The sequence below is a fragment of the Sturnira hondurensis genome, unplaced genomic scaffold, assembly GCF_014824575.4.
Source record: "Sturnira hondurensis isolate 20B ecotype Veracruz unplaced genomic scaffold, ASM1482457v3 Scaffold0015056, whole genome shotgun sequence".
NCBI classification, from domain to species: domain Eukaryota; kingdom Metazoa; phylum Chordata; class Mammalia; order Chiroptera; family Phyllostomidae; genus Sturnira; species Sturnira hondurensis.
The window spans coordinates 3,055,335-3,199,513 of record NW_028087687.1 but is presented as its reverse complement, the minus strand read 5'-3'; the positions used below and the strand labels follow the sequence as shown (position 1 = coordinate 3,199,513).

The 144,179-nt window shown below is 44.4% G+C and overlaps 1 protein-coding gene across 3 annotated transcripts; it reads left to right on the top strand.

The window, feature by feature from the left end:
- Nucleotides 1–70,802: 70,802 nt before the first annotated feature.
- KLF3 (KLF transcription factor 3) lies at nt 70,803–104,638 on the top strand. 3 transcript variants are annotated; one of them, XM_037064346.1, is made up of 6 exons: nt 70,803–70,885; nt 85,208–85,303; nt 92,696–93,182; nt 93,857–94,007; nt 98,121–98,281; nt 101,008–104,638. In XM_037064346.1, exons 2-6 carry the CDS (start codon nt 85,247–85,249, stop codon nt 101,187–101,189), a joined length of 1,038 nt encoding a protein of 345 aa, XP_036920241.1. In that variant the 5' UTR covers nt 70,803–70,885; nt 85,208–85,246; the 3' UTR covers nt 101,190–104,638. The 3 variants fall into 3 exon arrangements, with proteins under 3 accessions (XP_036920241.1, XP_036920243.1, XP_036920242.1); XM_037064348.1 differs by lacking the exon at nt 70,803–70,885 and adding an exon at nt 72,110–72,267; XM_037064347.1 differs by lacking the exon at nt 70,803–70,885 and adding an exon at nt 80,135–80,218.
- Nucleotides 104,639–144,179: the final 39,541 nt, after the last annotated feature.

The following is a 144,179-nucleotide window of genomic DNA, read 5'->3' as shown; positions in this document are numbered from 1 at the left end:
GTCCAGGCTTAGTTACACTGCTTCACTTGCCTTCTGACAGACAGTGGCAGATACATACGGGTCTCCGTTGCTCGTTTGGTCAAAAAGCTGAAAAACTTGTGTCCAGTAAGTTATAAAAGTCCTCAGTAATGATATTCTATTAAATTGAGTTAGAATATTTGTGTTTTCTAAAAAACTAAAAAAAAAAATATGTCTCTAACAAACTTTCTTTGAGCTACTTTATTCCTTACAAGCTCTTTGCCCTACACAGCCCTTGTCCTCCACCTTCGCCCTTCCTGGTCCCCATCAGTTTTCCCTCCCTGCCTCGCCTCCCCCCCAACCCCCCCACAGTGTGTGGCCAACCCCGCCTGCCTGCTGGCCCCTGGAGCACCCAAGCAAGGACCCACTGGCAACGTGGGGGATTTCCTCCTCGGTTGTGCTCCCCATCGGGCCTTGTTGTTCAGACCCACTCAAGGTGATTCAGGCATCAGTGTTTTGATTAAAAGTGGTGATAACTCTGTTGTGGACAAAAGATATGGAAATAGATCTCTCAGAAGATTAATCATACTTTCGGATTGTGCAAATGCTTCATTTTCAGTGACTGCGGCATTTGTCATGTGCCAGCCTACACGGAGACCCAGCCGCACCGAGCGGCTGCATGCGGCATCACCATGGCTCCAGCGCCGATTGACCTCATTCGGTGGAACCTAAAAACTAATGAGAAAGCACGTGGTGACTCTAAGGGCAGAAAATACTCCTACACGATGCTGGGATGTCTGCAATATTACATCAGGGAATGCCAACTACATATTATTTCATGCAATACCTACCTCTTGGTTGTTCTAGTCAGTCAATAAATACGTATTTGGAGAAGGCCTATTCAATAAATAGTTGTGCTTAATTCACTCCCTGAGCGTTAAGGAGAAGACTAAAAGTGTCACGTTTCCTGCAATTTGGGCAGGTCTGGTGGAAAACCAGAACGCCTGAATTTGAATCCCACCTCTGCAACTTGCTGTGTATTTGGTTCCGGGCAAGGTGCACTGTCATTCTGAACTCTGTTCCCACAGGGACATTGAAAACTCCTGCTCTGTCTTCCTCACAAAATGTCGGTGAGGAGCATCTGATGGTGTGTGAGAAAAGGAAGACTGCGTTACACTTATCTGATGCACTTCACATATATTTACTCCTTTAATTCTCACAATCGCCCCATTTTACAGAAAACTACAGCCCTGAGAGGTTAAGGGACTTGTTAATAAAGGGTGGGAGTGGCGTCAAACCAAGGGAGAAGCCGTGCGTTTCCCCTCGCCGATATCCATCACACAAAAGCAGCCGCTAAGGATGCTCAATGCCTAAGGGGGTAGGGGGTCAATTAAGCATGGGGAGGTGGGGGAGATAAATGTCTGCAATCCTTTTAGTGTACGTTAATATGATGAAGACGACTTTGCCAAGTTAACAGCATTAAAAATCACATTTTGCGGTTTTCTTATAAAGTTACATGGTTTTTTTTTTGACGTACTAGGCTTACAAATATCTTGTACTTACCCAACACTCCCACATTTCCCTCTTGAATTTGCATTCCCACTAATTAAAATCATTCTTTAACATCCTGACACCACAAATTGGGGGACTCAAGGGAATCCAGCATCGCTTGCTCTCTGCCTGCTTCTATGACGCAGGCAAAACTTGAAAACCAAAGACACCAGCAACCTTCCAGCAAACAAAGGCAGGCATTATGTTGTCTGCACTTCAGAGCTTTTGCTCTGCCAGGCAGATACAGAGAACACTCATCTCCTTCCAATTCCCAAATCTCTCGACTTCCTCTTTCTCCTTCTCTGTTTGGGGCCTTTTGAGGGAAATGGCCAATAAGCCCCTTGTCTCCAATCTCTGCAGGAACAAGTGGATGCTACTCTCAGTGGCCACTAAACTCTAAGGCCTTTGAGGATACAGGAAGACACCCTTCGATCTCAAGATCGGAATGCAACAGGAGAAGTCTGCGGGCAGAGAAGGGGCTGCCCACCGGCGCTTTCTCTCTCCCACACAAAACTGGCAGAACCTCTGGGGATGATATGGAAGCAAGCGTTTTATTCTTGCCTGGCATCTATATTGATGCTTATAAAAGTTTCAAGAATAATGCTCTTTACTTAGATTTACTTTTTGAAATGTTTCCATTGCACAATAAGCTACACTATTAGGAATGGGGGACTCTGACACATAGTCTCTATCTGAACCATATAGGGATCCTTCTGTCCACATTAGCAGTAGCCAGTGGTAGGATCTGAACCCAGGCCCAGCAGACCCCTGTGCTCCTGACCTTCCTCCACAGCAGACTGCTCCTGAAAGGGTTCCAGGGATCAGAGAGCCACTTGTGATCATGCTTTCTTAATTATATTATTCGACATTCTAACGATGTATAAGTCTACATTTTCAGGAAAACAACACAAAGAAACCTAGAAGAAACAGGAGAAAAGTGAGGTGTTTTTTTTAAATTTTCAGGTTTTAATCTTAAAAAGTAACACATCCACTGTAAGTGCCACGTTCCCTCTTTGATTTTTTTGCTGTGGTTGATTCCTGTGATGTCTCCCTGGCCCCTAGTGCTAGGAAGGGGCAACTGAGTGAACCCGGGGAGCGTTAACAACAGAACGCCAAATCAGCACTAAAGGGCAATTTGAAAATAAAGTGGTTCAAGATTAAACTGACCCCTGGGAAACCAGAGCAGCCACCTTCTCTTTCACATGTCAGCACACGTCCCAAATAGTGTTCTCCAGCCTCTAATTTGCCTGCATTGTCCAACAAAGGAGCAATGCCCAGAATTCAGCCACCTCTCTGGCTGATTCCCATGCCTGCCCCTCCCCCCACTGACAGTCCCAACAGAATTTAGTCCCAGAGGTAGGGCTCCAGTCTTGATACCTGTGGACTAGCCTTGGGCCATCCCACCTACTCTGGCATTTTCTTCAGAACTCCTCTCCACATGGCTCTGTTAAAAAAAAGAAAAAAGAAAAGAAAAAACCACACTCCTAATCATTCCATCGAAACTGGGTCATCACAACTAACTGCCCACAAGTCGGAAGGATGAACTCTGTGAGACAAGCATTCTCTTCCAAGTGTGAGGAAGGCCTGGCGGTGACGTAGTGTGAAGCGTCCACAGTCTGTCCTTCCCCCACAGGGAAGCCGTGGGGCGGGGTGCACGGTCCCCGAGAAACTCCATCAGGAAAAGAGGAAGGCCAATTTAAAGAGCCTCAGAAGCACTCAATGCCGTCCAACAAGTCCAGCTTCAACCAGGAGAAGCCAATACTTGTAGGCGTAATATCTGTCATTAGTTATTCAGGAAAGCCACGTGGAAAGTCACTACCAGGTCAGGCGGCCCAAAGCACGCAAGTCAATTAAGCAGACTGATGAAGGTGACACGAAGCATGAGTGATGCCCCAAGAAGGTGACACACCCAGAATGGCTGGATCTAAAGCAAGCCACCTATCGCTGAACATGTTTTGAAATACTGTAACAGCCAGAAGAAACAACCAAAGAAAAATATGCTGGACCACTAGGCCAAAATACAAATTGATGAGAAATGGTAACATCCACAGTGCTGAATGGCCTTGGAGGCTCTTTGATCTCTGCGTTTTGATATTTGGCTCAAGGCCCCATTAAAACCGAGGAGTTCATTATGTTTGGGCCAATAAATAGAGCTAATAAAAGTTACCCTTGGCCTGGGCCTCTTTGAGTGGGCGGAACGTGGGCCATTTGCGGTGTTTGACGACTGTGCGTGCACTGCGGCTGAGGACGCGCAGCTCCCTTTGCACCCTAGATGAGGAAGGCCTGTGGCCGCTGCGAGAGTAAAACCACAGCGAAGCCTACCCCAAGCTCTGGCCTTGAAATTTCCTTTGAAACACAATCATGGAGGGGTCACTAGGTGCCAGAGTTCAAGCAGGAAGTGCACACATATGAGTAAGACAGGCCCCGTCTGCGAGACTCCAGACTAGGAAGAAAGCCCTCAGGTCGCCACGTACCCCCAGCAGTGACGCAGGTCAGACTGCGATGAGGGCTGAGCAGAGGGAAGGGCAACGAATTCTTCGTGGGGAGATCCTGGAAGGCCTTACAGAGGGAGTGTTGTTTAACTGAACCATAAAGAACTAGTGAAAAAAAGCAACAGCTAGAAAAGTGTGGTGTTCTGGGCAGCAGGTACAAGCTAAGCAACACTCAGAAAAGGTGAGGGGCAGAGCAGCTGAGGAGAGTGGGACGTTCCAGTGCAGGTTGGGGGGGGGGGCAATAAAAGACCTGGGGCTGGGAAGGCAGCTCAGGACAGACTGTGAATGCTCTGATGACTTGTTATGCCTGCACTTGACCTTATTCTGTAGATGGGGTGGGGGGTACAGAATTTTATATTTTATATTTATTGTTTAAGTTTTATATGCCAACAGAACTTTTTTCAAGTAATTCTTACAGGGAGCCTTCATGTGCATAAGAAAGAGAAGTGATGCTTTTTACTAGTAAAAACTGACTTTATAATCTTACCTCTATTATTACACTTGCTTATTCTTAAATCAACCAATGAGAAAAATTAGAATCATCCAAACATTAGTCAAGATGGGGGGAGGGAGGTACCAGTGACAGAAAACCCAATTCAAACTAATTCAGAAAAGAGAAAAAGGAGGGGGGGAAGGTCTATTAACTCATGTAAATCTAGAAGTGGTCCTGAGATCAGTGGATTGAGGATGGAAAGAGTACCATCCAAGCCCTCCCAGCTCCATGTGTCTCTGTACCTGTACGGGCGGCTCTGTTCTCCAGATGGCCTTACGCCCTGTGGTGGTCTGCAGCAGCTCTGGGCCTAAGGCCATCTCTACCAGCTGCAATCTCCTTCCCAGCAGAGCCCAACTCAGTCCCGAATGAAGCCTCAGTGGCCAGACCTGACCTGGCTCCCGTGCTGATGGACCTGACACCAATCTGGACAGTGGTGTAGACCGAATGGTCACAGGGGGTCCTGAGAGCACCCCATCTCCATGGATTGACAGGGGAGGCAGCTGGTGTCTCAGAGGAATACCGAGGTGCTATTACCAAAAGAAGAAGGAAAGATGCCGGGCAGGTGAAAACAATAGTCCACTCTATTTTGCAAATAAAATGCAATGTTTTTAAATTTGGGATAAAGAATGACAATTGCAGGCTTATATTGCTCTCAACATCCAGTTTACTTCTGTATTTTACTTTATTTGCACACTGCTAAGAAAATCCTAGGTCACATAGGTGAGCAGTTACAAATGATAACTTTTTTTTTCCTTTTTTTGTTGCTGACACTAGTTTAGATTCCCCTGTTTTCTCCCCCTTTACCCACCTCCACCCATCCCCAACCCCCTTCTCTTTGGCCATCACCACAGTGTTGTCTGTGTCTATGAGTTGCGCATAAATATTCTTAACTAATCCTTTCACCTTCTCTCATTCAGTCCCCCCTTCATGTTCGCCTCTGATAGCTGTCAGTCTGTTCCGCATATCCATGCCTGTTTCTGTTTTGTTCATCAGATTCCACAGATAAGTGAGATCATATGGCATTTGTCTTTCTCTAACTGGCTTATTTCACTTAGTATAATAATCTCCAGGTCCATCCATGCTGTCACAAAAGGTAAGATTTTCTTCTCTTTTATGGTTGCGAAGTATTGCATTGTGTAAATGTACTACAGATTTTTTATCCATTTATCTACTGATGGGCACTTGCGCTGTTTGCAGATCTTGGCTATTTTAAATAATGCAAAAGCCCTGTATTTGGAAAACTATAGGGCACTTAAGAAAGAAACTGGGGAAGATACAAATAAGTGGAAGCATATACCATGTTCATGGATTGGAAGAATTAACATCATTAAAATGTCCATATTACCCAAAGCAATCTACAGACTAAATGCAATTCCTATTAAAATAACAAAGGCATATTTCACTGATCTAGAACAAATATTCTGAAACTTTATATGAAACCAAAAAGACCCCAAATAGCCTCAGCAATCTTGAGAAACAAAAACAAAGTAGGAGGGATCACAATATCTGATATCAAACTATATTACAAAGCCAGCGTAATCAAAACAGTATGGTACTGTCATAAGAACAGGCATATAGATCAATGGAAGAGAATGGAGAACCCAGACATCAATCCACACCTCTGTGGTCAATAATAAGTGCTTTTTAACAGCAGACCTAGAACATTCAGGATAATCTTCAATTAAATTTGTGCCAACGTTTGACAGTGGGCCAAAAGTTTGAGTGAGAGGAAATTGTACTTCAAAGTATAGGTACATAAACCATGAAGAGGCTCCTTTGCTAAAATAAGTATTCACTGGGAAAATGTTTTTCAAATACATCTGTAGTATATGATAGGAAGTTCAAAAAAGTAGAATTCAACCACTTTTTAAAAAGTTCAGATATCTCAATAACCATGGCTTGAAAGCTTGAATACCACAAAGTAAATGTTTCGTGGTTTGACTCACAGTTTTGTTTCAACTTAACTGCTGGCATATTCTCAGCAAGTGTAAGCATGTGACCCTGCAACCCCACATTGCCAAGTTCAGCTCATCCAGCTTATTCTAAAACATCAGCCAGCTGATGTAATTCTTGTTATGTCAAAGTTCTGTTTTGCTCAATATCCTTTTGGAAAAAATAATTAGTGATTTCTTGCCTCAACTGAAACAGTGATAACAATAACTTGCATTCAGAAGTGGATGAATGTTACCAGGAAAAAAAGTAAATTCTGGAGCTCAAAACCTATTACATTTCAAATGACTTGGAAAAGTCTGAAGTTTGAAGATCATGCCCTGTGAAACTAACAATGTGGGGAGCATCATTAACCACTGTTTTAAAAGGTGTTGCTATCTCCTTAATACCTGGAGCTTTTCTATGCAACTTGCCCGTATCTTTTCTGAAATCACATTTCAGCCACCCAGTTCCACAGCTCTTCGCAACCCTGTAGCCATTCCGCATCATTTTGTTTGTTTGGTACGCATGACGTGCTCCCTTTCCTGCTCTGAAAGCCCCATAAGGCATGGGACCCTGCCTTGTCCTGGGCTTTCTCCCCATACAGCCTAGAATAATGTACACCAAGAGCTTAGTATAAAATGTTTGATAGGAGGCAGGACTCAGTCAATGCTCGGTCAATTGATATCTTTTTTAATTTGTTTTATTTACAACAAAATTAAAGAAAAATGGTTTCAAATAAAAGTCAGGAGATTAAAAGGTTTTATGCCCTTTATTCACAGCAAATGAAACAAAAGACCGAAAAGTTGGTTCCTTTAGAGAAAAATTTTCTGACTGAGCTCTCTGTATTTCGATAGCTGGGCCACCAGCACACTTGTGCTGGTCACCAGTTATTCATTCATCAAACAATTATTGAGTGCCTACTATGTGTTAATGCACTGTCTCAGTTGTTGGGGGTATTTTTTAAAAGGCATTGGACAGAATCCTTGACCTGAAGGAGCCTAGTCGGGGAGAATCATGAAAACAAATCATCATAACGCCACCTGACGCAAGCCAGAATAGAGATATGAATATTACATGCTGTTGATTAGGCTCCTTCGGGTTGCCAGGAAAAGAGAGGCGCCTGGTTCCTCGGGTTCCTGTGGTTCACTGTAAGGAGACCCGAGGAAGTAGGGAAAGGCAGGAAGCAGTTCTAGCAGCTGCCTGGCGGAGCTGGGAGTGTCATTCAGGACAAAGGATACCTCCAGCCACCTGTTTTTCTTGACTTGGCTTCAGCAGGAGGCGTCTGTTGCTCCCTCTCCAGTGCTCTGCCAGCACAGTGACTCAGCGGCCCTCTGCCTCTGCTCCCCATGCTCGCCCTGCCAACTCCTCTGTGCATTTTTGTCTTGGCTTCATTGTGCCTGCATTTTGTGGCCATGTGGACAGGGCTATCTGACTTCTCTTGGGGTATCTACCCATTTCTGCTCAACCTTTTCACTGAGACCCCCTGATCAGTCTCAACTTATGTGAAAGAGGCTTTGTTTGATTGGTCAGTCATCATGCAGGACACAGTGACCAGGTTGGGTGAAGCTCTTGCATCAGCCCATCTCATTGGCTACTGGACATCCCATTTATGGCTGCCTTTGGGTCGGGCATCAATTTTCAGTTCAATCTGCTGCAGCCGGGGAAGCAGGGCTCTGGTTTCCACCACGTGAACTTAAGCCTAGAGCACTGTCTGCAGCAGCTTCCGTCACAAGGGGTACATGGTTTGTGCCGCCAGTCCTGCTGACTGACTTTCTTCCAGGACAGCATCCCACTGTGTTGCTGCCATACTGGGTGTTGTGGGGACCACTGTTTGGCATTGCTGCAAATAATGTCAGCATTTCGATAGATGTTTTAAAAATATATTTTAACTTAGTTTAATAAATAAAATTAAAAGCAACTTGAATGCCCTTATAAGAAGAAAATAGGTGAACACAGTATATTTATGAGAAGTAATATTATAGAGGCTTCTGAAGGGATCGTGATTTAGAGAATATATCATGACAAAGGAAAATGCTCACTAACATAATGTTAAGTAAAAACCAGACACAAGTTATATAGTCTTATTAGTGAGAGAATTATACACTCATCTATCGGATTAAGAGAGAGAACAGAAACTGGAAAAATAACTTGGCAGGGACTCTGGATAGTGGGGCAATGTGTGAGTTTTATGTTTATTATGCCTTTTTTTTGTCTTTCCCAACCTTTCAAAGAATAAAAATGACCAATTATGAGATAGATAAAGCAGTATAGAAGACCATCCTTTCTTAGTAGGCAAAGCCCATAAATTGATTTGACAAAAATACAAGATACTTTGGATCTCACTTCCAGTAAAAAAAAAAACAAAGAAAAGAAAAGTGACAAGTGATAATGAAATCAAAAGCATGACAGAGTAATGGCTGACGCTCTGTCCTGTGCTGTGTAATCTTGCACAGAAGGTGTCTCGGTGGTCAAAGTCCAGCTCCTGCTTGTCCCAGTCACAGATTCATGTACCAAATGGGAAGGGGTTCAGAGAGTACAAAATGGGAGACAGCCTGCGAACAACTGTAATCCGCCCCCCAAAGTACTAGCAGGATAATGAAGAACTGTGGAAGCCGAGAAGAGAAGGCTAATTCTGCCTGCGAGGGTCAGGGAAGAATTTAGACAGTTGCTGACATTTGAGCTGAGCCTTAAGTAATATTAATTGAATTTTCCAGGGAGCTTGGAAAAGGGCACCTTTCTCCCATTCCTGAATTCTAAACTAATTGAGAAATGAGATAGAAGAAGAGGGCAGAGGAGAGAACAAGTCAGCATCAATACTGAAGAATAAGGCTTTATGGCTGCAGGTAAGTGGATTCCCAATTCTGAGCCCAGAATTACACCGATGTACATATGCAACCACAGAGATCTGTGGCTGTGGCTGGGGTTCTGAAGGAGGGCAAGACTCCTGTGAAACCTCCAACAGAAGAATCAGAGCAGAATTCGTACTCTCCACAGGCAGGCTGCCCCAAGAAGAAAAAGAAAAGAAGAGGCTAGAATACACACACGTGGTGCAGTGAGTTGAATGGTAGCCCCCCAAAGACATGCCCACCCAGCATCTGACTGTGACATGACTTGGGGGTGGGGTGGCGAAGCTTCTTTGCAGTTGTAGTTAACTCAAGGATATTGAGGCAGCCCTAAATCAGACGGTAAATGTTCTTAGAAGGAATGGGCAGAAGACAGAGAAGAAAAAGCCACGTGAGTCTGTAGGAAGAGGAAGAGAGATTGGAGTAATGCATCTACAAACCAAGGACCACCAAAGATCACAGGCAACCACCAGAAGCCAGGAGAGAGGTGTGGGACAGATTCTTCCTCAGAGACGCCAGAAGGAACCAACCCTGTCCAGACCTTGATTTTAGACTTCTAGCCTCTGGAACTGTGACAGAGTCAGTTTCTACGGTTTCAGTCGTCCAGTGTGTGCTGACATGTTACAGCAGCCCTGAGAGACTAATACACTCTATTTCTTCTTCTAAACTCAGCCATCTGCGAATAGAGAGAGGAGGGAAAGGCCAGATCACTCCCCTTGTGGAGCTTCCTCCACATAAAAGGAAACATAACAAATGGGGAAGACACATCTTCCCCTAAAATAACAATAAAAGCTGCTAACATTTTTAAGTGCTTGTCATACCAGCAACTGTTTTGAGCGGCTTCCTGAAGAATACAGTAGGGGACTAGTCTGGGAAGGGAATTCCAGGCCCGGGAGAAAGCTCTGGGGGTTTTGCCGACACACACACTTCCTCCTCCCCGCCGTGCAACTTTCACCCATTCCGCCGACCTTGGCCCAGGGCTGCTGTGGCTTACAACTTTGGGTGTCCAGGTCTCCCGCATCCGCTACTTACAAAAATAAGATATGTTTTTAATTACACAATTCCTGGAAATACCATATAATGTTTGTGACAAATATGGGTGCATATTTCCGGAGAATTAGAACCAAAGATTACTAATTTAAATGTTATTTGGATCCAAAAAATATATCTTTATAGCAATAGCTAGATGGACAATTGACCAAACAATTGGTATCATAGTCTAATCAGTTGACACATAAAATTAACCCTCACAAGGGGTTTTTAAAAAAAATTCATGGCTTTTAAAATTGTGGTGAAATATACATGACATAAATTTTACCATTTTAACCATTTTTAATTGAATAGTTCAGCAACATTAAGTGCATTTATATTGTTGTGCAGAGCTTTTTTCATCTTGCAAAACTGAAACTTTGTACCCACTAAAGAATAACTGCCAATTTTCCCCTCCTTCTAGCCCCTGGCAACCACCATAAATGTTCTACTTTCTATCTACTTTGTGTTTCTGTGAGTTTGACTAAGTAACTCACATAAGTGAAGTTATACATGATTTGTCCTTTGATGACTTGCTTATTTCACTTCAAGGTGTCTTCAGGGTACATCCATGTTTTAGCAGGTATCAGACTTCAAGGCTGAATAATATTCCATGTATGTTATTACATGGAACATTGCACATAACACATCTTGTTTCTCCATTCATCTGTCCGTAAACATTTCCCTTGCTTCTGCCTTTTGGCTTTTGTGAAAAATGCTGCTATTAACGTGAGTGTGCAAACATTTGTACAAGTCCCTGCTTTCAGTTCTTTGGGGTACATACCTAGGAGGGGAATTCCTGATTCTTCTGGTAATTCTGTCTAATTTTTTGAGGACACCATACTGTTTTCCACATTGGCATCATAGGTATACTTTGATCTAGTCAGCATTTTAAAACTGGCATGAGAAGGTAAGACTAACAGTGGCCCAAGAAAACACAATGTGTATATCAATATTCAGACTGCAGCCATTCACCCAAAAGTGAATGAAAGCTCTCGGCAAGCAACCAAAATGGATTATGGACCCTGTACACTGACCACTCGGCCTCCTTTCCACCTTTCTTCTTTCCTAGGAGAAACCCAGTTTGATTCAGGTACCCTCCTCGCCTGGACAGTGTCACACACCTCAGCGAAACTGACCCCAGCTCTGGGGATGAGTCTGAGTGGTCTGAGGAAAACTTTGTGCTTGTCACAACTAGGCGATGCTTAGGAATGTGACCCGATTTTGGCCAATAAAATGAGAGTTAAGTCTGTAATAAGGCTCCTGGTAAATTCTTCCTCATTCTTAAGAAAGGCTCATAGGAAGAGACCCTTTCTCTGTTTCCTCTAGACGTTGTCATTTCTACGTGTAACTCTGGGAATGGCTCAGCCCAGCTGCCACTAACCTGAGTGTAAAGATCAACCACGGAACAGTGGAAAGAAAGTACCTCTGGTCTTGGTGTCAATGTCACTGAATCACTGAATGAACTCAGTCTGGAGCCCGCCCTGAGGACTTTGGTCTGCTTGGTGACAGATGACAGTTGAAAAAAATATCTGGCCTTTCACAAAAGCATAACCTGCTTATAAATACATGAAAAGTAAAAACACAGGAAAGGATAAAGGAGAACAAATATAAATTGCTCAGAATGCCATTTGTCAGGGTTCCTGGCTGTAAGGAGCAGTAACCAACTCTGCTGAGAAGGCATGTGTTGGCAGGTTTATCAAGGAAAGGAGCTGACAAAGCCAAGGGCAGGGGAACAAGGAGGCTTTCCATCAGAACCAGAGGCAAGCTCGTGCCACCATCGAAATCAGCAGCACCACAGCCACCCCCGCCAACATCACTGCCCCTGCTGTCATTAGCGCCACCCCTCCCATCCCTCCACCTGCATCACCTCCACCCTCACTGTGATGACCTGCTGACTGACTGTTCAGATGCCATACTTTAGCTGGGAGTTGGGGAAGCAAGTCAGGAGCTTAAGGCACAAAATTTAAGGAGGCACTTACTCTCAGGATCATACAAATGCACATGATCACTAGCATCTGAGGACTCTAAGAATGAGCGCCTCCTTAAAGTTTACACCTGAACACTCTAGATGCCTCACCTTAGTCCAGGTGCTGTGTCACACACCCAAGTTTGGGGTTGTAGGTGGAAGCGTCAGTGTCTAAGCCTACTTCATGTGACCACACCCCAGTTATTAGGGTGAGCAAGGAAGGGGATCCCCTTTCAGCTCACAAGGACTAGGACAAGGCCCTCTGCCAACACAAAACACATGGGGAAATTCCCCCAAGAAGGAGTCCCTCAGAGATAACCAGTGAGCGCAGTTTGGGGTTGGTTCCTTCGTGCCTTCTTCCATGCCTATGCACTGAGAGTAGGTGCAAAAAAAAACGATTTTATGTTTCTTACTACAATTTTTTTGTTCTTAGAAAATAAAGGTGAAATTTGCCCTAAATTTCTTGTAACCAGCATATACCTTGATGTCGGAACTGCAACACCTCTGCAACAGGTGACTCAAGAAGAGTATATTCTGTCCACTGTGTTTTAAAGGTATATACTCATTACCACCATCTGAGCACTGACCAATTTCTGTATTGCTAATTCTTTTCTAAAATCGTGCAGTTTGCCTTTGAACATCCTGTCATAGATATGCAAGTCATTCTAGGCAAGAGGATTCGCAGCCCCCAAACCCCAGGAGCATGCTGATGACAAAATCTACCGAAGGTTCAAGAATTTATTAAAGAAATCCAGAATGTGGCATTCTCTACATACTTATGGTGATACTTATAGAAAGAGGAAAAGGGTTTGAAGCGTAAGCAGTTTAACAAGGAGGGAAAACAGACACTTAAACAAACTGTAAGTGGAAGGAAACTCGAACCATGCAATGCTCCAGCTTGCCTTCCAGGGCGACTTCTCCTTTTTTAATTTAAACTGTGTATACTTTAAGTTTGCATAGTTTGATCTCAAGTCATAGTGAAAAGTCACTTTTTAAACAATTTCTCTTTCTTGAATGGAAAGCAAATTACTCAGGCCCTATCAGCAGCTTTACTTGCAGTTTTACTCTGTCTTTATAAAGCTGACTCAGTTGCTAAGGTGATGGCCTTTTTATAAGACATTTTATTTATGGAGAACAGTTGAAGCAGAGACACATTTTACTTGAGACTTTCTAGAAAAACAGTACTTGCATTTGCCATATATGTCACTCCGGGTCACGTTTTAAAGAGAGGAGAACTAATAGAGCTCAGGAGACAATTAAATTAAGGAGAAATGTCCTCTGAAAACAAAAGCTTAAAGTTTCCTAGCTGGTGGCTGTTTTTTCATCCCTTTAACTCTTTATTTAATTGTTTAAGACTGTTAAACTTGGACCGCCTTAGTGGCCTTTAAGATTTAAAGAAATATGCTTTCTATTCCATGGCTCAAGAAGCAAATGTAAGTAGTTAAAATAAGAATCACATAACAGGAGATTTTTAAAAAATTATTTGTTCTAACTTACTTGAAATTCCATGACCCAAAGACATCACCATCTTACCCATGGATTAGTTTTATGTTTGCATAGATATTTACCATTCATTGTTGTTGTTACTGCTTTTGTTACTATTAAAGAAATGACTGCAGATGGTAGAAATATCCAGAAGGACATAGCCAATGCTATTCTCTGGGTAGAAACTACTCACCCTACATTCAACATTCCTAAGCTATGTTTCTTGAGGGAAATGTATATGTAACTCACCACCTCCAATTCCCACCTTCTGACCTCAAAAGCTAGTAGCAGGAAGTTGGGGAGCATTTCAGACTGTTTAGCCTCAGGCACACACATGTGATCTAACAAGACCCAATGGGAAGGCTGCAAGGGCTTCTGGGTAGATTCTCCTCATTTCTAAAAGGAGATAGAAGACAGAGACATTCCAGTTTTCTCCTCTGGACTTTGTCACCTATAAATAAAGCCTGAAACTTTATGGACATCGTGTTAAAATGTGAATGAGAAGGAACACGCCAGGAATGACAGAGTGGAAATTTGAAGATGAGAAAACCGAGGACCATGATGGCATTGCTAAGCAGTTGAAATAACCCAGTAATCACCTTTCCTCCATAGTTCTGATTTTCTGAGATAATGTGTCTTTGTTGTTTAAGCAACTTAAAGTTGAATTTTCTGTTACTTAAGCTAAAAAGCACTCTAATTATGCCAGATTGCAAAAATGACCACAACTTGTCACCCCTCCCTGTATCTACAGCCTATGCAGTGCAGCTTTGCTTCACCTTCCATCACGAGGCAATTGCTCCACCCCTTGGATAGGAGCTGACCTTCTAACCTGCTTTGGGCAATAGAATGTGGCAGATGCAATTTTGAACATTTCAGAGCCTGGGCCTCAAGAAGTTTTGCTTAATTTCTTTCTTATTTGTGGAATCCTGCTACCACCATATAAAGAAACCCAGGCTAACCTAAGGAGGAGGAGAGACCCTGGGGAGAGTGACTTAGTTTTCCCAGTCACCTCTACTGAGCCACCAAACCACTCAGCCCTAACCAACCCACCAGCTGATCACAGATACATAAGTGAACTCAGGCAAGATCAGCCAAGCCAGCCCAGCGCAGACCTCTCCAGCTACTCCACCCCAAATTGCCAAACTACAAAATTAAGAATTAAATTAGTGGTTGTTATTTTAAACTACTATCTTGTGGGATTATGTGTCATGTAGCAAAACCTGGTACATGGATAAAAGTAAAGATATAGATTATTGCTAGAACAATAACTTCCCTTAATTGCATGTTTCATTAAGCAAACTTTGAATGTATGTCTGTCTTGGCATTGGAAATAGATACATATGTGTGCTGCCAAAATTAGGTCATAAACTACATAATGCACGTGAGACTCTTGCACAGTTGTGCAAAATGAATAATTGAAGGCAATACTGCATCTTGGCTTCTGCCATCATTTCCTGCCATTGACCTGTTATAAGGTCATCTTCACTAAATGGAGAGGGGAGGGGGTAAAAAGAAAGAATGGGTAGTAGTGTAAGACTACACACAATCTGAAACCATTTATAGTTGGCATCAGAAAACCATCTTTGTGTGTATCTACAAACCCAATGTTTCCTTCCTAATTGAAGTGTTCCTTGGGCCGGCATGGAAGGTAGATCACAGTCTCCCTGCATTCTCTAATCAAATGTGGAACGTGGCCCTTGTGGTGGAGTGGTGGAGACAACTAACCCGCCATCAAACAAACCGTGAAATCTTAGGACAGAAACTGGCCTTAGAGAACACCTAGTTCAATTCCTCCACTCGACAATGCTTCTCTGAAATACTGAACACCATTCACCAATCATTTCCTCAGCACCTCCTGCTGCTGGGCGACTGTGCAGCAGAGAATTTAAAAAGAGCAATGGGCATCCCTGCCTTCAAGGAGATTACCATCCGGTAGGAAGGACAAGGCAGTAACATAAATGAAGTCCAACGTAAACTGTTGAAGAGACTTAAACAGGAGCCTCGGTGGAGTCAAAGGGAAAAGAGATCTCGCCCAGAGTAGAAGCAGAGAAGAGGCGACACTGGAGATGGGCTGTGAAGGACAGATGTGAATCGAACCCTGCACAGTAGAGTGGGAAAAGGAAGTCCCAGATGGAAGAGATCAGCATAGACAGAGAGGCAGGAAATAACAACGGGCCAGTGTGTCCATGGGCCAGCAGCAGATACTGATAATAATCCTTAAGCATTTACTAGGTGAACATTCCGGATTGTTACCTTCCAAACCTGCCTTCTGTCTTTTTCATGTAAGTAAATGGCATGTTCATTCATCCAGCCGCTCCAGCCCAAACCTTGGAGACATCCTCGGTTCGTTTCCTTCCCTGAAACCCCACATGCAAACCATCGCAAAGCCGGCGCAGCTCCAACCACCCAGATGTGTCTAGAATCTAGCTCCTCACTTCCTCTGTCACCACCGGCTAAGGCTAGTCCATGTTTCTTCATTCTCCCCTCCTGCATTTGGCTTGTCACTTCCACTCTTTGACCCTTTCTGGTTTACTCCCGACACAGCAGTGTGCATAAGCTTTATAAGTGGTAAATCAGTTCAAATCACCTCTCTTCGGTAGTTCTTTCCAGTGGTTTCCTAGTATGGAGGGAATAAACTCCAAACTTCTTATCGTAACGTCTGGACTCCAAGGGTTCGTAGGGTCTGACTTCTGTCTGCGTGGTCTCATCCACTACCTTCCCACGGGCCTGCTACCATGCCTTGGCCACACAGACCGTCCTGCAGCTCTGCAGGGCTTTTCCCCCCTCCAGGCCTCTGCGGCCTCTCTTCCCCCCGCCTGGAATGCAGACCCACGGCTGTCCTTTTGTTTCATTCAAGCCTCTTCTCAAATGTCATCTCCCCCCAAATGGCCTCACTGACCAGCTAAAAGAGCCCCCACCTCCATCGTCTCTATCCCTGTATCCTGTTCATGGTCTTCCTAGTACTTATTACCTAAAAGTATGTTATAGATTCATTTGTTGACTTATTTCCTGTCTGCGTCAGTATTAGCTCGCTATTGCTGTTATGACAAATTATTATGAACTGGGTGGCTTAAACCACACGGACTTATCATCTTACAGCTCTAGAGACTTGCACATCTGAAATGGGCCTCACCGGACAGACAAAGGCAGGCAGGGCTGTGTTCCTCCTGGAGGCTCCAGGGGGAAAGTCATGTCCTCGTCCTTTCTATTCTGTAGAGGCCACCCGCAGTCCTCGGCGCACGTCCCCTTCCATCTTCCAAGTCAACAGCGTCAAGCTCTTCTCAAGCGCTACGGCTGCGGCATGCCCTCTCATGCCCCCTCCTCCCGACTCTAAGGACCCTCGTGATTACATTGGGCCCACCTGGATAATTCAGGACACTCTCCCTATTTTAAAAGTCAGTGGATTCGCCACTGTAATTCCGTCTGCAACCTAAATCCCCCCTTGCCATGTGACATAACATATTCGCCATTTCCAGGAATTAGAAAATGGATCTCAGCGTGGGGCATGATTCTGCCTCCCACCCCAAATATACTGGAATGTAGGTTTCATGGGGGCCAGAACCAGGTCTTCTCACCATTCTCCTGTGCTTGGCTCATAGCAATATATTCATCATATATTGTTCCATATAAGTTTTTAAAGTGAAATATCAAATGCAACATACTGTTCTAAGAGCTTTACATATAGGAGGTCAAGATGACTCTCACAACTACTCTATGAAATAAGAACTATTACTATCTCCATTTCACATTTGAGAAAATGCAGGCGCAGAGACATTAAGTAACTTGTTTAATGTCCCACAGTAGGTGCCAGAGGCCAGGGCATAAGCTGAAGCAAACACTGAGGCCTGTGCTCTCCACCAGTGTGCTTGGAACCCCTCACACAGGAGACACAGAAAAGGAAAGGGAGGCCCTACATGAGTAACTCTGGCCTAACTGGTAAGCTCGGGGCGGAGGCCATTCTCCTTGACATGTGGCTATTCCATGTCTGTCTAGAAGCTCGCAAATGTGAGGGGAGATTTATGTCCATCTTTCAACCAGGTCTTCCAACTAAACACAGCTCCCCACAGGTTCTGGAAGATACTTTCAAGCTCAATGCAAAGCCTTTCATTTTTCTTGAATCCACCTCCTGCATAGAATCTCTCTGTGCTTCCCTACTCTGGTGAACTGGGCTGGGCCTTGAAGAAGCTCAGGGACCACCACCACCTCAGCTTCAAGGCCAGATCAGAGTCAGCCTCCGCAGCTGACCTCTGTAGCCGCTCCGCCCGGATCTCACCCTGATCTCATCCAATAATCCAAAACCTTCCCACACAAACAGCACCCCTCCCCCCAAACTCAGCACCCAGAAAGCATCAGAGGAAGGACAGTAAGTGAGAGCCTTTTATAACCATTTCCCTCTATTCCCCCAAATTTCTACCCCCCAGGCTAAGAGAGGGGGTGGGTAAGGCATTGTTCTAAGAAGACTGCATTGTATGATGAATACCAGGGCCCCCGCCTCAGGAGACTGGGAAGGAGAATGGAGAGTGGGTGGCCAACAGACAGTACTTTTCTTTTTCTGGCAAATAATCCAGAAAATGGATAATTCCCAGAAATGTAATCAAGTTAGCAATCCATGTGTAATTTGGCAATGTGCTTGCTAGTCCAATAATGACTTAAATTGCTTGTGGGATTTTTAAAGAAAAATTTACTTCATCATATTAATAAGGACATTCCCTGGAGACAAATTTTGCAATGAATTTGAGGCAAATAAGAGTGAGGTCAAAGTATCATCTAGGTCTGTGTCATACCAGCTGGACAGAGGTCAGAGTACATTATTTACCCTTTAATGATTCAGCTACCATACCCACGCATTCATTCTCTTTCTCTCTCTCTCTCTTTCTCTCTCTCTGCCCTCTCCCTCTCACTCCCCCTTCTCTCTTTCTCTCTCTCCCTCCCATCTCAACGATACACACACATCCATTTATCTAGACACTTTCATACTCCCTCCTAGAATTTCCCAATTTCCTAGGAATTCTCCCAGCCCTTCTCCTGCGTGCTGTCCCACTCTCCACTTAGACATATTATTCCTCTTCCCTAATGGCAGCACTGGAAGCACTGAATGCCACTATGTAGACTGTCCATATCAGTCCTTATGCACAACCTGGTACCCCAGCCACAGCACTTGCTACCTGTGTGACTTAGGGCAAATTATTTCACTTCTCTGAGCTGTTGCTTCTGCATATGAAACTAACATAATCATAGTACATGCACAATATTTACCATCAACTATGCCCCTGGCATTATTCTAGGCACCGAGGGTACAGCAATAAAAAAAGACAAAATCCCTGCTCTCAGGAAACATACCTTCTCAGAGAACACCACGGCGAGGTGGTGACAGAGGAAGTCTCTTGTCAATAGCCAGCGCCAACCTCGTCCATAGCCAACGCGTTGACCTGCCGAGTTGCAAGCGATGACTATGGCCCCAATGCATTCTTAAAGGACCCCCAGCTATAACCAGTCAGCCAAGATGCTCTAGAATTCCTGACCCACAGAAACTATGAGACTGTCGGTTGTTATTGTTGTTTTAAGATAGTCGATTTGAAGTAATTTGTCACACTGGGATAGACGACTGGTATGGGGGGCTGTAGATAGGATGCTCAGGAGAGGTTTCAGGGGGCTTCACTAGGTGTGAGCACTGTGAAGATGAAATCAATGAAGTGCCCAAAGTGGTTAGCCCAGGGTCAGGCTTTTAGTGCATGCTCAGTAAACGTTAGTTATGGTTATTGCCATTATCTGTGATGATATTAGTCTTCACCCAGAACCTCATATTACAGAGGCAGACCTTGGAATCTACAGGATTTCAGACACTTGCCCATATCACACAAAGCAAGTGTTGCCCAACCAAGCCTGAGAGCCTGATCTCCTAGCTCCTACTAGCACTTAAACCAAACCCTTCTTCTTATACACTCTGTCTCGTCCATCCTTGCACAAAATCTACTGGAGTGAGGATGTGGCAAGTCTGCCCACAGATTAAGACTACTGAATCTGCTCTGCTGCTCTTGGTACACAGAGCAGGGAACAGAGAGAGAGTGGGTGTGCTGTGTTAGAGAGAAGCTATTCCATGGTTTTCCCATTTTCCCATGAGGAAACCCTTCAGAAAGCAAGGGTCACGGCCAGTGAGCATTTCCAAAGTTATGTGAAATGCTCTCTTCTTTGCTAACCCAACAGCTGTTTTTAATATTTTGATACTAATCACCTGAAAGGCAATGGAGAGAAGAAAAAAGAAAAGGGGCAGATTGTGTGCAAAGCCCATGAGTCTATCTGTGCCTCAGCCTAATAGATATTCTTAGAACAGGCTGGCTTCCCAAATTCTGCTCTTCTCCTTCTGTGGGGTCCAGGGATGCAACCCGTGTTCCTCTCTCAATGGCTGCCACACCCATCCTCTCCCTAGGCATTCTGTCTTCTCCACCCCCACCACCAGCTGTGGAGTAGCACATGACCCCCACACTTCCCTCTTTCCTTGTATCCTTCAAAAATGACTTCACAGGCCCCGCCTATGATAAGGAATTCACTATTAGCCCTGACCAGTATAGCTCAGTTGGTTGGACTGTTCGCCCATACACCAAAAAGTTGGGGGTTCAGTTCATGGCCAGGGCACATACCTAGGTTGCTAGTTTGATCCTCAGGCACGGTAGGTATAGAAGACAGCCAATCAATGTTTCTCTCTCACATAGTTATTTCTCTCTCTCTCTCTCTTTTTCTCTTCCCCTCTCCCTAAAATGAATAAACATATTTTTTAAATTTTTCTTGAAAAATGAACATACAAGGTCTGTCCAGAAAAAGTCCAACCATTGTTAATATAACAAGAATAGTTTGCATGACATTGATGTAACCTGGCAGCCAAGGAGNCAGTATAGCTCAGTTGGTTGGAGTGTTCGCCCATACACCAAAAAGTTGGGGGTTCAGTTCATGGCCAGGGCACATACCTAGGTTGCTAGTTTGATCCTCAGGCATGGTAGGTATAGAAGACAGCCAATCAATGTTTCTCTCTCACATAGTTATTTCTCTCTCTCTCTCTCTTTTTCTCTTCCCCTCTCCCTAAAATGAATAAACATATTTTTTAAATTTTTCTTGAAAAATGAACATACAAGGTCTGTCCAGAAAAAGTCCAACCATTGTTAATATAACAAGAATAGTTTGCATGACATTGATGTAACCTGGCAGCCAAGGAGAGTGGACTGGAATGTTCATGCATGAACAATAACAACTTCACTGTACTACTCAGTGGGAGTGGTAGGTACGTTCAAGTGAGCATGTGTACTGTGTGGCCGTCACATTCAAAATGACTGAGCAAGTAGAGCAACGAATCTGCATCAAATTTAATGTTAAGCTCAAACATTCCTCCACAGAAACTATTTGGATGATTCACAAGGCCACAGCTATGGGCAACTGGTGATTGGCAGCTTCATCATGACAATGTGCCTACTCATGCATCACATCTTCTGCAGTTTTTTTTGTGAAACATCAAATCACCTAAATGACTCAGTCCCCCTACAGCCCAGATTTGGTGCCCTGCAACTTCTGGCTTTTCCCAAAACTAAAATCACCTTTGAAAAGGAAGAGATTTCAGACCATCAGTGAGATTCAGACAAATAAAATGGGGCAGCTGATGGCAACTGGGAGAACTGTGTGAGGTCCTAAGGTGTCTACTTTGAAGGGGACTGAGAGGTCATTGTCCTATGTACAATGTTTCTTGTATCTTGTATCTTCTTCAATAAATGTCTGTACTTTTTCAAGATCAGATGAGACCGGGCACGTTCAGGGTGGTATGGCCATAGACAAATATGTTTCTCCTTCTCATACCACATGGCTGGACCTCTTCTGGACAGACCTCATATGTGTGTGTTTTGATTATCCCTAACAGCCATTTTATTTGTTAACAATTCTATGGGTCAAGAATTTAGGCAAGAATTGACGTGGCAGTCCTTCTGCTCAGTTGGGCATCGGCTGAGGTTACTCCCTCAGCTCATTCAGCTTAGCTACTCTGCCAAGGAGAAGGCCCATGAAGGTTTTGTCCAGAGCACTGCTTCAGTGCCTCTCTCACGCTCTCACTGCGTGTTGCTAGCTTGGGCTTCCTTCACTGCGTGGTGGCCTTAGGATGGTCAGGCTCCTTACATGGTGGCTGACTTCCTATAAGAGATCATCTAAAAGTGGCAAAAAGCCAAAACTGTAGATTTCCCAGGGCCCAGTCTTGCAAGTTACACAATTTTGCTTCCACCACAACCTGCTAGTCAAAGCTAGTGGAAGGACAAGCCAAAATTCAAGGGAAGAAGTGAAAATAATGTATAGCCATATTGAAGACACCACCACAGGTCCTTCTCCCAATAATATTCTGACTTCCTTGAAGGCAAGAAGAGAATTTTATTAGCCTTGCTATCCCTAGGACCTAATTGGGAAGAGTAGGTGCCTGGCGTAGAGTAGGTGCTTTGCGAGCTGTTGTGAACTGAACTCCCACACAAACACAGGAAAGCTCTAGGAGAGGATGAGCCAGCCTAACGAAACCCTCGAGACGGCTCCTCTGGGAGCTGCCAACGCCTCCCACCCACAACCTCTGCCTTTTGTCAAATTCATCTTCAGTTCATTCCTGGCACACCAGGTGTGCGAGCAATGCCAAAGTCACTAATCAAGAACCAGTGTCTTTAACTGGCTTTCACATGAAGAAAGGGCAGAGGTGAAGGAAATTAGGCTGGTTGAAATCTTCTACATGCCTACCTTTAAAAAACAGACACAATATGAAGTGCATCTGCACAAACGTCTGTAGTCCTGTAGAGATGCGTCAACATCTGTAGAGATCCAGAGCATCCCCATCTAAGAGAGCTCTCAAGTCTCCTTATTTGGGAAAGAATCTACCCCAAACTCTGGCAAACAGCAGTAAAAGCCAGTGGCTAGACCATGAATCTCTTTCCTGAACTCCCTAGAAAAATTCTTACTGTTGTTGGCCGCAGCTCATGGCATCAGCCTGAGATTGCTGCAAGAATGCCAACCTCCCAAGACCAGATGCCAGCGGCAGAGCCATGTGGAGGTGTGGATAGGGGGTGAGTCAGCTCAGACCACCAGCAATTGTCTGTAGAGAGAATGTCCAGGTCTGGTCTACACCCAGCATTGGCACAAGCACTCAACGTTTAATAAGCAAACCATTAGGAGTAAAACAAATACAACTTTAAAATACCTGAGTAAACAGGTTTGTTTCTCTCTTCGCCCTAGTGGCCCATGTCCTCGCCAAGCCGATGGATGATGTCCAATCCTAACCTGAGAGCCCACACAGCTGGAGGTCCCTGGGGGAAACAACTACAGACAGAGCCCACTTGGCAAACAGCAGAGGTAGAAAGCAGCTCTTCTTCTCTCACTGTTGCTGAGAACAGCTTGGCAAACGCTGGCCACCCTGAAGAGAATCACTTGTACAATTTAGGAGTGTTCTGGGTGCGTGAAAAATTGACCCATGCAGCAACTCTCTGGAATCCCTGAGAGTGAAAAGTGTTGCCTCAGTCACCATCGTGCCTTGTGATGAGGCAACCAAGGGTATGGAAGACACTGCAGAGGCAGGGACGAGGCAAACCCCTGTCCTTCCCATTGTGAGCTGGGCAGAATTCTGGCAGCTGTGACACGTGGGAAGGCAGGTAGGGGAGGGCCTTATACCATGGTTCTCTTTCAGTGTTCATTTCCCTTCAGAAACTAGGTTATAAAGTAAGATACCCATGCCAAATATCAATGTCTCCAACCAACAGGGAGAACCTAGATTGGAATTTTCCAACAAGCAAATTCAAAGGCAACTCCGGGTCATGGTAAGTCATACGAAAAGAATAAACTAGAAGAGTGGGGACTGTCATAGAAAATAGCTTCTTTAGGTGGAGAACATCTCTCAGGAAAGGTGACATTTGGAGTTGGGCCTTCAGTGATGACAGAGAGAGCCACAATCTGGGAGGAGAACCCTAGGCAGAGGGACCAGCAAGTGCAGCCTCGAAACTGAAATGGGTTTCATGTCTGAGGAACAGACTATAGGCCAATGTAAAAATAAGAAGCACGGTGTGAGACAAAGCAGATGAGCTAGACAGGGGTGCCAGCATGCCAGGCCTTGCATATCCCAGCCAGGCAGTGGATTGTATTTTACTCTGTATTTTGCTTAAATATTACGACTCTTGATTCTTTAGCATTATAATTCTTTATTTATCAGAGACACAAGTATTCCAAAGCACAAGTCCTCCAAATTTGGTCCCCAGTCCAACTACAACACCTGGGAACTTGTTAAAAATGCAAAGTCATGGGTCCTACCACAAACCTGCTGAATCAAAAACTGGGAATGGGGTCCGAAGGTATAGAAGACACCGCAGAGAGCAGGGAAGAGTGCAAACCCCTTTCCTTCATACTGCAAATACCTGAACACACACATAGAGCAAGGAGACAAGACTATAGGAATAAAAATCAAGGAAGCACAGACATAGAGTATGGGCCCTTGGATAGTAGACTTTTTAGGTACTGACTTTAAAAAACTATATTAAGTTTTGTTGAAAGAAATAAAAATCAACCTTCAAAATTTTGACAGAGAACTGGAAATTCTTTTTTAAAAAAAGAGGCAATGAAAATGCTAGAAGAAAAAATAATAATAACAATCATAATAAATATATGCTAAACATACATACATACAAGTGGACACAACTAAAGAGAGACTTGTCACATGGAAGAAAATATCCAGCACAAAGCATGGAGATAAAAACAAAAGGAAAAATTAGAAGAGAATACGAGAAGCATAGAAAAGCACTTCCTTAATAAATTTTTAAAATTTAAATGTCACAAACTGATGCTTTTGTAAAATAAAATTTAAATAAACTGAACCAATGAAATAAAAAAGGACATATTGAATATAAGACCAAAATTTTATTAGAGTCATAACATATAAAATCACTCTGTCAATTGCTGTAAGACTTTAAAATGCCTACTCACAATTTTTGTCTTTACCTTCTTTCAGACCATGGCACTGACATAAAAGAGCCGTAAAAAGATTCAATGTGCGTTGAAGTCTCGGAAGGTGAGGGCAGAGACAATGGAACAGAACTACAAATTGATAGCGTTAATAGCTGAGAATTTTCCAAAAATAATTAAATATGTAAATCAACAGATTCAAGAAACCCAGCACTGGTTAGATAAAAGGAAACTTAGGCACTTTATATTAAATCTGTTAAAGACCATAAACAAAGAAAATATCTTAAAGGCAGCCAAAGGAAAATATGCAGATTAGCATCAAAGGAGCAATCAATCGACTGACAGCCAATTTCTCAACAGCAATATTGGAAGCCAAAAAATGATGGAATTATAGCTTCAAAATGCTGAAGGAAAATAACTGCCAACTCTGAATACATATATATGAAATTTTCAGACAAACTGAAATAGGGGGCATTCATCTTTAACACATCTGAACTAATATATTATGACCTCAGGCAAAAGAAAATGATTCTAAGTAAAAGACCAGACATGCAAGAAGGAATGATAAATACAAATGAGTATCAATGATATAAAACAATAAAAATAATGTCTAGTGGAGAATTACATAGAAAATTACAATACATTGCAAGTGAAATACATGTGTTTTTTGCATGTGTTTTCAGGTCTAGCACTGTCTAGGAAGAGGGGGAAGAACCAATTAATATTATATTTTTTATAAATCAAGCATGCATATTGCAATAATTAGTATAACCATTACAAGAATTTACAGGATTGGAATAACTTTTTAAAACCCTTCATACATGCAAATGAAAATGTACAGAACAAGTAGTATATATACATTGAAAAGCTAAGATGGTAGATTTCAACCCCAAAATATCAGAAATTAGATTAAGTGTAAATATTTAAATTCCCAGACTGAAAGACAAAGTTTGTCACACTGAATTACATTAAATTGCATGTGATGTTTATAAAAGACAAATCTACAATATAATAATTCCCAAAGATACAACAATATCAATATCATCCATACTTTGCCACAATCAACTTCTTTCCAATCCTGCAGGGAGAAGCTGGGAGCCTGAGAACACATTCTGTGGCTTCTCTTACTTCATCCAAAATACTCCATCTCCATTGGCTGATATTAACCAGAACACGTTGCTTCCGTTTTTATTTCTCCACATCTGGATGAAACAAGAGTCTTGACAATAACCGTGACAAAATTACATTGTTGTCTTCAGGACCTGCCTCTGCATCCATTCATTGCTTCTAGACCAAACTGGGAGTCGGTGTCAAGGTAGCCCAAGTGGAGAAACACTGCCTGACTCAGAAGAAAACATCCTCAGAAGGAGTCACAAGACTTGGTTGAGACGTATCAGCATCAACAAGGGAAATACATGGGAGAGGGATTTCAAGGATGATAAATAGGAGTGGAAGGAGGGGAGCGAAATACGAAGGCGAGGGAGGGGTTCCTGACTTGGCACCCCTCCTCAGAGTTAGTATTAGTGTGTTTCTGAATGAATCTTTGAAACTTGGACGTGATGATGCCTTCCAGTAAAGTATAGGCAGGGGCCACAATACTGTGGCAGAATATTGAGGACAGGGGTCAGAATGTTCACAGAGACAGGCACGTTAGAACAAATTCATCACGTGGTACTTATGATTCCTAGAAGGGTGCAGAGGACGTTCCTTTCATTGGGCAACAAGGAACATATCAGTGAGAGGCAACCACATCTTTGAGAAGGTTAATGACGACTGTCCACTGTAGACCAGAGTGAGAACAGGCGACTCTGCCACATTACTCGGCTCCCTGGTCTCAGTGGGAATGATAATGGGATTACAGAACAGCAAGGGCCAGATGTCCATGCTGACCCATCAGAGTCCAAACAGACATAAATCACAAAAGGCAACAAGGCCGGAAGGATAATCAGAGTACCTCCAACAACAGAAGTGTTTATGATGGCCAGTAGACCACGGTGGTCCTAGGAGTGAGTGGGTGAGTAGCCAATGAGGATACTCCATGACTTTTATAACAAGAACAAAAAAATCAAGAGCTATCAAGCAGAAGACTGATGTGCCCACAATTTCCAGATCTGAGCCAGTTCTGAGCCCCAGAGTCTGGGTCCCCTTGTTAAAGTATCCTGCAGAGTCCCCCACACTAGTGACGTTTCTAGGAGTTCAGAGATCTAAGGTCAGAACATCCTCTGTAAGGTCAAGATCAAGTTATTATACCTTCAGCTCAGTACACAAAGAAAAAAATCCCAACACTTGTTGAGCGCCACTGGGGTTTTTCTTGTTTTGTTTTGTTTTGTTTTGTTTACTTTTATTTATTTGTTTTTAGAGAGAGGAGCAGGGCGGGAGAACCAGGGGGAGAGAAACACTGATGTGAGAGGGAAACATCAATCGCTTGCCTCCTGCCTGCATCCCAGCCGGACACCCGGCCCACGACCCGTGCATGTGCCCTGGCCAGGAATCAAGCTGGCGACCTCCACTCTGCGTTAACTACACCAGGCAGGGCGCGCCCCGCTGGGTTTTGAAGAAACGTAACTATGATAGGGAATGCTGCTCAAACCCATGTATTAGGTGACTTAAGAGATTCACAATTTCGAGGGGGCTCTGCAGTAGATCCAGGCCATCATAAAAAAGCCCTCAGCTCCTATGAAATGGCAAATCCAATGATGCTAGAGGTATCGGTGACAGATAAGGATGCTGTGTAGAGTCCTGGGCAAGTCCCACTAAGACAGACATGGTATAGCCTCCTGAGGTTTTTCTGGGACTGCCTTCTTCAAAGGAGAGTGACCGCTGTTTGAAAAGCAGCTCCCGGGGTGCTATTGAGCCGTGTTAGACACTGGCCTTTCTCCTGCCAGCAACTGTCTCAATCTGTTCTGCTTCCCTTCACAACAAAATTTCTTGAAAGAATCATCTACATATTCACTATCTCCACTTATTTTTTTCCATTCTGTTTTAAAACAGAATCTCCTCAATTCCCACTAAAACTGCTTTTGTGAAATGCCAGCGACCTCCATGTTCCAAACCCAATGGCTAGTCTTCAGTCCTCTTTGAACTTGATCTATCAGCAGCATCTGACCCAATTAGACACTTCCGTCTCAAAACACATTTTCCACCCTGGCTGGTGTAGCTCAGTGGATTGAGTGCGGGCCTGTGAACCAGAGGATCACAGTTCGATTCCCAGTCAGGGCACATGCCTGGGTTGCAGGCCAATTCCCAGCAGGGGACACACGACGGGCAACCATACATTGATATTTCTCTCCCTCTCTCCTTCCCTTACCCTCTAAAGATAAATAAATAAAATATTTTTTTAAAAAAACACATTTTCCCTTTGCTCCCTGGGACCTCACTCTCTCTTCCTCTCACTGGTTCCTCCTCATCGCCTTGACTGGTTCTTCTCACATCCCCTAACCATTAATGCTGGAGTCTCCAAGCCTCGGGCATGGATTGCTTTTGCTCTCCACCTATAAACTTTCTTCCTAGCTGACCTCGTCCCGTCAGTAGCTTTAAATTTTTATGTGCTTTCCATTCCTGAATTTATTCCTGCAGCCCAATCTCTCTTCTGAACTTCAGGCTATCACACCCAACAGTCTACAGACCTTTCTGCTAGTTGTCTATCTGAGACTTAAAATTTCCCAAACCAAATTATGGATCCCCTATCTCCAAAGCTGTTTCTCCACCAGCCTTCCCATCTTCAGGAAACAACAGTCCTGTTCCTCCAGCTGCTCAGGCCCAAGACCCTGACTAATCTGTGCTTCTTTCATTCCAAACTCATGTCCCATTCATCAGGAAATCTTGCCAGCTATTCCTTCAAAATATTTAGAACCTGGTACATCCTTAGTTCATCCACTCTCATCTCTTGGTTAGATTATTGTATCCTGTTTCCCTGCTTCTATCTTTGCCCTCTTCAGTTAATTTTCGAAACAGCAGCTGGAATCCTATCTCACTTCAGCTGAAAACCCTCCAAAAGCTTCCCTTTCAGATCCAAAGGACTTGCAGTGACCCAGAATGTCCCACAAGTTCTGCTCAGCCCGGGCCTCCGTCTGACTCCCCTCCCACCACTTTCTCTACAATGTCTCCGGACATGCTTCTGTCTTGGAGGAAGTCAGCCTCAGGGCTCACTCCCTCACTTCCTCTCCAAGCTCCACGTCTCCCTGCAATATCGGCTCCTCTCTACCACCTGTATGCTTCTTTATTTTCCTTCATAATATGTCTCCCCACTTGATATGTTATATAATACACTAATTTTTACTGTTTGCCCCAACCCAGTAGATTATAAATTCTAAGAGGGCAAGAGCTTGTTTAATTTCTCTATCTCCAGACTTTCCAACAGTGGCTGGAATCATTAAATAATTAAGTACTCAAAAGATTTTTGTTGCATGCATGCATAAATACCAGGTCCTTTGCTAAACGTAGAGTTTAGGAGGGGAAGTATAGACCAAAAGGAGTTCAGACCTTGCCCTGGCCAGTGTGGCTGAGGTGGCTGGAGCGCTGCAGGCCACACGTTCCGCTTCCCAGTCAGGGCACACCCAGGCTGTGGGTTCCACCTCCCATGGAGGTGCACACGGGAAGGCAGCCGGCAACCAATCCCTGTTTCCTCTCACATCGATGCTTCTCTCTCTTCCCCTCCCTTCCTCTCTCTCCAAAAAGCAATGAAAAAATGGCCTCCGGTGAGGATTAAAAAAAAAGAAAAGATTCATAGTTAAAATGCTGAAGGTTAAAGATAAAGAGATAGGAGGGCAAGTATGGGAGAATGGGTGAAAGGTGAGGGGATTAAGAAGTACAAATAGGTAGTTACAGAATAGCCATGGGAATGTAAAGTACAGCATACTGAATAAAGGAGCCAAAGACCTTACACACATGACCTGTGGACATGAACAAGGGTGGGAGGGTTGCCTGAGGGAGTGCTGGGTGCTGAGTGAGGGGGGCAAAGGGGGAAAATGAGGACAACTGTAATGGCATAATCAGTAAAACACAATTTTTTTTTTGAAAAAAGAGAAACAGCATGACCCCTTAGAGAGTCACATTTGGGAAAGAGAATTACCAACAGGGCACAGTTAAAATCTATTGGTGAAGCAGCACCACAAAAAAGTGGCAGAACTTACGTATCAAAATAAGTGTGGATGATTGTACACTTAAAGACTACATAAATTTATTTACTGATGTTACCACAATCAAGTCAATAATTGTTTAAATGATTCAAACCTTTAAAAGCTTCCAGTTTGCTACACTTCCCCACAGCACAGGGCATATACTTCACAGGCTCCACGAAACAGTTACAACTGGGGAAGTATAACCAGGCACAGCAAAAAACTGGTGTTACTCCTTTTGCTCCTTGCTATTGCTATTGCTTTTCAACAGGATATTACCTAATTTTGAAGACTTAACATGGATCCATTGCTATAGCAAATCCAGACCTTGTCACCCGAATCTACCTACGTTTCCTGCTCTCCGTGACATGGAAGAATTCCATGCAGCCAGGTGTGGTTAGACAGACAGACAGACAGAAAGACAGAGTCTCTAGAAGCCAGAGTGACACATCCAGCCCTCTCCTGCCAGCTCCCTCAAATGGCTCCCCTACCCTGGTTCAGCAAGACCTGAAATTACACAATTTAGAATTCACTGACCTCGGAGGAAAGCAAGTCACGCCCCAAGGAGAGCTGCAAACAGAAGCGTTCCTAAGCCTGAGTGAGTCTTTGTTGACACTGGTCTCTGGTTACACCCCAAGCAGAAAAGGGAGGAAATTCAGTCTTCAAAGCCAGTGCTTCCCCACGTGTGTCTGACCCCAGCCGAATCCCTTCCCCCAGTCCACCCTCTGCACCAGGCACACACTGTGAGGTCACGGACACAAATGCTGGTGCCGGGAGAGGCATTTGCAGGTGACACACTATATATAGCTGAAGTAACTTATAGGTTCCGTCTCATGTTACTGGCCTTGGGGAGGGCTGAAAGCCTGGAACGGTTTCTCTCAAGCATGCCCTGTTGTGAATCCCCTTTCCTGCCCAAAACCCTTCCTTGGCCCAGGCCTCCGGAGTCACCTTTCAGGAGAATCCGGCCGTTCCCAGCACACCCTCTTTCAGCCTCCTTGTGAAGCAGACTTATCCGGAGGGCCCAGGTCTGGCCCGAAGAGGCATCGCCACAGGGCTGACATCTCAGGGACATTCACCGTGGCTCCAGAATTCCAGAGAGGTCTTTCCTTAGCCCCTTCAGAGTCTCCTGGAGTGTGAGTCTCCTGTTTCTCCGAGCCAGGGCCAGGGGCGACAAAGGCCAGGCCTGGGGGCCGCACCTCCCCACCACACGCCACCAGCAGATTTCATTCGTCCACCCCGACATCTGTTCTCTTGGCCTCACCACCCTTCTCAACACAGCGCTCCACGTGGCCCTGGCCCTGGGATGAGATGGAGCCGTACTTGTCATTTCCGGCTTGGGCTGTTGGGCTCATCTACGCCAACCAACTGTGTCATTTTTGCAAAGGAGAAGACTGAGGGCCCAAGAGTGGAGGCCATGTGCTAAAGGTCAAAGAACCTGTTAGGGTCAGAGGGGACAGGAATTTCCTACTTACGGCCCTACACCAGGCTCCTCCAAGGAATCAGCCTCCTCGCTTACATCCCTCAGAGTCTTCCTCTTTCTGTTTCTCTCCATTGCCCTACCTTTTGAATCTTTCTTAGGAGGTATTTCTTTCAGCATCTCCAACAGATCTGGCCCATAGGCGTGTCTCAGTACTGTCCCTCTTGTTCTGCTGAAAAAGCTCAGAGCTCTGTTGCCCAACGTCCTCGGCCCCCTTGCTGGGTTCAGACCCCCCTGCTCTCCTCTTGCCTTCAGCACGTTGTCAAGAACAACTTTAAGGACAACTTTCGGAGTCCTTAAAGCGTGTTTGTGTGCAGCACCTCGCTGGTGGTCACCACAGAGCTTGTGAAGTTGTCTGAGAAAGTGGGTTCTTCACTTCATTTTCACAGACAGGAGGCCAGCTGAGGGGCTTGTCTGCACTATCTGATGGATAGGTCACAGAGTCCAGGGGTAGGGTTTTCCTCCTTCACCTCTGCTTTTAAGGGGCTTCCATTCTCATTGTCTTCTCCCCACTATGGATGGGCCCCCAGGGCCCCACCCTCACCCAGTTTTCTTCTGCACATTCATTCCCATGGCCCCAATCATCTGTCAACTTCCAAGTTTTCAAATGTATATATTTCTATTTTTTTCCTAGACATCTCCATACTTGGATGACATCTCAGGAGCCACTAGAATGACATGGCACATAGTAAGTGCTCAGTTAAACAGTGACCAGCAACAACATCACCAACACCTGGGTAGCAGTGGTTTTCCACCTGTGCCCTAAGCACGCCCCTCCCCACTGTCCAGGCCATCTACAAGTTACCTCTCACATACACACAAGCCCAGAAGAAAATTCTTGGAACAGTGTTGCTTCCATACAAATACAAGCAAAGGAATTTTTTTAAAAACCCACTGAAATCCCTTCTTGCCCTTCGTCCCAAAAATAAAACTCAGTTGCACATTCTGACCACATTTGTCGTTAAGAAAATGATCACTTCCCAGATAAAAATCCAACAGTCGCCCACCACACCTTGGGAAGCAAGCCGGGCCTCTAGTTCTCTCCAGCCACTCGATGTTCCCCAAACAAAGCAGATCCTTTTGTGAAGAGGTTAAGAGACTGCACTCAGGGGTTCAAACCCTGGCTCTACCACTCACTAGCTGCGCATCTGTGGGCCAGTCACATAATCTTGCTCGGCTTCAATTTTCTCTTGATTAAAAAAGGAAGAAAATCTGCTTCACAGGTTTTATGTGAGAATCAAATGAGATAATTCATGTAGAATAGGTAGCAGGTGGCTTCATGTAATAAACTCTCGCCAAGCGCTAGGCACTCGTTGTTATTATTAGTGTTCATATGCTTTTTTTCCTTTGCCCAGACTAGTTCCACAGGATGTCATCACCTCCACTCCCTCCTCACTTCCTGTCTGTCTAGTCAGCTGCAAGATACCTCCTCTGGGAAGCCCTTCTGGATTGATGTTTCTACGTTCCCTTTGTGGCAGGTGCATCCCTTTTCTGCCTGCACTGCGTTGCCTGGAGCCTCCTGTACTACATCATGAGCATCCTGAAGACTTGGCCCACTGCAGGAGAGAAGTGGGGAAGAGAGGAGGTGGAAAGAAGTGCTGACGTCTGGCTGTAACCTCTCCAACCTTCACCTTAACCAAAAATTCATGTTTTAAAAAAGCAGTATATTGACACATAGATCCTCCCTCCAAGTGTTCTTAAGTATTCAAAAACCCTCATTCACGTCACGTCGCATCTACCTCCAGGTCCACCCCTCCATCTCTTTGAGGAAGGGTATTGTTTTAGCCACACCCTTTCCTGACATTCTCTTTTTGAATGATTTGTTAAAGAAATTAAATGGTAAACTGCTATGGATTTATCAGATCTAGCTTTATTTGCTCAAAGATTGTCCTCTGTCAGCAAGCCACTTGACCTTGGAAGAGCAGACGGTGGAGGGGGAAGAGCCACAGAAGCTACCACCAAGAGCACCACATGCACAAGTCTGCATCTAGTGGCTTCAAGACTTGAACACACCCCCCCACACAAAGTCTTGGCCCCACGACCAGGACATTGTATTTACTACTACGCGTGTTCTTACCAGGAATTAAATGCCTCCTGGCAAATAAGAAAGAAATAATTTTACCACATCCCCACTGCCTTCTCCCACCAGTCCCACCAAATTCATACTTTCTACACATCTGTTAAAAATAGGGGCTACATAAACAACTTAGAGTAAATGAGGAAACTTCAACATCTCCTAGAATGGACATTTCTGCATTTCACAAAAGAATAAATGCATCTCACATCCTCTTTTGTTTGTCAAGGCACAAAAAAAAGGGAAAAAATCTAGATTCTTGTCATTTCAATCCGGAAGGCACCAGCCTTCCCATCTACAATGAGTGCTTCAGAAATGGTGGTGTGCCAGGGGCGCAGGCAGAGCTGTTTTTAAAGAACCAAAACAAAACTGCAGAAACTGGAAGGCCCAAATGTTTGCAGTATCTAAACTGGCCAAGAAACAGTGGCATGAAAGCCTACAGCCCGCACCTGCAGGGACCTGAGTGGCCCAGAGGAGCAGAGCGATCTGCACTGGATCCTGTGAAAGGCAGGTGCAGTTTACAGATGGGAGGCCTGGCTGCAGGAATGTGCCAGGTACGTCACAAAGCTCAATTGATGGAAGCCAAGTTGAAGATTAGGGCCCAAACTTAAATAAAGGAGACAACAATTACCATAGGATTTAGGTATAAAAGGAGAATTGCCATACTTTTTTCCTATGAGTTTAATACTGAGCAGGAAAGCCACAGAGTTTCCTTTTTCACAGAGTACATTTTCATGATAGAGTCATCTCTTTAGAAACAAAATTCTTTCACATATCATTTAGTTATCCAGACACATCAGAATCAATCCCATCTTCATCAAAATAAAAACATATTAATTTTGTTTAAAGAATGTTTATAGAGCCCTGGCTGGTATGGCTCAGTGGACTGAGTGCTGGACTGTGAACCAAAGCATCACAGGTTCAGTTCCCAGTCAGGGCACATGCCTGGGTTGCAGGCCAGGTTTCCAATTGGGGGCACTCAAGAGGCAACCACACACTGAAGTTTCTCTCCCTCTCTTCTTCTCTCCTTCCCCCTCTCTAAAAATAAATTAAAAAATCTTTTTTTAAAAAAAAGAATGTCTATAGAAACATGTATATGTAAAGTCCAAGTATAAAATGAAGCAGCCAGAAATACCCTAACATTAAAATAACACAGTCCTAACCTAAATGACAATGTTGCCTATTTGAATATCCAGATTGACTTGTACTGCTGGAATGGATTGGGAAGACGAGACAGAAATATTTTTATGTCTTTATAGTATGCTAGGCACTGATGAGGTTCCTTAGAGATATGTCTAATCCTCACACAAGCCCTGTGAGTTGAGTATCATTATTCCTATTTTACAGATGAGGACTCTGATGCTCAGAGAAGTGAAATAACTTCCCTGAGATCACACAGCTGATGAATGGCAAGATTCAAGTTATTAAAATTAGGATTTTCCCTGGACATAGAGAGAGCTCTCGCACACCACTGAGTATTGCAGAGACTGTAAGAACTTGGTACTAATAGAAACATTGTTAAAATGAAGCAGTCTGTGGTCAGATTTTACTACTTCATAGAGAATAATTTCTGGGAAAATGTTCATGCTTTCATTGAACTTGGAATTTATAATAAAATTTGCAATACTTAAAATTACTACCTGCTCTCATTTAGAGGACATTTTCATGTTTTCCTTTTTTAAAATATTTTATGGCATAGTTCTGGAATCGAAAGTGAAAAAAGAACTTCTATTTTAGCCTGTTCTCTGCACCTCCAAAGTTTCTTAGCTATTACTAGTAGTGCCTATAAAAACAAACATGTACGAAATTCTCTAAAGTAAAAATTCAGTTTTGAAAAACAACTACACACATCAAAAAGGTAAGCACTGGAAGATACTTTCTAGAAGACAACATTAATATTTCATTATTTTAGTAAAAATTATGAATCTTTTTAAAGCAAAACAAACAAAAAAATATTCAGTAACCTAATCAGATCACTTAGAGAAATGAGCACTTTTCTCTGCCCTACCCTAAGATCATATTGCTATTTAACTTGCTTTTAAACAAACAATAATTTTTAAGCATTTTTTCTATCCTGTAAGCAAATGTACTTTGCTTCGCCAAGTGACAATGTTCAAGAAATGCCTATCACAGAGGCGTAAAAAAACCCTTGGCAACATTCCAGGAGAAGTTCACCCTGCATAATGTGTTCCAGCACAAGTTCAACAGCTTTCTGGTGACCCTGCTGGCCCGCAGTACACTGGAACAGGATCTGGAAAGGACAAAAGAAAAACTGATAGACATTTTCCTCTTAGTTAATCTGGCAAAATAGGCCTCAGCTCATTTTAGCTAACTTTCCAAGCTTGGAAAAATGAATGTGTGTGTGTGGCTAACTAGCAAACCCTGCCCTGGGCTCTGGTGTAAACTTTTACTACCTTTGATTCCCTGAAATTCAAGTATAATTATACTGTTTGTCTTTTCATCCAATAAAATGTGCATTAGCATTTCGTTCACTTTGGAGTGTTTGTTTGGATGAATGTATTCTTTCAAACGACTAGTGCTGCGGTCATGATGAGAATGCTTTAGATAATGCATAAACTCTTAATATAATATTGAAAAGAGGGAGACTGCAGAGACAAACTTCTTCAAAACATTTCAAAACTGTGTTAGTGATGGGCTAAAGCTGCTAAATTCTCCAGATATTTATATAAGAATCTTCCGGTCCCCGCTGGTGTAGCTCAGTGGATTGAGCACAGGCCTGCGAACCACACAATCGCGGTTCGATTCCCAGTCAGGGCACATGCCTGGGTTGCAGGCCAGTTCCCAGCAGGGGATGCACGGAGGCAACCATACACTGATATTTCTCTCCCTCTCTCCTTCCCTTCCCCTCTAAAGATAACTAAATAAAATCTTAAAAAAAAAAAAAAAAAAAAAGAATCTCCCGAAGTGTGAAAGTAAAGACTTTAAAATGCAATCCATTTCCCGTCTATAAAATGACATAGACGCACATTTTAATGTTCTGTGCACCTCTTTCCTAGGATGAACATTTCCCACTTGAGAAAGAAAACGGTTGGACACGTTACCGGTCTGTGAAACTGCCATGGTGCATTTGGTTGGCCTGGGCTCTCCCTGGGCGTGGGGGAGGCAGGGCTGGGCTGGGCTGGGCTGGGCTGGGCTGGCACAGGCTGTGCACTGAGAGCCTGTTTGACCTTAAATGCCCTGAAGGGAGGAAGGGGAGGATGGTTGGAAAGGTAAAATTTTCTCTATTTGATGTTGTAGGACAACTGGTTAGTGCTGAAACCAAATCCACTTTGCCCAAGAGACACTGTAGATCCAAACACCACACCTGCGAGAGAACTTAAACCCTGCGGAAGGACCAAAGGTGCTAGGACTCGCTCTCACAGGCCCTTCCATTGCCAGCCCCTCAGCCTGTTTCATGCAGAGCCTTTTCTGGTTCCCTGGGCCTCTTACAGGAGTGGGACAGAAGGGCCATCAGCCCAAGACTGAAAATGTAGACGTTGGAGGGTGTCATAGAGATGCACCAACAGGATTAAAGAGAAAGGACTCTTTAAAGTCATACAACTTTAATGTCTAAATATATACATTTAAAATATGCTGTGCTGGTGGTAACATTCTTTTGGCATGTCTTCATTTATACTGTGCTGGAAGCCTCAAAAAAATGGAAGTGACCCAGCCCTCAGAACCCCAGGGAGGCCCTGGGAACCAGGAAGCTGTGTGGTGCTTCGGGAGAAGGCTGGTGCTGTAGCTGGGCCTCTAGACTCCCGGAGCAAGTCACCAAAAGCAAAAACAGCACAACACAGATGAAACCAGAGATATCTATGATGGACACCCTTATCCTGATCTCCTTTCCGTCCCCAAACGTAGCCCTGATTACGAGTTCAATGTGTTTCCTTCTAGATCTTTAAACACACACACACACACTCAAACACAAACAGAATAAGTGAAGTTATTTTATGTGGCTTTTTTTACATATTTGACATAAGGCTATACATGTCCTAAAAATGCTTTATTCATTTCACAATATCTGAGATGTATCTGTGTGGCTACATATAGATTCATTTCATTACTTTTGGCTGCTGAATAGTACTTCATCATCTGAATTCCCCGCCTTGACTTAACCACCCCCCTGTTGCAGGACATTCAGTGTTTGTTGATGATCTGGTGCATCCTCCCAGCCTGCTTGAGCTTTCTTTTCTCAGAAGTCTGACTACACGTTATTTTCCTTAGCTGTTTCATGTATGGGAGGTCTGTCTCCAAACTAGGAGTTAACTTCTAGAGAGAAACCATTATGTCCAGCATCTAATATGCATTAGATAATAATGTGGTAGAAAGATTAATAGCAGCTTTCAACTCCTTAACAGTTAAGAAGTAGTTACATTTATACAATCCTAAAATTATTTAGACCCTTTGAAGGCAACCACAAGACTGATGGGGCCCCTGGTGAAAATGAGTTTGACAGCCCTGACTTATAGTCTCCAACATGTACCAAAGGTGCTCTAGAAATCCTAACACTGGTGATACTATAAAGGTTATACCTTTTAAAGATGAACATGCATGTGTGTGTGTGTGAGAGAGAGAGAGAGAAGTGAGGAGAGAGAGAGAAGGAGAAGAAGAAAGAGGAGGCGGAAGAAGAGGAGGAGGAGGAAAGGAAGGAGGAGGAAGAGAGTGAGCAAAGCCAAACTCGCCTTGAGATGTGGCCCTGTGGCCCCTTCTGGCCTGGAGGCAAAGCCAAATACAAAGGACTGATTCTTTTTGCAAATGAAATCTGGAAGACAAGCACTGTTCCTTCTTTTCTTTTAAAAATCTCATCCTGCCACATTTACTTTACACTTTGAGGTTGTTGATACTGAAATTGGTTTTCCTTTCTTTCCATGGAAACCTTATTCTTGACACTTTGGCCTTCCTTAAAAAAAAAAAAAAAAGAATGCCTGTTCTAGGGATAATGAAAAACATGCCAAGTCTCTAACCAGAAGAGATTCTCCAGGCCACTCGATCAGACCCTGGCATGTGTCATAGAGAGCTACTCTGAAGCTCTGAGGTTCAGCCATTGCATTGTCAGAGAGAAGGGGGACATGGGGGAGGATTAAACCTGCAGAAGCACGTAGGTACTGGGGACCACTCCGTGTTTGTGTTGTGCCATTCTTTCATCTCGTGAAGTCATTCCAATTCTTTCCTAGTCCAAGACACCTGTAGCAGCAGTTTTTGGCTTTTCTGGATCTGACCACTTTGCTCTTCATCCCCTCAAAATATACATATGCTCATATACATGCAATTCTGCAAAGAGTTTCAAGGGCATTAAAATCCCCTAAGACCCAGCAGAGCCCAAGATTAAGAAGATCTAAACTAAGGTGGAATTGTCAAGAAACCAGATGTCTGCAGACACAGTAAACGTGGCAGGTGCGATAAGCTTTGACAGTAGCTGCAAAATGAAGCCATTCTCCACATTTGGGTCCTGGAGAAAACAACTGCTGATGCTGAGCTGGTCTTTTTCAGACACGCCCACATCCTTTATGGATACCAAGAGTGACCATATGTCATCAATGTACTATCATCTTTGAATATTAAGAATGACTCTGTGTCTGGAAGATAAAATGCTGGACAAGGCACAAAACTAAGCTGAGAAGGAGGAACTTTTCTCATCAAAAATACCTAAACCTGAAACCAGTGCTACAAATAAGTGAGTAAATGAGCTTGTCCACCTGAGCCTTTCCCCTCAATTTCTCATTTCATTCGCTGCATCCTTTCTTTCAAAAAGTACTACGTTCTCAAAGTTATTCTTAGTCCTTCAGCTTCAAAGGCTCCTTCACGTGTTATCTTCCTTAGATGTAATCTATTGCAAACCCGCAGCTATTCCGAAAACCACGGACAGCGGGTTCTCCAATGACACCATTGCATTGAAATCACTTTTTTATAATGTCTATGAGATGCCATAGGAATTTTGTCCTTATTTATATCAATTAGCCAATGATAAAATCGGTTTTGTCATACGTCGTTTCGCTTAAAGTTGCAGAACCTATCAACAATGATTTTCAGTGAGGACTTACTGCATAATACTACTGTCCTCAGAGGCATCACACTAACTCTCACTGTCCAGGGTGACAGATGCATCAGCTATGCATGGAGCCCTTAGAATGGACTATGCACATGTATTAAATCCTTACAACCCTGCCAACATAGTAGCATTTTCAGTTTAAAGATAAGAAAACTAAGACTCAGGGAGAACTAATTCACTAAAGGTAATGGAGCAAGGAATTGGCAGAACTGGGTTCAACCTTAATTCCATTGACTGCAAACTCTACCTCAGTCCTGTTGGCTGGAGCCAGAATTCCATTTTTCCAGATGATTCGTAAAACTACAGAATTTGCGGTTTATATGTGTTCTTAGTCTCCTTTGGCTCACAGAATATTCAAGCAGAAAAGATGGTAAAGGCAGACAGGTCTGACCCTCCCACCTTACCAACAAGGACCCTGACATTCAACTAGGGTGGGGTACTGGTCCAACCAGGGCCTTCCCTTTGCTGGTTCTGAGGGGGCAGGAACCACGGGAAGCCGTCTCCTGCCTCTCCTGGCACGGCCCCAAGTGCACCAAAAGTCTTAGCAGGAATTGAAGTCCAGAAGACCTGAATGACCAGAGCAAAGCAGGGCCAAACTCAGATGGCATCTACCAATACTTCAAAGGGAACAGAACAATCCAAGGTGTACCCTTCCCACTCCCCTCACAGGAAGCCAAGGATGTGGCCTGGTCTACAAAGCTAGTGTAGCAATAAAAACAGGCATGTAAAATCACAGCAGAGGAGGCCCGAGAAGCCAACACCTGCATCCTAAAGCCACTTCTACAGATGGCAGTGACATGTAGCTCAATCAAGCAGATAGTTGCAAAGCCCTTCACTTTAAGACAGTGTAAGCTGGAATGAGAAGTGAAAGGACAAGTCGGTGCTTGAGAGCTTGCCCGTAGGTTTGTTATCAAGCTAGAATAACAAATATGTTTAAAAAGCCCTAAATCAGATAACAACTGTGCCTTGCATTGTCCTTGAAAATGCAGAATGGAAAAGGAAGAAATTATCTAAGGGCAATAAACCAGGGAAACAGAGACGAGGCAGGGGTGTGGGCTGTGGATGATAATTACTAATGCTTATAAACACTCACTTTTGACAATAGTTGACTGGCCCTGTTAAGAACAGAGAAGTGAACATAGTTCCAGTCTCTCCCTAGGAGAGAGAGATAATAATAAAGCAAAAGAATAAAACATTGTAACTGTCTAACTGACATTTTATTTTCTAAAGAAGGAAGTTTGGGTGACCCTAGTGCTTTTAACATTAATTTTTGTCACTTTGTTATGTTGTGAGGGAACATCAAAAACACAGAGTGCTATGTTGAATAGGTCACGTGTAAAAAAGAGGAAATGTGCTGGTTGGATCGATGACCTAGGCTTGCCTGCATTAGTTTCAATGGTTTCATTTACCATGTCTAAGCCTACCAGGGTTGTTTTGTGAACAAGTAGGATTAAGTACAGGGTGCTACATAAATGTTCAATGTAAGTATGTATGCATGTATATACACACATGCACACATCTGAATATATGCCTGCGTGTATAGTACATATATGCACACACATATATATTTGAATGTATTGTGACCACTTGAGAGAGACTTCGAGGCAACAAGCCTGCTGTCCAGCTGAATAAGTTAGTTCACTGGGCTCTCAAAGTATAAATCCTGATCCCTTTCAGGGCATATGCACTGTTTGCTCAATCTGTAAACACGTAATTATTTAACTTGCCTTCTAAAGTAACACCACACCCTGGATATGATGCAAAACCCAGCATTACAAGATAAGCTCTGTCTCAAGTTTCTGCTCGTTATAAGTGCCTGAAGTATTTGCTCATATGCTCAGGGACTGAAGCAGAAGTAAACAGTCAGGCCAGTATTGTAGGGACACCTGTGTTACAAAACCAACTCTCTTACATTGTGAAAGCAATGAATGAAGTTCAGCAGGACTCCTGCGAGAATGCTTGTGCGTCCCACCTCACGGTTGGTCAAACAGGACTCCGACCTTATCGCCTACCTACCCAACCACCCAGGACAGTCTGCTTTCCTCCGGTATCAGATCTAAGCTCCATGTGGTAGGCCCCAGCTGCCACACCTCACCTCCTGCTGTCTTCTGTCTGCGTCCTCATTTGGTTCGGTCAGCCTCGCCCATTGTCCATTTGCACAGCTCTCAGATCTCCATCAAGGCCTTTGCACAGGGCATTCAACATGTCTGGACTCATACCTCTTTTTATGTTGAAAACTCTAAAAAGTCACCTCTTTTGTGAAGTCTTCTCTAATTAGGCAGAACACAGTTTCCTGGACAAGAGGCTGTAGCACAACTTTGCATTGTGGTTAAGTATGATTTTTGATATCCTCCCCTCCCCACCAAGATGCGATACAGCTGAGTGATTAAGAACAAGAATTTGGAAGCCAGATGGTCAGGATTTGCATCTTTGATCCACCACAAACTAACTATGCTTCAGTTTCCTTACCTATAAGATAAGCAGACAGATAGACAGACAGACAGACAGAATACCCAAAGAGCTTCTTAGATAGTGCCTGGTGTCTGGCAAATGCTACATAATAGGTGCATGCATAATAAACATGGTAATAAGTGGCAGCCCCTATCTGATTGGTGCTCAGGTGGCACCAGTGGTGGTGGGTGCTGTCTCCACGGTGAACTGTCGAGGGCACACTTGAAACCATGGAGGCTGCATTGGTCAGCTCTCCCAGTGGAAGGACCTGGCCTGGACTGACCAGCTCTGCATAATTTCAAGAGAAGGCAAATCCACACCTGTGGATTTTAAATGATTGGCTTACACTTAAAAATTAAAATTTGAACCAAAGAGAGTGTGTCTTGAGGCAGATTTACCTCTAGGCGGTGGGCCGGTACTGGTCCAGACCTGTTGGGCACCAGGCCACACAGCAGGAGGTGATCTTGGATGTGATGCGCTTGAATCATCCTGAAACCAACACTCCCACCCTGCTCTATGGAAAAATTGCCTTCCACACAACCAGTCTTTGGTGCCCAAAAAGTTGGGACCACAGCCTTAAGTCACTATTCTGTGACCTCTAACATTATGAGTCTGCAATGGTATGTGTGTGCTTCCATTTTTCTGTGTTTGTCTCTACTTCTCCCTCAGTTGAGTATCCTAGGGGCAGTAAAAATCGTGAAAGAGGTACTCGGTGAAGACCAGCTCACAAATGAAGGTTTGTCAATGCAGAGTTTCTGAAAGAAAACAATGAGTAACTTCGTGTCACCACATTGAGTGGCCCCTGAATCTGTCTTCAGTTCACACCAACAAACCAGGCCCTGGGGACACTAATATGAATAGGATGTAGTCCCTGATCTTGAGAAATATACAGAGCAGACTTGCAAGGGGCACAGAAATGTGGACAGCTATGACGTCTACAAAACTCATGGATATGTATTTTCTCGGGATTTTTATACCCAATGTATAGAAGGGAAACTGAGAGGTTGGGTGTCTTGTCCAAGATCACTCCACAAGTAAGTAGATTTGTAACGAGGACCCAGTTCCACTGACCCCAAACCCCAGGCCCCTGCTGCTGCACGCAATGTTCTAGCATAACATGCCTGTCTCCCAGGCCTGTGACAATGGAGAACTCACACCCATTACATTAAAGGTCCATATTAAGTGAGTTAGAAGGGGGCATTGGTGGCATCATGGAACACAGGCTTTGAAAAGCACCTGTGCATGGTTCGGGGACTTTCTTTCTTCCCATCAATTATAATTCTCCATCTACCAAGGAGAATTTGATACCACTTTCAAAAACACATAATGCCATAATTTCTTTTAAAAGTTAAAAGAACAAGATTAAGAAGGGAAACAGAGACAAAAAGCCTATTTCAGAAAATTGGGGGTAAGAATAGGAAGCACAAAAAGGCACAAACCTCAGCTCAGAGCCTCCTGAAAGACGAGACAAACTGGGAAGGGACCGAGTTCTTGTTTATAAAAGAACGCGCACTAATTTTAAGTTTAGCATATATTATCACCATTTGTCCTCTGATTTCTGAATCACATAGAAAAAATCAGTATTCTGATGGAAAACATTGATTTGAAAGTACAGATTTCATAAAAAGAAAAACTGATTTATTTGTAAATTCTGTGATGGATTAGAAGATTTGGAAATTTATAACTACACACTGTGAAAATTAATCAACAAAAACCTCATTTAAAATGGTATGAGGAGACTTGGAGAGGGAAAACACACACACACACCACTCAACACTATGACCCCCGTGGGAAGAGACCAGCTGGCACCTCCACAGGAGGTGATGCTACTTCACTCGCTCCCAGAGAGGAAGACAGACCCCCCCTGGCCAGTAACAGCTCAGCCGGTGAAAAGTCACTATACAACCAACGAGCTCTCAGTTTTCCCCAGCTTACAGCATCGCCTCCCAAGTCCATAACTGAACTTTCACCTCCTTGGTTTTTCTATGGTTTTCACATGGTTCGCCATTAGATCACAAGGCCCACACTGTAATTCTTTTTTGCTTCAAAAAATATCATTTTGCTGGAGAACTATCTGGCTGTTTGTCAGGTGTCAACCGTACCGTCTAGCACATGTGACGATATTAATGGTTTGGCCTGTTCTATAAAGGAAAGTGGGAGAGCTAGCATTCAGTATAGAAGCATTGTGTAGCAAGGTGTTGGAACTACCATTTTGAGGAGAGGGTGAGCAGAGAGGTGCTCTCTTCATAAACAGTACACATTTTAATTTCTTAACTGGGTGAACTATAGCTGAAATGGCACATCAGCATGAGATGATATTTGACAGCTATGAGGACATTTCAGCCTTCATTCACACAGGTCAACAAGCTGCTCCTGAGTGTCCACAGAGAGGGCGTTCATGCACTGTCCTTGGGGACGGAGACGGAACAGTGAACAAAACAGACAAACATCTCCATCTTCACTGAGCTCTCCTGAGGCCAAGCGCAGAATGCCGCGCAAAGGAGGGATGGATGGAGATACCGCTCATGGCAGAGCTGGAGCTCTCACTGCCATTCTGCATCCTCAATCAGTCCTCCTAAAAAGTCTACAGCCCTGTGTTACTATAGACTTTGAAACAGATGCTTGGCTTTTGTCAGCAAACTATCCCGAGCACAGGAGCAGCTAGGAGAGGCAGGAGCAAACACCAACCCTAACAGCCACAGAGCAGGGCTCAGGCCCAGGTACCACCTTCCCAAGCTCACAGCAAATGGAGAGCAGACCCATCTTCTGCTGCAGGAGGAGCCAGCAAGCGCCTTCTTCAGTTTGATAAAATGGTCCTCTTCCGTTCTAGAAATTGATTTTAAGGAGTAAGCTGGAGGGAGAAAGAAAGTTAGAGCAGCCAGAGAAAAAGCTGTTAGACAAAAGTGGAAAAAGAAGGGTTTTTAAGACGCATACAGTCATTTATTCAACCAATATTGATTAAATCCTCACTACCTACGCAAAAGCATTGTGCAAGGTACTGGAGAAATGGGGCGTGGGGAGTGGAGACCGCGGGGAGGGAGCCCTGTCTCATGTCTTTCACACTCTAGGAAGAGTCAGACATTAGACAAGTAATTAATGAACTAATTAAAATTAGAACTACTGGGAAGAACCATTGGAGGCTATAAGAACTACAGAAGGGCAAATATACCTAGTGCCAAAGATGCCAGAAACCCATTTGACACACTCCCTCTCACCCCTCTCTCAATCTTTTTCAGACACAAAATACCCAGACACACTCAGGCACACACACACACATGCGTGTGCGCACAGGCTCGTGGTGTACACACAGGCTCGTGTAGCTGTGATGTGACAGGTGCCTCCTGTCTCCCTCTCTCAGAGAGACGACTTTGGGTCTGGAAATGCCAAGGAGGCCCTTCCTTCCGGTTCTTAGGCCAAAATGCCGCAGCCCCAGCAAGTCTCGTGGCCAACATCCCCACTGCCAGCCAACACGCAGTTGTGTCTAGAGGAAAAACGAATACTTAGGGTGGTTACATCTTCAAATGTCTTCTAGATCTTCCAGTTTATGGTTGTGCTTGCCCCTATACATGCCAAATGGGGATGTACAGACCTCACATATGAACTTGCCAGAGAACACAGTGTCCAAAATGAAGGTGACAGCTCTCCATTGGATTGTGTGCTTATCCATAGCAGTTCAGGGGCAGGTGTCAAAGTCAGGCTTAACTACTTAATAACAAAAAACATAAAAGCTAAAACTGAAAAAGTAAAACACAGTTCCTGCATCTGCTGAACTTTGGCTATCAAACTCTTAATAATGTAAAATTGGAAAAAAGCATTAAAAAGCAAAGAACATTATTTTGGATGAAGCAATGAGGTAGGTTTAATTGCCTAAGCACATGTGTGTGGTAGATAAAAATGAAAAATTGCAGACAAGTATATAAAAAATAAAAATACAGCCATTTTAAATAACCAAAGTACCTTCAGTGGAATCACTATTTTTAAATGTATTTAGCCAGTTCTCTCTGTTGGTGCATTTATGTTTTTTTCTAATCTTAATAATCTTATTATCACAAACGTTTTCATAAACACCTTTACACATACATCTCTACACACATCTCTCATTGCTTTCTTATGAACAATTCTCAGAAGTGGAATTTCTTAGTTGGATGGTACTCAGATGCTTAAAATTAGGATTAAAGCAAATACCAAATTCAAAGTCACTTTTCATTCTGTTTTAAAAAGTGCTTGCAATATCTGTGAACCCAGGAAGCAAACCAAAAGTGAAAGAAACTAGTCTTTATTTCCATGTCAGAGTCAATAATAACATTACATATATATCATTTCCAGACGGTAACATGCCTTAAAACCTGCACCCAATACCGCCAGCAGCACCGCGTGGTTACAGGCACCTCTCAGAGAGCAGGCCTGCTCCTGGCAATAACACAACAAATGTGGTAACTGACCGTTTCATTGCTGAATTTAAAGTGCTGAAGAGAAAACCAGTCACACCAAACATATGAAATATTTTTGTCTGTACACAGTTGCATCACACACAACGAAAGAAGGATACTGGACTGAAAATGGTTTGGGGTTTTTTTTTTTTTTTTGGCCACGTGCAAAGCTCTAATCTCTGGTCTTAGTTCTGAGGCGACAGTCACAGGCGTTGGGGCTTCCAGATTTTTTTAATAGACCAATTATTCACAAAGCCTACTCGCACATTAGTCATGAATAACCCTAAAATGGGAGGCAGACACAATCTCCGACTGAGAAAGCATCAGTAAACCAAATGCATTTAAGCTGATTCTCTTTCGACCCGCTGCATTGCTCATATTTTTCTTATTTTATATTAGGCTGTGGAAATTCGCACTAATGCTCAGACTCTTGATTGAAAATACCTCCTCTTGATAACTCCTAATCCTTTCCAGTTCTGAAGTGCTATGATTTTGTGATTCTAAATTTTATGTTCTACATTTTTTTTTTAATGATCTACGAGGAATTTTAAAATTCAGTCTCTGATATTTCTTGGAGGCTGCAAACAAGTAGACCCCAGAAAGAGGGTGTGAGCATTTCACCCTCCCACAGCCACTGGTGAGGGCTTCCTATGGCCAGCACTAGGGCGTAAGCAGTGGGGTCACTGAGACACAAAGCACAGCCTCTGCCTTCAGGGGACTCTCACCTGGACACCAACATAAAGTGGCAGCAGGGTACAAGGAAGTATGTAGTACGGGAAGTAGGCCTGAGGACACAGAACACTTGGAACCAGTGAGCACCCTGTCTGGGGTGGAGAGAGCTGGGGGGGCCATGCCTTCCTGGGAAGGTGGTGCTTAAACGAACCACTGTTCTCCGGCTAAGGATATCTTAACAGGTGATGCGCAGCCTGCATAAAGCGAAGGTGAATCGGAAAGCTGGCGAATCCCAGGAACTCCACACCCCAGTGAGTTACAGTTGAGGACAGGGTCTATGAGTTGGAGAGTTGTTGACAACACTGTACAGACGGACAAGTGGCCAAATCAAAGAGAACCTGTTAATGACTTTGAACTTGATCCCCAGAACATTCAAATGTCACTGAAATATTTCAATCGGGGAGGGGGCAGAGACTGAGGCATATCTTACTGTTTGCCTCTTCCCCCATCTCAAATTTAAAGTAGAGTTGTACCATTGAAAAGTACCTCAAGGTGAGAAATTCCTATATTATCTTTATTTTTTTAAGAATAAAAATAATGCAATTCAGACTTGTTAAAAAACGAATTCAAACAGTATAGAAATGCATTAAGTAAAAGAGGAAAGTTTTGAGTTTCCCCCACCCGCATCCCCTTGGCTAAACTCCGATCCTCAGCTTTGCCCCCAGGAAGCAGGGATTTTGATCACAGTCGCTATGGGACTCACATCTGGAATATATCTCAGGACTTGAGGGTTGGTGTCTGCAGGGGGGCGGGGGCACCTCCTCTGCGCTGTCACCCAGGCAGTGGTCTGTGCTTTCTCACTGCCAGGATTTCCTGGGAGAAAGACCAGAAGGGAGGCCATTGTTGGCAGTCGCAGGCGAAAGTGCTAGAGAGGCAGCTGGGCTTGTTTCCCTCCCCCTCCGCACCGCCCCCACCTGCCCTGAGAGTAGAGAGGTATCTGAGGCCCTAGGTCTGGGTGGCCGGAGTTCAACGCAGGAGAAAGACCTCATTGCCTTCTCAGAGGGCTTTGTGGCCAGGGCTTGGAGAAGGAGGTAGGAGTGGGAGAGGGTGGGAGGCAGGTCTGAGCTGCACCAGCTTGAAGGACAAATTGAAAATCAGATCAAAAGAAATGTGCCGAGGAGGTCAGGTTAGCAGTCTGGGCCACAGAGCAGCTGCGTGGGTTGCGCTGTGTGGGCGGCAGCCTCTCTTTAGCCCGAGGTTGCTTTTGACTGCTGGTTGGTGGGCTTCTCCGCTCTTAATGTGGCGTATACCCATCCGCTGCCTTCATGGGGCGCCGACCCATGTCCCCTCAGATTACTTGGGCTAGAGCTGGCCACGCCACAGCTGAGCCGGCTCTGATCACTCTGCACCAGCCCAAGGAGTCCCCAGACCACTAAATCTGTGGCAGTTCTAGCCTGTCCCCAGGCCGGAAGCTGTCTGCCAGTCCAGTTCAGAGCCTGCGAGGGGCGCCACCAGGGCTGTCTCCATGGCCCGCCTCCCTTAGGGCTTCTGTAGCCGTCCACGGGGTTGGCGGTGAGCAGTAACAGCTTATGATGTTATTGGAACAGGAAGATCCCAGTCCTGCTTGCGAACACCAATTGCACAAGACCCCCAGCACTGACAATCCTGCTGCTGAGAAGAAGGGGTCCTCTGAAGCCTTGTTGGGGGACGCCAGTGACACAGAAGCGCCTGTGGGTGTTCAGGAGTTTGCATTGGGGAGCAGGAGGGGAGGGGTCAGTGGACTTTTTGTAAGCTTTCCACTCATTATGGAAAAATAAAATGAAATAAAAACTTTAAAAAATAATAAATCCTACTCCTCAGGGTTAATCACAATTATGAGTTTCATGTAAATCCATATATACAAAAATCTATACAAAACTATTTCTACGTAACATGTATTTTTGTGAAATCTCTAATAGAAAATACATTGTGCTATATAGGTCTGTCTGCGACTTGCCCTTTTCACTTAATTTAGTGTCGGTACAGATGAATCTCATTTTTCTGGACTGCATAGTATTCCCCTGTATGGTATGGTTATGTGTCTTCTTTTTTAAATTTTATTTATTTATTTTTAGAGAGAATGGAAGAGAGGGAGAAAGAAAGGGAGAGAAACATCAATGTACAAGAGAAACGTCAATCAGTTGCTTTTTGCACGCCCCCAGCTGAGGACCTGGCCCACAATGCAGGCATGTGCCCTGACCAGGAATTGGACCGGTGACCTTTCCATTGGTGGGAGGACACCCAACCCACTTAGCCACACCAGTCAGGGTAGGTTATGGGTATGTTTCAAATGTATTTAACTATTTCCCTGTTGGTAGTCATTTACAGTTTCCAATTTTCTTAGTTATTGCTGCAATGAACATCCTTAGATATTTGCACACCTGTTTATTTTCCTAAAGGAGAATTTCTCAGATTGGAATCACTAGGTTAAAGGATCTAGGCATTTAAAATTTTGAAAGCTACTTCTTAGTTGCTTTCTAAAGTTTTTGTGTTTTATGCTTATCCAATCTGTAAGACTGTTCATTTCCCCTCATGATGGCCAAGTTGAGTTTTATCAAGCTTTTGAATCTTTGCCAATCTGATAGATGAAAGGTTGTATCTCAGTTTCCTCAACTGGTTGTTAGTGAGCTTGACCTTCTTGCATATATTATATTTATGGGCCAAATATATTTGTTTTTTTCTATGAACTGCCTTTTTACAAACTCTGCAGTTCAGAAATTCTTAGTCTGGGGTCCAGGGCCTCTGATATATGTTATGAAATTTTCTGCCAGTATTAAATGTGCATTCTCGAGATGAGGCCAAAAGAACATTAAGAATCACTAATCTTAAACTCCGTAGCTGAAAGAAGCACGTGGAAAGAAAGAAGCAGGGCTAGAAAGGAGTGAAGAGACCAGGGGCAGAGTTCTGTCTCTCTCTCTCTTGCACACACACACTCACACACCTTTTACAGTCTTACCTCTATCCGCACAGGGCCTTTCCCACAGCATTCCCTTAGCCACACAGGAGCTACCAGATCATTGTAGACTAGGCTCGTTTCTTACTAATATTTGTATACATATCACAGCTAATGCTGACAAACAACTCCAAGCCACATCTTTATTTACATTTTTGGTTCATAGAAACATTCAATAACTTTATACAAATAAGCTATAACCTATTTGTTGGAAAGCCCATTAACTTCAATTTCATCCTCTAAATATTTCTCTAACTTACCCATGTCTCTCCATCTCTACTCCATCCGTCACATCTGGCTTTGACCACTGCAGCCCTTTCCTAACTTACCTCCTATACCTCTCTGCCATGATCCCTAACTCACTCTCCACACTTTAGCCTAAGCTGTCTTTTCAACACCCCCCAGTCTGTAACACTCTCAGGGCTTGCCTCAGCTCTGGGGCCGAAGAGCCAACCAGCCGTTTCACTTGAGCGCTGACCTGGAGTTACCTGATGGGCTCAGCCTACTGGCTCCCCACCTACCTCTTCTGTCCTGCTAAGTACCTCTTTCCTCTCCACTGCTCCAGCCACACCTGGAACACTTAGGCATTCTCTCTCCCACTTTGTGGCCTTTGTAATTTTTTTTTTAATTTTAAAACACTGTGTTTTAATAAATTAAAAAATAAAAATAGACTCAACTGCAATATTAGACCAGGTTTACTTGATAGATATTTATAGAGCATTGCATTTAAAAGTGCAGGGTACACATTTTTTTCTAGTTTACATGCAAAAATTTCCAAGATAGTACTTGTGTAATTCTTTTTCATCTGCTTGAATGCTTTCGATTCCACTCCTTTCTCTGAATTAACTTCTGCTCAGCTTAAAAGAACTTCCCTAGCCTCCCAGGTCAAGAAATGCACTACTGTTTTATGCTTTCTTTTTCTTAGCAGTTATCCCAATTTTACAATTACATAGTTCATTAACATCTGCATCCACTCTGGCAGGTGAGCTCCATGAAAATAGAAATAGGATCTGTCTACCCTTCTCTGAAATCCCAGTGCTCAGAGAAGGACCGACCCAAAGGAGGTAATCCATAAACCCTGTTGAAGGGAGGGAGAAAAGGGATACTACTATAAATGGTCCCTTGTAGGCCTTTATTTTCCTTCAAATACGAGCAGATACAAATTATGCCCCGGATACAGAAATTTGCTAACTCATCCAGGTCACTCCAATTATTTACCAGGAACCTATTATGTATATACTAGGCACTTTTCCAAAAGCTGAGGGCACATCAGAGGGAACAAAGTAGACCAATCCCATTCTTCTTGAGCTTACTGCTGGGAGGAGGAAACTCATAGTAAACACAATAAATTAAGTAAATTATATAATCTTTAGAAGGTGAAAAGTGCTGTGGAAAAAATAAAACAAAGTTGGATGGGAAAAGAGGAGAAAAGGGAGCTAGCCTCCACTCACTGTATGTTAAAAATTTAGGTTGGGGAGACTGAAATCGAGGGGGTGTGATTACTCTCATGAGGTTTAAAATAAATCTGGGCAAAAACTTAGAGCTTTCCCACTAAGATCAGGAACGAAACAAGGATGCCCGCTTTCACCACGCCTATTCAATATAGTATTGGAAGTCCTGGCCACAGAAATCAGACAAGAAAAAGAAATAATGACATCCAAATTGGAAAGGAGGAAGCAAAACTGTCTTGTTTGCAGATGACATGATAGTGTACATAGAAAATCCTATAGACTACGCCAAAAAACTACTCAACCTAATAAGTGAATCTGGCAAAACAGTGGGATAAAATAAATCTGAGAAATATATAGATATGGCTCCTCCCACTCCCTGAGTGCTTCAACATCTTCCTCAAAAAAAACAGCACACACTGAAATACTACTCTTTTCATCCAAACCCTCTCCTCCTCCCTGGAAAAGTTAGCGGATCTTTCTTCCATGTTCCTATGACCATTTGATCAACTCTGTACTATGTCACTCTTCTTCCTGTTCTGTAATTCTTTACTTTTGTGTGCACCAGCCCCAAGAGAATGCAAGAACTCTTCAAGGGCAGGGACCATATCTCAGCACCCATATTGGATCGTTTCCAACGCTTGATAATGTAGAAAATGCTCAAAGTATTTGAATGAAAGAATGGATGGTAAATGAACGAACAGAAACAGAGCTGGAACAAAGGTGGCTGTGACAATTAGCCAATTACTGACCACCTGAGTTCTCCAGAAATTCTCTGTATTTGTGTATGATGATCTTCAACTCTGGCTCTCAGGAATACTGGAATGGTCGGGTAAGTCAGAGTATTTCTTTTTTCCATTATTTTTGTTTTAACCTATCTAGTGTATATATTTAAAGTGGTTTTCTTGTACACAACATGCAACAGAATCTTCATTTTTTATCTACTCTGGCAATCCTTGAATTTAATGGGAGTCTTTAGACCATTTACATTTAATACAATTATAAGTATGATTGAGTTAAATCTACCATTTACTATTTTGCTCTCTTTGTCTTATCCTTTCTTGTTACGTTCTTCTTCTTCCTCTTCTGTTTCTTTCAAGGTAATTGGTACTTTTTACTATATCATTTTGTGCCCACTACTTCTAGCCCCCTCAGCCTCCCCAGACTCCCACCTCCAACTCATCAGTTCAGGAAGGCCACCAGGATCTGTTCGGGTTCTCACTTTCTGGGCCTGCAGCCTAGAGATTGCTTCCAAGTAGAAAGCCAGGGCAATTATCAAACTCATTTTGTTTCTCTTCTCTCAAGGATCACAGTCCTGGGAAGGCTGTTGTCTCGTACTTTATCCAGCTTTCTAATTATCTTTCATGGGTTTTAAGTGTAGTCCTTGTTCCCCAACCTGCCTTGAAGGGGAAATTCCTCCTATTTATCTTCTGATAGGTAAATCTTTTGATAGGGATTTGCCTGATAGTACACTCTGGCTCTTCAGACTTCCCAAAGGAGACTTGTTAGATTTGACTGGCTGTGTGGAGATAGAAATAAGTATAAAACCTTTCCCGGTAAGTTTGCCTATGTAGCTGATGATACACTATATTTCTGCTGACCTGTATTTTTCATGTCCAGGTTATGACAGGAAGGGCAGGCTATGACAGAAGGGACAGAGATGACTTTATAAGAAAATCTGAAAGTAAGTTATTCTAAACCTATTATGTACTTCTGAATGCATTTGTGCATTTATATCAGGGGTACAATAAACATATTAGTAAGTCCAGAAAGGATGTGCCACCTTTAAAAACGTGTAAAAAGTTTACAAAGTGATTAAAATCAGCTCCAGATACTATGGTAGGTAAAACCAGGAACTGTCTCCCTCCAAGAGTTTCTAGTTAAAAGAACAAACTGATTAAAATATAAATAGGTGGTTGGTAGGTAGGAAGAAAGAAAGAAAGGATTTATATTTGTGACATTTCTTTACTAAGAGATGAAACTCCAACTCATTGGCCAAAAAATCGTTAATTTTCTTAATGGTGAAGAAAAATGTCAGAAACATGTGGGGTAAGAATCCATTTGTTGAAAATAGGATGAGAAATGATAGTTCAGCCAAAGGTGTGAGAAGTGACAGAAAGGGCCAGGAAGGGCACTGCATTGAGGATGTGAGTCAAAAGTAAGAGATTCAAGAATCAAATGAAGGGACAAACATTAAAGCAGTCAAAGGTGGCAGAGGGACAGAAGAGAGAAAATGAAAAAGTGAAGGATTTGGGGCACAGCAATGCCAGGTTCATAGCAGATGCTTAATGAAGGTTGTATGGATGATGAGAGAGGATGGATGGATTAAATGGCTGGCTGGCTGGATGGATGGATGGACAGATGGACAGTCAGAAGAATATAATAGAAAAGGATAAATGTGGTGGCTAAGGATGAGAATTCAATCTTCATATAGACAAAGAAATAATAGAAATAGAGGAAATTGCAATGGTGGGTTTCACAGGATGACAATTTGTAACTATTTTTAAGTGCAAATAAGTTTTCCTAGCTAGCTGATGCTTAAGGTCTCAGACCAAAGCTCACTGACTTAAAAGAAGTCTTTTCTGATCATTAATGTAAATTAATTTACCTTTTTCCCCCTTCTCATAGCCCTGTATTTTTGCTTTATAACACTTATCACAGTTTATAAACAAATATTTTGGTAATTATTTGTTTAATATCTGTTCTCCCACTAGACTGTAGGCTCCATGAAGGAAAGAGTTATGCTTTTTTTTTTTTCACTAACCACTGTGTCTTCAGAACCTGGGATAAAACCTAACCCATCTTAAGCTCCCAATTAATATTTGTTAAACAAATAAGTGCATGAATCCATGAGTGAATGAGGCTGGGACCTGTGGACACATAGGGCTGGGAGTGAGTCCTATGCAGCCTCACAAGGATTAAAGCCTGTTCATCCAAGGAGTGGCTGGGCTGGGCTGAAAGACACATTGTCCTGGAATCGAGTCAGAAAGTCTGAGTTTAACACCTGCCTCTGCTGTTTACTTGTTGTGTTAACTATGGCAAGGTGGTTTATCCATGCTTCTATTTTCTGATCCCATGTAGTTATTAGGAAGTTTGAATTTAAAAAGTGTACAGAACTTCTCCAAGCTTTTCTCCCTAGAAACCCTCAGGAAGGAGTGGGGTGGGGTTGACATCTCTGTTGAATGAAAAGAACACTCAACAAAAGCAGCTTCTGAGATGGGTTTCATCTTGAAAATTCACACAAATGTTGCATTTGGTACCCTAAATATGTATCTGTATTGTTTCAATATTTAAAGTATGTTTTAAATTATTCACTGCTAATTTACTTAACTTTTTGCCATAATTGAATACAACGGATGCTCATCAGAAAGCACCATACTATCCTCTGGCATTCCATCCTCATGAGAAGCAGAGATTTATGCGAACAGGCCTGCCGCATGGCATAGGATCTCCACAGTGTCTGCTGAACCTGCATCTGTCCACCAGAGGAGCAGCAGGTTGGCATCAATGGGTAAAACAGACAACACGGAGAGGATTCCTTCCATGGGAGCAGAGTAAAGCAGGCTGGCTAGCTGGAGGTAGATCAAGGGTACAGGCCCGAAACAACCTGCAGCTTTATTTGAATCTCCATAATCAAAGGGAACATCATTGCTATGTCAAATGTAGGGTTTACGTAATAATTAGATATTCATTATAAATAATTATAGTTATTTATAATAATGTGTTATTACATATGTTATGACATAATACATTGGACTATCTACAGAGAACAAAAGATGCTTAATTATCAAAGATTACTCCTATCTGTGGTTTTATTCTTAGAACCTAATGTAAAAAACAAAAACACAAAAGTCCTTCCACCTTCTGTATTAACATCCAGATATTGGTGGGTTCCATATCTGAAGTAACCATAAATGTATGCCCCACAGGCCTACACATTTCAATTTCGGAGGCTTCAACCCAATAAAAACATTAAATACAGAATCACTAAGGCAAACCCCCTCCCCGAACACGCACCAGTGTGTTCTGCCCTCAGTGTCCACACTGTCAAGTGGGGATAACAATACTCAGCTCAGGAACTGGCAACAGCATTAAATGCAATGATTCACATGATGGGCATGTTTGGTACTGGGCCTGGCACACTGAAGCCAGGACCACCCAAGTTCTAGGCTTCATTCACTGCTCTATCATTAGTGCTCAGTTGTTACGGGCTGGATTACGCACACCCCACCCCAAAATTTATACGCTGAGGTCCTAACCTCCAGTACTGCATAGAGACAGCCATATTTGGACATAGGGTCTTTACTGAAGTAATTTAAAATGAGGATTAGAGTGTCCCTTAATCCAATATGACTGGTGTTCTTACAATGAGAAGACATTGGGACACAGAGGAGTACGGAGGGAAGATGGTGTGAAGACAGGGGGAGACGGCTACAAGCCAAGGACAGTGGTCTGCAACAGATCCTTCCCTCACAGCCCTAACAAGGAGCCAATTCTGCTGACCGCTTCATCTCAGACTTCCAGCCTCCAGCTCTGTGAGAAAATAAATCTCTGTGGATTAAGCCACCTACCCTATGGCAGTCCTAGTGAACCAGTATATCACTAGAATAAAAGCTCCATGAGGGCAGAGATTTTTTCTCCTTGTTCAGTGATGAAGCAACTCCAAGGTCTTAGAACACAGCCTGACACACAGTGAGTACCTAATATTTGTTCAGTTGTTACAGAAACGTCTAGTCCTATACTTGGTGCAAGATATTCAGCAAATGTTTGAGGATTAAATAAATGATTCTATTTCCCAAATACCAAATCAGGATATAATAATCTGAAAAAAGAGTGATAAAAATATATTTATATAAGCAATGTAAAACTTCAAATATTGAATCACATTTAACAAATCATGTTAATTGTAAAGGGATAAATGTCATGAAATCCAAGCTGGTCTTAGAAAACCCAACTTTGGTAGATTAAGGTGCCAGTTGTCTGATGTCCCACATAGCTCTCGTTCACCTCCCCAACCTATTTGCCCAGGTCCTCCACAGTGGTCTTTGCATTGCTTCCAGACATACCATCCTTCTAGACTCAGCTCAAAGCTCTCCTCCCACAGGAAGCCTTTCCTGACCTGAAGCCAAATTGATACCTCTCTTAATTTGGAGTACTTTTAGATACATTGGGTCTGTCCAGAAAAAGTCCAGCCATTGTTAATATAACAAGAACAGTTTGCACACTGTAAATGTAACCTAGCAACCAAGGAGCGTGGACTGGGATGTACATGCATCCCAGTAGATGCTGTACTAGTCAGTGGGGGTGGTCCTAGTCAGTGGGGGTGGTAGACACTGTTGAGCGAGCATGTGTGCTGTGTGGCTGTCACATTCAAAGTGACGGAGCAAGTAGAGCAACACATCTGCATCACATTTTGCATTAAGCTTGAAGATTCCTCTGCAGAAACTACTCAGATGATTCAGAAGGCCACAGGTATGGGCAACTGGTGATTGGCAGCTTCATCACAACAATGTGCCCACTAACACATCACATCTTGTGCAGAGATTTTTGGTGAAACATCAAATCACCCAGGTGACTCAGCCCCCCTATAGCCCAGATTTGATGCCCTGCAATTTCTGGTTTTTCCAAAAACTAAAATCACCTTTGAAAGGGAAGGGATTTCAGACCATTGGTGAGATTCAGGAAAATATAGTGGAGCAGCTGATGGCAATTAAGAGAACTGTGTGCGGTACCAAGGGCCCTACTTAGAAGGGGACTGGGGGCTCATTGTCCTGTGTACAATGTTTCTTGTATCTTGCATCTTCTTCAATAAATGTCTCTAGTTTTCATGTTACATGGTTGGATATCTTCTCAACAGAATTCATATAGATCACTTACCACCTCATACTATTGGTTATCTTTGTGTGAAGATATGGGTCTGGTCTCCATTTTAGATTGAGAGTTCTCTCAGGAAAAGAACTTTTAAAATTACTTAAGTCTACGCCTATCTAAGTAGGGGGTCCAGAAAATAAAATAGATTTTTAATTAAATCATTGGAAAATAGCATAGTCAACACTCACACCCAACCTCAGCCCTGACCATACAAAGAGCCAGAGAAGGTACTGGCCAATCCAAGTTTCTTTAAAAACATAGGCACAAGTCCTACTAAGAGTGGAAAATGGAGAATTGTAATTAACATACTTAGCCTGTGCTGTGGCATCCCAAAGGTAGAGCACCACCATTAACATCAGTCTAATAAACACAACATCACGCTCTATTTTTTAATAATGCCTATTTGATTAATGCTGGGAGTTCCTTTCCAAGAATTCTTATTATTCTTTCCTCTGGCTATTTTTGATTGAATAGCCACTCACCTCTGATAACCAAGTCAGCAGCAGGATTCAGAAATATGTCTGAGCTCTGCTTCCTTGTACCTTGGCAAACAGCTAGAGTATGTTTATGCAATCATCGGTTTAAAAAATACTATATAAAGTTAATTACAATTGTCAATGATTTTTCTGATCCCTTTGATTTAACGCAAAGCCTTCAGGAAAAATGAGTGTGGTATTCTTCACGTTGCTTTCTGACCACTTGTCTTCACGTGACCTTTTAAAAATACTATTGCTATGCTTCCTTTCATTTCATTGGATCCCAGTGATAATGACAGAGATAATGGGAGACGCAGGGCCCTAACCTCACACATAAACATGGATGTCACCAGCTTTGACTATTTTAGCAAGCATTCTTCATTTAATCCCCAGTCTAACTTTCCATTTTTAAGCAGGTAAGAGGATATTTTGAGTGGACATTTTAATTATAATATTTAAATACAATATTTAATTATAATATTTTCCTTGGGAAATTAGGCTCTAATAACAGCATTGTAAGTAAAGCTTACATTTTCAGGCATATAACTCAGAGATACTAAAGTAAGTGATATGCAATAAAGTATAAAATATTAAAAAACAAATCAATACTATATAAATCAGAGCAAGGCATCCTTTCACACATAAAATCAAATTTAAGAAGTCATTTACATGGTCATGGAAATTAGTTGTTGGAATAATAGAAAGCTGTCTATTATCTATGAAGAGCCATATCAGGAACTATAAAAACCGAAAGCCCTTACCATAAATCACTTACAAACAACTACTGGAGTTCCAGCTAAGTAGAAATATAAATTGTACTGGGGGCTGAGAGAGGAGGTAATTCTGGTGTATAAAAACAAATTTTAAAAATGTATTGGAAGATTTCTTTTTTAGATTCAAAAATAAAATGTGAATTATACGCTTAAAAAAATAACAGTGATACAAGCGAGGTTTTCTTTCAAGTGAACTAAACAAACTTTGCCTTCCTTCCCTAGTTTCTGAAGACTATAGAATAGAAAGATCGTTATCTGGAACTGAAGTCACATAATCAACAGCGCGAAGGCGGGGGCATCTGACACAGCAGTCACTGTCTGAATTAGACAGTGCAGCTTTGTCGGGCCATGGACACCAAGCAGGCTAGGTGAAATTAACCAGGGCTTGTTTTTTTTTTTTAAGGATTGACATGTACTTTTGCTTCAAGAACAGAAGAGGGTAAAGGGAAATATATTAAGGCGAATTTTGTCATCCAAATGGCACTACTCCCTACGGCGGCCCCACCGCCGAATGGTACCCACAAAGTTCTGGGGACTGGACCGTCGGAAGGTGCTTCCAAGTGCAACAGAACGGATACCGCGGAATGTTCGATCTTTGGTGAGGGAAAGCAAGCTAAGGTTCCACCGAGTATACCTCTCTGGGGACATGGTAACGACAGGTTAAGGGGGGGAACAAGCCTCGTAGACACGGGCAGCAGTGTGGTGACAGCCAAAGGGAACGGGGGCTGGGGAGGTAGAAGAGGGTGACCGAAGGGGACGTGACTTTGGGTGGCGATCACCCAACACAACATGTAGTTGATGTACGACAGGACTGTACACTCGGAGCCCATATAATCTTATTAAGCAATGTCAGCCCAGAAAATTCAATTAGAAACACTTTTTGAAAGGCCCTTCCTGAATCTCGGGAACTTGAAGACACATCTTCTCAGCACCAAGTGAAAGTGAATTGTACTTGGAAATTTTGTCAAACAAACCAACTTATGGAAAAGGAGAGAAATTTTCACTTTTCAGACATCCACAAAGTAGAAAGATAAACAAATGTAGGATTCTGCTGCTTTTGAATCATCATTTTTCTTACTTTTGGCACAGAAAGGAAACTGATTAGATAAATGGTCATGTAGCAAAAGTTATATTTAATGAGTTTTGAAAGTGCTTTCCTCCTTCTTTTAGAAAATGAATTCTTTCTCCTGTGAAGATACCGTGACTACTAGGTAGAAGTATTCAATGGTAATAATCATTTCTTTTATTACAGTGATCTAAAGTTTTAAAAAATATTTCTCATAAGCCTACTAAATCTCTTAAAGAGATGCCACAATGCTTAATAACTAATAGAACCATTTGCTACAATAATGAACAAAATTGAAATGTAAGTCTAAACAGTCCATATAAAATTGATGGGCTAAAATATTCTTTAAAATATAACAAACTAAAGATTATACTGATGTGAGCATAAACACAATATATATTGTAGATACTGTTCCTATCATAACGGAGTAACATTAAATAGGCAAAAGTCACCAAAAAAAAGTCCTGTACATAGTCCAAAGTTCCCCATATTTTCTTTGAACAGCTCCTGGAAATAGTGTCTTCAAGAAAAGTGAGAGGGGACAAACATTGCAATATACATAATTTGGAGGAATTTACAAGACAAGAAAGCACAAATCAATACATAAACATTTAATATGCGGCATGCCTCCTTTGGTGTGACAACACTTATAAAAAACAGAAATGTGAAATGAACTAAGCCAGGGAAGAAAAACATGGCTGCAAGGACGGGTGGCTCAGTGGGGGTGGGGATGGGGCGGGGGACAGAGTCAGGGAGACAAACAGGATGCTGGGAGGTGAGAAATAAGGGTGGGGAGTAGTGGGCAATCTCAAGAGGAACTAACAAGGTCTGTTGCTTATAGTTACACAGAAAACCTTAAGAACAATAACAGACAAACATGTAGCTTAGAAAGAAACATGAGACAAGCTGGAACCCCACCAGTTGACACGTGGCAGCCCCCCCCCCTGCATTATTGGCGCCTTTAGGAGGCTGAGGGTGATCTCCCACTATAGTCACATCCAGCACAAACGCTGACACTTCTGTTTCCCGTTGAATCAACAGATCCTGGCGAAAGACCACGGGAAGAGGGTGAGTGGACCCTGTGCTCCAGGAAGTATTATTTCTATCTCTTGAGAAATAGGAACTTTGGCTCTATTCAGTCCAGTTTACTGGTTTTTCTGTTGGGGTGGTTTTTTTTTTTTAACTTTTCTTCCCTTGGAGTGGTGTTTAAAGTAAACATGTATCATTTTGAGGAAGAATTCCAGTTCCAAGACCCTGCACAGATCCAGCTGGTCAAGCAGCAGTGAAAAAGCCAAAGAGTCAATGAAGGAGGGTGTTCACCCCCTCCCACCTCCCTCTTCTGCTGGAGCCCCTCCCTTTCCACCCCACCCCCCCTTCCAAACTCACAAGCGTGGAGCTACACCTCTAAGTCCAGGGTGCTTTCTAAAGGGGCCACCCTGCAAAACTGCACTCAAGGTCCCACATTTAATTATCCACAGTGCGTACATTTATTTCTTAGATGGTTTTAAAAGCACACCTCTTTCTTATTACAAAAGTAATATAAGCTCACTCAAGGAAGAAAAAAACAAAAGCGTGTTGAAAGGCAAAGAAAAAAAATGTCCCCCTCACTCCCGTCACTATGATACAACCATCATTGTGACTTTAATATTGTCTGATGTTAGCAAGTCTTTTTGGATTACAAGAGCAATGAATAACTCTGTACTGTTCAGATGATCCAACCACATGCTTTTTTTTTTCTTTTTGAACAACGTATTAGCAAAAGTTCTAAAGCATTTGTGAGTGTGTACTGACTTGCCAGGTTGGGAAGCTAAGGAATGAAGAAGGCCAAAGTCCTCTTCTCAGGCAAGTAAGTATCAGAGAAACCTATGCAACTGAGCTTTGACACAGAGGGAGGGAGGCTCCTCAAACACCAGGGTTTGGGGTGCAGCCATGAGACACCCTTGGATTGAGCAGAAAAAGGAAGGTAGCAAGACCACTTCCCTAGAGCAAAAGTGACACACTGTCTCTTTGCTGGCTCAGTTACTGAGCTGGGGTATGGGGTATGTTTAAGCGTGTGTGTGTATACAGAGTAAGAAATAAAGATGATGTGCACATATACACATGTAGTATATACATATTTACCTGGACCATAGTTCCTGCCTCCTGTACTGGACTCTTGAAGATTTATATTAGGGTTATGTTTCATGTCATTTCATACACTGTCATGCAACTTACTTGTTCAGAAACCTTCCATGGTTTCCCAATATCTGCTGAAAAAATTTGCGTCTCACCAGCAGCTCCACAACACAGCCATGGCTGACCTGGCCTCCCTCACCTCCCACCTCCCGAGAGGTTCATGTCCCCACTAGACCCTTGCTCTGTTCCCTTTCCAGATCCCAAAACGTGGCATAGAGCCCCGTCTCGCTCTAACAAGAGTTCTAGCACTGGTATCACCTCTCTCCCTGAAGACTTTGGTTTTCCTGACCTGATGTGATTTCTTTTGCAAGAGAGTAAGCTCCTTGAAGACAAGGACCAAACTGCCCAAGAATACCCATAGTTTTCAAATGAATCAATTTACTTTTTCAATCCCTTTAACTCCCACACCAGGGCCCTTTCCTAATTTTACTCATTATATTCTGCATTGTGCAATAATTAATTAGGCAATTATAATATTCATACATATCCTCTCAAATCCTTTGAATGTAAGGATCATTTGACACATATTTCTTGTACTTCTTTACCCACCCCAGATGTGTGGTAAATGTTCAATCAACATTTGCTGAACTAGCTTAAATCCACGATTTAAATGCCAATAATTTTTCTGTAACACAGAAGAGAGAGTTGAAAATATAAGTTAGCCTCATTCCAAAACAAACTGAAAAATCGTGAGTAGTTCATCCTACTTTGTGGGTCTCCCATTCTCTACTCTGCCTCCCAGCACAGGAGAAATCTAAGTAGTCTTCAGTTTAGCAGTAAGTTTCATTCTCTGTCTTTGTATGTATATGTCATTGGTTTAAAAAATTACAATTTATTTTCCTTTGGACAAATATTATAAATAACATTTAAGATCCCTGACAAGTCCCCCAAAGCTGATTTGAACTCTCAGTGAAGCAGAAATGGTATATTTCCTACTTTCCTATTAAAGTAGGAAATATAACTACTGGCGTATTTTCCTAGTAAAAGAACCAATAAGCAACCAAATACAAGTGATTATTTTTAACTTGAATAATCATGGCCCAAGGAATATCAGATTTAACCATAGAAAAAGAAGGCTGCATCTAACCTCTCTCTCCTGGTTGCTGTCATCATCAGTTTCTTGGAGACTTTCTCTTATGAAATGAAGATGTGCCCTGAGGGCCTAAGTCTTACTCTTGACCTCAAGTCTGGCCACAACTCTGAGTAATCTCAGGATCCACAGGGAACCACATTCAATACTTCAGTCATTCTTTTCCTTCATCTCCTCATCTTCAAGGATCTTCGCCCCCTCCCCCCTAGTTTCACCTTCCCATGGGCACAGCCCAAACCATGCTACCCCCAAGGCTGCATCATCTTTAAATGTTAAACTCATATGTGGAACCCACTCCCTGACTACTTACCTCTTTACCTTCCAGGTCATGTACTACATTATTCCCAACATGCCAGCTCTTCAACCTATTTGAAATGCCCAGTTTGCTGTTCCTGGCTAGATCTCTAGAGTCTCCTGTTTCAGTTCTCCAAATTAAATTCCAAGATCCAACATTTCCACTCTTTTTGTACCACTGTCCTTCCACTCCATTGTTCTATCAAACATAATCCAGAACAATTACATGTGTTCATCTAGTGCACTGGAAATTGTACTAGAAATGCTGAGAGCTCCTAAGGGGCTGGGGGGCGGGGGGAACCAGTCATACATCCAGTTTAACCTTTACTGTAACTCTTGGTCACCTAACTCAACCTTAATCTTTCCTGGCAATCCTAAATTGGATAGACAAATGGATAGATGGAGGATGGATAATATGTGGAGATGCAGAAATGCTGAAGAGAATCTCGGAACCCTTTGTAATGCTTTCAAGGTGATGGCACTTAGTCTAGCATTTCTAATTTTACCTCAAATCATATGGCTTTGCAATTCTGAGAAAGAACAAAGTTGGAGGCATTGCACTTGTTGATTTCAAACTATATTACAAAGCTATAGGAATCAAAAGAGTATGGTATTGGCATAAAAAAGACATATAGACCAATGGAACAGAACTGAAAGCCCAGAAATAAACCCACACATATACGGTCAACTAATATTTGATAAAATAGCCAAGAATACTCAGTGGGGAAAAGACAGTTTCTTCAAAAAAAAATGGTGTTGGGAAAACTGGATATTAACATGAAAAAGAATGAAACTGGACACCTATCTTACACCACTCATACAATTACCTTGAAATGGATGAAAGATTTAAATGTAAGGCCTTAAACTGTAAAACTACCAAAAGGAAACATAGGGAAAAAGCTCATTGACATTGGTCCTGGCAACAATTTTTGGACATGACACCAAAAGCACATGCAGCAAAAACAAGTAGAACTACATCAAATTAAAAAACTTTTGCACAGGAAAATACTCAGCAAAATGAAAAGGCAACCTACAAAATGGAAGAAAATATTTGCAAACCATCTATCTGATAAGGGGTTCATATCCAAAATATTTCTTTTAAAAACCTCATACAGTTCAATAGCAAAAAAAAAAAAAATCCAACTTAAGTTTGGGCAAAGGACTTGAATACAAAGAAGACAGACATCCAAACAGCCAAAAGGTATATGAAAAGATGTTCAGCATCACTAGTCACCGGGGAAATGCAAATCAAAACCAGACGAGATATCACTTCATACCCTTCATACCTGTTGGAATGGCTATTATTTAAAAAGGCAAGAGACGAGACTTGGCGATGATATAGAGAAAAGAAAACCCTCGTGCAGTGTTGATGGGAATTTAAATTGGCAATCACTATGGAAAACAGTATAAAAGTTCCTCAGAAAATTGAAAATACATCCACCACAGGATCCAGCAAGCCCACTGCTGGGTGTACATCCAAAGAAAATGAAATCACTGTCTCAAAGAGGTACCTGCACCTCCATGTCCATCACAGCAGTGTGGACAATAGCCAAGACATGGAGACGACCTGAGTCTCCATCAGCGAACGAATGGGCAAAGAAAATTTAACAGATATGAATATTATCCAGCCATTACAAAAGGAAATCCGCCTTTTGCAACAGCACGTGTGCACTTTAAAGGCATTGTGGTAAGTGAGACAGAGAAAGACAAATACTGTATGACCTCCTTATCTGTGAAACCTAAAAAAAGCCAGACTCAGAAACAGAGAGTAGAATGGTGATCGCCGGGGGGCGGGGGAGGGGGTTGGTGGGGGAAATGGGGAGGTATCGGTCAAGAGCACAAACTTCCAGCTGTAAGATGAAGAAGGTCTGGTATCTAACATATAGCACAGTGGATATAATTAATAATACTGCATTATATACTTGAGAGTTGTTCAGAGAGTAGATCACAGGTGGCAGACACAAGGCCCGTGGGCTGAATCCAGCCCTCCGCCTTGTTTTATCTGCCTGGCACCTTGTTTCTGCAGGTGGCAGTGCCGAGTTCTCCCTTAACTGTGAAGGGTAGTTACACTTATTCAGTCCTAAAATGACATTCGGCCCTTTGAAAACAACTGCGAGGCTGATGTGGCCACCGGTGAAAATGAGTTTGACACCCCTGGTGTAGATCATAAATATTATAGCCACAAAAAATGATAATTATGTACGGGGATGGAGATGTGAACTAACCTCACTGCCATGTGCACACGGACCTAATCATCAGGTTGCACACCTTAAACTTGCGTAGGTTATAGGTCGATGATATCTCACTAAAGCTGGAAGAAAATAAAATCATATGGCTTTGTTTTTTTCTTTAAGGTAAATGTACCTGTGTTGCTCATAACTTCACAAGCACACGGCACTTTTCTGCTTTCGTAACTTTGTCCATTATCACGGAGAAGGAGAAACATTCCTGGGGAAGGAGTGGAAAAGCTCTGAAAGAGGGTGCAGGGGGCAGACGGACTCTCGAGAATACGTTACATGTTGTGCCTCAGAAAGACTGCCTGAAAGAGAACTGCGATGCAAGCCATGAAAGAGAAAATGGGGTCTGTAGTGGTTTGTGCCTACTAGGCCCTGTGTCAGCCTCAACGTCGTAGTGTTAGTGTTTAGTTGTCACCCATTGGTCAACAAACATTTTTGGAACACTTTGTATTCGCCAACCACTGTTCAAGGAGCTTGGAAAATAGGAGTGAAGAAGACAATATTCCTGCTCTCACAGAGCACAAGCTTTAGTTGGAGGAAAGGGAGACAAAATAATGAGCAAAGATGACTAGACATTGAACGGGGAAGGGAGAAATACTTTAGTTTTATTGACTTTTTTCCAAGGCAACAAGCTTTATCGTTTCCATTTGGTCCAAGGCATGGGAAAGGGCTCTGGGTGGTTAAAACACTGCTTAGCGGTCACAGGGAGAGGCTCAAGACACCAGGGGGATGCAGGAGGGCCCTCAAAGGCCTCTGGGCTCCAAAGGCTCCTACTTGCGCTTGAGGGTGAGCTTTTGGAAGAGCTACTCGCCCAGCCCAGCCTGGAGGCCGGCCAACCTGCTGACTATAGTCAGGTGGTCACCAGTCTTCTGGATGAGTTTCACCTCCTCTTCCAGGAAGTCGCAAAGGCGAGGGTCTGTGCAGGTAGACCCCAAGGCCCGCAGGTGCCGAAGGGCCTGGTTCAGGTTCTCCAGCACCATGGCAGATTCCCTCGCATCCTGCGTTTTATTTACTGCCTCACTCATCTCGGGAGGCTTCTGCTAATCCTAGAAGAGGGTGCGGCTGCTGCGCTGGTTTTGCACCTTCAAGAGGCACTGGGTGCCCTGCCTCTTCTCCTCTGCCAACTTGGTGAAGAATTGGCCCACACCCTCCAGAGCCACATTGTCACCGTCAAAACAGAAGCCCAGACAGAGGCAGGGGTAGGAGGCCCACAGAAGCAGAGTGATCAGGCAGTTGATGGTGGCCTTCACCTTAGCAGAATTAATTCTAACGAATTTGGGAGTTCATGGTTGCTCTGAAATAAGGAATTAAGTCTCGGCTCCCCACCCCCTCCCCCAAAAAGGTGTTGGCTGGTTTCAGAGGCCACGGGTGACTGAGATGGTGCTCAAAGGGGAGACTTGAAAAGATCCTGGAGAGCGGTCAGAGGCTGGTGAAAGGTGTGTCCCTGGGTCTCTTTTGTCCAAATGCTGCTGAAGTGAGACAGATCCAGGGAAATCACCGGGAGCACTGCAAGGGGAGGGCTCTTTTAGATTGTGTGGTCAAGGAAGTCATCCCTGAAGAGGTAATAGTTGAGCTAAAAACTAATGATGAAAAAAGAGCCATTCATATGGAAATGTGAGACATTGCTTTCCTCTCCTGACTGCAAGATGGCTGCCAACGCTTCAAGCACCACATCCTCACATAACTTCAAAGCAGGTCCAGGGGGTTATCTTTATAAGAGCTTCCTTTTACTGGGAAGAAAAGTATTTCCCATAAGTCCCAGCACCCCTCCCTTCAGGTCCCACTGGCCAGAACTCTGTCACATATCTACTCTCCTCCCAGTAGCCACGGAAGAGACTGGGACTGCAAAGACCGGTTGGGAGTGGTGCTGCAGGGACCAGGGAGGAGTATCCTTTCCAGAGCATCTGCTGCCCCCAACCTCAACCAGACTGGCCTCCTGTCCTCAAAGAACAGGAGCAAAGCAGTTACAAAGACCAGGCTGGAAACATTTCATTCACCCAGGATTTACCAAGCACCACACATGCGCCAGGCACTGTGTGTCACAGATAAAAAGGAGATCTAGGTGCCATGATCATCATCACATTCTACTGCTTAAAAGCCTTCAGTGAAGGGAGCTCCCTCTTCCCTCCTCTTCACCATTCCAAAAGTCTAGTTCATGGTGGCTTGCCACCCTGCAGCTTCCTCTCCTCTTTTTAGATGTGAATGACTTCTCACTTTATTTATTTCACCCATATTCATTGAACATCTGGGTCATGCGAATACGATTTTGCTGAAAAGACAAGGGCCATGCACAGAGTTTACATTTCAGTGCCAGAGAGTAGTAGCCAGTTACAAGAAAAAAATAAAAAATGTTACAAGAGGTGATGCATGGGGGCTATCAGACTACCAGAAAGGAGAGCCTCTACTCGTCCAAAGGTGGGGTGAGGATGGTAATAAAAGAAGCTGTATTTTGTTTAAAATATCACTTAAGACAGTATTAAAAGGATGAATAGAATTTAGGGAAAGGAGGGTGGCGGTCAGGAGTTAGGGGAGAAGGCAAGGAGGCTAGCCCCCCTAGAAAAATGAGCATGAGTGAGAGGTCGGAGGTGGGAAGAGAGAGCTGGAAAAAGCAAAGGAAAGCTCAGTGTTGCCAGAGAAGAGTGGGCGGGGAGAGCAGGGAGCAAGGAACCTACCAGGACAGGAGCAGGCCAGGTCAGCTCAGTGGTGAACTCCTGGGCTTTATCTGGAGGGAAGTCATTGAACACAACAGATTGACTTGTTCAGGTTTGCATTTTAGAGAATGTATTTGTATTTCTTTGCTCCGATTCCCACACTGCAGCCACGCTACAAACAGGGTGACTGACAAGTCCCTGTGGCAACAGGCTGGACCAGGACAGCAGCGGAGGAGTGAGCAGTGACTGAGGAGGTCCAAGACTCAGGGCATCACAGGGCTGTGACTGCTCAGAGAGGGGAGGAGGCAAGGGTGACTGACTGCAGGCCCTTCTGGACGGGCACCTGGGGGTATCCTTCCCCAGATGGCTTCGTTTCTGTACAAGTTGTTTGAGCAGCCTCTCACAGGGCCCTGCACACAACTGTGTTCGTTAATTAACCTTTGGGATGACTTTTCTCCTCCCGCTCCCCCCCTCCTTCCTGTCAAAACCACTGCCCCCTTTCTCAGATAGACCTACTTCAGGGGTCTCCTTTGGATGCCCACCCCCAGGGACAATGTAAAATAACACTACTTCTGTGCTTCAGGTTTCTATCATTTTGCCCCTTGAGCAAAGCCTGTATTTTTGGAGCCCCTACTGTGAAGCGGGCACCAAAACGCAAAACAATTCCAGCAGTCACCACTAACAAAAGTTTTCCAGCTAATACAAGTGTAAGATATCTGATCAGGCATTTAAAGATGTCAGCGATCAATGAACTGCAATTAGTAATTGACACGAATTCAACTCCCCCCACCCCTTGCACTTGTATTTTATTCATTAAAAAAAACCCCTCATCTCTTTATATTTAAAGATTAGTCTTGGGAGACAGCAAGATAGCACATGAATCGGTGTCAGTTCTGGGTGTTCTGCATGTGGTCGTTTATGTGCATTTTGTACAATATGCAATTCTACTACTTGAGGCTACCGGTAGTAATTTTATTATCACTGTATAGCTACATGATGAGGTTCAGAATACACTCTATCTCCATGGTTTAAGTAGTCCCATGCCTGGATGAAGCATCAAAGTGAGAATGGTGAGCTTAAAGGGCCTTTAAAACATCTTGAAGCAATAACGAGCCATAGACTGAAGCAGGGGCGTTTTTAAACATTGCACAGGACTAAAACAATTGAACCAATTTGTCTTTTGTTCTTTTTTTTTTATTGCAGTCTTTATTACATTAATCTTGTTTTAAAAGAAACTCCAAAAGCACTGAGCTCGGGTACCACGCTATATACAAAGTCCTCCAAAGGGCCTGGCTTGACCAGGACGCGGGACCCCGCCGCCCGGCGCGGAGCGCTGTGAAGGCCATCGCGCGCACTTGCGCTCGGTTCCCGGGAAGCGACGAGAATCGCAAGGCTGCGGGACAGAACCCTCAGCTCGCCCGGAGTTCTCCCTCTGGGCGGGAGGATCCCCACCGAAGTTTGCCAAGTTTTCAGGCAGGCCGGGCTGAGCAAACGCCGCTGCTACGGGCCGCCTTTTCGCTCCAGTGGCAGGCCAGGCCCGTGGGAAGTTTGCTTCAGGGGTCTCAGGCCTTCAAAGAAAAATCCTGGGAGGCCGGGCGCGCCACTCGGGCCATCCCCCCGCGGGGCGGGCGACGGAGGGGACCCGGCGCCCCGGGCACAAAGACGCTTCCTAACAGAAAGCGAAATGACCTTGGAAACTCCGGACCACTTTAGGGTTTCGGTCACCCCAAGTGCCCTCCCTCTCTCCGCTGCTCCTCCTTCCCCGAATCGGCCCAGGTCCACCCGCCCCTTCACCACCCGTGCCTTTCCCTGCTTTTTCTTTAAGAGAGTTCTATGCACTGGGTGCAGGAGGGGCCGCGCGGGGTGCGGGGCCCAGCCCTTCCCGCCGCGCCCGGGGCCGCCCTTCCCGCTGGTGCCGGCTGATTGATGGCCCCGGCCGGCCTGGGTCCCCTCTCCCCACCCCCGCCCCGCCTCGGCTCGCCCGCGAGCCCGGCTGTGTGTTTTGGAAGCGGCGCAGCGGGCTGCAGCCGTGTGACGCCCGGAGCGGGCAGCGCCGCCCTTCCTTCCCCCCGGGCTCGGGCGGCGGCGCGGCGGCGGGGCCGGGGGCGGGCGGGGCGCGGGCTCCTGGGCGGAGGGCGCGGGGCGGGGGTGCCGTGCCGGGCGCACCGGGCCGGGCGGGGGCCGGAGGGCGGGGGCCGCGCCGTGCACGCCCAGCCCCACGGCCGCGCCGCGCCTCTCGGGACAGGTTCGGCCGGCGGGGCGGCGCCCGGCTCCGGGGAATAATGAGTGTCTGTCAGGCCGTCCCCGGGTGACTGGGCGGGGCGGGGCGGAGTAGGCGGGGGAGGCGGGGGTGGCGGGGGAAGGGCGCAGGGCGGGGTGCGTGTTTGCGCGAGTGACTCGGTCGACCCCTCCGGCGGCTGCCTCCACCCAAGTGGGTGGGGACCCGCCCAGCCCGGGCGGCCGCCGCGGCCCCATCTCCCCTCCCTGACCCTCCCACCCTGGGTCCCAGCCTCTACTTACCCCGCCAGCCTCGGGAGGCTCGCAGAGCGAGCGGCGCCGGCGTCATGTGACTGCCCAGAGTTGGTGCCAGGAGCCAGAGGGGAGCCAGGAGCGAAGCCGCGCGGAGCAGCGCGCAGCCGGGCCCGAGCCGGAGCGCAGGGCGAGCGTCCGCCGCACGCGCACCGGTCCTTGTCCCCGTCCCCGTCCCCTGCGACCGCCGCCACAGCCGGCGCCCGGACTAGAGCGCTGACACTACTGCATTCGCGGGGTTCAAGGCAGCCCGGGGCCAGGCCTTTTATTTCTCGTCTGCAGCGCTCAGCACCGCTCCTCGAAAAGTAAGTCCCCTCTCCCTCACATTTCCTTCTCGCCCGACTCCCGCTGCCCCCTTCTTTGGCTTGTCCACTTTCATTTTTATGGGGGTGCTCCGTAAATGGGTTGGGGGTGCAGCGCGGGGGTGAGGGTGCCTTGTGGGCTTGGGAAAGTGCAACAGCTCTTTGCAGCCAGGGGTGGAGGCGGAGAGGGAGGCTGGGGGGAGGAAACCCCCGGGTTCAGCGGTTGAAAGTGTGGGATTGGGGGGAGCCACCGTGCGCATCTGGGGGAGCGAGGCTGGCAGCGCCCGCCGCGGCCTCGGCGAGGGCGCGGGCGGGGGCTCACCTGTGTGGTCGCCCAGCCGCCGCCCGCCCGCTCGTTCGCGATTCTTTCCAAAGCCCCCAAAATCTCAGTGCTGTCCGCGTGTGGCAACGTTGTTTGGAGAAAGGTAGCGTCGAGGCCGCGCTCCTGCTCCTCCCCCTCCGGGTCCCCCACCCTCCTCTCCCGCGCCCTCCCCCTCTCCGCCCTCCGCCCGCGCCCCCCACCGCCCCCCTTCTCGATGGGGCGCGCGGCTGCTCGCGGGTCCAAGCAAACTTGAAACAGCCTCCCAGTCCCTCTGGGAAGAAACTTGGGGCATTTGGGACTGGAGGCAGCATCCCACTCACGGTCCTGGAGCCCAGGAGCCGTCAGGGTGTCTGGCTCCCGGAGGGCTGGCCGGCTTTGGAGCGTCCTTCCCGGGGACACGGAGAGAACCTGCCGCAGTGCCTGGAGCGAGGATTGCAGCTTGGCTGGAGGCTGAGACCGTTGTAGGCTGCTGCCCCCAGTTAGGGACCAGAGGCGGGTGGGGACCGAGGGATTGATTCCGAATGGCTTTCCTGGATATGGCAGATAATACTAGGAATTGTCATAGCCACTTCTTTGGCAGATAACAGGGAGAATCCGTCTGCTTTAAATTTTACAGGAACGTAGGAGAAAAGCATGTGAAGGGGACTATCTTTTATGTCAGGTTGAAAGGAAATTGGTAATTGCTCACCTTCTTGTATTTCACGAAAATAAATATTTTGCCCTGAATTTTTTACTAACTCAGAATGTATTTTTCCACTAAGATCACCAAGACACTTAAGAGATATATTGATTATATTACAAGAGGAGAAGGAGTCTGTAATTATTTATTTAGACTTAGTACCTGTAATTATAAGAAAAATCAAGTGAGGCACAGGGCAGTCGTTCACTACAGGTTTTCCCACAGAGCAGTTTGGGAATGTCCTTTCATGAGTGCTTTGTGTGTGGATCCTAGGAGCATTTTATTTGTGAGAGAAATCCATCCGGATGATAATCTGCCTGACCTGGGGGAAGACTTACGGGGAAGCAACAACCTGGTAGCATTAACCTCTCCAGAATTTTGCAAGTGAGTGTTTTTTAAAACAAGAGTGGAGGAATAAGTTTCTTCTGGCTTGAGACATGGAGCGTGTTAGTTGACCTTAGGCTGTTAACAGAAACCTGAAATGAGATGTTTGATTCATTTAAACTCCCTAGAGAAACATCTCCGTGTCTGCAGTCAGTGGGCTTTGCTGCAGAACCACGAGGAGGGAAAAACCTAGTGTGCTGTTAGTAAGTTCAGTGAAGATCTACTGTGAGGAATATTTGGCTTGCATGAGGGGGAATGCAAATATAAGAATTTTAATGTGACAATAACAAAGAAAAGTAGCTGCTTAGACCACAAAATCTTGTCAGATATGAAACAGCAAAATAGATTTGAGAAAGGGGTTTGTTTGTTTGGTTGGTTGTTTTCACTGCAAAGTTTCTAAATTAAAATCCAATGTTCCGGTTACTATAGGCCCTGCGATGTCTTCTCCTTTCTTTTTTAACCTGGCGTTGTGTCTACACACAGATTCTTAAATCTCTGATAATGGAAACCTGAGTTTAACAGTCCTAACAAAATTAAGAGAAATAATGAGACAAGGGATATGCGTGGATTTTACTGCCTTAAAAATAACTAGAGGAAACATTTTAGCATGTTAAATGTCAGGGCCAGGATCATACTCTCGAAAGGTGAATTTCTGTAGGTGTGTGCACGGATGTGTAGCTGTGTGCAGATACGTTTAAAATCATGCAGTTGGAGAGGACTGAAAATCTGAGGTGACTCTAGCTGCCCCACACTCTTTATGTCTTAGCTTTAGTTCTGTGGCTAAGGGACACTTAAAAGTGGTCCAATTTTCAGTTGTGTTGAATAACCCAGTAATAATCTGAATTCTTAACCACAGTGTTTTGTCTTCATTCCCCTGCTGATGCTCTCTGAGGCTGAGCAATAATTATTCCCCTAACCCAGAATTTGATCATGGCTGGAGACCAGCCACTGGGATGGGGGATGAAGAGACAAAAGAAATCGGTGGGGAGGCTGCTCATGAGGAAGGTCTCTGCTGGTTGAATATGATAAAATCCCATGTTCACGGACGATGTTTACTGTATGTGGAAGCTCCTATTTGTAAATAGGGCAGGTCCCCTGTATAAAGCTGGTGTTATTATTCACACCCATAGAACAAACACCTCCACCCCCTGTTGTTGTCTTTAAAAACTCCAGCTGCTCATGAATATAGGGTCAGGGAGGGCCGGCTAAATGTTTCTCTGTGCTTTCTCTCCAGCACAGCCAGCAGAGCTGTTTCCTGTTCTTTGTTTCAAGGCTGGGGTTTGCGTCATACATTCCAAGTGGCATATGTGTGCTCTTTCCTGTTTCAGGCTGTTTTCTGGTAGATCAGTAGCCCAGACCAGGCCTTGGTCCCTGCCCCTAAATTCCCTAACTCCACCCAGGGGGTTATCATGTCTCTACACACTTGCTGTTGCTTAAGACGCCCATGTTATGTCATAATGAGAAGTCAGTTAACCTTTTTCCACACACCCTTTGCTCCAGTGGGTTTCTGTGAGTGAAGGAACACTTTTTACCTTTGTAAGTTCATCACTGCCCATTGTGATTTTGAGAAATTTGTGTGTATACTGGCTGGAAGTCCGAAGGAGGTTGTTTTGGGTTGGTTGGTTGGTTTTTGTTTTGAAGCGGCGCAGGGTGTTTGTTTTGAGACAGGCATTTTGCCCTGAAACGGTCGGTTTGGGACCAGGATTACCGCCGTACAGTTTAGAAGACCTAGCATTGTCTGAAAGATGTGGCCTGTCATTGTTCCCATTGAACAGGGATGCCCAAGGCGTGGGGAGTTGCATTGGATGGAGAAGTTCAGCAGTCTGGGCAGCCTGGGCTGACTTGAAAGTCTTACTCTGTTAAGGAAGAAATCTTCAGAAAACTTATAAAGCCAAAACAAGATATATTGGGGGGGGGGGCAGGGAATCCCAGTTTCATTTTTCTTTTTAAAAACAAAAACTTGAGCACTAGGATAATTTTTGAAGGACAAAGATTTTACTGTCTTCTACACCTCATTTCCAAACTAAAAATAGTTAGAATAAAAAGGTCAAACAAAAGGAGAACTGGAAATAAAAAATTCATTAATGATAGCTTGGAAAATTTTAATCTTGTATTTTGAAAACAAGAATGCTGTTATTTTTGTTTTGCAATAACAACTTTTTCATATCCCCCACCCTTTCTTTTTTGGTTTATTCTGTCAGTTGTGGGTTAACAAATTTCTGGGTTAACTCTTTAAAACTGACTTTAACAAATTATTTTTATCTTGATTCTCCAGAAACTAAGTTTAAAAGAAATGAAAAAAAAGAAAAGAAAAGAAAACTTTCGGCAAGTTTCTATTTAAAAGTTCTTATTCATCTGAAGGAACTATTTACAATGTTCTCTAATGGAATTAATTGAAAGAGTTGCTGAGGCAGCAAGTGAGGCCCTAGCCTTCCAGAAGCTGATAGTAGTACTTGGTTCTGATGTCCTGTTCCAGCACGTTTTTTCTTTATGGATGATATGAAATTAAGAAAACCTCTAGGGTCAAATAGTAGACCCCTGATAACTTTCCTTGAAGAAAGGTGGGAGTTTGGGAAAGTTTCAGTAAGATTTTTTTTTCTTTTTTGGAGGCAGCAAACTTGAAATATTAAGCTGACTTTTAGGACAAGAAGCCTTTAACTTAAAATTTGTAAGTAAGCCAAATTGAAGCAAGTTTTTTGTTTTGTTTCAGTTCCAAAGTTATTAGCAATCCAAATAGATTCTGTAGACGGAGTATTTGTGTTTGGCTTGCCCCAAATCTTTTTTCCCTCCTCATTTGTGAGAAGAGGGAGGTGGTTAACAGAGATGATTGGGATCTAATAATATATTGTACCAGAAAAAAAATTCTGCAAGTTTCTAAATGCTAGGCTAAACAATAGTGGAAATGATAACAGTCTGAAAGCTATTATAATTAGAAAAATGGGAACAATAGTTTTGATCTCTTGACCATTTAAGTCGTCATTCCTAATTCAATAACCTTTTATCCCCACCCTTTTTTAGATACTTGCCATCTTACTGTTTCTGAGTCAACGTTTTTGCTATAAAATGAACAGCTTTAAGTGGTATTTCTTACTCTATTTTCACACTCAGTCGTGTTCAAGGATGGATGGATAGATAGGTAGACAGATAAATCCATACACACAACCTCCCTCCTCCTTTCACTACAGGGAATTACACTGTTCTGGAAACCGGCTTCATTTATCCTTGGTTCTAGCTTAAAAAAAAAAAACTTCCAGTCATAAAACCGTGGTTACCTGCTTTGCTAATAATGTAATACTTGAATTGAAGTTCAGCTTGCAGTGAGGTGGAAGGAAAGGGTTAGGATGGGTTTTATTTAGTATTCTCAAAAGCCAAGGTCTGTGCTTTTCTCAGAGCCCGTTTGCTGTCTGTCCAAAGCAGAGCTGGAAGCAGGAAACCAGACCACAGTCCGCCCCACAGGGGAGAGCATTGTCCAAAGGAGGTGGTAGCCCTGCTCCTCCCCGCCCCCCAGCCACCCCTTCCTTGAAATTTAGCAGTAATGAAAGAGAGGCAATGCTGGAGAGAGTTTCTGAACCAGAAGTAGGACTGGTTTCCTCCAAAGCAAATATAAAAGCAAAGCATTAATATATATATATATATATGGTCTTAACTAGCTCTCTGCTTTTTCTAGAAGGTCACTGTAGTTCACTGGAATATTTAAAAAGTTATCAGTATATTTTGTATCCCTCAGTCAGAGTGTTTAATAGTAAAGTTCTTTCTCTAGCAAAACAGGTTCCTGGAGCTTTTTGAAACTCACTCCATTGTGTTGGCAGGCCGAATACATTATCATTTCCCCCCATCTAATTATTAGGGGAGCTGGAGACACAATGTGGCAAGTTCAGTGGCCCTTCCTCCAATGTATCCCATGGAACCCGAGGGACTGGTCTTACCCTAATTTCCATGAAGGGGGTGTTTCCTGAGGCTGCCCCCTTCCAGGAGGGCCCTGAAGAACCCAGATTAGCCTGAGACACGCTCAAGAAGGTCAGCAATCTCTGGCAGGCCTGAGGATCTCCAGGGATGGCCTGGAGATCGTCTCAACCCAGATCAGTGGAGTTTGGCCAAATCCAGACATAGGAGATCAGATGGACACTCTGAGGCCAGCGTGTCTCCCCTGGAGAACAACCTGTGAACCGGGTGTGGGTTTTTCTCCTTTGGCCTATGTGCTCCTCTTCCTACTAACTGCTGTTCTTTGAGCCTCATCACTGACACCTACTCCTTTATCTGTTCCTGCGTGCTCCCCCCTGGTACCTTGCAAAGTGTCGCACCCTAAAACTACTTACGTTAGTCAGTTCAAGTTCCTGTTCCGCTTAGTTCTCCAAACAAGGGAGTATTTCTCTCCAGAGCCTCCAAAAGTTTTCACATGTACTTTATGTCTTAGGTCTTAAAAGGTGATTTTTCAAGCTAGTTTCACTGCCTACCCTTTTGCCACACCCCTGCCCCGATGCGCCCTCCGGGCAAATTCTGCGTGTGGGACACTTGGTAGAAAGAAGGTCATTCTGAGGGTCTTGCCCTTCATTTTATCCTCCCATATGAGAAGTATAGACTGACATTCATTCATTTACTACCCAACCCCCCCCCCCACAAGTATTCATTGAGCACCTACTCATTAGAGCTAATCTCACATTAGGTGCAACCATCCTTCCTCGTTTTGCCACAGGATGGAGCGGGTCCAGAGCGCTCTAACCTGAAAAAGCGTTTTGAAATCCTAATTATCCACCAGAACCGCCCCCTGGCCCTGCCTGGCATGGGCCAGTGTGGCACTGCACCCTGTGTCACACCCTCCGTCCCAGGGAGGGCCCTGAGTGTGAGATGGTTTGACTTCGCCGTGGTGGGGCCGCTGTGCAGACTGAAGCAGAACAGAAAGAGCCCTGGTCAGCAGGCAGAGGCACTTTTGTTCTTGGCTGCAGCTCCAACCAGCTCTGCGAATCGGGGCGCCTCGTGTCACCTCTGTTCCTCCATTTCCTCATTTCTAAAATGGGGATGAGGACCTGACCCTTCCACCTTTGTACAGTTATTATGTGGATTTCCGTATTTACTTGAGTCAGGCTGCCAGTTTTTCTCAGCAGTTTTATGGACCAGTTGCAGGTGTGTTGGCTAGGAAGAATAATGGCCTAATTTGGGGCCTTCGGGATGTCGTTTGATCTTGTGTCCAAGCATGCACTCTGGGAGAGAAGGTAGGCATCAGGGGCCAGTGGGGAGGGGCCAAAATTGCAGCTACTGTAAATGCACAGTCCCCGAGTTCCACAGAATGCTCACAGAAATTGCTGTCCCGCCGTGGCTCTTGGTGGTGTGGTGATGCCCTCTGCCCCGGGGAGGCAGTGGAGTGGGGTGCCAAGTCCACCAGCTTTGAAGTCGGACTACTTTGAGTCCAAATCTCCGCTCTACAATTTAGCAGCTGTGTGATCCTGGGCAGATGACTTTGCCTCTCTGTTCTAGTGTTCTCATCAATAAAATGGGAAGGTAGTACCGACTTCATGGGCTTTAAATGACACAGTCCATGTAAAGAACAGCACCTAGAGATTGGCGGTCCTAAAGGTTGTAAGGAGCAACAGGAATCTCCTGGCTTTCCTTGGTCAAGGGGAGTACCCTTTTAAAAAAAACAAGTGTTCTTTTTGTTAAGCACATACCCTCCCTCCCTCCTTCCTCATTCAGTCGCTGCTTCTCTCTCTCTCTCTCTCTCTCCCCCTCTCTCTCTCTCTCTGTCTGTCTCTCTCTCTAGTCTCTGTTTCTCTCTTCTATTTTAGGCTATAAAACAAGATAGAGACCTTTAGAAGATCTTTCTGGGTAGGCAATAAAAAATTCTTTGAGGCTAACACTGATAAAGTCTCTGGAGGACCCCTAACATGCAAGGTTAAGGTTAGGGGAAACCTAACCTTTTTTTTTTAGAGGAGTTTAGTTTTCCTTCGGGTTAGGCCCCCTTTACCTCCATTAATTATTTAAGGAAGATTTCAAGTGCATTCAAAGGGAATGGGAAATGACTGTGTAACTCCTGCCATGGACTAAATTCTCTTGTATTAGCTGCTTCTGCCTGACCCAAAAAAATGTCATTTAGTGAACAGGCCTGATCTCCTTTAGGGAGTGGGGAGGGGGAATAACGCACTCCTGTCTCTTAGGTGCTCAGGTGCTAGGCTGAGACAAACCTTTGGCAAGTTGAAAGGCCCGGCCTATCTAGGTAAGGAGGCCGCTTCAGAACTAACAGGGCACAATCAGCCTGCTGCACAGAGTGGGGAGGGCCTTGAGCTGGTCTTTGAAGAATTAGGAGGATTTAGATAAGCCGGAAGGGGAGGGGGCATTCCTCACTGGTTGCCCAGCATCGGGACCAAAAATGAACAAAGGCATTGGGGTGGGGGGCAGGGCACCTAGCAAGAAGGGCGCTTGTTGGAGCAGGGGGCAGCTGGTTAGTGGCGGGGTGCCTGGAACCCTGGGGATCCTGTTGGAGGGAGCAAGGTTTGTGAGCTGAGGAAAGGCTGGATGAGAAGAGGGCTTTGAGAGTATAGATGTCGAGGGGACCAGGATAGATTGGAGGGGCCTAGGACTGGGGTGGGGTGGCCAGAGAAGGAAAACCCTGCAACAGAGTCAGGAGGCACCAAGGGGGCCTGGCCTTGGATGGCAAGAGCAGAAATGGAAAGAAAAGTTGGGGAAGGAGGCTTAAAAGGTTTCCATGCCGAATGACCAGAAAATAAGGCGAATGGGAGGTGGGGGGCAGCCTGGCAGGCAGCCGTTGTGAGGCAGGAGCGAGGAGGAGGATTTGGATCTGGGACATGTTGAATTAATTCTCTTGCATAGCAGTGGTTCAAGTGCATTTCTGTTTCCTTTTTGTTTGCTTTTGAAGGGAGAGGGCAGTATTAGCTCATGGTTCACATCTAAAGGGTCTGGGGTGCTATGAGATAAAGTTTTAATGGATAATCCTCAGGAGTCCAGTGAATTCACCACCACCCTGGCGATTCTTGCTGGTTATTTTTAAGGTTCCAGCCATCACCGCTGAGGCCAGAGTTTCCAGGAACTGGCTGCTGACTGGAGCCAATTGGTCCCTCCCAGCCTCCCACTCCCTCCAGGGTGGGGCCCCACGGGTGGAGGCCCCTTAGGGTGGAGTGGGGTGGGTCTCCAGTGATAGGGCACCAGTGGAGAGGCAGCCTGGCCTCACACAGTCCTTCTGGATTTGATTATATAACACTCCACAGAAGAGAATTGCCAGGGCTTAGGCAGGCCTTGTGAGACATACACACAGCAGGATTATGCATCGTGGGGATTTTTCAATTGATTTTGGGTTGCTTGCCCTTAAAACTGGAATACAAAATTTTCAGCCTAAAGAAGGAACACAAGTGTGTAACTTAGTCGGGAAAATGCTTACAGTTTGCTAAAATTTCTTTAAGAAAGGTATGGAATGTTACTAACCAGGTGGCTGTGAACTTGAGAGTTTTACCTTCTGGGTATGGGTTGGGTTTTCCCACCCCCACCCCCGCTCTGCTGGGCCTCCTGCAGAAGTATAGGGATTCTGCTGGTTGTTACCTTTGCACCTGTCCTTATTTACATGCAAAATCAATTGCTTCACTTGGTCTTTCCGAAGTGCAGGGTGTGGGCAGAATCTTATCTGGAGCCATGTCCTGTTTGGACAAGTTGGACTAGCCTTGGCAACTCTCCATAGGGTGGAGCAGATGGGTGGGGGCAGGAAAGTAAAATTGGGTGGCTTGTTAGCCGGGAGAGGAGAGAGGGCGGATTGTTTGCTCACTGGATCATTTTATTTAATCTGAAACTAAATAATTAACTTCTTACCCATTTACAAAACATTTTAATACAAAATAACTAATTTATGAGGGTCAAAGATTTAGAAATACCCCAGTGGATTTTTTTTCTTTCCAACGGACAGTCCGAGGTGAAAATCGTCAAGTGATACGAAAACGGGACGCATTTCCAGGTAGGTGACAGTATTTGGCTGCTCAGAAAAGAGCCTTCTTCAGCTTCAAATGCCAACTTCCATCTGTTGCCTGGCCCCTTGTATTTCTGGCCAGAGCAACTGCCATTAAACATTCAGCTCCTCAGAAGCTTGAAGAGTTTGGGTACAGAAGTGAAGAAAGAAAAGTTTCTTTGGAAAGGAAGTTTAGCTACAGGGATGTTGCCTGCCTGCCCTGGTCCTCTTCCTGGCCAAGAATTTCACACACACACACACACACACACACACAGATCGGGTTGGGTTGGGTTGGGTTGGGTTTTTTTTTCTTCCTTTTTCCTTGAAGTTCTTTTGGGAGTAAAGAGTGGAGGGAGGTAGCATGCCTCCTCCTTTAACATCCAAACACTCCGGAAAGTTAAAAGCTGGGGGCAGGGGAGGGGGCACTTACAGATGGTGTATGTTGGTTTGGTCCTACTGTTTTTCGCCTTACACCTGGCTGAGGTCAGCTAGGAAACAGATTTGCTTTGAGGGAGGCAGGTAATTTGGAGCCTTGGGGTCAGGTCAGGCTGGATAACACAGGAACCCTTTGAGGATATAAGTAAAGAAATAAAGGTCTGGGGGGAAAGGGCATAAGAAAGGAGTTGAGAGCCGGGACAGTCCAAAGCACATCCTGCTGTGTCACCGAGAAACTTGGCTTCAGACACGCATGCTCTTCACATTCATATTCTCCCTCCCCCGACCCCTGCAAAGGAAGGGGCAGCCATTTATAAAGTTGTTTTTATAATAAACATGCTCTAGCTCAAAAACAAGCCACTATCAAAGGAGATTTGGTAAATCCCAGCCTCCTAACACGAAGGGCCGCGTGCATTTCCGCGCTCTGGAGCACATCTGCACCCTCCTAAAGCACGGGAGGACCAAAGGGGGTGGTGACAGGCAGCTGTGCTGCTTTTCAGACTTCATGTGCATGATTCACTCACTGAGGCCTTTAAATACATAACCACGCAGTTTTCCATCCTGGCAAAACTCTGGCCCTTATTTCAACATCTGAAAAGTCAGAAGTGTGAGTGGAGAGAGTGTGAAGGGAAATGCGCTTCTTCCTTTTGGAGGAAAATCCAGCTGTGTTGGCCCTTCCCAGCAAACTAACATACTTGGGAAAGGTGACATTTGCTCCAGTTACGGAAAGTTATTTTGTCTGTGGTGGTTTCTGTGTTTTTGCTTTCAAGCAGCTTGATAACTTAGAGGTTTTTTTTAAACCAGTTTTGCAAACATCCAGCCCCCCTCCCCTGCCCGCATGCCTTTTTTCTCTTTTAAATGCAGTTTTGTTGTCTTGGAATTGCTTAAGTTTCAAATAGATGTCTTGTAGACTACATGTAAGTAAGATGTAAATGTGTTTATGATTGGAAAATAGTTGTAAGAAAATGCAGAACCACATTTGGGGCCTTCTCGTGTCTGTGGTACCCACATAAAATGATTAACAGAATTCCTGAGCCTGTCTAAAACCCACTAGGTTTAAAGACCCTGACGTTGGCAAACCCGTTTACTGTCAGGGTGCTACCATCTAATACCTGTTTTGAGAGCGCCATCTACCGGTTGCGCTGAAATTTGTTGTCAGGGTTGTGTAACCTTTTCTAAGGCATCTGTAGTTTTTAGCATTCCTTGAAAATGATGGGAACATCCCCAGAGAACCGAGTTGCTCATGGAGAACTGAAGCCACTAACTTAAGAGCCCCTGTTTCTTCCAGGGCTTCAGTTACTTCACATTTACACAGCAGGCACTGTGGAGACCTTGCGGCCCCTCTTTCTAGACCCAGACACAGTCCAGATTAGTGGCAACGGTGGTCTGTTCAGAGATCAGCACAGGAGGTAGAGAGTGTACACGTTTTTTTTAAATAAATAAATAAATAAAATCTCAATTTGTGATCATATGTTGAGTCTCTTCCTAAATTTGGTTCCTTTCTAGCTTTGCTTCCTTTGCATGTTTTTCACTGAAAGTTTATGTTGTAGAATTCATTTAAAAACCGGCACACATGTGTTTAAAGCTGTCCTGCCCCCACGCCCCTTCCCAAGGCAGTCTTGTTAACAGACTGTGGTCTGTCGTTTTCTTTGCTTGTCCTTTGTTTTGTTCCTTACCCTGTGACTGTCACCAAAAGTCAGAACCAGTCGTTTCAGAGGCTACCAGGTTGGGGACAACGTGCTGTCAGGTGTGTGGATTTGATTCTGTTCCTAGTGATGTTTTGAATTTTGCACAGATTTTTTATTGTCCAATTTCCTTAAATTTAGGTAAGACATAACAATTACAGAATGAAAAGTAACTTAAGGTCTTAAATGATAAAAGAAATAGCAGCTTAATGTGTAATTCATTTCAGAATGAATTCAGTGATCATTAGGGAAATTCATTGAAGCCTTTATGTGCTAAATGGTGACATTAGCATTTGAACCAAAATGAACTCCGGAGCCGAGCACCTTAATCCCACCGTGCCGCTCTCCCTGGTGGTAAAGGGTGCGTGGGGAAGTGAGGAGATGCCAGGAAGCTGTCTTGGTGGTACGTTGCCAAGTGATCACGCACTAGATGAGATCGGGTAGCAGACGTAAGTAGGTGTTAACTTTTAAACTGACTTTAATCTGAGGAGTGTTTGGGTTTTTTAAGAGTGGAGGTAAGGCTAGGTCTGTTAGCAAAGAGGCAGATCCCTGGCATTGCTCCAGAAGCTGGGACCACCAAATTTAGCGCTGTGTATATGGGATGTATATCCAAAAGTTATGTTCATATCTGTTGTTATAAACTATGTACAGGGCGAAAAAGCTTTTTTGTTGTTTGGTTTTTAATTGTAATTTTATCTTTCTAAAACATTGTGGTTAAAGATTCTAGGAAGTAGATAAAAGAGGTGTTATCTCACTTTACATGAGAAAAGAGTTGCCTCACGGAAGGGCTGGGATGCAACCCTGGAGTCTCCAGAGCTGGGCTCTTTCCTTAAACAGCTGAGAATATGAGTGCTTTTATTTAGAAGTGTTTGCATCACGGTACTGTCAGTGGGGTCCGTGGATCTGTAAGAGTTAATCCCATTTAAAAGGCTTGGGGGAGGAGTGGCCAGCAGGGAGTGAGGGCTGCTGAATTCTCTGACCTCACTGAAATAAGCACATCTCACGCCTTTTGTTTAGGGTCCACTCTAAGGCACTGGACAGCAATTTTTAGGACCATATCCATCTGTACAACTGCTGGGCTGGGAACTGGTGAATAGATCTCAAGGCACAAAAGAGGTTTTCATTCTTCATCATGAAATCATCCATTTTTCACTGATTGTTGGTGTCTATCCTTGCTGGGGTACAGAAGAGGGTGGCACCGCCGAGGATTTGAGCACAGTGGTGTCAGATTGTGCTCGCAGTTATATATAACGCATCCTGTGATGTAGCAAAATAGAAGTTTCAAGTCAGGGCCTTATGCTGCTAGTTAATGACAGTCACGTGTTGTCATGAGGCCTAGAACTACACGGTATCACTTGTATAATTGTACATGAAGATCTCTTAGTGTGAGCACAGAGTGTGCACAGAACAAGCTACAGGATTACTGTCATGGAGGTGGGGTACGGAAGCGGAGTTTTTTTTAAATATTTTATTTATTTATCTTTTTAGAGGGGAAGGGAAGGAGAGAGGAAAGAAACATCAATGTATGGTTGCTTCTCGTGCATCCCCTGCAGGGAACTGGCTCCTGCCGGAAACTGGCCTGCAACCCAGGCATGTGCCCTGACTGGGAATCGAACCATGATCTTCTGGTTCGAAGACCCGCGCTCAATCCTCTGAGCTACACCAGCCAGGGCCCGGAAGTGGAGTTTTCATGCTGAATTACAGGCAGGAGTCTAGAACCAGGGACTTATACAGCTTTTTTAGGTGCAACTCAATCTAGAACTTGTTCACTTTTCCGCCCCAACCAAAGTGTTCTGTAGAGACCTCACCTAACCAAAGCCCTGATCACTGAAATCAGATTTAGATAGTAAGTGCTCAAGGCAGGTTGTTGGAGATCTGAGTGGTGTGGCTGGGCCGTGAGTCCATCACATGGAAAATGCAGCTGAATATCGAGCGGATGGGATGTTTTCTCCCGTGAGGAAGCGGTGGGCTTTATGCAGGCGAGTGCTGGAAGTAGGCTAGTGTAGACCAGAGAAGAGAATTCGAGGATAGCATGAGCAGAACAAGAGAAGCAGAGATGAGAAAGACCGAACAAGATCCAGATGCACCCAGCTAAAGAATGGCTGATTTCCTAACGAGAAATGTGAAAGAATGGGAGTGAATCCAAACTAATACTCCTCATGCATAAAAAGTACTCAGAAGACAATAAGACATGGGGTGGGGGGCAGAGCTAAAGACTTGAATAGGCACGTCTTAAAAGAAGAAACGTAAATGGTAAATAGAGATGAGAATTTTGTTTAGTAATTAAATTAATTTAGAATAAAAATAGCTTGCCATGCTGATACTTACATATTGGTAGAGTTTTGGGGTTTGCTTTTTAAGTGATAATACACATTGCTGATGGAAATTTTGGGAAACGGGCCCTATTTTATCGATGGAAATAATTATTTTAAAAGTTTAGATGGATCTAAACGAAGATTAATGATGGTTGGTTCTAGGCTTTCTTTTTGCCTTTCTCCCTTTCCCCCCGGATTTTTCTGTAAGGAGAACCGTTTAACATCCGTGTACAGCGTGAACTTCTGTTGAGTGGCACTGCAGCCCACGGAAGCGGCGCTGCTGCTCGGAAGGAGCCGTGTGCGCTGTTCCGGAGCCATCAGGGTTTCTGTGTGTGAGTTAGGAATGCCCGTTGGCTCTCACCGGGCCATGACTATGGAGTCTGGTTTTAATTATGCAAAATGGCATCGTTCATCGTAAGGGAAACAATTTCCAGCCATTCTGGGGACAGGGGAGAGGAAACAGTCAGAGAAGGGGGGTGAGGAACATCATAATATTTTATTTTTATGAGTTGACACTTAAAGTAACCTTGGAGTTTAGATGGACACCTTGTTTTGTTTTCTAGGCCAAACACCAGAGCACCCTAGAAAGCTCAACTAGAAGAATGCTCATGTTCGACCCGGTGCCTGTCAAGCAAGAGGCCATGGACCCTGTCTCAGTGGTAAGTGTCCCAGAATCAAACATTTTCTTCTCTATTCCAAGCAGTTATAACATATCATACGTTATGTTATTCTTTCTTAAAGTTACTCATCACTCAACAGGCATTGGACAGGCAAATTTGTCCAAGTCCCCAGTTGTCGGGGAGGGCAATACCATACTAGCAACTGTGTGTCCTTTAATAAATGGGACCCAGTTTCCGTAAGGCCCACACCCCACACCTCTCCAGGTGCAATCAGCACAGAACTTGGGCCACAGGCACATCTTGTCACCCCAGAAGTAGGTTTGCAAAACTCCTTAGTTACCTTAGTTTGAACTCTCAGAATTATTGGTGTTGGCCAAAAAAAAAACCCCTTGAGCTAGACTGTTTTGTTTGGTTTTTTTTTTTTTTTACATGCATGTGCACCCAGGGACATGTATTTAAAAAAACCTGTGCATGGCGTGTATCATGATTAGGAAGCAATTTCCAAATGTACCTACCAGAAATCTGTATCAAGAACATGATGACTTAGAGACTTTTTTTTTTTCATTCAAGATCACTGCTAAGTGTCTAGAATAGTTTCATGTAAAAGTAAATCTATTAGGAATAAAATGATCTGCTTCAAAAACGGAGACAACAGCTCTGTGAAGCTAGTACTGTGGGAGATGACTGAGGAGAAGCTGGTGAAAGAGAACTTGGCGGTGAGGAGGAATCTCACTGCACTGGGAACAGGCTGGGTGGGTGGGCATTGTGTTCACTGCCTTTTCAACACCTAGAGCTGAGCTGGCCCCTCTGCGAGCCAGGCCCCTGCAGATGCTCGTTGGCCACCAGGAGACAGGTGAGTAGTCTAGGTGTTCACAGAGGTACCATACTGGTGCTGTGGGGATGGGACACCGGTGACAGCGGATGGGTGTGTCCCACGTCAAACAGGGAGTGGTTTAGACTAGAGAAGATCTGGTTTAGTGAACATGAAAGAACAAGGCAGCGCTCACTCCATCTTCTTGCTCTTTTCTTCCACGGGCTTGGAAAATATTCACGAGGGGGAAACTTGGCTTGAATTGGACATGAGAAGGTAATGACACGCTTGCAAAATTAGATCATCCTCATGCTTTGGCTGTGGAGGTTCCTGCCAAAACCATTTATACGAGACACGGGGGTCACTGTAAGGCCCTTGGAACTGAGTTGCCATGGATATTACTAAGCCAATGAAGTGTCTCTCACTGTGTGCAATGAAAAGTTGTCAGAGTAGCTTTAAGGGAGGAAAAAACCACTTACATCCCAGCATAAATAACTGGGTAACTGCATATCTGAATGTAATACCTGAGCGGTGAGAATTTTACTGATCAGAAAAGTGAATGGACTTCAGATGCTGTCACTGGGTTTGTCAGCCCCTCTCCCCCAACTGTGGGATGATCATGTTGGAGGAAAATTAGGTTTAAAATTTCTCCATTAATTATATCCTAGAACTATGAATAGGTTTTTGGTACTGGAGATTATGGTTAGTTCTATAAATGATGCAGAACCATCAACGATGCATTTGACTCTTCCGTGTACTGCCAGTGCTTTTAATCACACATGAAAATAGGAGGCTCAAGAGCCTAATTTTAAGCTAAAAATGGAAACCCACGTGGCTAAGTTAGAATACAAGGAAAAGCTCTTAAAAGAAGGAAGTGTCGCATGTGAGGTGGCAGTTGTGCTTGTAATGCTGTGACTGACATTAGTACGTAGAACATATAGAAGTGGTTCTTGCGTTAATAGTCTTCCCCCTCCAGGCCTGAATCTTCAGCTTCCGCTAACGCTTGTAGAATGTATTAGGTTGTTTCACCAAAAGGGGTGACAGTCCTCCCCACAAAGTTTCTTTTTACATCAGTGAAATCTCAGTTAACTAAGAAATTAGGAGAATAGGGGTGTGGTTATTTTCTTAACGAAATTAAATAAGCTTTTGTTTTTACTTTTAGATTTCCAAATTCCCTTTTTCCTGCCTTCATGGGTGGAGTGTATTATAAACCTATTGTAATTTCTCATGTAATTCCTTTTTTCTTTTTAATTCCATCTTTGTTCTGAAGGTTAAGTCTTTGACTGTTCACGTCAGAGTTCTAAGTTCTATACTGATGTTGAGTCAGCATTGGATATTTATAAGAGGATTTTTGTTCTAATTCCACATATGAATAAAAGTATCTTACAGTGACCTATCCTCCCTCCCTGCTCCCCCACCTTTGTTAAAACGAGAGCATGGCAGAAGCAATGTGCCTCTTTGGTATTTTGCTGTAATTTAGAGAAAGTGAGGAAAGTCATTTCTTACCCAAATATAAGCCTTTGTGCCTTCCTGTGCTTTGAGGAGAATGGTAAGTCTTCGTGTTGCCTTGTTAAAACTTGCAGAAACAGGGAGCAGAGTGCATCCTGCCTGCTCAGGTCTGCGCCTGGGTTTGTGCTTCTCATTCTCACTGCAGTGTCAGCAAGTGCCTTCATTTTTATTTTTATTTTTATTTTTTTAATTTGTAAAATTGGAGATTATATTTGTAAACTACAGATAGCTTGTGAATATAAAAGTTACATGCAAAGGAATTACTTTTACCCATGCGTTTTCAAAGACAGTTGAAAAATTAAAGAATTTAACTTGGGAAGTGTAAAAAGGAAATAATTTTTAAAACGTACCCTTTTTATTCTATTTATTTTTTCTTTTTTCTTTTTAAGATTTTATTTATTTATTTTAAAAGATCTGGGAAGGAGAAAGAGAGGGAGAGAAATGTCACTGTGTGAGAGATTCATCGACCTGTTGCCTCTCACACGCCCCAGCCAGGGACCTGGCCCACAACCCAGGCATGTGCCCTGACTGGGAATTGAACCGGTGACCCTTTGGTTCGCAGGCCAGCGCTCAGTCCACTAAGCCACACCAGCCAGGGCCTTATTCTATTTCTAAAAGATTATTTTTGAAGAAAGTGCATTCCTTTTTTCTTTCTTTTTTTATAATGAAAAATATTACCCAACAGACTTCTCACAGGTTGAGAGGTGCTTAATCAGCAGTTCCTCTGCTCTGTTCCTGCAGAGACTTTTCATGGCTCTTCTGGGCCTGGTGGAAAGAGAGCTTTTCACCTCTGTTCCCTCGGAGGGACACACACTGGCCGTTCCCAGAGCGCTTGTTGGTACACGCACCACACCGTCCGTCTCCGGGAACCCCACCCCGGGCATGCAGATTCTTCTGACTTGCCACCGCCCTGTTACGGATATTCGCTTTTTTTTTTCACATTAATGAAGAGTGAAATAGAGACTTCATTCACTTAAACTGTCTTGAATGGAAAACTCACCAAAAGTATTCCCAATAAAATAAGAAACTGTTGAAATTCTCACTTGATGATAAGGTGACAGCTTTGGAAAGTGATCCAAACCAAAAAAATCTTTTTCAAAAAGTAAACCCAACGCCACCCCTAGTGGGGGGGGGGCTTGTTGGAGCCTTGTTTTCAGGCTGCTCCAGCCCCCAGAGTAAGCAGTATTGGGCCTGGGGGCGGGGGTGGTATTGGGTGTCCATCAGCGGCCAGAGGTGCTTTTCTGGCTTCATCGATACTCACCTCTGGTGTGAATTCGGGGCCAGTGTGGCCTTGCTTATTTGCATGGCCCAGATAGATAGAAGAGAGGAATGGTCTGGAACAAAAAGGAAGCAGCTCGTTCCCGGGGTGTGCGCACCCCAGGCACGTGCCCGGAGCAAACCCGGCCTCAGGCCCCACGCTGTGCGGAACTGGATTGTTGCAGGCTGATGGCGGTAGCTGGTGTGTGCCGTGCAGATAACTAAACGTGTCCTACAGAAGGTTCCGATAAACACTGCTAGGGAACTGGCTAGTGAAGTTTGCGGAGCCACATTTCTTCACCGTCTGTGGGGCAGTCAGACTGGAGAGAGTTAATGGCATCCTCCGCTTTGGGCCCACCTGTGTCTCCTTGCTCTGAGCCCCGCAGCCTGAGAAACACCACACGCCCCTCCAGGGCACTGCCGTCATTCATTCCCTCCAGGAAACTCGCAGCAACTGCGTCGTGTTTAGAGAACTTGGCTTTCTGTGTGGCTCTCTCCCGATGGCTTAAGAAACCTGGGGATTTTTTAAAATTTATTTATTTATTTATCTTTAGAGGGGAAGGGAAGGAGAGAGGCAGAGAAATGTCAATGTACAGTTGCCTCTTGTGCATCCCCTGCTGGGAACTGGCCCACAACCCAGGCATGTGCCCTGAACTGGGAATCGAACCTCGATCGTATGGTTCACAGGCCCGCACTCAGTCCACTGAGCTACACCAGCCAGGGCAGACAGCTGGGGATATTAATTTGCATTTCACCCAGGTTCTAAGTCCCTGCTTCCCTTGAACTCACCCATGGACAGAAAAATCCAGCCGTGACAGCAATAACTGTGTGTCCTCATTTTGCTTCCTATTCAGCTACCAGTAACTTAGTGTTAAAATCTAGGTCATAGGGAGCTTTTTGAAGAACAGGGCTGAAAATAAGGGAGGACTACGTTTTGGTGAGTGGAGACAGCTAATGCTGCCTCTCAGTTCCTGAAGGTTTTGTATCTAGTAGCAGAACTTTTGCACTTTAGAGAATTCTATGTAAAACAGGTTAAACCTTAGAACCAGGGGAGATTCTTTCCCCTGTGTTTAATTACTTCCTTAGACCCTCATTGTACATAATTTCTAATTTGTTCTTTTGGTTAGTGAGCCTGTGCCTCTTTCAATATTTAAATTTAAATATACTTAATATTGCTGTGTGTTGGGGGCCTTCACACCCTGAGGGGGTGCCTGTGTGTGCCTGGTTCTAGAGAAAGTTAGAAATAGCCTTGTCTTCATTTGATTCTCTGTGCATAACTCAAAGCTGGTTTTAAAAGCAGCAATTTGTGTAGTTTGTATTTCCTGGTTTTATATCCTTTGTGTCCTTGTTTTTTGAGCAGTATTAACAGTGAAAATTCTTCCCTCCCTCCTTTAAATTGTATTTAAATGATTTACCAGATTGTAATACTAAAAATTAGTGTTTTTATTCTATATTTCTACCACTGAGAGCTGAGCTGTGCCCCCTGGGCCGCTCCCCAGTCACTCAGAATCCACAGTTTAACCAGGTCCCCAGGCGTGTGCACGGGCACAGTGAAGTTCGAGGAGCCCTGATTGGGAGGATCAAAGCCCATCGCGTGCACGCCTCTTGTCTGAGAGATGGGAAGAGAATCCTGGGACTACAGCGTGTGCGTAGGCCCATTATGAAGGCTACCTCCTTGAATCCAATTTTAATTTTAACCTCTCAACGTTCTAGGAGGAATTTCGCCATATCCTGATGGCACCTGTGCTTCTAATATTTAGTCAGTAGTTTATCTTGCCCTTTTTTATAACATATGCCTATTTTTTGTTAACATACGAATTTTATTTTAACAGGAAACATATCCCTACTATTTCTCAGGCATTTAAATAAACGCCTACCTATTTTAAAGCGCTGTATGTTCACCATGTACCATCCGTAGCAGGGGCGTCAAACTCATTTTCACTGGGGGGCCACATCAGCCTCACAGTTGCCTTCAAGGCACAGAATGTAAGTTCAACTTCTTAACCATTAAGGAGTAGTTACGTTTATACAGTCCTAAAGTTATTTTAGCCCTTTGAAGGCAACCGCGAGGCTGATGTGGCCCCCGGTGAAAATGAGTTTGATGCCCCTGATTTAAAGGTGCCTTTAGTACCCCCCAGAGAGAGAGGCACCAGACTCCAGGCCTCACTGTTCTGGGAGACCATACAGATAGATCACGACGGTACGGATAAAGAAAGAAAGGACAGAAGAACAAAATACCTCATCTTAGTGATGAGAAACTGGCCGCCAAACAGACAGAGATAAAGGCCCCTGTTCTCCGATTCTCTGATGCTCAGTGGGCCTGGCGGGGAGACACCAGGCATCTGAGTTGTAGAAGCACAGGCGATTCTGGTTCACAGCCAGGTGGACAGTCGCCAGGCGAGGCCCAGAGAGGAAAGGCTGTGCGCTCTCGCCGTCGCAGTCCCAGTCAAAGCTGCTGCAGCCTCAGAATTGCCTATAACTCACCTTATGGCCACTGAAGGGTCTGGGGAGGCTGAGAAATTAATAGCGCATTTAAGCCATTTAATTATAAGGCCCCGTTAGTGGGTTTTCTCAGTTGCATCATGAGCTAGTATTGCCTCAGAATCACAAACATGGGGTTTAAGAGCTGGCACAGCGTGTTGCTTATCGATTGTAAAACACTTAAATATGAGTAATTTTCTCCAGGAGGACTTGACATGTTATCACTAAAATTCCTACATGTCAAGATAAGTTATATTTAATTTCTAAAAGACCATTCTACAACAAAGACTTTTTTTAAAATTTCAGTTAAGGAATAGAGTAATTTTTAGTGAATTCTATGGCCAAGGACATTAGTGAGAGTATGAAATTACTATGATTGATTTATATTTAAAGCTGGTAGATGAGAGTTAAGATATCCTTATATTAGGAGAGGGGGGGGTGTAGACAAAATAGATCCTTTGTAGAACAGGTCTTAGATTTGGGAGGAAACAAATCATTTTGTCAGTATCTTCCAGTGTCTTGTTAGCTTATTTTCCAGCTACTTTCTTCTGATGGGGGAGGGGCTGGCCAGATGTAGAGAAGAGAAAACTGAGCCTCAAATTGTGGCCCGATTTGAGTCATATTGTATTAGCTGTTTCTTCTGTGTCGTCCACATATTTGGAAATCAAGTCATCTTCTAAAGCTTCGTTCAAACTGTGAATAATACCACAGGCAGGTAGGGTGGCTGATCACCCTGGTTTGCCAGAGACTGGGGCATTTGCTAGGTTGTAGGACTTGAGTGCTAAAGCCAAGACCGTCCTGGGCAAATCAGGACTGCTGGACATCCTGGGCCTGGACTCGTCAGCCTCCGAGCCTACCCAGAGATGATGCCATGCAGTGCCGCTCCTTCCCATTAAACAAAGGACATCATGAGGAATGTCCATTGTGCCCTGCTGCTGGATAAAACGCTAAAGCCGGAGAGGGCATTTCCTGCCAGTTAAGAAAGCCCTTTAGAAAAGCAACAAGGTTACTTGGATTGCCTGGTTCTTGGTGGACCCCAGAGCTGACTCTAAGACTTTTGTTTTAGAACCTGGTTTAGAATTTCTCCAGATACCAACCTCAGCCTTCAGATTTCACATGAGTATCGTCTTAGAATTAAATTTGGGATTTTTTCATGTGACACGATTATCACATTAACCTTAGTTCTTAATGTTTATTAGACCAGCTCACTCATAGCGTTTTTTTTAGAGTCAAGCATATATCTGAACCCAAAGCACTTATTGTATAGTCCGTGTACCTAAAAGTGCCTTATTGTGTATTTTCATTATAATTCATGTTAGAAGCCAATGTACTTACGTGGCCGTTCCCATATTTCTGTTTTTCCTTTCCAATAGTCATACCCATCTAATTACATGGAGTCCATAAAGCCCAGCAAGTACGGAGTCATTTACTCCCCACCATTACCGGATAAGTTCTTCCAGACCCCGGAAGTCCTGTCGCACGGGATGCAGATGGAGCCGGTGGACCTCACGGTGAACAAGCGGAGCTCACCGCCCTCGGCTGGGAACTCTCCTTCCTCGCTCAAGTTCCAGTCCTCGCACCGGAGAGCCTCGCCCGGGCTGAGCGTGCCGTCTTCCAGCCCGCCGATGAAGAAGTACTCGCCGCCTCCCCCGGGCGTGCAGCCCTTCAGCATGCCACTGTCCATGCCGCCGGTGATGGCCGCTGCCCTATCCCGGCACGGCATCCGGAGCCCGGGGATTCTGCCGGTCATACAGCCGGTCGTGGTGCAGCCCGTCCCCTTCATGTACACCAGTCACCTCCAGCAGCCGCTCATGGTGTCCTTGTCCGAGGAGATGGAAAACTCAAGTAGTAGCATGCAAGGTAAATACCGGCACCCCACCCTGCCCGGTGCAGCCAGCGCCCTCGCCAGACAGCCTGGCAAGAGCGAAGGGAGCAGAGAGCCCGGCTCTTCAAAGGAGTAACTCTGCATCGAGTCCGCCCAAGGCCTTTCCTTTTGGGTTTTTTTCCCCCTTAAAGTGTGGATACTGGAAGAGCTCCTCAAAACTAGGCTGTCTGTGTAAAGCTGTGAAATATGGTTACTTTCACTGTATCACTGTCAACTTTGAGATAGCAAGAATCTTGACTTTATATTTTGCTTCATGGAATGCCTACGTGGTTCTCGGTGCAAAGAGGCATTTAATAAATACCTTTATATTGTGGCGACTATTCATGGCTAACAAAAGCACCTTGTTTATTGACTAGTCGTGGGCAGGAGATCTCCTGGGATTAACAGGAGATAACCAAAAAAATCATAGGAAGAACATTTGGGAGCTGATGTCTTTAAAGTCCGGTTTCCTGTGTGCACTGCTTACTGGCAAAATAATGGTCCAGAGAAATGAGAATCCCTCCACCGATTCATTGCTGCTGTAATTTTGCCAAAGGCAGATTGTCACACATTTTATAGGTAGTGTTATAGATAGGATCTGTGCGATAAGACTTTAAAAGCTGAATTGGTAAATTGTACATAACGTGCCTTTTCTGTTTTTATTTTGCAGTACCTGTAATTGAATCATATGAGAAGCCTATATTACAGAAAAAAATTAAAGTAGAACCTGGGATCGAACCACAGAGGACAGATTACTATCCTGAAGAAATGTCACCCCCTTTAATGAACTCAGTGTCCCCCCCACAGGCGTTGTTGCAAGAGTAAGTATATTTAGGTCTGGCCGGCATTTGCGTAGCACCCTGCATCTGGGGACCTGCAGTGGAAGCACAGGCTTCCAGTGTGTGACATGTGGATTCATGTGGCAGCCACGGAACAAGATGAGAGAATCTCTTCCAAAACAGTGCTATCCCACCGACAGCATCATGACAGTGACCTCACGTCACCACGATTTTGCCAGCTTACAACATACATCATTTTTATCTTGTTTTTCCCTCCACTCTTCCAGACTGTGCGTCCATAGTTCTTACATAATCTTAAAGTTTACCAGGGAGCACGCTGGTCTGGGATCCCAGCTGCGCTCTCTACCATGTGTATGACCTTCGACTAATCATTTAATCTTGCTGCCCCTGTTGCCTCTCGATTTTCATGACTGGCTGCAGTTATTTTTCTTGCTGCAATTGTCTTGTGTTGAGGTGCTTTCAACATTGGATTCAGCAGCCAGCTTCTTAGTACTGAGGCAACAGCTGTGGTCTCCTCAGGGTCCCTTCCATCATCTGCTTCCTGTGTCACCTCTTCTGCAACTTAAGCAAATGATTTGCTCACACTTCTACTTCATCTCCATCGCTCTCCCTCAAACAGTTAATTCTGCAACAGAATGTGAATTCTCTGGTTTCAGAATAGCTATTTTCTGGAAACTCCAAATATTCTAGTTGAATCCACATTCAACCCAAGTAGTTGCCTTCATAGTATTTCACATATTCATTGCCCATGGCACCAAACCATAGTCATTTTTTGTTGTTTTCATACCCCCCTGATAGCTGGAGAATGACTTTCCTTATGGCCCCCGCCGGGGACCTGGCCCACAACCCGGGCACATGCCCTGACTGGGAATCGAACTGGCAACCCTTTGGTTCACAGCCCATGCTCAATCCACTGAGCTATAGCAGCCAGGGCTACCTGCTGTTTATGATGACAGGTGTCTCTGGCAAGGTAACTGACCAGATGGCTTGGTGCACTTGTAACTGTCCCTGCACAGGTGATGGAAAAGATGCTGTGGAGCCAACTGCCCACATAGGGAGAGACCCACTGACTGAAAGGGGCTACTCCAGCGCCTAGGCTGTTATGAGTTACAGTGTAAAACATAGAAGAATATTTAAAGGCAACATGCTACGCTCTGAACTGAATGCTGGTGGAGAGAAAGTATCTTTTTTCCTTTCTTTGAGTAATGTTCTTTTGATGATCTCAAGCTGGGTAGCTTTTTAATGATTAATGAGCAATATGCTTAGTCTAATGCTGTGACCTAAGTAAGAATGCACTTGGCTTCTCAAAAAATTCGACAGATTAGCCACAACCGGGGCATCTACTCTTCAAGAAGTTCTCTCACAGATGCAATTAAGTAATGTCTTGGTGTGTGGCCAGTCGCAGCCCATGTAGGAAGCCAGCTAGCCAGGAAGGGATCGTTGAAAACCAAGCACCCAGTACCGTTATGAGGATGCAGCCCCAGTATTTGCCTTAGGAAGCCTTACTTTAGAAGCCGACTTTAAAATGCAGCTTTGAAATGGAATCCATTTGCTTGATCATACAGCTACTACCGCTCCAGAAAGATTTGTAAAGGCCCTCCAATGTACATCCAATTCCTTTTGCTGCATGTATGTATGCCTGTGTGAAAATATCACAGAAAGCTTAAGGATCAGATTTCCCTATTGTGTATGTGAATGGTAGCAAACTTGAGAGGTCAGCTCACCTCAGAACAATGACCAGGTCTCTGATATTTAATAGCTGTTCTGACTTCTTGGTTTTGAGGATCCCAGACAACCACTTTGAAAATGAGCTGTTGGGGCGACCAAGAAAAGTGAGATCCCAAGATCCTGATTTTAGCCTCGGCCTGTCCTAGCATCTGGCTCTTTAGAGATGGGGGTGCTAAGCACCCTCAGAATGAGGCAGCCTTCGAGGTAGATGTTAGCTGGTGTAGAGACTTCCTGATAGGGTGTTGGGATATCCCCCCCACCAAATTCCTCATGAAATTAAACCATGTAGGGGCAAAGTTAGCAACTAAAGTTCTGAACCTCAAATTATGAACAGCTCCCACTGAGAAGATGTACACCTGGAACGGATACTGTTCTTAAATGTTTTGTGCACATTACTGCCACTCTCCGGATCATACTGTCAGTCCCAGTCCCCATTGAGGACAAACACCTTGCCCAGGGTCTCGGGGACTGTCAGCCACAGAGCCGGGATTTAAAGCTGGAGCACATGGCTTGGTATGCAAAATAAGCAACCAGAAAAAGCAATCTTTAACTACTGCACAGAAACTATTAGGTTGAGTCCCAACCCAGAAAATCCAATAATCAGGAGAGACGTCTGAAGTTATCGAGAACATTCTCCTTATTTCAGAGCATATGCCATACATTTTTTTCTCAGCATTTTATTTCCTGAAGTTCTTTTATTGAAGATAAAACATTTTCAATCAGTGGCATTAAAGTTGAAAGTTAAATAAACTGGGAACTTAGTTTAATTGAAGAATTTTAACTTGATCATCGAGATTTATAAGAACTTTGTCTGTCTGTAAACCTCTCACATCTTATTTTCTTCACTATTTGTACGTTAATAAAATTTAAGTTCTTGTCTCTCCTCCACCTGACTAGTTCGTGTTTCCTTTCCACATATCCAGACTTGGCTGTTTCATTTTTCTGCATTGCCCCTCTAGGCATCAGGGTAGGAAGGTCGAGTGACGTTCAAAACTGACAGTTTTCTTTGCCAGTGAAAGTGAGAAGGAAGTGTGGTCATTTAAACACACCTTTTATCCTCTCTTTAGTCACTTCCTAGCATGCCTAAAAATGTACTGATGAAGGATATGTATTTATCTCTTTACCAAGATAAAAAACCAACTTTTATGTCAGAGAATCCTTTTTTATTATTATGGCTAAATTTTATTTTCCTTTTTCATCTCAAGTTTGAGTGTTGACCCTCATTAAATTCTTTTTTTTTCTTCTCACCAATCTTCATTCTCCCAGTTAAATACTTGTGTAAACATTCTATATGTTATTAGCAACATCTTAAGAACTTTAAGTTCAATTTTTTTTTAAAGTCTTCTATTGCAGTTAGAGGCCAACTATACATAAGCTTGTAGTGTATCAAGTCATTAGTCGTTAGGAAAGCAAGTGAATGGATTAGAATTAATGAGTGGATGAGAAGTGTGAATTACTTAACATTAATCAGCAGAGGAAGTCTGAGAAAACTAGAGACCCTTCCCGGGTTTTCCCCATCTGGCTTTACTGTCCAACTACCTTTCTGAAAAAGAGGAAGTCCCTAGGACTAAGGGATGGATTGTGCAGATGCAGGCAGGTGAGTCCGGCTGAGAGCCATCAGAACGGATGTCGGGGTCCCCAAGGGTGAGTCTGCGCCACAGTGTCCCGGGCGCAGCTCCCTCTCCTCGCCTGACTGTTGGCCCTGCCCCAACAGCCTCCATCTGGCAGGAAGGGATAGTGACAGGAAAGGTTTGACTTGTGAAAGCCGAGGGGCCAGCCTACCTGCTTGGTTGGTTGGTTTCTGGAAGAGCCGCATTTGAAAATCAAATGTGAATTGTCGATTTTTAAAAGACACCCACTGAAGGCCAGTTGTGGAAGGGATAAAATGTAGGTACATCCTGTAGTGTGTTTGCCTGGCATGCAGGAATTTGACCTTGCCCTAAGGAACAATAAGTGAAAACAGGACGGCCCGGGAAGCATAGTGGAGTGTCCGGCAGTACCCAGTGCCACGGAATTCTGTCCGTAGGTAACTGTCAAGGCACAGAGATTGCTGGCACTTGGCACCTCTCTGCAGCATAGCACCTAACCCTTCTTACTGTCCTTACTTACCTACATGTCTGTCTCCCCCTAGAGTGTGAGCTCCTCGAGGGCAGGAACCCTGTTTTTATTCATCTTTGTGTCCCGGTGCCAAGCACAGTGCCTGGCTTATGGTAGGTGCTCACTCAATGTTTGTTGAATGAATATAGCCGTGCTTCTTGGGTTGATCAGCATTTTTTTTGTTGTTTATTTTGTTGGGTTTTCTGTTCGTGTGGTTTTGCCTAGAGGTGTTAATGTTTTTGGTAGACTGAGAAAAGGAAGAGCCTTGCTTTCACTCACCATTTTGCGTTTGACCCTTGGCTTTCCCAGGAATCACCCTTCGGTCATAGTGCAGCCTGGGAAGAGACCTATACCTGTGGAGTCTCCGGACACCCAGAGGAAGCGGCGGATACACAGATGTGACTATGACGGCTGCAACAAAGTGTACACTAAAAGCTCTCACTTGAAAGCACACAGAAGAACACATACAGGTACCAGAAATAGAAGGCTCGCTTTCTTCTTAAGAAGAATTAGAATAAAATGTGAAGTCCAACATTCTAACTTCCAGGGGTTGTTAGGATGACTTTTTTTTTAGGCCTCTGGAAGTTACCATAGTCATTTACAGATGGTCTGTCATGAAAAATGAAGTTTTGATAATGATTTACTTTTTAAATAAGCAGAGTAGATTCAAGGTTATGTCTAGCGAAGTCCATCACTTGCAGTCCTGTACTCGGCAGTGAAGGGGAGAGGAAGGGGTGGAATCCCCACTGTAACAGGGGAGAGTGCTCTCAGCCGTGAGCCTCTTTCATCAGGACGTAGTCTGCGTATGGGCTCCCATTTAGTGAATGGATGGGGTCTGTCCAGAATGTATCTGGCAATGTAATATGAAAAATAGAGACATTTATTGAGGAAGATACAAGATACATTGTGCATAGGACAGTGAAGCCTCAGGCCCCTTCAAAATAGGCACCCTGAAACCTCAATAGTTCTCCCGGTCGCCATCAGCTGCCCCATCATATTCCTGAATCTCACCAACAGTCTGAAATCTCTTCCCTTTCAAATGTGACTTTAGTTTTGGGAAAACCCAGAAGTTGCAGGGTGCCAAATCTTGGCTATAGGGAACCAAGTCAATGGGGTGATTTGATCTTTCCCCAAAAACCTGTGCAAGATGTGGTGAATGAGCAGCCATGTTGTCTCAGTGAAACTGCCGATCACCAGTTGCCCATGTCCGTGATTCCTTCTGAATCATCCAAATAGTTTTCGTGGAGGATTGTTAAAGTTTAACTCAAGATTTGATGCAGGTTCACTGCTCAACTCACTCGGTCATTTTGAATGTGACAGCCACACAGTACACATGCTCACTCACTGGTGTCTACCACCCCCACTGACTAGTACAGTGAAGTCGTCATTGTTCACACACGTGCATTCCAGTCCACTCTCCTTGGCTTCCAGGTTACAAGGATGTCATACAAATCATCCTCGTTGTATTAACAGTGGCTGGTCTTTTTCTGGACAGACCTCATATCAAATTCACAATAGCAAAAATTCAGTTCTTTATGCAGAATAAATGCATCAGTTCATAGAAATGGAATCTGGGTAAATCCGCTCTTCTGAAACTGAGGAAACCCCGATGTGATTGCCTGCTCTAGTTGTTTGGAATATTTTCCGTCTTGCCCAGTCTTGAAATATGGATCTCATGGAACTCTTGCATAGGTGAAGAAAACATAAAAGTTGTTCTGTGGGCTCTTAAACACTTTGTAGAAAACTATCTAAAGGGATTTGTATAAAATTGTTTTTAAACAATCTGATCAACTGTACTGCGCAGTGGTGATTAATGTTTACTGTAGGCCTCATCTGACTGAGCCTCAAACTCTTCAATATGAAATCCTAGTATAGTAAGAATTTGTCTTCATGTGTATCATTCTTCACTCAGAATATAGTTTTTTGTTTGTTTGTTTTAATTCCTATGAGTCATTCTTATTAGGAAAATTTAAAAAGACAAGAATCTGGGATTTGGAAGAGAATAGGGTGGGAAAGTGTGTGGCCGAATGGAAGTGGAATTTTTCAGTGACTTCTGGGGAGAGGAAGCCAGGGAAAATCGACCTACCTACAGCTGTCCTTGGGCTAGGGAGCGAGCTGAGGGGGGTAGATAGATAGCCTTGCATTTAGAGAAACTCCCAGTCACCCAGCCCTATGACAAAGAGGTTCATAAAAGCACCCCCAGGCCATTAGTGGGGCCTCAGAAGTGGATGCTACCAAATTCCAGCCTACGATTGAAAAGACTGAATTCAATATTTGCTGAAGAATTCAGATGTAGGAAAAAATACCTCTTAGCATTTATCTTCTGTGCGGCAAAACAGATCAGACATATTTTGAATATCCTACCGAAAGGCCAAGGAATAACAGTCATGTAAGGTTTCTGGAGAACAGGCAATGGAAATTATTTTGTGATGCCCATTACCTAGTTTTACTAAGGTGAACGTGTGAGATAGCCATTAAAAGCCTCTTTCTTTGTGAGGGTCTTCATCATGGCTCTCCCCAGGGTTTTCCCACAGGGGTCTTCTGGTTCTCCTCTGCAAATAACCCTCATCCGACTGAGGGGAACTGGAGGAGCCTGGCTTCCGGCAGGGTGGGGAGGGATCACTGTATTTTTAGTGCTTCTGATTACAGCGTTATTCTTAGGCATAGTTATTGTTGGTTGAACAAAAGATGTTGGAATCCCAACAGATATTTTAGTTGGTAGAGATTCCAGATTTTTGGAAGACTATTCAAAAGAACGTGAAAATCCCACAAATTCTCAATTTGGGCTAGAACTGCACGTAACTAAGCTCCTAAACAGGTTTAAGACTTGACAGTACAGGTCACCAGGTGTTCCTTAAGTTATCCATCCCCGTTCTTGAGGACAAAACCAAAATTATTTAGCCCCTCGGAATGGATTTCTGCACCTTTCTGGTATAAGCATTCTTAAAATTAGCTCCCTCCTTTGCAGGCCTGGGGCAACAAGCCAGTTAAATATTAAAGAGAATTAATTAAATGTGTATTGCTTGTCCTATAGACCTTTTTTTTATAAGGCACTGTTATTGAAGGACAAATGGATAAACACACCTTTGCAATAATCCGTCAAGAGCTTTAGCTAAAAAATTTAATGTTACTTGCCTTTACTATAGTCTTTTGCTGTCAAAAAAAAAAAGCTTATTTTATTTTCTCTTTTTTGCAGGAGAAAAACCCTACAAATGTACATGGGAAGGATGCACATGGAAGTTTGCTCGGTCGGATGAACTCACAAGACATTTTCGAAAACACACTGGAATCAAACCTTTCCAGTGTCCAGACTGTGACCGCAGCTTCTCCCGTTCTGACCACCTTGCCCTCCACAGGAAACGCCACATGCTAGTCTGAGTGTCTCCGCCTCCCGCCTCGGTGCCCCACTCGCCCAGCTCTCTCATCCTCCCCCTCATTGTCTAACTCATTTTTTACATGTACATTTTAATTTTGGTTCAGCTGGTCTGAATCTCTGAATTTATATCATTCAAACTTCCATATGGTCAGTAGTAAATATTCTAATTCCCCCCCTCTCCTTACCACGGGTCAGACCTAAAGAATGTGAACACTTTTTTTTTTTTCCGGGGATGCTAAGCAAACCCTTCTTACAGATACGTTTAATGTAATGAGAACAAGGGAACATGTAAACTAACAGAACCAATTGTCGGTTTGTCCATGTATTCCTCTAAAGAAGTAAATGTATTAGAAATACAGTATCCAGCCTGGTAGTCCTTGCCAGAGACATTCATACCTCTGAGCCCTGTGATCGCATTTTGTGCTGCGCAGCAGAAGGTGGGTGGATGGATCCCTTCACGGGTTGCTGAAGCTAGTGCAGTCGTCTCTTTCACCGTCCTTCACCAGTCCTGCTTGGCAGCTTGGATTGATCACACCAGCTAAGTTAAGTCCTTTCCCCTCCTTGTGCCTACAGCTAGTAAGGAGGAGGTCTTTGTCACCACTGGGAGACGGGGCTAGAGCTGTTGATGTAGGTGATTCTCAGTTCAAGGGATGTATTTGCATCGCATGAAATTGGAGCAGAGGGGCAAACAAGGAAGCCAGCCAGGGCTCTTCGGGGAGATTTCATCCTCTGGTTAGCTGCACGGGGCGTTCCTAGAGCTTCGGTCTCTGTGCACGTTCAGCTGTGTTAAGCTGTCCTGCAAAGCGAAAACTCTGATGGAGTTCCCCTTGCACCGGTCTCCTTCCCTACAGTGTCCTTAATGGAGATCATCCAGCATTGACAGTACAGACACCACAAAAATAATTGCCCAGTAATTATTTTTAAAAATTTTTCGGATAAGATCTGAATGGCCTTTTACCCAACCTACTTAGAGCTTTTTATCACAAACAAGGAAACATCGAGTGGTAATGATATCCCCGTATCAAATTTCTCACATAGCTTCCGTACAGTTTCTGTGTGAGCTACACAGGCACCAAATTGGCTGTCATTTGCATGCATAACATGTATCATGAATAAGCATCTGCTAGTGCTTTGGTCGGTTCAATAAGACCTGAGTGACACTATTTGTGAATAGTCGTGAAGCACACAGACCTTTACTTGGGGGCAGATTTGTGAAAAATACAGAAAAATCACAGTTCAGGGATGCATATGTGTAGCTCAAAAACTCGCAAACGTTTACCATCGGGGCTGGCAATCTCCTTTCACTATCAAGTGTCCTGTCCGAAGAACAGACTGAAAATGACTCGTGTTTATGTTGAAGATAAATAGCACCATTATTTGGGGGAAGTCTTTCAAAAGCAGGCTTTTGAGCACCATAGTCTATATGCCAATAAAAATAATTCATGTGTAAAGATGCTATTGGTCCTAAATTGGAAGGAATTGGTGGTGGTGGTCAAATGGGGGCGTGTATAACCAAATGGCCCTTCGTAGAGGATGGAGAAGAAGGGCATCCTGAAGATGCATCCCAGCCACAACTCAGGATCCAACACAACCTTGCCTGGGAGAAATACACTGTTCTTAGGGCATCAGTGCATAGGTGATTCTGGAGGCCTGCGGACTGTGTGGGAAGCTTACTTTGGCGCTGTGTTCATACAAGTTAGTTGTTCATGAAAGTAAAGACAGTGCACCTAAGAGATCTCACTCAACAGCTCTCTGAACCCGACTGAAAGGAAATGTGATTGAAAAAGTGGAAAGTGATGTGTTATCTGGCACTTGGGTTTTTTTGTTCTGTTTTGTTTTTTAAGCACTGCAGAATTTGCTTAGAACAATTTGATTAAAAACATCCTAATTGGGCTCTTCTTTAATTTGGGGTTTTTTTTGTATGTTTGCCACTAAGATGTGAATTGAGGGATAAAAATGGCTCTTGTATGGTTATTTTTGAGTTTGAGTCCAGTGTATAGAAAGTTTCGTGGGTTCTAATGAAATTTAATGTGTGCTGTGGCGTATAAAAATTCTGTTCAGTAGTGCAAGCAAGACCCTACAGAGACATTATTATTTAGCTTTGATTATGCTAACAGTTCATTTACAAAGTTCCTTTTGAACTTGAGGCGGGGGAGCAACCCAGAGAAGCCATTCTCTGTTCCCATGCTAGACTATATACTTGACCAATCGGCTCTTTCCAAATTTTACTTTTTTATATATATTTGTATTTTACTATGATAGTTGAGAAATTTAGTCTCTTAGTCATTTTTAGCTGTAATTGTGGGAGGCCTCAAACATGTTGAGATGCCCTTTGAGTGTGGTTTTCCTATCCATGGTGATTTTAATTGCAATATTTAAGTGGGTGAGAATGATTTGTAAACATGGAGTTAGTGTTGTATAAATTGTTAGAGAATTTCTTCAGTTACTATCCAAGTGTCATCTTGGAAGGAAGAAGTCAGAAAGATTCCATCTGAACCCATCATATTTTAGAGTTGTAAAATGTGAATCTGCATCAGAAATGGGCATTGAAGTCCTGAGTCACCTGGTTTGGAGAATGGGCTAGCACTGTATAGCTATGTTCAACTGAGGAAATGCTAAACATGCAGAAGTTTCAAGAGCCTGGGAACAGATTTACGGGGGAACTACATATGTATATTTTCTTACACCCATCTGCACTATCATTGTTGCACTAATGTGGAATTTGAAAGAGTGTTGCCGATGCTGTGTATGTCTGCACATCATTCCTGGTGAGATTGTTTTCAAGGCAGTCTCAAAGACCTAAAGTTTTACAGTAAATCCGCTGGTTTGAAAATAACAGTCATCTTGAAGGAATTGCTTTCATACATGAAGTTGCTCAGAGTGGTATTTATTCCCTTCTTGGTCAAGGATAATAATTTCTAAATGATTGCAAATTTACTTCAGAAATAAGACATTTACAAAGCAATTTTCCATGCATTAAACGAGGGCTACAATATTATGTTTTACAAATACTAGCACTTTTTTTTGCTGTTATGTACTTAGTGTTGTTAGAGGGTCAAAATAATCTTTCTGCTTAGCATCTCTTAACCCATCCCTGCAAGCGTAGCAGGATTATTACATTGACAGTACTTTAATACTTGTATAAACTATGCAGAAATTTTTAATAAAGTGTAATATATTTTATAAGCTAATAAGACTGAATGGGTAAAGGTTTTTAGCATGCATTAGTATACTTGCAAATACTGAAACATTTTGGTAATCTTTCTTACTAAAGATGTGAATGTTTAATGTACCTTCTCTGTTTCTACTCTGTAGTCCAATGGGAATTCAGTAATGACATTTTGTCATGTCAAACTGTGAACATGAATTTGTACTGTACAGCCCTCATATACTATATACAGTATGCAATATATGTATTATATACTTGTTAATAAAACCATCAGACTATTAAGTGTGATCTGTGATTACTGTGTGTGCAAGGATCACAGGGAACAAAGCTCAGCAACATACCATGGAAGACACCCTACTTAGAAATTTCCAAGTAAATCACTCTGATAGGCAACCATTGTTGATGGAGGGAAAGGAAAACAGAATAACCGAAAGATGCACTAAAAAAAGTTAACTCGCCCCTAAAGCTGTGTGCCCTGTCTTCTGATAATAGGAAATCCAAGCCAATAGGAAAATCCAAGCACAAACTATACACCTGCAGACAAACCCGCATATAGCTACAAACACCTGATGCATAGCTTGGAATGGCCATTTGTTGTTTCTGAAATCTACCTGCCCCCAACCCCCCAAAAATTTCAGTACTTTGTGTTAAAAGGCACATGTTAAATACTTTATTTTTAAAATAAAAGTTCAGGATTCTTTGGGAGTTTGGGGATCAGGCATGAGGCAATAAATGCATTAAAGTAAATATTTCTGGATAAACATTTTTGAGTACCCCGTGTCTGAAAACTGCCCTGTCCACAGCCACACAGGAAGTTTCTGATGGGGATTTATAGTTCTTTGGTTTAAAGCAAAAGGTAATCTACCTCTCCCACTCCCCCTAAAGATGCTGGCTCATTAGGTCTCAAGCGGCTTCTAGCCCAGACTGCCTTCTAACAAGTCGTGAAATGGTGATGTCTGGCATTTCATCACATGACCCACCTTCACAGGTTGGGGAGAGGAAGGAGGTTGGCAGAAGGCTGAATTCAGCCTTCCCCAGGAAACTGCTTTTACTCTGAGATACGGGACTTCCAGCTTGAAAAGGTACTGCATGGAACCATTAGCATCCAGTGGAATATTGGTTTGGATTAGTCTGGATGGTTGGCTGTAATGCTCCCATGCCTGATACTTCAGATATGGGTGAGGTGACACTTGATAAGTTCAGAATGAGACCCAACCTAGGAGACAGTACGTTAAAGCCGGATTCTGCCGAGGTGCAAGGTGAGGACTGGGGCAAATGCAGATTTGATGAGAAGGAGTCTATGAGGAATGGTTGGACAAAGCAAGGATGTCCGCTGCATGCACATGCTCATTCACAGTCATCGCCCGATATTTTAAATGCTGTTGGGTTGAAGGAGAAGATATTGGGAGCCTTGCTGGGGGCAAGTTATCAGTCCTAGTGTGTGCTGGAGGAAAGCAGGGACTCTGCTAAGGGGAGAACGGGTTGAGACGACAGTGAAACCATGAAGATGTGTAAGTTAGACTATTAAAGACCAGTGACCTGTGTGTATGTTTGCAGCACAAAACTCAGCAATAAATTGCCCTTCAAGGGTACATTCATTTTCATGTATAAACTGCATCTCTTACCATTTTCTGTCATCTGAGGTGGTCACAGCCAAGATTGGTAGGAATGGTCCTGTAGTGCTTAGCTGTCTTGAACTTAATTCAAAACAATTCTGTTAGATTGTATTGTGACAGCTGTCATACCAGCGTGCATTAAAAAAAACTTACTGAAATTGGTGAATTTTTGTGTGGCCATTTTAATACCGAAGATGGAAGAAAATGCACAACATTTTCAGCATATTGTGCTTTATTATTTCAAAAATAAAAATGCAACGGAAATGCAATAAAAGATTTGTGCAGTGTGTGGAGAAGGTGCTGTGACTGATCAAACATGTCAAAAGTGGTTCACGAAATTTGGTGCTGGAGATTTCTCGTTGGAAGATGCTCCATGGTTGGGTAGACCAACTGAAGGTGGTAGCGATTAACTCAAGACATTAATTAAGAACAATCATGCAGGAGTTAGCTGGCATACTCAAAATATCATCAATAAACTTACTGATGAAAATGAAAATTGTGTCTTTTATTTTAAAGAAAAAATAAGAAAGAGAGAGCGCACTCCAAATTAGAAAGACACACGCTGTAAATCAGAATTCTTTGTAAACTTATTACTTGGGCGATGGCGGGGTGTGTGTGGTTCCCACCCGGTCTAGACAGACAGGTAGACTGCTTTGAGTGCTTCTGCACATCACCTCTCTGAGCATCCTGACTGGTCCTGGTGAAGGACGGAAGACGGGAGCTGCATCTTCAGGCTCCTAGACCATAGCACATTCGCTATTTCTTCCTTCTGTCAAGACTCGGTGCATCAGCATTCCCCAGAGATACAGAACTGATATTCTCCTGCCCCGGCTCAGGCCTCTGGGGCCATCACAGAAGTCCCCTCCAGAGCTTAACGTCAGACGTCCTGCTCCACAGCAGCCACCAGCGCCACCCTTCCAAAACAAAGGTCTGATCATGTGGCTGCCGCACCTTTTAAAATTAAAATCCTTCCATGGAACTCAGTGGCACCCAAACTGGCTCTTCTTTTTTTTTATTTAACTTTTGTTCAAGTACAGTTTTCTTTCTTGTATTCCCAGCCCTGCCCCCACCCAGTGCTCCCCACCCCCTCCCATCTCCGCCCCACATCTTAGTTATTGTCCATGTGTCTTTCATACTTATTCATGTGAGTCCATCCCCTTTTACTCTGTGCTTCTCTCCCCTCTACCCTCTGGACCCTGTCAGCACGTTCTGTATTTCAGTGTCTTTGGTCATATTTTGCTTGCTTGTGTGTTTTGTTGTTTACATTCCTGTTAAAGGTGATATCATATGGTATTTGTCTTTCACTGCCTGGCTTATTTCGCTCAGCCCTGGCTCCTCTAAAGCCTCATCAATTGTCATTAATTGAGCACTTACTCTATGCTCAGCACTCTTCTATGCACTTGAGGGTATTAATCAGTTTAGTCCTCAACACTGTAAATCATGTAGCTATTAGCATTCTCTGTAGACAGAAGGAAATTGAGTTCCAGGCAGGTTGAGTAACTTACCCAAGGTCACGAAGATAGGAAGTAGACGAGCCAGGTTCAAATTCAGACTGTCTCACCCCGGAGCCTGCTCTCTTAACTGTGACACAGGCCTCTGCTTTGAGTGACCTCCAGGTCATTTCAGCACCTGCTCTCACAATTCGACCCACATGGGCTTGCCTCTGCTCAGATGGGGCCATCTTCTGAGATGCCCTGCCCACCACCCGGGGCCCCACACATCCATTCCTTAACCAGAAAAATGCTACGGATTCTTCAATGATTGCACGGCCAGAACTCTCCAAGGGCTGAAAGGGGGGGGAAATTTGCCGATTTCCATAAATGAAGCTTCATGCATTTTTTTAAATGTCAGGTCTGTGGAGGTATAATTCACATAAAAATCTGTGAGAGTGTGTGCACCTACCAATGAGTTTAACAGACACATACACACATGTAGTCACCGCAATCGAGAACTAGGACAATTTCATCCCCCCCAAACTCCCTCAGGCCTCTTCCCAGTCAGTCTCCACCTCCAGGCCTGTTTCATTCCCCTGCACTTGTGCCTTTCTCAGGATGGATGGAGCCTTTGGGGTACGGCTTCCGTCACTGGGTGTTATGTGTTCACCCACGTTGTTACATGGAGCAGCAGTTTGTTCCTCTTAATTATTCAATATGATGTACTGCAGTGTGCTTATATATTCTCCATTTGAAGTCTACTTGGACGGTTTCTAATTTGAGGGCACTAAGAATAAAGCTGCTACAAATATTCATACACCAGTTTCCGTGTTAACATAAATTTCCACTTCTCTTGGACAATTGCTGAAGAACAGGATTCCTGGATGGTGGGTAAGTGAATGTTAGTGCTGTAAAAAACTGCCAGGCTGTTTTTCAGAGTCGCTGTGGCACTGTCATTAACACCAGCAGCAACGTGTCAGTGTCCCAAGGCACGCCACAGCCTCACTGACGCTTGGTACTGACCAGTGTTTTGTTTTGTTTTATCCGTCCTAATAAGTAAGTGGAGCAGCACCTCATTGTGGTTTTGATTTGTATTTCCCTTACGATGAGCTTCTTATCCTGTGCTGGTTTGCTGCCCGTATCTCTTCTCTGGTGGAGTGTCTAGTCAAGGGTTTTGCACATTTTTATTAGGGTGTTCATTTTCATACCGAGTTTTGCAAAAAAAAATCTTTTTAAGATTTTATTTATTTTTAGACAGAGGGGAAGGGAGAGAGAGAAAGAAACATCAGTATATGGTTGCCTCTTGCACCCCCCTGCTGGGAACCTGGCCTGTCTGGCAACCCAGGCCTGTGCCCTGAATGGAAATTGAACCAGCAACCCTTTGGTTTGGAGGCCCATGCTCAATCCACTGAGCCACACCAGCCAGGGTGATAAATCTCTATATATTCTGGATATAGGTCCTGTTTTGCTAATATTTTCTCCCAGTCTGAAGCTTGTCTTTTCATTCTCTTAACAGTGTCTTTTGAATAACAGATGTTTTTAATTTTGATGAAGCTTAATTTATCAGGGCTTTTTTTAATGGATCATGCTTTTTGTGTTCTATCTCAAAAGTCTTCACCTAATCCAGGATCACCAAGACTTTCCCCTATTTCTTCTCCTAGAAGTTCTGTAGCTTTAGGTTTCATATGTAGACCTGCTGGCTGTCCCTGCCACATTTAATTAATGTGAGCAAAGGCATTGCTGCTTCTCACCGCCAAGCACAGTGGTGAGACAATGTGGGGTGGGACCCTGTTGTCGGCACTGGCCCAGCACTAACCACAAAGCAGCAGCCTCCTCCTCCCCTTCCCACTAGAGAGTGGGAGGAGGATTGTAAGAAGAGGGAGTAGGATAAAGAGACCCGTTAAATCCAAGTACAAAGTCCCAGACTCATCTCTGAGCAGCCCAAGCAGTAAAACCAACGAAAAGCAACACAGCAAAAAAGCTCTGAGACTTGAACTGCAGCGTGGAATTCTAGCCAGGTTTCAGACGGGCCTCTTGGTCCTGCACAGTGGGGCGGTCCAGGACAGCCCTGCAGAGGTTCAAGAAGTAGATTAATATTCAAACCACAGCCCACAAAAGTGGGCCAGGATGTGTGTTCTAAATCTAAATGTGTTGGCTGCCTGCTAAAATAGAAGGCTTAAAGAGGAACCAAAGTCTCGTAACACACCACGCAGCACTTCTAAGATATAACCCAAAACTACGTGGCACAGCAAGAACCAGGAAAATCTCGTCTTGCACTGGAAAATACATCAGCAGATGTTAGTGCCCAGAGACAGAAGTATTGGAACTATCTGATGAAGATTTTAAAGGAACGATCACAAAAATTCTAACGGTAATTAAAAACATTCTTGAAACTAGAATATCTCAGCAAAGAAATCAAAGATATAAAAAAAGGACCAAATGGAAATTTAGAAGGGAAAAATACAATATCCGAGATAAAAATTCTCACTGGATGAGTCAGTAACAAAATGGAGATTGTAGAGGAGACAGTAAACTGGAAGACAGATCGATAAAAAGTATCCAATCGGGGCAACACAGAGGAAACAGGGAAAAGAGCCTCAGGGGCTGGGGAAAAATAACCAAGGATCTAACATCTGTGTTCCTGAAATACCAAAAGAGAGAAGGAAGTGTGGGCCTTAAAAAATATTGAAGAACTAATGTCTAGAACTCTCCTAATTTGTTGAAAGACAAAACAAACGAACCAACTTTACAGATTCAAGTGGCTGACTGAATCCCAGAAATGATACACTGAAAGACACATCATAATCAAACTATGAAGATGAAAGACAAAAAAATGCAGGGTGCGACACAGCACACATGAAGCCTGGTGTTGACTTTTTACACTGGCAACTCTGTGGATCTTAAATACTAGATTTGTAAATGGTTTCATTTTATAAAATATTTAATAACCAAGCATGGTTTCTATAATATTATTTAATATTAATTTTGGATATTTTGTATCTTATAAAAATATTTTTATTTATTTTTACTTTAACTGTTGTTCAATTTTTTATTATATTATATAATATAATACACTATAGGAAGCTGTCTTCTTTTCTTAAATGAAGGAAAGAAATCATTACCTCCAGGGCTGGTCTTAGCACCCTGTGAACTCATCATTTTTAATCTTGTGGTGTTTCAAGAAATGATGGCTGGGGCCAGCTTCTCCAAATTGCCGTCACTGCCTATCTCCCACAAACCCACGCATTCTACACTCTTTCCACATTCCCCTTCCGACCCTTTTACATAAGGAGAGCACGTGTGTGCACACACACATCTTGCATCTTCCTCTACGTTGCCACTGTGAGGGCAAACACGAAGTCAGAGCTGAATCTACCATCTGGAATCTCACACTGGCCTGGGGAAACCGGAACTCTCGGGTCTTGGCCCTGTGTTCTCAAAGGGAGTCAATGGTGCCCCCCATCACCTCCTGCAAAGACAGATCAGGCGAGTGATCAGCTGGGAGGAGCCATCCATTGGCAGCTCCTAAATCTGAAGGGAGATTTTTCCTCTAAAAACAAGCCTTTATTTTGGCACTCTTAGAGGCTAAGAGACTTGATTTCGTAACTATAACCTTGAGGTACCATTCGAATAATCAAATGCCAATTAAATTGTATTTTTAAAACAGTAACAGGCCCTGTCATGAAATCTTTCCTTCCTTCCTTCCTTCCTTCCTTCCTTCCTTCCTTCCTTCCTTCCTTCCTTCCTTCCTAAATGATTCTGCTCCTGCATGTGCAGGCTTCAGAAGAGTTTGCTGAGTTTACCAGCTGTGTTGTCCCTCACCGTTCAGAACCGCTGGCAAGCTTTTTAACCTCTTCGAACTTCTGTTGCCTGGTCCGTAAATCAGAAGCTGTTCATACCCTGTAGGATGAGGCTGTCAGAATTAAGTGAGATAGTATTTGCAAATTGCTTAGTGCAATGTAGCACTTCGATCTATAAATCGTAGTTATTCTTTTCACTCTACTACTATGTGCTTCCAGAATGGATAAGGGAAGCGTGCAAATGAAAAGAAGACCCCAGAGTTGCTGAGGATACAGGAAAAGAACTTTCTCCACCACTGTTAATAGGGAGATTAACAAAGATTTTCAGAAAGGATTTTGATAGTGTTTATTAAAATTTATATGACTCATCTAATTTCTAGCAGTCTGTTACAAATTGACCTAAACTAATTTTTTTAACTTTATTTATTTATTTTGAGAGAGGGGAAGGGAGGGAGAAAGAGAGGGATAGAAACATCAATGTGTGGTTACACACCCCACCCTGTGGACCTGGCCGAAAACCCAGGTATGTGCCCGGACTGGGAATTGAACCGGCAATCCTTTGGATCACAGGCTGGCACTGAATCCACTGAGCCACACTAGCCAGGGTGACCTAAACTAATTTGATGAAGCAACAACTGTCAGGTTCTCCTGGTAGCATTCCAATGACTCCAGTGAATACAGGGGGATGATACAACTTAATGTGTATGCATTGACCATGGGTTTCTGGTCAGGGCACGTCACACACTCACCAACTGCCCCGTAGGTGCACGCCTTGGGGGAGAGGGAGGAGGTGGGCATGTGCTGGTAACTCAGGGCAGAGGAGAATCGTGTTTCTGGCAGATAGCTCACCCCTGTGATGAAGAAAGGAAACCCCTGCTCTGAGCATGCCCATTATTGTTCCCCAATTCACCGGCTAGGTGAAGCCCTCTCCAGCCTCCCCCAGCCTCTGCAGAAAGTGAGAGGAGGACAGGGGCCAGGGGTGTCACAGCGACCCGTGAAGAAGGCTTCACCCTTAACAGTTACCTATTGGCAGAATGTCATAAAAGGGGGGACAGAGAATTGTCACAGTTTATTCTGTCTATGCCTATTGTTTTACATGTATACAGACACTGTATTTGTGCGTGCCACATCTGGAGAAGGGAGAATTAAATGCAGGGGCTCAGCCGCCACTTGGCCGGCACTTCCCCCCTGGGGGCTCCGCACCCAGCACAGGGGCAGCCACTCCCGACACCTTCGTTCTGGCCCAGCTGTCTCGGCGCAGGAGCAATCAAATGCCGACTTCACTGTATTGTTCATCGGCCTCTATCTTTAGACTCTATACTTCTTGCAGGCAGAGACAGTTTGTATAACTTATTCGTTGTTGTGTTCTTGACTTCCATCACCCTGCCAGGTACACAGAGGTGTTGAGTTGAATTTGCTGAACTGAATTGAACTGGAAAAGTGACGGCTTTCTGGCTCTTTCAGATTTCCTGGATTCCAGAGGCACCTTCCCTTCCCCTCCCCTCCAGGCCCTGTTTTCTTAAAACTTTGTCAATAGCTAGAAACCCAACTCCTTTCGAACTAGAACTGCATTCTCCCTATCTCGTACTAATACCTCCAGGGCTTGGAAGTGGGTGGGGCTGGGAAGTTTATCTTCAGCCCTCTGACTCCCAGGCCACACCCAAGCCCACATCCCAAGGGCCCTAGGCCCTCCTCTCTCTAACCACAGAAAGTCCTGAGACTCTAACAGAAAAACTTTACGAACCTCTGCTCTGAGACCCTATTAGCTGTCCAGTTTCTGTTTAACTCAACCCACTTCACAGTGTCTCGAAAGCCCTGCAGGCTTCTCAAGTCTACCTGCTTTCAAACAAGATTCTAAACCACACTTGTCTTATTGCCTGGCCTCTGGGCCCCACCTCCCCCATTCTCACTGGAGCCTGGGCTTCTCCGCCATCTAGGGGTTCCACAAAGCCCCCACCCTGAGGGAGCCTAGGCCCCACAAGTGAAGGAGGAAAAAACTACATGATACCCATTTAAGTCCTCAATTGGGGGGATCTTTAAGAGTATGTTTGCAAACGTGGCTTGATGCTCTCAAACTTTATTCCTGTGCAGTTCAAGTCTCTCTCTTTTCTTGTCCAAGTATTAAGTACCACTACTGAAGTCAAGGAGACTCAATTCTAGTCCTAAGTCCTGCTGCTGTAGGACCTTGGACCATCCGTTTTCTGACGGGCCCCTGACTCAGATGCTTGGGGTTTTGGTCCTTCGATGATCCTAGTAGGGAATTTCATTTTCCCTGAGTACCCTGAGGCTGTCAGGCCCGTGGAAACCGACACGTGAGGCCCATACTTACATAAGGCCAGGGTATAAACTCAATGCCACATGATTAAGTTGCAACGGCAGGCATGCCTGATTTGGGTCCTTCCTGCACAGTGATCAAGTGGCCGAGGAACCCACACCACTCAGGAGAAGCTGTTCTGGAGCCCGTAGGAGAACCAGTGCCGTGTGGTGAGGGTGGGGCCCCAGCTCCAGACCACCCTTCTCTGCCGCCCCACTGGCTATATGACATTGCCACCTCTCAAGGCCTCAAGTTTTGAAGCTATTGTGGGGACAGTACATCTATGCCATGGAGTTATTCTGAGGATTAAAGGAACCATCGGGTGCCAGGCGCTTAGAACAACCCTGGGCATAGAGAAAGCCTCTGTAAGTACGAAGGGGACAAAATTTCCAGGTATGGAGAGTCCAAGAAAACTTCCTCTGGCCCAGGCAGCTCACACTTCTGAGTGGACTGGTCCTCCTGGGGGCTGGGCAGACACCAAGGGGGTGGGCTCCCACGCCTCCTTTCCAGGACTCCCTTCATGCTAGCCACACATTTTTACTGTCCCATCAAAGCTTTGAACACTCAGGTTAATGCGACAGATTAGGTGACGCCTTTCTCTATTCACATTTAGTCCCAGATTATACTCTGAGGCCCCTGGGGGCAGGGGTCCGGTTTGCTTTATCTTAAATCGTGATGTTTAGCACACTCCCTGCAGGCTATTCCATGCCTCTCTGTTTGGTAAATGCACGAGTTTTGGAGTTCCAAGTTTCCCTAGACAGCCATCCATGGCACATTTGGGGGGCGGGTTACACTTGCCGATAGTCATCTCATCAACTGTTTTCTTCCTCATTTCTCAACAACTGACACTTTCCTGGCCTCCTTCTAGAATCTGGAAGTAATTTTCCAAAGCCCACTACTTAGAGGAGGCCCTTGCCCAGAGGGGTGTGTGCCCCGGGGGAAGGGTCTTTCCTCTCCTGAAAACCTTATCAAATTATTCTCCTTTTTCAAGGACAGACTACTGACAAATGTCGCTTCCTCCCTCCCTCTCTCTCTCTTCTTTCTTTTTTATTTAGCAATCTACTTTAAACCTCGACCTAGATAGGGGAATTTCAAGCAAAACAAGGTAGATGTCTTTAGTTAAGATCCTCAAAAGAGGTAAAGAAGCTCAATAAATTGTCTGGCCCTGGCTGGTGTGGCTCATTGGGTTGAGCCCTGGCCTACCAACAGTGGAGTCGCTGGTTCAGTTCCCCATCAGGGCACATGCTTGGGGTTGTGGGTCAGGGTCCCCCAGTTGGGGGTGTGAGAGAGACAACCCAATGTTTCTCTGGCACACTGATATTTCTCTCCTTCTGTTTCTCCCTCTCTTCCCCTCCCTCTAAATAAATAAGAAGAAACGATCCTGATGGAGTTACAAGCAGAGAGAATTGTTAGACTTAGGCGCCCAGTCCCAGCACATGGCTTTCCTTGGTTGGCGGAGTGGCCTGGGAACTTGAGTTCCTCGTGACAAGGCCAACACCCTCCCCCTCCGTGGATCCAGGACCTAACCCAGTACCCAGTTGGAAGAGCTCATAACCGCTTATGAATTCAGTTAAATAGGAACTTTCAATGAATTAAATTAAGCCGCGGCAGCTCAGCTCAGTGAGGCGCTCTGTCCGTGTTTCTTCCAGTGAATTTGTAAATGAGAGGCAGTGAGGCACAGTGACTGGGGGCCCAGAATTTGGGATTCAGCTTTGCTTGCCTCTTTCAGCGTGCCCAAAGCCTCTGCTGGGCTGAGGGCCTGTGTCACAGGGTTGCTACGAGACCGGCAGGAAATCGTGCAGGTGAAATCTACATCAAAAACCCCAGGTGAGCTCCACGTTACCTTGGGCCAGAAAGTACCCTGGGGCTCTCCCAATGAGTCCTCTCACAACCTGAAAAGGAAGGAGCGGTACTTTTTAGGTTTTTTGTTTGCTTGTTTTACAACTAATGCATACCATGTTTTATCTACTGTATTGAAAACCTTTTTTATGCTACTTAAAATGTTTCAACCAAACTGGGCTTTGCTTACACTGACTTACAATGAACCATGTTTTGGTTTTCTGGGCTCAAGACCCTGCTCAATTACTGCTGGGTTCTTTCATATAAAGTCTTATTTTTAATTCCTTCTCTAACAATTCTTTCCTGGATTCTTAGCTTCACATACTTATACCTACATGGAACCAGTGTCCTAAGGTCACCAAGATAAGTCCCCCTACTCTGACATCACATAATCTATTTCTCCCTTCCCCTCCTGGGGCCCCAGCACCTCAGCTGTGGGGTCAATGGGGTACCTCCAGCCCTGCCCTCAAGAAGGTGCTTATAACCACTCCACTTACATACAGATGAAGATGTTGAAGAATCAAGAGGTTAAATAGAGTCCCCAAGTTCATGAAGCTTGTGAGTGGTGGTGCCAGGACTCACACAGAGCCCATGGTCTTGACAATTAAGAAAGAACTGTGTTCCCTGCCTGGTGTGGCTCAGTGGACTGAGCGGCAGCCTGAGAGTCAAAAGTTCACTGGTTTGATTCCCAGTCAGGGCACATGCATGCCTGGGTTGCAGGTTGGGTCCTCAGTCAGGGGCATGTGAGAGACAACAGATCCTTCGCATCTGTATCTCTCACATATTGTTATTTCTCTCCCTCTCTCCCTCCCTTCCCCTCTCTCTAAAAGTAAATAAATAAAATTTTTTCCTTAAAAGCTGTGGAGCACTGCAAGTACTCAGTAAAAGCATGCTGTTATTACTGTCCTTGCTGTTGCGATCTCCAGGAGCTAAGAACCCAAGTCCCCGCAGCCGCCGCACCACAGAGCAGGAGTCATCTTGGCCTCAGCAGGCAGCCCTAGGCCACCGTGGCTTCTCTCTGGGTTGCCTTCTCCCAGGCCAGTCCTGGGCAGCCACACCCAGTGTACTTACCACACCCTGGTGCTCTCGCCACCCCAGAAGTTCTGGCCACACCCCGCCTGCTCCCGGAAGGTAAACGGGGACACTAGAGAAGGGCCGCATTGTTGCGCCTGCGGTCTTGGCCCTGGAGGCCCAGTGCTTTGGCTTACAAATGCCACAAATCAATAAACAGAGCAAAAGTCAGATGTGAAGCCTTCTTGAACTTCAGTTGACCTCAACTCCAAGCCAGTTCATCACGCGGATAAATGCCCGGGGTCCTGATTCCAGGAGAGAGATCTTCCGCGTGGCATCTGGTCAGCTACCTGGAAGGAGGGAGATTGGGTTGGGGGGGGGGCGGGATTTGTGAGCTGAGGGGGCACGCTGTCCTCCAGGAAAAGACAGAAGTTGGATGATGTCACCCAGAGTGAAATAGCCTGCCCTGGTATCAATAAAGACAGCAATAGTGAGAGAGTGAAGGATTCCTTCTCTACCGAGTGCTGGCCTGCATGAATTAGCTTAATCACAACAGCCGAGGTTCAGGGTGTCCCCGGCGTGCCAGGCTCTGTGCTTAAAGCTTTACACCAGTTAAGTCATGGGCTGTGCTCCGGACCCTCTGGGATGGGTTTTACTTTCTTCTCTCTGCCCAGGGGAAAACCCTGGCACAGCGGTAAGTGACCTGCGAGGGGCGCTGCTGGGCCCGGGCGAGGCAGACCTGGGATCAGAAGCCAGGCATCTGTCCCCCGCCCCTTCTGTTTTCCCTCTCGTTTAATTTTGAATCATTTTTCTCATACTAAAGTACCTCCAGAAAAGGGATCACTGGGAGAGGGGATGCGGGTGCCCTGAAGCCTGCTAGGGCTCCTCGGGGAGCTGGGGAACGGGCAGTGGGGCGGAGGAGCTTGCGCGGCCAGGCAGTTGACTCTGCAGCTGCTCCGAGGGCGAGGGCCCCGGCAAAAGTTAGGCCCCTCGCCCAATCTGTAATGCGGAGTATTGCCAGGGTGGAGGGAGGACCTGGAGAGCCCGCTGGGAGCTGTTCCCCTCCCCGCACTGTGAGAAATACAAATTCTGCCAGACTTGGTCTCCTCCATTTCTGTCTCTGGTGCTGAAGTTTGGCCTTCTGGGTTGCTCCTCCCATCTGCGTTCAGGCCAAGGACGTGACAAAGGTCTCTAGAGAGAAAACACCTCAGCACAGGTTCCAAAGGGGAAATGCAGAGAGTCCAGCATGGGCCCCACAACCTTGCAAACCGGACTGATCTAGTCTGGATAGTGTGCTTTCTGAGTGTGGGAAGCAAAATCCCTGCCACTGGTGCCCCTTTATCTGGCTGGAGTCAGGAAGTGCTGCTATAAGCTTGGGGCCCATGCAAGTTTATTGGGCTTACAGTTGTCTTGATACCCATTGCAGGTCCTCCAAGAAACGTACTGTCTCATTCGTTTGATTATTACCATGAATTGGGTAAGTCCTTTGATTAGTACACTATAAATACTTCAAGAATGATAGATAAAGTTTTAAGATCAGGGCTTTGCCTAATGAAAGTCAGGAGTTCTGGATCTGAGACATCTGCGGTTAAGAGGGAACTCAGAAAATGTGGACTACGAGCGCCCCCTGCTGAGAGGAGGACCCAGAAATTTGGGGCCTCACGTTCAGAGCCAGGGGGTCTACTGAGGGTTCTAGGCACATCTCCTGTTCCTCTCAGTTGAATCTCCCAGGACTGGATCACCTAAGAGTAGTTCAAAGCAACATGGCTTAGTGGTAAAGAGGGTGAACTCTAGAGCCAGGCTTCCTGGGTTCAAATCCTGTCTCTGCCACTGCTGTGTGACTTTGAATAGGTCACTAAACCTCTCTGTGTCTTACCTTCCTCAGCGGTAATGTCAGGATGATAATATTAGAACGTATCTCATAGAACAGTTATAAGACATAAATGAAGCAATATGTCAAGCACTGAGAAATAAGTATTATAATGGTTCATTATATATTATATAATCATATGTGTTGATTGCTGCTAATAGTGCCATCATCATTCTCACTTATAACTAATAAAATCTAAGAAAAAAACCTTCCTTTCTCTCCACTTTAAGCATCACTCACGACCATCAAAAATCTTAACAATTTGGGAGTCACGAATAGGCAGGTCCCAGCAGGAGGGGACAGGGTGGAGATGACGATGTATTAAAATATATGCCCCATCCCACCCCTCAGTGAAGCTTCAATTACCTCCAGTCATTCACACTTCGTCAGTCATTCACGCTTCAGCATGTATCACAGGGGCACATTATTCTAGGCAGCAAAGGAAGGAAAGAAATCGTTAGTGACATTTCAATAATAAAGCTTTCTCAAAGGAAAAAGGTAGAATAATTCTGGATGAGCCAGGCACCTCCAAAGTTTGTTGGGTCTGTTAGCTTTCTAGGATTGCAAAGTGAGAAGTGTAAGGAGCAGAAGGCTGCCTTCTGTTTCCACTACTGGAAAAATTTAATCAAGTTTGGTGTCTGAGGTAACAACAGGTAACCACCAACTGAACAATTTGTTCTCTTGGAAATTTGGAAATTATATATATGTATATCTATATATGCTTTGTGTGTACGTGTATGTATGCAAACACATATACCTACACATTATGTTTTAAGGCATTTACATATATACACTAAACATTTTTGAGACCATACATACATACATACACACATAAAGCCTTAAAGATGTTTATGGCCCTTTGAGTGCACATGGGTGGTCATGGGGAGGGAGATGGGCACGAGAGAGGTTTTGATAGCTTCGGGGCTACACAGAAGCTTGGAAGTGGGGCAGGGCAGGCCTTAGATCGGCAGGGACTGGTGGTGGTGGTGCTAGTGATGATGTGTCCAAATGATCCAGTCAACGAGTGGAAGACCCTAGTAGCTTGAGTTCAGCCGTAGCTGGTAGCTGTGGTGGAAAGAGCTTTGTCGTCCTTTTGCCTGGAGAAACCTGTGCTTGGCATTGCTACCTGTGGAAAGCCTTGCCCAAGCCTTCGCAGCACCCTGCACAGGCCCCGCACTTGTTACTCTTCCCTGGCCTCCCCTGAGAGAGGGAGCTCCATGGGAGTGAGGGTGTGCCTTTCCTTTCCACTCCTGTATCTCCAGCACAGAGCGGGCATGGGCTGCGCATCTGTGGTGTGGATGAATGGAAAAGCAGATGGACGCGTGTGTCCGTAGATGAGTGAATGAAAGAGTAAAGGAGTGAATGAATAAGAGCACAGGGCCAGGGCCTGGCCCTGAGAATCACTCCTACCTGAGGAGCTCCAGAGAGGTGGAGTGAGAGCCTAGGGTCTGTCTAATGCCTTTGCCTCCTGATGAAAAGCGGATCAATGACGACAGTGGTTTGCTACGCCCAAGTACATAATTGAGTGTCCTGAGTCAGGAAGGCTTGTTTTTTCTCAGACTGAAGAATCTCCTAGCTGACATTTTCTAAAGTGGCCAGAACCAGTGGGAAGTCATTTTGGATAAAGCTACTTGTGACAGTTTGGAGGGAAAATACTAGCAACACCTTGAATCTGCAGTTAGAGCATCTTTAGATGCCCTGTAGAGTTCAGACTTCACCTGAGCCTTGTGAAGTGGGCGTGGCTATCCTACAGGTAAGAAAACTGCACGGCAGAGAGGTTGGGTGACCTGTGTGAAGCGACATTGCTGGTAAAGAGCAGAGCTGGGATGCAGCCCCAGCTCTGCTGGTTCCAGGGTTCTCCGGCAGCCATTTAGGAAAGCAGGAATGAGGGAAGATGAAGAAAATGAGACAAGTCTACCTGTTGGTTAGGGCAGCACTCACTGCTGTCATAAACTCTGAAACTGATAATCACTCCAACAGTACAGGCTCATTTCTCCCTCACATAAAGTCTAAAATAGATTTCCGGATGAACAGATGCTTCTCTTCCAAGCAGAGATTCAGGATCCTGTGTTCTGTCCATCTTGTGGGGCCACCACCTTCAGCGGGGGCCTTCCAGCTGCCCATCGGCACCAAACAGGCAGTAAGAGAAAGAGTGCAGAGGGCGGGAGGCCTTAGGGGTAACACTTGGAAGTGGCACATATCTCGTCCAATCACATTCCTTTGGCCAGAGCTCAGTTATTTCATCAATAAGGCAAGGGAGGCTGCTACACGTAGTTTAGCTCTTTGCCCAGGAAAGAAAAGGAAATACGATTGGCAGAGCTGGGGAGTCCCTGCCACCACCCATTTTCAACAAGTTGGAACATGAGATTCCTGAACAGAGCAAAAGCCCACATCAGAGGTCCACGGGGGACGTTAGCCCCCAGGCAGCTTGCAGGAAGCCAAACTTTTAGGGGCACCTCAAGCTGCAAATGTGCCCAAAGCCCTTCTGTGATAAGCCTTGCTGGTTTTGTCCTGTTCTTTGGGGAGATCGTATGTACTTCCTCCTCACCTTCAAATCAAGAGGCTGGGTGTGTGGAGGTCCTGTGATCCAAGGAGAGCCTATCAGCATCCTTCTCTAACAAACTAAGAAGGCTCTTAGTTCTCCAGTTACAAGGCTGTGAGGGTGGAAGTGGGGGGTGCGCTAGCAACATCCCTGCAGCCTCGGGGAGACAGCCAGAGGAATGAAGGTAGCATGCGGAAGAGAGCAGAGGAAGGGAAAGAGATTTGACAGCTTAAGAAGTTCCTGAATCTTTAAAGCTATTCATTCCTTCCCTGCCATTTCAGGACTTTGATTATACAAGCCAATACATCCTTCCTTTGCTTAATCTAGTTCAACTGTGCAATACAAAACATTCACAAGGTGTCATTTTGTGCTCAAAGTGAGAAATCACGCAAGCCTCCAAAAATTAAAAAAGTTCAATCCCCACACTGCTCAGACAAGTGAATTGCAAATTTTGTCCCTTTGGTTCTAAAACATAAACATTCTCTCTCTCTCCTTCCTTCCCTCCTGAACTATACTGCTGTGCACATAGCACAGAACTTCATCGAGTGATTTGGGTGGCAATTGTACAGCTATTATAATTTAAAATACTTTTTAAATGTCCCGTGACCATGCCATCTGAGCACTGATAATGTGGTAGTTCAAAGACACAGCAAAAGCCACGCATTTATTCCAGACTTTCAGGGTCATTCGGAGGTTCTGAAGAAGCCTTCCCAGCCATTATGATATAACACGCTAGCAGTTTAGCAGATTCATTCCTGCAAAATAGCAGAGATCATGCTGAGGAAATGAAAAGCGCCGTTAAAAGGAAGTTACACACCAATGGGTGTAGATGTATGTGCTCTGGGAATACACTCCACCATACTTGAAATTTATTAATATGGGATAATTTGCTTTGAATTTCATGAGTCTTGAATAATGCAAAGCCTTCAAGAATGCATCCAGTGCATAAAATGAATGCAGACTAAAGAAACCATCCCCTGCTCCCAGGAAGTTAAATATCCAATGCCCTCAGTAGCTATATTTTTCATTATGATTTATAATTGAAAGTTTGATTCATACATCAGTCCTTACTGAGCTTGATTATCAAGAGTTGCCTCTGAAAATACTGAAAAGCGTTTTTCTTGTTTGTAAGCGGAGGGCCTGCTGTTTTCCTGTGGCCATGCAGCCCTGTTGGGTGACAGCATCCGGTATGCCCAGCTGGGCCTCGGTTCCATCTCCTTGCTTTACCGTGGTGTGGACAGAGACCCAGGGCTTCAGGGAGGTGAACGGAAGATGCGCAGTGGCATATACAGCCTTTAGTTCATAACAGTAGCCTCCATTTATTAGTTGCTTTTAGTATGTAAGATATAATTCTTAGTACTTTACATGCATTATTTAATTGTATTGACCCGACAATTCATGTATTGAATAACTGTTTTCAGGTCATTAATCAGTGTGGCAGAGACGGCTGTTTCAATGTCTATAATTTATTTTTAAATAGTTCCATATACAGGGGTGGGTAAAAGTAGGTTAAATGAGCAGCCATCGTTACCTAAAAGATAAATCATAAGTAAGGATGTAAAATAATAATAAGACAAAAACAATGAATAAATAATACAATAATTAATAAATAAACATTACAAGAATAAACAGTTGCACGTACTCACAACGGTAAGCCTACTTGTGTCAGCCCCCGTATACTGTGGAATACAGGTATTATTTTGGTTGAGAAGCAGCTCAGGTGGTCTATTCTAGTAAAGAACCTGCAGTCTGGTGTGTGCATACACACACACCCAGCTTGCAGTTCGTTTTTTAATGTTTCACTCTTAAATATAAGATGGTTGCTAAAGGTGACCAAACATCTGAGAATACAGTGTAATTAAAAAAAACCCTGAGATCATAACAATTCTTTTTTAAAGAGTTGATAAAAAGAGAAATAATGCAAGGAGCAGAAGAAAGTTCAAAAAGCTATAATTAATGTGCTCACAGGGAAAAAAAGGAGGAATTTATGAAATTATATAAAAGCTCATTGGAAGACCAAAGAGTGAGCCTTGGAAATTAAAGCTATGACAGTAGATATGTGCAAGATACAATAGGAAGGTTGGAAAGCAGAAGAAATATCAAAGATAAAGATATATATAAAAAATAAAGAAAATTCAGAGGCCAGACCAAGAATTATAATATTCAAAGAAAATAGGAGACCCAGAAAGAGAGAACAGAGAATATGTGTTCCTCAGAACTGAAGGGCATGAGTTTTCATGCTGAGAGGTCTCACTGAGTCCCCTGCATAATGAGTTTAAAGTTTCACACCAAGACACATCCTCATGAAATTTGTCATTCCAAGGACTAAGAGAAAATGCTGAACACATCCAGGAAAAGAAAACAGCCATCAAAGATGAAATAGCAGACTCTCAATAGCTGTTCGGGAAGCTAGAAGAGCAGTGCCTTCGAATTTCTAAGAGAAAAAAATATTTGTAACAGAATTCTATACCTAGCCCAAGTATCAGTCAGGTGTAGAAGTGAAATAATATTTCAGACATTCATGATCTGAAGGATGTCCCCACTCAAAATGAAAATGTAAAGCACGAAAGAGAACTTGTGGGAGAGAAGAAAAGACCCAATGTAGAGGAGAACCTTAAGGAATTTTGAGGTTGATAGGGAAAGAGCATCCCCGGGAAACAGCTGTGCAGCAGAAGAGCCAGTCTGGGTTGCAGCAGGAGGAGAGGGAACTCCAGCAAGGATAGCTCCTCCCAAAACTTTTACAACGTTACAACATAGCAAGAAGAAAATGAAGATTTACATTTCTGGTGGAAGTTTGGGAATGGTTCAAGTAGTTGGTACACAGAAAGCTAAGTATGATATTGTTATTTCTAATGAGGAATACACCATATTCCCCATTCCTTGGAATTTCCTAAGTGATGAGAGTGACAAAGGTGTCTTTTGTTATGTTAATGAGGTGACTCTTGGGAAGTCTCCAAGTCACCTAGAGATAGGAAGTTGTTGCCAGGAGAACCAACCATGGGATTAACAGGTTGGAACTTTCAGTCCTACCCCCTAACCTCGGAGGAGAAGAGAGGGGCTAGAGGTTGAATCAATTGCCAATGGTCAATGATTTATTGAATTATGACTATTTGTTGAAGCCTCCATAAAACACAAAAAGACACGGTCCAGAGACCTTCCTGGTTGGTGGACACGTGGAGATTTGGGGAGAGTGGCCCATTCAATAGAGCATAGAAACCATGTGCCTACGCCCCATACCTTGTCTTATGTTCTCTTCCATCTGGCTGTTCCTGAGTTATATAGCCTCTTATAATAAACTGGTAATCTAGTAAGTAAAATGTTTCTGAGTTCTGTGAGCTGCTCTAGAAAGTGAATTACCAAGGAAGGGGTTGTGAGAACCTCTGATTTATAGGCAGTTATTCAGAAGAACAAGTGACACACCTGGGCTCGTGACAGTCACCCAAAGTGGGATGAGCAGGGGGCCATCCTATAGGACTGAGCCCTGTGGAATCTGATGCTATCACCAGATAGACAGTGTCAGAATTGAGTTCAGTTGTAGTACATCCAGCTGGTGCCAGAGAACCACACTCAGCAAACGAAGAAAAAAAAGGAGATAATGATTAACTCCAATGAGGAAGAAAGTGTAATCACAATATTTCATATGGCTTAGCTATAGGTTCTCAAGGTTAAAATATATAAACACCAAGTATAGATCTTAAAAATTTATAATAGGAAAAAAGTATTGGCCAGAAAGCAAGAGGGGAACTCTGTGTGCGTAAGAAGTTATTGTAACATAATTTTTTAAAATAGGAAGACTACAGATAATAACAAAAACTGAAAAGTTAATGTAACAACAGTGCCAAGCACTTTGGAAAGTGCTTTCTCTGAATTAATTCCCTTTAATGCTCGTACTGAACTTTGACGTTTTAAACTCACTTTACAAATAAGGATATGAAAAATGGCAATATAAGCATACTTTAGAAATATGGAGACAAACTCCACAAGGAACAGCTGTAAGAAAAAGAAGCAGTTGCCCCGGTGGAGAGGAAATCGGGTTGGAAAAGGAAAGTAGGCAGCCTCTGGCCTTCAACAAAAGCCTCATAAAACCATTTGACATGTTAATCTCTATCCGTGCTGAATGCTGATAAAACTAAAAAACTAATTAACCAGTGCGTACTCATAATACATTATTTTTCATTCATCAAAAGAATCTACCTGTTGTAATCACTTCAATGGGAAGAACCTCACAGGAAGCAGCCTCAGACTTGCCTCCTGCCAGCAGCCCAGGCTCTCAGTCACACACCTCTCCGTCCCGCAGACCCCCAGCCCAGCAAACCCACCATCGGGACCCCCTCTCAGGGGCAGTGGGAGGCTCTGTGGCACAGACCCATGACCACTCCTCTTCAGAGGTGTTCAGCAAGCGTGTGCACGCACCCACATGCATATAAATCACGTTAAAGATAACTTAAACCCAACTCATTAATACTCATCATGCAAACATTTGAAAACCTTGAAAGCCTTGTGCAATCACTTTCCACCCGGATAACCCCTCGGAGAGCTCTGTGGTCTCCTGCCGTATTTTCTGAGGAGAAAGCTCTTACACAAACAGACATAGTAAGCCCAATGACAACACCTAGTTTCATTTTCTTTTTTTACCATCTAGTTTTAGTTAAAATACAAAATTAAACACCACGTTTATTTCGGTCAGTTCTAAGGAGGGTGATCCTACTGATATTTTCTTCAGGAAAACAGTTGCTAATTAATACATGCTAGAGAGAGAAACAAAGAATAACGAGTGCTTAATTCATTATTCCAGCTGCCCTGGAATCCTTGTTTTAATCTCATGTTAAGCCATTCTTTCAGTTCTGCTCCTTTCAAGGCTGAAATTTTTTCACTGTCACTCAAGGCAAAAACAGAAGACTCCTTAAATTATGTTAGAAACAGATCAGCTCCCAGATAACAGGCTTCCATCAAAGGAAGGAAGGAAGGAGAGAATTAACCCCTGATGTGCATGACAGAACTTTACTTTCAAGCTCCAATGCAGAGAAGCAAACGCTGAAAATGGCCCGCACGTTTGTGCAGCTGATCGGTGAGGAGTTTGGGGAGAGGAAAGGAGCGATCCGTAGGCTCTTATATTCAAATGAGCCTTTTTGAAAAACAGCCTTTATTTGTTAGAGAAGTTTTAGGTTCGCAGCAAATTTGAGTGGGAAGAAAAAAAATGGCCGAAAAGAAAGGACAGAGATTTCCCACGCAGCTCCTGCCCCCACCCAAGTACCGGCTCCCTGCCACTGCTCCCAGAGGGGCACCTGCGTGACGGACAACCTGTGCGCTAACGCAGACACATCACTAACAAGTGACACCTGTACTTTGCCTTACCGTCCACTCTCAGGGCCGCACGTTCTGTGGGTTTGGACAAATGTCTGGCACCACGCAGCCCCCATTTCCCATATCCCGTGGTCTGCCCTTCACGCCCTCCTCCCTGGCCCCTGGTGACGTGCGGTACGTTTTACTTTTTCCATCATTCCGCCTTTTTCAGAATGTCATACTAGTTGTAATCACACGATCTGTGGGCTTTTCAGATGGGATTCTTTCATTTAGTAATTAATATGCATTTACATTTCTTCCGTGAAAAGGCTTGGTTTTTAAAAGAATCTTAACGTGTCTACTATAGAATATATGTTGATACTTTAAAACTTCAGAGAAAAGCAATAGGCTTCCACCCATTTCCTAAAATAGCTCTCTTTCCACATTCTAGAGGACCCAGGGATCAGACAGATGCCACAGCCAGCCAGCCACTAACATGTTTAGAGTCCGTCACTGACCACTGCCCCAACTATGATGTGTGCGTAACTAAGGGCCCGAGTACTTCGTGGTGCCGTACCAGCATTTGTTTATTATGGTCCCAGGTTCTGTGGGTCGAGAGCCTGGGATACCTTGTCTCCGTCTCCAAGGGCTCAGGCCTCGGCCCGGAGACTTGAAGCCTGGAGAATGGAGTTGTCTGAAGGCTCCTTCGCTCACCTGGCGGTGGTGGGAGCCGGCTGTCAGCTGTGGGCATCTCTGTTCCCCACATGGTTTAGTTTAGGGTTCCTCCTCACAATCTGGTAGCTGATTTCAAGGGTGAGTGTCCTGTGAAGATCAATAAACAGAAACCTCATTCAAAGTGGAGTCGGACTCTGGCTGGTGAGGCTCCGTCGGTTGGCACATTGTCCTGCAACCCAAAGGTTGCAGGTTCGATTTCCATCAGGGCATGTGCGACCCTGCCCCAGGAGCATATGGGGGGCCACCAATCGATGCTTCTCTCACTCTTCCTCTCTGTCTAAAAATCGATGAAAAAATGTCCTCAGTTAAAGATAAAAAAATTTTTTAAGGAGTCTGAACGCTAGAAGACAGAACTCTCAACAGGTCACTCACTCAACACTACTACTGACCCCAGTAGCAAGAGACCTCCCTGGCCCCTCCCACAGGAAGTGACACTACCTCACTCCCTCAGAGGAAGCAGAAATAACAGCTCAGCCAATGGGAGGCTGCCACAGCTCAGCCAGTGAAAAGTCGCTATGCAACTAGAACTGTCAGTTTTCTCCAATGGGCTCTTTATTTACAGAGGCCCCTCCTGGATCCTTAAAAAAAAGGCATTCCCCTCTTTTCTTTCTCTGGGCTTGCACGAGGTTCACCACTAGACTGCATGCTCTACATTAAAATTCTTTGTCATGTCTGAATAAACCCAATTTGCTGGAAAAATATTTGACTATCTAATTGTTTATGGTCAACAGTCCCAAGGAAGAGAGCATCAGGCGGACGCCTTGTTGCCTGTTATAATCTAGCCTTGGAAATCCAGCATTCTGCCGCATTCTGTTCCCCAAAAGGGTCTCAGGTCTGCCCTCCCCCAACCTGGACCTGGGGGAGGGGAAATAGATTCTCCCCCCTGGTGGGGGGCAGTGAGTTTGTGGAAGAACACTTGAATCTGAAAATAATGCTGTTGCTAATTTTGGAAAATAGAATCAACTTTTGTACTGTAGGAACTTCGCTAGGTCCTGGGAATTGCTAGTGAAAAATCCGGTTGCTAACCTGAAGACCAGAGAAAGGGTGTGGGAGGGTTGGGTGAGCAGGCAATAACACTCACAATTTTAACTTCTAGGGTAGTAGTGAATAACCAGCGTGCTTCGAAAACTAGAGAAATGGCATCCTAACCCAACTTTGGATCTCAAGAAAGGTTTCACGGGGAAATTGTTGCAGAATTTGATGCAAAATTGTACCTGCATTTGTGAACGTGCAGCTGTGGATCTGAGGGACCCACACAGGCTTCAGGGCTCCTTCCCGACACCATGATCCCACCAGCCGTGGGCACTCACCTCTGAGACCTGAGACCGTTGTCCCAAGTCCTCCTCAGTCTCCTTGAGAAAGGCATCACGATAGCAAGGACCTTTCACACCTCCTTCAAGGGGCAGTGTGGACCAAACCAGTGTGGAGGCAGTGGCTCTGATCTCCAGAGGCGATGGAATTGTTGGCAGCATTGGCCTGTCCCAGAAACAGGGTTGTTGCATTTGACTGCTCCACCTGGCTGCACTGGACATGGTCTGAGGTCAAAGATAACAGAAGCAGACGTGGGCTAAATCGCTGCATCACTGTTTGCATTTCCCTCTCTTTCACCTGTTCCAGGATTCAGAGAGGGCTCAGGACAGTCTTGCTGGGAGAAAACTGATCCAGTTTGCACCTTTATTTTGCAGAGAGGAAACAAAGAGCCGGACAGATTTAAGTGACTCATTCAAGGTGACCCACACCCAAGGCTGGTTTGTTGTTGCTGTTGTTGGGTTTTTTTTGTTGTTTTCTTGTGTTGTTATACTATGTAAAGCGCTAGAAAACATTCCTTTGAAATGTGTCAACAAATGTCCAATTTGTAGTGAGGTTTTGGAAAATGATCTCTAAATCAATTCCCTAATTCATTAATTAGCATTTGGGATGCTTCAGAGAGAAGCATAGGTGGGTACTCTTACTTCTTAATCATTGCCACCCCTCGTCCGGGAGACACAGTCCTCCTCCCTGTCCCCAATTCCCCTGGAACACACTCAGTTCTATCAGAGCTGAGAGGTGATTGAGGCGGAATGAATGATACAGCCTTTTAATTTGCTTTTAATTATTGTGGCCTGCTAACCCTTCCAAAGACCCTTCACAGAGAGTCCTTTCATTTTTCCACTTATTAACCTCATTCACTAAGCTGGAAAAAGAATTCCCATCATCACTCAAGACCTCTCACTTTCATTCTTCTAATTCCTTTTTTTGTTTCTTTCTTTCTTTCTTTTTTTTCCAGCACCAGGAAAGTAATGTGTGTAAAACCAGAGCCAAGTATATTGTAGTTTCAAACACAAGCCTGTTTGGAGCAGAAGCCCATGGGATTGTAGCGTTTCAGCCTAAGGGGATGGCCCTGGTGGCCTCAGTCTGTGAGAGGGAGGGGCCTCAATGGCCCTTTGATTCAGCCCAATCTGGGGGTGCAGGGTGGGGCAGGGGCAGGCCTGTCATTTGACACTCTCTGTTGAGCTTGGCCCGGGGCCTCTTTCCCCATTCAGGCCTCCCTGGAGCCTGCAGGGCCCCTCTGAGGAGGCCCTGAATTGGCGAGAGCTGCAATGCCTGGAATTCCTTGCTCCTGGGGAAGTATAACAGCAGTCCCAAGGGTCTGTGAACTGTATTTGCGTTGAAAAAGCTGCTCTTCGTGAAGTTTCCAACACACACACACACACACACACACACACTTTGTCCGGCTTTAACAGGGCCTTAACCACGTGTTTTCACACACACACACACACACACACACACACTTTGTCCTGCTTTAACAGGGCCTTAACCACGTGTTTTCTGGTTGATTTTTAAACTATGAATTGTTTTTGCTGTTTGCATGGCAAGCCTAAGAGCAAAAACAGGCAAATGATTGGAATTAATGTGAGAGGTTAACACAGATTAAGAGGTGAATATAGTGTTGTGGTTATAACCCGGAATAGTGGACAGTGAGTTTGGATCCTGGCTCCACCACTTAGGATCTTGGACAACTTACTTCATCGCTCTGAACTTCTCTGGACCTCAGTTACCTCATCTGTAGATAGTTATAAAAACAGTACCTGCTTCACAGAGTCATCGTGAGGGTGAATGAGTTCTATTCATATAAGAGGCTTAGAAGAGTGCCTGGCACCTGGCGAGGATTATGTACATGTTTGCTATGTACAAAGCATGTTGCTGGTTTTGAGACCAATATACAAAATTGATTATATTCTACACACTGCCAAAAATTGTTCAAAGATGTCATTCTTTAAAGATAACATGTGTATCATTTGTAACAGCATAAAAGTAACATATCTAGGACTAAACCTAACAAATGATGTGCATAACCTTTAAGAAGAAGATTGTTACATTTTTATTGAATGTAATTAAAGACTACCTAAATAAATGGAGGGGTATTCCATGGTCATGGAGAGGAAGATTCATTATCTTGAAGATCTTTTCCCCCATATTAATTTTTAATCCAAAGACATTGCAATCAAAATATCAATTGACATTGTTAGTGTGTCTATGTAGAACTTGACAAGTTGACTCGAAAGGGAGATTAAAGAGCAAGTGACGGAGAAGTGCAGTGCCAGCCCAGAGGCTGATGAGTAGAACAATGAAAGAGACCAGAGAGCCCAGAGGGACACTTCTGCATTGATAGAAACTCGATACATGACAAATGTGGCATTCCAGATCAGTGGGAACAGGATGAATTATGCAGAACAAAAATGAGCTGCTAGGCAATTGGTCGGCCACCATTAAAACCTCACAGTTGGATCCCTGACTCCCACAGCAATGCCCTCTCCACAGTGCCTTCCGTGCCTGCTTGGAGAGTAGGCAGAATATATATCTCCACACAGTTGAGTTTGAGCTTGACCGTGGGACTTGCTTTGGCCAATGGAATGTAGAATAACGTATATGACATTCAACGAGAGATTTTTTTTTAACAAGAGGACAAATTCATTTTTACTTATTTACTTTTCATTCAGATTCACTCCTTGAGGGGCACAGCATTACACATATTCTGTGTCCAAAGGCCTCAGCAGGAAGGTTGCTCTGGAGTTCAGCACGAACCAGCCAGTGTTTCCCTGAGCGTGAGCTCCCTTCCCCAGGTTATTCTGGTTTCGCTCCAGTTGTCACCAGGAGTCACTGTGCTGTTCTTTGCTTTGTACACGTGAGCACGGCTCCTGTCTAGATAGAATTCAGTTTCATCTCAAGCACAAACACCTTCAATTTTAAGAAGCGCTGTGTGCTTTCTCTGGTTCCAGAGACCCTGCCTATAGCTGGCAAGAATGGCCTTGGACCACAGCCTTGCAGACACATTTGTGGCTATAGAGGACCTGCTCCCAGCAGGCCTCCATGGGCTCCAAGGTGCCAGCAGAAAAGTGAACCAGAGATTTTGAATGTGTTTTTGTGGCTTACCTTGCCCTCGACTATCTACCAGAACAGTGTGCTCTGAGTAACTGTTGTCCAATGAGAGGTGCCTGGAGCAGACCCGCCCACACCTGAAGTCGGAACCAGAACCACCCAGCCAACCAGCAGTCCTCTGAGTTAGGAAAATAAAATTTTGTTGGCATTCACCACTGATGTTTTGAGGGGGGTTTTAAACATTTTATTTATTTATTTTCAGACAGAGGAGAAGGGAAGGAGAAAGAGAGGGGAGAAACATCAATGTGTGGTTGTCTCTCATGTGCCCCCAGTTGGGGTCCTAGCCTGCAACCCAGGCATGTGCCCTGACTGGGAATCGAACCAGTGAACCCTTGGTTCACACACTGACACTCAATCCACTGAGCCACACCAGCCAAGGCTTGAGGGGTTTTTTTGTTTGTTTGTTTGTTTTTAATACCACATATTCTAGCAATAGCTGACTAGCACATTAGCTTAATAAAAAATGTCTGAAGCATGTTGGGGGCTCACAGAATCAATAAGAGGCACAGGCTTGGAAACAGGCAGGAACTAGAATGTTCCTGGAGAACAGGATTCACAGCCCACGGAGAAGTCTAAAGGCAGGCTGTCAAAGGCCCGGGCACCACTTCTGGGATGGAGTAGCATTGTTTTCTATTTCTTTGCTCCTCTGGTCAAGGTTCAAACACCAGGGAGAGAGCGTGCAACTGTTACAGGAGCTTGGGCCACCCCTCCACTAATCAGAGTGTGCTGGAGTCTCGTCTCTCACACCATACCCAGTGGGAAGAAAAAGTGCCTCAAAAAGAAGTGATATGCTTTTAGGAAGAGGAGATGGACACTGGGCAGGCAGAAACAAAAAATGGCCAAGACTCGTGCTGGCCAGGTGAGCTTCCACCAGGGGCCTGCGGAAGTTACTGCCCATCCGCACATGCACTTCCTTGGTCACCTCAGTGACTCCGATTTCCTCGGTAAGCTTCTGTGTGGTCTTGAGAGAACGCTCTGACTGTTACTTGCCCAGAACTGTTTTCCTGTGTCTGTGTAGGACCTAACTCTGGATTCCAAGTGACTTAATCAATGGAAAGCTCCCCAGGTCACCTTAGCCACTAACTGCTCTCCTAGAGGTCTTCTCTGAGGCCATCATCCTCCACTGGCACCATAGAGGACAAGAGGAATAGTCTAGACATGAAGGGAGTAGCAATAAGCAGGTGGGTCACTGTTAGATTTTGCTTTGAAAACCTAGGTGGTCGAAATAGGCGTTATCCGACGTAACCAGTTGGACATAGTTGGAGGTAATTCTGAGTTGGGGAATAACACAAACAGAACTGTGTTTTCGGAAAATTACTCTTCTCAGGGACTATCGCTTGAAGAACAGAAAGGAGACGTTGGTAACAGAGTCTGTTTGTTTCTGTAGCATAGCTTTTCAAACTAGAAGGATACCATGAGCAACTCCTTTGAAGTCAGTCTCCCATCCCCCCAAAGTCTCCCATCCGAGGCCGAGGCAGGCCTGATCCTTCTAGACGTCAGAGACCAGATGGAGTTAGGTGTGTTCAGAACTGTACAGTTCGGCATCAATAAAGCATCCGGGGTGTGCTTCTCCACGGAGACTCCCAGACTGGGGGCCACGAGTCCTTTGGAGAGCCTTGGAGCTGTTGCCAAGAGGCCCCAGTCTCTATATGCCCCGACCACGGTCCATAGCTGGGTAGATAACGTATCTCTTATGCCTGCACTAGCCTTCTCTAAGTATATACAGAAGTGATTGGGTTTAATTCAATGCAAGTTCATTCTCCACCGTTACTAGATTCATAGTAACAGTTTCTTGTTAGCGTAGATATTTCTCAACCAGCAAATACAACAGATGAAATTACTATCGGACAGGGATCCACACGATGGAGATCCCAGAGCAACTGTCTCAACCAAACTGTTGAGACAGTTGGAGACTGATGGAGATCCCCTCGCAACCAAACTGTTGTGAGGTTTAAGTGACGAAATGCATACAGGTGCTTCAAACAGTGCTTTTAAAAAAGGAAATGTTCAATAATTATTGACCGTTATTATAAGACAACCCCCAGCCCTGAAAGGGGGAGACCACCCATCTAGATAATCTCTAAAATCATCCCTGTGCCTCTGAGTTTGAATGGTCTTATGAATTTTGGAAAAATCTTGTGAAAAGGAAAGAAATTCTTTGAGATCTGATGATTCTGTTGTTTCTCAATCAGACAAGGGCTCTGCTTATTAACTGTCCGAAGCTCCGGAAGGAGACGTCCTTGGAAGAGGGCCCACATCTCCTCAATTGACAACATAGTGGAGAGAAGCCAACCGCAAGACCTCTGGACGCTAGTACAAGGGTCATCTGTTTCCTGCAGCGATGAATGGACTAACCGCTGTTCTGTCCCACTCAGCTTGCCCACCGGAAAGTGCAACGACAGCTGCTAAAGTAACCACTAGGTGTCGCTGTTACCCCAAATTTCACACAAGGACCCGCCCCTGGGGGCAAGACCTCAGCTCTTTTTTTTTTTTTAGACTTGAGTTCATTTTTATTTATTTTATTTTTTACTGCATTTATTGGGGCAACACTGGTTAATAAATTTATATAGGTTTCAAGTTTATAATTCCATAATACATCATCTGTTATTGTATTGTGTGTTCACCATCCCAAGTCAAATCTCCTATCACCATTTACCCCCTCTTTACCCTCTTCACCCTCCCCCCACCCAACTTTTTCTGTCATAATCACCACGCTGTTGTCTGTGTCTATAAGTTTTTTCTCAGTCCTTTTACCATTTTCACCCAGCCCTCTACCTCCCTCCCCTCTGACAGCCGTCAGTTTGTTCTGTGTACTTATGAGTCTGTTTCTATTTTGTTCGTTAATTTATTTTGTTCATTAGATTCCTCATATAATTGATATCATATGGTACTTGTCTTTCTCTGACTGCTTTATTTCACTTTGCATAATACTCTCCAGGTAAGATTTCTATTTTTTTTATCCTCAATTTATTTTTTAACACATTCTTTCCAGCATTTCTCAAACTTTACTGTGCATGAGAATCAGCTGGGGGAGCCTTGTTAAAATGCAGATTCTAATTCAGTAGATCAGGGATGGAGCCTGAATTCTTCATTAACAAATTCTCAGGTGACGCCTACACTGCAGCAAGGTTCTAGCTTTCAGCAACGTTCCCATCGTTGTCTACTTTTTTTCCCAGCGTTTCTGATTTGGGACAGGAGGAAGAGTTAGGTAGACCCAAAGAGTGGCTTCATTTTATGCCTTTTGGAACAAGGGAAGTGGAAGAAGAAAGAAAATGAGAAGCAGCAAAATGAAAGCCAGGGCAGCTTCCTCTGAACACTCCAATTGCAGGAATCTCTGGCAGCTCCGCCCTCTGAAGAATGACTGGGATGTAGCGGGTGTCCATGGTCAAGGTGAGCTGCGGAGGTCAGATGACGGTGCTTCCCTGCACATTCTTTCTCTGACAAGAGGATTTGTTAAGGAATTTAATGTAGAATTTACAAAACACTAAGTGGCCGAATGCTTCAGCAAACACTCCATAGCTTTCCCCCAAACGCCAAGTCAGGGCCTCTGATAGGGCCCATGTGAATGGGTTGCAAAGAGCCACCCTGAGAATTGAAGAAGTAGATAACAGGAAGGAGGCTTTGCTGGCGGTGTTACTCTTGCATGCACAATGCATCTATTTTAACATCATGAACTTCTGCTTTCCACAGCCAGAAGGGCTGGAGGGGAGCAGTCAATGAAATAAAACGGCTTCTAACCCCTTTGCTGGGCATTTGACTCCTAAGGGGTCCTGGCTTTCGGGTTAGATGCATTATGCAAAACGAGAAGTTTGGGTGCAGCTGGTTCCTGCTGGGCTGCTTCTCTCTTGCTCTGTTCTTTTCTTTTTCCTGTTTGGCTTGTTGGTTCTTTTACCTTTTTAAAAATCTTCATATATCATTTTTGTTCTTTCCATTCTTGGGCCTGAGGCTAAACGTAGGACAGAGAGATTTTTTAATTAAAACCAGAATAATTCCATTTTTATCTAGTATGTCAGTTCAGTTGAACGGTTATCCAGCTTCCTGCCTGTGAAGGCTAAGGAAGATGCGGACTCTCGGTTCCCTAAGGTCTGACCGTGGAAATAATATCCCACCTCCATCCTCTCCTGGGCCTCCTTAGGGGGCAGACCTCCCCACCTAATTTGCAGTGTGTCCTACCTGAACCCAGACTTGGAACAAAAGGTTGGCTGATTGGGTAAAGTTCACTCCCCTCCATTTATATGCATGAATTGATGTGCACAGGCAGGAGGAGAGGAAAGCGTTGTCAAGGTTGCAGAGGAGACACGGAAGGAATAAGGACCATGGAAGGGATGGGGAGCTAATTCCTAGCCTGGCCCCACCCCCGCCCCACACTGGTTTACAGCCCCCATGAGGGGCGGCAGTGATGTCATGGCTCAGTGGCATGCTGGGTCCCAGCACTGCAGCCTCCGGACGCTGATAGCTGTTGACCTTGATTTTAAGGAGAGGGTTGTTTGTTTGTTTTAAATCTTATGTAACACGTGGAGCTCAACGGTTTGTTTTGATTATCTAAACTGTATCCTTGGCTTGGGGGAGCTGATTTTCTGAACTTTTTATAAAAATACAAAGCTTTGAAGTTTTCATTGAAATTTGCTATATAAATGGTAAAGGCTAAGAAATACGACACGCTTTATGGTCTTTGCATAATTATGAGCCTTGGAGCAACAAGGTGCAAAAACTGGGAAGGGAAAGAGCAAAAGGCCAAAGTTTGTTTTTGCCCAATTGACTGATGGTTCACATTTCCATCCTCATAAACTTGTCGTTATTTATTTATCACTGAGCATCAAAAGATGTGGTGATTTTCTTCACTTTTACTTTTCAGAAAAGATAGAGAAAAGAGTCTAAATGAATGTTTGACAATGTTTTAAAAATGAACAGAATTTTAAATATTCATGTTGTAATAGTTACAGAAATATTTCACCAGCTCATTAGGTAGATTACGCATATTCATGGTGCTGTTGTTATTAGACTGAATATGCAAAGTTGGCATGCTTTACTTGGCCCCTCTAATGATGAAGGTTTCTAAGACTGTGTATATTTAGAAAGTTAATTGGCTGTTATTTTATAGATTTGGTGGTTTGTAATGTGTATTTATGGCCACCTAATTAAATAATAATTTCTAGTTTTTGAAGGTTTATTTCTTTATTTCCTAACAGAGTCATTTAATATGATATTAAATTTCAAGTTATTAGGCATTTTAAAATAATCTCTAAGCACTGGTAGGGTTGTCTTATTCCTCCCCCCCTTTTTTTAAAATTGAGGCATAATTGATGTAACACTATTTTAGTTTCAGGTGTACAACGTAATGATTCAGTCTATGTATATATCGCAAAATGATCGCCACAATAAGTCTACCTAACATCCATCACCTCACAGAGTCACACAGATTTTTTTCTTGTGATGAGAACTTTTAAGATCTGCTCTCTTACCAACTTTCAAACACGCCATACAATATTATTAACTGTGGTCTCCAAGCTGTGCACTATACGTCCATGACTTATTTATAACCAGAAGTTTGCATCTTTTGATCCCCTTCACACCCCCGCACCCCCACACCCACCACTCCCCACCTCTGACAACCCCCAGTCTGTTCTCTGTATCCATGGGCTTGGTTTGGGGGGTGGGGCTCTTTGGTTTTCGAGCCTGAGCTTGTGTCAGACTCAGACTCAGTTTGTGTTAGATTCTACATCTAAGTGAGGCCATAGGGGATTGTCTTCGTCTAACTTGTTTCACTTAGCGTGAAGTCCTTAAAGCCCACCCGTGTTGTCACAAATGTCAAGGTTTTATTCTTTTTTTATGGCTGAGTCATAGTCCATTGTGTGTGTGTGTGTGCATATCCATCCATGCTTCTTCATCCACCATCCATTGATGGGCAATGCAAACTATTTCCGTATTTTGGCTATTATAAATAACGCTGCAGTGACATTTGGGTGTGCATTTCTTTTGAATTCGTGTTTTTGTTTTCTTTGGATGAATATCCAGAAGTGGAGTTGTTGGATTGTTGGATTCGTATGGTAGTTCTAGTTTTACTCTTGTCCAGGAATCTCCCGACTGTTGGCTGCACCAACGTCCACTCCCGCCAGCCGAGCACAAGGACTCCCTTTCCTCCACATCCTCGCCAACGTGTGTAAGCTCTTGCCTTTTTGATGATGGCCGTTTTAACAGGCGTGAAGTGGTGTCTCGTCGTGGTTTCGATGTGCATTTCCCTGACGGTTAGTGGTGGTGAGCATGCTGTTTCACCGAGACTCTCGAACCCAGCCCTGCGGCTTTGGAATGCTGAGGTGTTAACATCCAGCTTTGAGAAGAGAGGTTTTGAACCTCTCTTGGAACCACTACGTGGGACTTAGCTTGGCTCCTCACCTTAAGTGTGGGGGCCTGCTAGGCCACAGGGGATCAAGGACAGAGTTCTCCACTGTGAAAATGGTGGATGAACTTGGTTTCTGGTCCCTGGAGCCGGCGGGTACCTTGACATTTTCCTAACCTCCTAGTTCCCAGCCTTGAAGGATATAATAAGATTTTGGCATAGGTGTCATGTTCCAAGACGGTTATGAGAACTTCTTGCCCTTTTGATAGCTTAAGGGAGTGCACGAACTCTGAGAAACAACATTGTTTCTAGTTCCTTGCGGTCTTGCTTCAGGCGTTAACAGTTTGTATTTAAGACAGCTGTTCCTTGAATAAAGTTGCCATTTGCCAGCAGAGCATTTGGTCCTCTCCATTCTTTTAAGTCCCTCGCCTCACCTCGCGACCACCCTTGCTGCGGCGGGTGCGGCACTTAAGGATGAGTGAGTTGGGGATTACTGAGAGACGGCACCGTTCGCATGGCCATTCGCATCATCTAGAAGGCACCCTTCTTTGGCAATGCCAACACGGCAAGGCTCTTTCAAGGACCTCTTGCAAGGTCCCAGGTGTAGCCACCCGAGATAGCAGAAGTGAAATGAACCATGGTGGCACTCCATGGTCAGTGTAGGTGACCGTGCAGCATGTGAGCACGAGCGAGGCTCCCTCGGCTCTTACAGAAATATTCTTGGGGACCTTTGCAGGGGGGCCAAAAGCTCTGCTTAAGCAGGTGGGACAAAGACAAGAACTTGGGGTCATTGGTGTTGATGTCCCTTCTTTGTAGCCACAGGCTGGTGGGGACTGGCAGCATTAGGTCACACACTGAGGAGGATGGCTCTCAGAAAGGTACCTCCTCCAAGAGTAGGGTTTAGCAAGAACAAGTATTTCCAGGACGACTGTAAATATGAAGGAAACTGATAGTTAATTATGAAGCTCCTGGGAGGCAGCAGAGCAGAGCAGATATGAAAGCAGGCTCTATAACCTGGGATTTCTGTCATTCACTAGCCATGAAAACCTTAACTTTGGGGGACCTTGGGGACCTTCTCTGTTGCCTGAGAAGAAGAATATAATTTAATACACAGGCATGAAAATGAATGAGTATAGCTCGTGACAGCCTTGGAACCGTGACTGGCACCTAGAATCTTCAGGAAGGGTTAGCAATTTGTACCATTACATACAAGGCCAGGACAGTGAAAACAGCATCAAGGAGAGCTGTTCATCGTTTTTCCAGAAACAAAAGAACTAGGAGGAGCTTGAGGGCTGATGGGTCGCTGGGTGGCCTCAGGACCACTGAGTGTAGGAAGGAAAAGACATTGTTCCTCATGGACTAGTAGAGCTAACCTAGTACAGCTTCTTCTAGCACCTTTTTCTGGTTTGTTTTTTCTCAGGGCCACAGGTGCTGCTGCCAGGAAGTCAGACACTTCAGGTCGTTAGGGTTAGAAAGTTCCCAGGCACAACTAACAGTATCACTTCCTCTGGGCGGAGAACAGAACTTAAATGTGGTGGTGCTTTATTTTTTTTCTGTTAAATTCATCATATTTCTTTTCAAATTTTTAAAAGATTTTATTTATTTATTTATTTATTTTAGAGAGAGGAGAAAGGAAGGAGAAAGAGAGAAACATCAATGTGTGGTGGCCTTTCACTCACCCTCTACTGGGGACCTGGTTCACAACCCAGGCATGTGCCCTGACTGGGAATCGAACTGGCAACCCTTTGGTTTGCAGCCTGTACGCAATCCACTGAGCTATGCCAGCCAAGGAAATGTGGTGCTTTAACACAACGTGACATAAAATAAGAAATGACTCTTCTCCTTTCAATTTTTTCATAGAACCGCAAGAGGAACTTCCAATAACCTTATAATATTGTGGTACTAGAATTTGCCTGTTCCAATCTGTCAGACTCATCAGTTTCTAATTTGTATTTTATTTTTCAATTACAGTTTACATTCAGTATTATTTTGTATTGGCTTCAGGTGTAGAGCATAGAGGTTAGACAGTCACACACTTCACAGCATGCTCTGCCCAGTATCGCCAGTACCCGCCTGGCACCAAACACAGTCATTACAACGTCATATTACAACTATATGCTCTATGCCGCACTGCACACCCCAGGATTATTATGTCACTGCCATTTTGAGCTTTCTACTTAATCCCTTCACTTTTCTCACCGAATCCCTCAGTGCCCCTCCTCTCTGCCATCCGTCAGTCTACCAGACCCTCCAATTTTACCCCTGAATTTCCCCACATTACCACTTAATTAGCCCTCGAGACAAACCATCCTGCTGCCAGTGACTTACTCTGAAACTGAAACAAGTCGTTGTGCCGCCAAGAAATAGGAGGCCATGTCCGTTCCGGCCGCATGAGCCAGGATGTCCTCCTTCGTAGAGTGGCCCCAAGGTGTCCAGGCCCCCAGAAAAATGGTGTTTGGTAGTGCAAGGCTTCTGTCTACGTGAATAATTTGACTTTACGTGGTTTCCAAGTGTATGGATACATGTGAGGTCTGGTGACTTCTGAATGAAGATGGGCAGAGCAGGGTGCCTCCTGCATTGCGTGTGGTCCGGTGGGCGCGCTGAAAGATTATTTGCAGGGTCCAAGCACCTCCTCTCCCCGTTCAAACCCAGGAACCATGTCTCCGGGCCTTATCTTGCCCGTGACACTATTCCTGGTTAATTTCTATGTCCCATAAGGAGAAAATAGTAGCAGGGCTGTAATTAATCACAAGGACGTGACTCTTTAGAAGCCGTTTACTTTACACAGCACAGACCCTGCCTCCCTGTTCCCTAATGGCACGGGTGTGATGCCTGCCGGTTACATCATCACCTATGGTGTCGCGCCCCTCAACCACACCACCTTTAATGACTCTCTCCCAAAGCTTGGTACCGTGCTTCCTTGATGCAAGTGGCCCCCAAAGTACACAGGAAAATGTGAACCAGTGTTTGTTTTCTGGTTCTGTTAAGCTTACCACTGAGAATTTTATGGGGCAAACACAGAATAAGGCATATTCCAGCTGCGTCTTCTCTTGGACCCAAGGTGCCAGTCACTGCATCCCTAGAATGGGCACTTCAGAGGCTGACTGAGTCCCTGCCTTCTGTACTCCACTGCCAGCGGGGAGTGTGACGAGAGGCACAGCCCCACTCCTGCGAGACACGCCTGTCCCTCATCACCATGGCTGAAGACGGGGAGAGCACCATGTCAGTGCGTCAGTGGGAGGCAAGAGAGGACATTGGTTGAAAGGCCCATTGGTGTTCAGTCTTGAAAGCCATCTTTGAAGGACAACATGACATGTGGCACAGAGCCAGCAGCACTGGCAGTTATCACCTTGGATGTCAAGGCTGGGAGACGAGGGGGACCACCGGATAGAGGACACCTGCTACTGTACCTGCCATCCTCAGGTGCTATGGGCAGGAGGTGACACCCCAGTCAAAACAGGTGGACATAGGTCCACACAGGGGGCTCAAGCCCAGGAGTTGGTGGTAAACTGTTGGTAGGCCAGACCCCTAAAATCATCTTGTGTTCAATGTGAGCAGCACCCCAAATCAGCATGTCAACACCACGTTGCCGGCTCAGTCTTGGGTGACCCTGCACTGCTCTGGCCAGTGGGAATGTTCTGTTTGCCTAAATGTCTACCTCAAAGGGGGCTCAACAACCAGTCTCTGAGAGGACCCCATAGTATGAGCTTCAGAGCCCCTCAGAATACCTGGGTGACCTTATGTGCAAGGTGTTGGGCCAAAAACTGCCCCACAGGAGACAAAAGGAGACCAGGGGGTCTGGGTCCCACTCATCTCGCTCAGAGAGCACCTTCAGTTGTGGCAGATCCAGGCCCCAGGAAGGACTTAGAAGATTCAAGGAAGGTCCCAAGAGCTGGGGCAGCGGCAGAGGCCGGGGTCTGAGACATGGGCCCAGAACTTCCCCTTACCCCATTTGTGGTGACTCAGATAATCTTCAGACTCTGAAATAGTGCAAAAGCTGCTCGCAGCAGATCCCCGAGATCAAGCAGATCCCAACAGGAGGAAACGAAGAGACAAGCCGAAGGTGGGGGGTGTGGGGAGACAACCAGTGAGGACAGCTCCCGGAAAATGTAAGCAACCATACACTTACTAAAGGTGAGGAACACTCCTAACGAGTAAAATCGGTGTCTCTGATTTAACATTTCTTAAAAGTTTTTTACTTGTTTATTTTTAGAGAGAGGAGAAGGGAGGCAGAAAGGGAAACATCGATGTGAGGGAGAAACATTGATGGGTTAGCTCTCATATGCACCCCAACCAGGACCAATCCCGTAACCCGGGCGTATGCCCTTGCCTGGAATCAAATCAGTGACTTTTTGCTTTGGGGGACAACACCCAGCCAACTGAGCCACACTGGTCAGGGCTAGCCCTGATTTACGACAAGTAGGGTTGACACTCAAGTGGGCAGCCTTATCCACAAAGGGTCCACAAACAAACTCTGCTTTTCTCAGGAAAGACTTGAAGAGTGACTACATGCTGGTCACTGTTCCAGGCAGAGTTGGAGACAACATCTGCGAGCAACACGGGGAGAATCTCCTCTCTAAAGGAGTTTGCATTCTAGTGGGGGAAGACAGAGGAGAAGCAAGATACACAGAATGATGATCCAGTCATTTAGGAGGTGGCAAATGCTATGGAGAAATCAAAAGCAAGGAAGGTGGACAATGAGTGCCACCATTTTCAACTAGATCACCCAGGAAGTCTTCACTGGAAATGTGGGTGGAGCAAAGATTCAAAAGGCAAAGGTCATATTGACATGTTTTGGGGAAACGTGAATGGATTTAGAATCCACTCCATTAGATTTTATTCAAATTTTTAAAGTAATTTTTAGAATGTGCATGCATTGTTAGTGTTTACCACTGAGCCATTTCAGACACCACTAACAATGCGCATTCTGAAGATAAATACCCATCACTGTGAAGAAGGACACTTGCGGCCGCTGTCTACAGCTGTGCTGGCTGGAAGGCCCCACCCACCCTCTGTGACCCCGACCCCGAGCAATCCCACCTTTGGCTGCACCTTTGTCCTCAGGCAGCTGAATGAGAAGGACTTCAGCAGCTTCATAATGTGGAGGGGGCAGAGTGTCAGCAGCTGGCTGTTGACATAGATGTCCAGATTAGACCACCTCCTTATCCACAGTGAGGAGGTCTTCATTGCACTTGCCACCGTGGGGACTTCTGAAAGCACTATCAGACCTTCGTGTAGTCTGGTGGAGGACTCATGTCTGTACCAGCAGCACACTGGTTGTCACAGCACACCAGCGAAAAACAGCTCGAGGAGTATTGAAGCATCTCCAAATAGCGTACCCGCAATGTCCTGAAAACATCTGGGAAATCAGGCTCCCTGTTACTCTTTTGCCTTACACTGAGAACATGTCTGCCTCGGGGAAAAGGGGTGGATGCTCTGAGGAGCCACCTCGTAATGTGTTACTGAGAGAATGTTGTTTTAGGGATGGGCAGATGCAGGCTGCTCTGGTAGTGTGGAGAGACTGCAGATGGAGTCCAGATCTCAAGTGATTATGGGGAGTATGGGGAGTATGGTCTGACCTTGACCATGAAAATGAAATGCTCGAGATAATAAAATCAAATGTAAAAAATAAAGGCCACCTAGTTGTGGATTGGAAGGAAATATGTATATCAAGGAGTTAAAAAATGAATGTTTGGCCATGGGTGTAGGTGAGTTATTTAAAATTCTAAAGACTCATTTTTCGAATTTTTTGTAAGAATACTTGAAAAGTTCTAAATTCTCCCTCAGCTTAATTATTCCTCATTTATGCTTTTTTTGGACTGGTTCGTTATAATAGATAAAGGAGTTGAACCTTTTAGGAACATTTGCCTTAAGTTAGATGTAAAATTCTGTCCTTCTCCCCCCGAGTCCCTTGGAACCCGAGGACTAATGGCCCCGTCTTCGTCCTCCGTGCCACGTGAATATCGACCCTGATCTGTTCTTATCCAGCAAATCCTGCACTGATCTGCAGAGACGCACAGTGGTTGGGAAGGGCCTGTAAGCAATCCACAGACAGACTCCAATCATATTGATACAGAGCGCAACATCCTTGGGGGGGAAATGGAAGAAGCTCTAGGCTGACTGATGGCGAGGTTATTATAAGGAACTTGAAAGTTTACAAGATCTGGAGTCATTTTCAGAACAAGATCAAAGCTGTCACACTGGCTCCTGTTACTGCCTGTGCATATTCACTTCCTTATCAACATCATGGTCACTTGTTGAAATCTGAAATTTGGGGGGGAAAGGTATATCATCAAGCTTGTTTGAGGCGAGGTGCTACTTGTATCTCGGACCCCACCATTAAACTCATATACACTTCATTTTCTCTGATTATGAGCCACAGCAGTCAAAACCAAGCACATTAATTTGTGGATGGTATCCAAGTTTCTGGGAACGAAGAGCCCAATGATCAGAGAGGTAGGGTTCAAGGGTAGCCCAGTTGCTGAAACAAGAAGTTGCTGAGAACAAAGACTAATACGTTATTTTTTGAATTATAATAAAAATATTTCTATTTTAAATACCGTATTACTGGTGACATTTAACTACTGGTGACTTTAGGGTGAATGTTACCTACTTTGCATGTTA

Excerpts from the sequence above, each read along its gene's own strand:
- KLF3 (XM_037064346.1), top strand. The coding sequence starts at position 85,247 with ATGCTCATGTTCGACCCGGTGCCTGTCAAGCAAGAGGCCATGGACCCT. Across the intron at positions 85,304-92,695 it reads CCATGGACCCTGTCTCAGTG|TCATACCCATCTAATTACAT; the intron begins GTAAGTGTCCCA and ends CCTTTCCAATAG. Across the intron at positions 94,008-98,120 it reads CCACAGGCGTTGTTGCAAGA|GAATCACCCTTCGGTCATAG; the intron begins GTAAGTATATTT and ends TGGCTTTCCCAG.